The 144,179-nt window shown below is 36.4% G+C and overlaps 2 pseudogenes; both read left to right on the top strand.

Moving 5' to 3' along the window:
* Positions 1–28,140: 28,140 nt before the first annotated feature.
* Positions 28,141–121,800, top strand: LOC116914366 (annotated as a pseudogene).
* A 36-nt stretch (positions 121,801–121,836) lies between these two features.
* On the top strand, positions 121,837–122,773 carry LOC116914365 (annotated as a pseudogene).
* The last annotated feature ends 21,406 nt before the right edge of the window (positions 122,774–144,179 follow it).

The following is a 144,179-nucleotide window of genomic DNA, read 5'->3' as shown; positions in this document are numbered from 1 at the left end:
GTTCTCCAGTAAACAGACGGTTGAAAACTCAGTGTATCTATTTGTTTCCTACTCACCTAATGGCCTCTAAGAAATAAAAAGCAGCTTCATGCAGAGGCAGTCACCATCAGCTGTTTGGTTTGAAATACCACTGCTGTATAAACTTGTTTGGGGATTACCAGCAGGCATGATACTTGTAATATTCTAACTTGACAAGAGAACCAGTGTATGTAAAAAGAGGAACATAAGAACTAAATCGTACCATACCATAAAGAGCTATACATACCCAGACAGTTTTATTGACTAATTTTTTTTAATTTCCTAGAATAAAATTTACTATATTTTTTCTCCCCTACTTGCATATCCTATCACTGTCTACACATCCATGTACCTTTATTCTCTCTCTCTCTCTCTCTCTCTCTCTCTCTCTCTCTCTCTCTCTCTCTCTGTCTCTCTCTCTCTCTCTCTCTCTCTCTCTCTCTCTCAAAACAGATGAACAAGGGCTTGTTCACATAAAAAAAAATATGGAGCCTCTTTTCTGTTGTCCAACTATATCTGAGCATGAAGCCTGGCCTGGAGTCTGGTTGATATACCCTATGTCACTTTGTCAAAGAAAACTCTTTCTTACCCCCATATGTCTCAATTACAAAGTGGTTTTTGGTTAAGTGTGTGGTTTTGTATCCACCTCACTTTCTTTCTTTTTTTTTTTTAAATTGTGTGTGTGTGTGTGTGTGTGTGTGTGTGTGTGTGTGTTTCACCTAAGTGAGTTCAGTGCCTGAATGGGGCAGAAATAAGGTATCAGATTCCCTGGAGTTGAAATTATAGGTGGCTCTGAAGAGCCAACGTGGATGCTAGGAACCAAACTCCAGTCCTCTGGCAGAGCAGAGAATGTTCTTCTTCTTCTTTTTTTTTCTTTCTTTTTTTTAAAATTTTTTTATCTTTATTAACTTGAGTATTCCTTATTTACATTTCGATTGTTATTCCCCTTCCCCGTTTCTGGACCAACATCCCTCTAACCCCTCTGCCTCCCTTCTACATGTGTGTTCCCTCCCCCCTCCCCCCCATTACCGTCCTCCCCCCAACATCACATTCACTGAATAATCATGGCAGGAAAAAGGGCTTCCCCTTCGACTGTTGCTCTTATTAGGCTATTCATTGCTACCTGTGAGGTTGGAGCCCAGGGTCAGTCCATGTATAGTCTTTGGGTAGTGGCTTAGTCCCTGGAAGCTCTGGTTGGTTGGCATTGTTGTTCATATGGGGTCTTGAGCCCCTTCAAGCTCTTCCAGTTCTTTCTCTGATTCCTTAACGGGGTCCTGTTCAGTTCAGTGGTTTGCTGGCATTCTATGACATGTATTTGCTGTATTCTGGCTGTGTTCCTCAGGAGAGATCTACATCTGGTTCCTGTCAGCCTGCACTTCTTTGCTTCGTCTATCTTATCTAATTGGGTGGCTGTATATGTATGGGCCACATGTGGGGCAGGCTCTGAATGGGTGTTCCTTCTGCCTCTTTTCTAAACTTTGCCTTCCTATTTATTCCCTGCCAAGGGTATTCTTGTTCCCCTTTTAAAGAAGGAGTGAAGCATTCTCATTTTAGTCATCCTTCTTGAGTTTCATGTGTTCTGTGCATCTCAGGTAATTCAAGCATTTGGGCTAATAGCCCCTTATCAATGAGTGCATACCATGTGTGTTTTTCTGTGATTGGGTTAGCTCACTCAGGATGATATTTTCCACCTCACTTTCTCAGTGCTGGGACTTTGTCTGGCTTGCACTTATGCAGGTCATGTGAATGCTGTCACAACCTTGGTCAGTTCCTATGTGCACCAGAACCAATGTCTTTGGAAATTCTATTCTTTCGAGTTATCCATCACTGCTGCCTCTTATAGTATTTCTACCCCTTTCTTTCTACATCAATCCCTGAGCCTGGAGAAGAAGGTTGTGATAAAGACACCCCACTTCAGGCTCAATATTCCAAAGTCTCCTATTCTTATATAGTGTCCAGATGTGAGTTAATTAACAATTGCAGGAGGCTGAGCATTATGCTAATCTATAAATATAATAACAAAATGGAGTCAAAATTTAAATATGTTTGTTTAAACTTTTCTGTTCTTAATGCTCTGATAAAAACTTTAAGGAGAAATATAATAGCTGTTTCTCTCATTTGTTGGTCAAATTATTGATAGAATGTTGAATCAGAAGTTTCCATGAGATTTTGAAATTAGTTTGCCAGTTTGTCAATAATTATTTTCAAGTGGACTATGTCTATAAATGTTTCCATGATTAAATTATACATTCTTCTTATTTCCTCCTTTTTATTAAGAATTCCATCAAAAATTACTGGTGGTTTGATGAAGTCAAAGCAGTATTTGGAAATTAGTTCTTGTCTGTTTTTTCAAAGTACAGAAATTTTATTGTCTTGACGAGCCTATATGTTATAGTTTAATTTCTATTGATTTGAAAATAACCTGAACAAAGCAACTTTGGGTAACAAAAACTTTCATTTGGCTGAATTTTCCAGCTCACAGTCTCCCACTGAGGGATGTGAAGGTTAAGATTATAGAAACTGGAGGCATTATTCTGCCAAGGCAGGCATTCCTGCTACTCCTTTTACCAAAACATCAACTTCACAGCCAAATAATGTTGCCATGAACCACATATTATTCTGTTTACAGACAGGGCTAGTTTTCCTATGTAGTTCAGGATCCCATTTCTAAAAAAAAGAAAAAAAAAAGGAAAAAAAAAAAGATGCTTCCCACAGCAAGCTGGGCTCTCCTAAATCAATTGTCAATCAAGGGAATTTCCCACAGAGATGCCTGCAGGCCAAGGTAATCTAGATTATTTCTCATTTGAGAATTTCTGCTGGTGATTCTAGTCAAGTTGTCATTAAAACTCACCAGAACATAATCTAATATATTTTCTGCTGATCATTGTTGAACAGTCTTACTAAATGAACTTTCTTCAGAGATGGAAATTTCTATTTTCCCATCTTTCTAGTATGATAACAACTAGTAATATGTGCCTAGCATGAGATTAAATATGTCTAGGAATACCAAGTAATGACGTTTAGTCTAAAATCAGATACATTTAAATAATATATGCTTATAAGATAATTTTTAAAAGCTCATCCAATCGCTATGAATAGAATGCTCAAATTCCCATTTTATTTCTGTTTTTGTCTCTTCTTTTTAAACATACACATACATACATACATACATACACACACACACACACATATAGTGTTTTTAACATTAAACCAGGTTATTTTCTTTATGATCCTTTGTCTTTTTAATTTGTTTTATTTTTTACTTATTTACTTTACATCCCACTCACTGTCCCCTCCCAGTTACCCCCTCCCACAATCCATATCTCATCACTACTCCCTTCTCTTCTGAGTGGTTCCCTCTACCCCAGGTATCCTCCCACCTGGCACTTCACATCTCTCTAAGGTAGATGCTTCCTCTCCCACCAGGACCTGACAAGGCGGCCCAGATAGAAGAACATACCTTAAGGACAGGCAACATCTTTTGGGATAGCCCCACTCTAGTTGTTTGAGACCAGTGAAAAGACCAAGCTGCACATCTTCTACATAAGTGATTGGAGGCCTGGGTTCAACCTGTGCATGGGTTTTGTTGGTGGTTTGGACTCTGAGAGTCCCAAGGGTCCAGGTTACTTGTCTCTGTTGGTCTTGCCTTGGAGTTCCTATCAAATAGGGGACAGCAATCCCCGAGCTCCATTCATTGTTTGGCTGTAGGTGTCTGTATCTGTCTGACTCAGCTGATGGGTGGAGGCTCTCAGAGGACAAATGTTCCTGTCTGCAAGCTTAATAGAGTATCCTTAATAGTATAAGGGACTGGTGCTTGCCCATGGGACAGTTGTCAAGTTAGTTCAGTTATTGGTTGGCCATTCCCCATGCCTGTATTTCTTGTAGATAGGATAAATTCTAGATAGAAACTTTGTGGGGGGGTTGGTATTTCTATTGCTCCACTGGGGTTTCTACCTGACTACAGGAAGTAGAATCCTCAAGTTCCAGGAGAAATGGCCAAATGGCCATGGAAATGAATGGAAATCTGCAACTGGCAGGGGTGAGGAGGTGAGGAGCATTACTAGGACAAAAGGAGACCTGGGATAAGGGTGGCACCCAAAAAATAATCAGAATGACCTTAGCTGTGAATCACAACAGTGGGAACATAGATCATTTAACTATTTTTTATTGGATATTTTTATTTACATTTCAAATGTTATTCCCTTTCCCCATTTCCCATGTATAAACTCCCTATCCCATTCTCCATCCCCCTTCTTGTATGAGGGTTTTCCCCTACCCAACCACCCATACCTTCCTGCCTCCCTGCCCTGACATTCCCCTACACTGGAGGCTCCAGCCTTAACAAGACCAATGGCTGCTTCTCCCATTGGTGCCCAACAAGTCCATCCTCTTCTACATATATGTAGCTGGAGCCATGGGTCTGTCCATTTGTACTCTTTGGGTAGTGGTTTAGTTAATCTGGGAGCTCTGGTTGGTTGGTATTATTGTTCTTATGGGGTTGAAAGCCCCTTCAGCTCCTTCAATCCTTTCTCTAACTCCTCCAATGGAGAACCCATTCTCAGTTCAATGGTTGGCTGTGAGCATTCACCTCTGTGTTGGTCATGCTCTGGCAGAGCCTCTCAGGAGACAGCTATAGCTGGCTCCTGTCAACATGCACTTCTTGGCATCAGCAATATTGTCTGGGTTTGATGGCTGTATGTATATGGGCTGAATCTTCAGGTAGGGCAGGCTCTGAATGGTCATTCTTTCAGTCTCTGCTCCAAACTTTGTCTCCATAACTATTTTAAACAACATGATGCCTATAATTTTTACCTTCAGCAAGCACTTGAATATAATTTAAATTTAAAAATATATTTTTCTTACTATCTTGACATATTTTTCTAATATACCCACCATCAATAATCAGTATAATCCAAGTATTGTACAAGCATTTTATATTTCTGCAATATTACATAAGCCAAACCTCTTCCCACATTAATAAGTAAACAAGGACTTGTCTCACTGTTTAACTTTTCTCTTTTTTTTCTTACTTTTTTGTTATTTCTCCCCTGAATTTTGGTTACTTACCCTCAATGGTTAATAACAATTGGGCATACTACATTTTTTCAGCTGCTATACTCATTTTAATATTAAGAGATATTTATGAAATGATTATAAATATTGTGTGTACATGCTTCAAAGTATTGCCAATAGTTATACTTTATGACTATCAGAAAATCCATATAATGCAGTCAGTTTATTATCCCCTTCCTTGCAGTCTATGCCTTCTCTAGCTTATGCCAGCAGCATATATCCAACTACAGTTCACTTCAGAGATTCTTGGTTCCCACTTTTGACATCTGAATGTTTAATTCATCTGGATTTTATTAGTCTGCATGTTGTGAGGTATGGATTTAGTTTGTCTTCCTTTTCCACATGGATAGCCAATTGGCCCAGTTCTATATGTTCAATAATTCTTCCTTTTCCCCCTGATAAAAAAAATGTCATCTTTATCCAGATGACTTCAAACATATGTACAATATATATTTGGCCTGTCTGTGGACTTCCTTTCCTGTGCCATTTATTCTTCTGTGTCATCCTACAAACAAGTCTAACATCTTAACCACTGGATAACTTGAAGGATGGATGGAGTGGGGGAGTGGGCAAAGCAGCAGGCTGGATATTGATGACATGACAGGATTTAGCACAAAAGACAAAAATTCAAAATCTCCATACGTGAACCTGCAACAAAATTCCACAGGATATTATAATAAGAACAAGAGACAAAATTTTCTGTCTTTTACTTTTCCTTGTCCCCCACCTTCACTTAAGCTTAGGAAGGCATTCAATGGCTCTGGGTTTTCAGTGAGTGTCTTGACCAGCACACAATAGGAGGCATTCAAGATATTCAAGCTCTCTGGAGAAGCTGTTGAAAGCCTGATGCAGATTTGGAAAAGGGTGTTTGCCAGATTAAAGAGCAGTTGATTTTCCACAAGACAACTCTGTTTCTTCAGTTGCCTGTTCAAGGTCAAAGGCATTCTTAATTACACACTAAGCTTCAAAAATGTGCCACTACTTCTACATGGAAAGGTCACATAAGTAGGTACTCCTAAATTTATATATAATACAGATTTGTGCTAAGAATATTTAATGAAATACAAAATGTTGATGAGTTAAAGAATTATGAGAATACATTATTTCTGTGCAATAAATATTCTCATTTGAACCTTAAATTACTTTACAATGCCCATAAAAATGATTACCTGGGCCCTTTATGGCTATGCTAGCAAGCACAAATGTTTCATGTGGGCTTAAATATGACATGTCCCCAGGCAAACCATCTAGTCTATAAATCAAGAGACTAACATGATATGGTTACCCACAAAGTCAAAATCTGTGTAGCTCCTGATATGCATTCTTTAAATATTTTTTGATGAAAAATGTCTTCTTGCCTTATTTAGCTGGACAGGATGGAGCCACACAAGCCCAGAATTCCAGTGTAAGGGAAAATTAAAGAAACACAAGTGATATACATTTTTACAATGTTATAATGAGTACTGGTGTGTCTCAACACCATCTGTTTAGGTAATTAAGTACAAATATTGAAACACCAGAATACTTCTCAGCAAGAAACAAAGTCAAATCCGTAGAGGTTTCATAAAAATGTGTTGAGACCTCTTTAAACTCCCCAAAGTATATTCACAGGTAGAGAGTAATTGCTTCCTTTTTTTCTTTATCATGGGGATTGCAAAAGGAAACAAAACAAAACAAAAAATCAGCAACGACAACAAAAAACAACAAAAAACAAAAAACTAACAACAACAACAACAACAACAATAATAATAATAATAATAATAATAATAATAATAATAATAAAATAAAACAATGCCTAGCTTCTTGCCAAAATCTCTGTGAACTTACTCAGAGAGGAAGGCAAGACTAGGCAATAGAGAATAGGTGGTACTGCTTGCAAGGCAGGAAGCTCAACGCAGGTTTCTGCAGAAGAGACACAGAACAGATCAGGTCCAGGAAGTCCTTAAAAGACAGCCTGTGAGGATGAGCTCATTGCTCTGGGGTAACTTCCTTATGTGGATTTACAGCGCTCCCTCTGTTCTCCTAGTGTGGAATACAGTAGTTTGCAATCAAGAACTTAATGTCAGTTTACCCTCAGTTTATCACACCACTGTTCTTCCTTTCTTTGACCTTTAGATATGATCACTTTCTCCTTTAGAAACTTTTTCTTTGCTAAAAGTCATTTTGTTTTTGCTTTTTTTAATAGCCTTTACAAAAGAAGGCAACAGATTGCCTATTCTCATTTGAATTATTAAAAATAGTACCCTGCTTACATCATTACAACTCATTACTCAATACCTGCTCAACATTTCAGCATATTTGATCATACCCCACCACAGATTAAAGACTTCCCAAATCACAATGCTTAGGTATGTGAAAATGACTAACTCATCTCTCATCTTTCCAAATGTATGATTAATGTGTTTCTCAAATTTTACTGTACTCCACAGTGTGATTGGAACAAATCCATGGGAATAAATCTCTCCTCTTAAGATTTACTTCTTATGCCTCAAACACTATAGAATTACAGAGGTATATTGCTTGTCTGCCGTTTATATACCATGACTTCAAAAAGTTGTGCCATCATTCTATGGCAGTGAGCACACTAGCAAAGACATTTTACATCTCCTTAGTGACTGTCTGCTAGAATGGGAGATGCAGGTGTTCCCTTTTCTCACTGTTTCACATGTGAACAGGGAAGCATCCAGACCAGCACTAATAGAAAGTTCTCTAAGAGTAGTTGAAGAGCTATATACCCCGGAGCAACTAATTTCAAACACTTGTAAAATTCAAATAGAGACAAAGACTTCTGAGTCAACTTCTGAAAATGAGTGAAGAACAACTAGTGATGGGGAGAAGAATACAAGGGTACCTGGGGGAGGTGAGTTACGGGAAACAGTGAGACCCAACAGAAATATATTTGTGGTGTATCATAGCTTTTATTTAAAACCTCTTTGCTAGAGTGCTAAATATGAACCTTGCCCATGTTAAACCTATATTTCTTGGAAGAGATGTTTTTAAACCACCAACCAATGAGTACCCATGGAGAGACCCATGACTCCAGCAACATATGTAGCAGGTAAAATCCTGGATCCTGTGATGGCTTGTCTCCTCAATGTAGGGTAATGTCAGGGCCATTCTGGCCCAGTGGGTGGGCCGGAATGAGAGCATCCTCATAGAAGCAGGGGGAGGGAGGTATGGGAGAGGGTAGAAAAAGGATAACATTTGAAATATAAATGCATAAAATATCCATGAAAAATAAAATAATTATAGAAAAGGAATGTTTTACATCCATGTAAAATGGATGTTGCAATTTTTTTAGCAAAATGAGAGAGAGAGAGAAAGAGAGAGAGAGAGAGAGAGAGAGAGAGAGAGAGAGAGAGAGAGAGAGAGAGAGAGAGAGGATGTGGGGAGAGAATGCGAATATCAGGTATCATAGTTCCTACCAGGAAGAAGGTGAATCAGCATTTAAAAGATGGTAGGAATTACCATGGCAGTAGTGCCAGGATCACTGAGATAAGAGCATAATGGGGCGTAGGAAGTCTGTGGAGAGGAGCGTTTGCTCTAAATATTGGTTTCATCTTAGTGATTAGAAAATATGTCTAATACAGTTGTAATTGTTATGTGTGAGCTTGCTTTCAATTGCTAAATAATCTTTTTACATAAAATGTGTAGATTAAAAAGGTGCAACCAAACCAATTTCAGAACGTGTCCAGGATTTTAGGACTAGCTTTTAACATATTGTTCAATGAGAGGAAAATATTAACTGAAAAGATTCCTGTGCTTGGCCAAAATGCATCTTCTCACTCATAAATACACAGATAACAATATACACACAATATGCATCAATCCCTTATTATCCTTGTCTCAACTCACAAATCCAAAATCGTAAGAAAACAAAAACTTAATGTTATAAAAATAATATAAAAATCTGAAAGAAGATCATAGTCCATGGTACAAGAGAATAAAGACTTAAATCCTTAGTTGAGCACAACTTTCTTCCTAGACAGTTTCCAGGTAAAGCACATAAAGTGGCAGAGGATTTATACCCAGAGAATTAAATAAGCTACCATATTTGCACCCCATATGTATTACTGATTTATTCATGACAGCACTGAACTGGTTTTAAGCTGGTTGCCCATCAACATATAATGAAACGAGAAAACTTGAATGCTATTTAGATTAAGAGAAAGTGTGATCGCAAACTTTGAAAGAAAATGGATATGTTTAGAATGCATAATATTAACTGAGCTCCCACAATCTTAGAAGTATACTTCATGTTCTCATTTTTTATATATGCCAATATATATTTATATAGAAATGAATGTATGGGTTAATACTTTCAATCAAGAAGAATAGGCAATACATGTTAGGCAATGATCAGAATAAAACACACACACATTAATATGAAGTATAAAAATATTATATATCTATATATTATATAAAATACAACAATCTAGTAAATTTTTCATGGATTTTTTATTGGTATATAAGTACATAAAAATGTTCCATAGTGAAAGTGTACAGCCCAATGTAATGCTACACATCTTCCATTATGAATGGCTCTTTTAACTTTATAGAAGTCCATGAAAATGTATAGACTTTAGGTCTGATTAATTTTAGCATGTCATTTTTTTCAGAAAATAATAATTTTTATAATAGAAGCTTGTAAATTAGAAATAATTAGAAAACAGTTAAGTATAAAGAAAAGAAGAAAATTAGAGGGAAGATAGATGAATAGAGGTTGCTGATGATAGATTGTATATCCGTGGTAGCTGAGAGATTGGTAGATGGAAACTCTACAGATCCAGGCCCCTCATTAGACACCAAGGATGGACATTCATGTAAAGAGCACTGTAGATCAGCATATCTGATTACCTCAAGTCTTATGAAGGAGAAAATGTTAACAGCAGCCTGGTTGGCCTGGCAAAGGATAGGAAAGGGAGTATCTTAATTACTTGTATCATTGTTGCAGCAATGCACACAGCAAAAGCAGCATCAGGAAGGCATTATTTTACCTCACTACACCAGGGTGCTTTCCGTCATGACTGGAAGTGACAACTGTATAAACTTTAGGAGGCAGCTGGTCACATTGCATATGTAGCCATGATGCAAAGGGAGATGACCCTTGTGCTCAGCTCAATAGCCTAGAAAATGATGCTGATACCACATGCAAAGCAGGTCTTCACATTTAAACTAAACTACTCTAGATTATTCCTCACAAGCATGCCTGTAGGTGCACCACACCTTTTTCTAGTCTCAGCTTGGCTCTAAAATGTATCGTTTCATGACAGCAATGATTATGGTGGTTCTTCTGTAACATTGTGCTAGTAACCTGACAAAATGTACACCATCAGAATCGCTAACGCTTGCATTGTTAGAAGGAGTTTTTAAAATTTAATTATCATAGTCTTAATATTTTATAACATTATTATAAACAAATCCTTTACTTTAGATTACATTGATATCCTGCGTTACAGTTGAAAAAACTGTAAAGACTGATGATAATTAAATATGCTCTAGCAATCAGAATCAGGAAATAAGACCAGGATAACTCAGAATATGACATTATACTGTTAATCAGTTATTGGCCTTAAAACATGAACTAAACAAAATTATCAGAATAACAAATAATCATCTCATGCCTTTGATTCTGCCTATTGATACACATTTTAACCCATATTTTTATCTTCATTTTGCCCCCCTGCCTTCAGAGTCAAGCTTATCAGTTTGTTCAAGTTTAATATACCTTGATAACCTCATTTTCAAAGGCTTCAACAAAGTGAATTATTCTTAGCAAAGGTACATTTTCTGCTTCTAGCAAAGTTTGAGAGAAAGGAAAAGGAGATAAAAATATATGAATCAAATTGATATAGAAATCCAATGTATATCAAATAAAACTCCTGGCAAGTCTTTTATACAACCTTGTGAGCTCACTCTAAAATCTATAGAGGCACAAAGTAGAGTAGCTCAGATAACTGAATAAAAAATTGTATTTTGTGAAGAAAAGCAGCTAACTTGTTAGCCTGTTATGAAGTGATAGTGATCTAAACAGTGTAGCTATGGGATAATGACCTAATTATATATATCAATAAAAAGAAGTGGGACATTTAAATATACCTGAGCCGAGATTCAACAAAGATTTAAAGTGGGAAAATGGTGGGCTTAAAGTCAATAACTAATGCATTGACTGGGGCCATAGCTCGTAGGTAGAATATGTACATAGCATGTGTGAAGCCCGTGGTTCAGAACCAGACCACAGGAAGAAGGCATTAGCATGCATGCCTATAATCTCAGCAGGTGATCACAAGAAGATGAATAATTCAACCAATCTTTGTTTACATAGGAAATGGGAGGACAGCCTAGACTCCAGAGTCCAAAACTGGGCTCCAGATTCAAAAACGAATGAATGAATGAATGAATGAATGAATTGTGCTTGAATGAAGCACAATTGTGTGTATTGGTAACACAAAAATAAAACAAAACAACAAAAACGTCTTTTCATAACTCTATTGAACAATGGTCCCAGATATAACAAAAGATTAGGTAGAAAGAAAACATTTATGACCTTAATTATGCAAAAATTTAGGGTACAAAGCCTGGTATAGTGCACGATAATTTTTTTTTAAAAAAATAATGCATTTAAAGGCTTTGAAAATTAAAACTTTTAATTGCTACTCGCATCTAATGAATAAGCCAGAGACTCCGTTTTCAAAATGGCATAACTAATATCTAAATAGATGTCAATGTCTGTTGCTTGTATTCATATAATGCTGACTAATATCTGTGCATGCCATTTGTGCATGTCTCTGGAATATATAAATGTACTAAAGGAACATGGTAAATGAAAAGAAAAATGGGGGACTAACACATCTACCAAAATGGGTGGCTCTCAAAGTATTTTATCTTAGTGAAATACAAAGGGCTTTTCTTCTCTCTTCATAAAACCAGGCATGTTGCTTAATTTGACTATTGAAGTTTATAGAAGTTTCAAGGTCATCTCTAATGATTGATCAGACCAGAATTTAATGGGAAGAGTGGGGGCTGTCGCTGGGAAAAAAAAACAGAAATTTCATTTTTTTTTTAAATTTAATCTTACTTTTCACTTATCTGTTTCACATCCTGCTCACTGCCCCACTCCTGGTCGGCCCCTCCTACAATTCTTCTTCCCCTTTTCTTCTGACCAAGTTGGGGACCCCTAGACAGTCCTCCATTCTGGCACTTCAAGTCTCTGAGTCTAGGCACTTCTCCCAGTGAGACCAGACAATGCAGCCTAGCTAGAAGAATATATCCTCCAGACAGGAAACAGCTTTTGGGATAACCCTGTTCCAGTTGTTCAGGACCCACATGACCAAGCTGAACATCTGCTTCATATGTGTTGGGAGGTCTAGGTACATAATGTATGTAAATTTGGTTGTAATTTAAACTCTGAGATCCCCAAGGGTCCAGGTTAATTGATTCTGTTGGTCTTCCTGTGGAGTTCTTTTCGGGCCCACACTGAGGGTATCTATATCTGTTTGAGTCACCTGCTGGGTAGAGCCTATCAGAGGATGACATACTCCTGACTGCAAGCATAACAGAGTATCATTAATAGTGTCAGGGATTGGTGCTTGCCCATGGGAAGTGTCTCAAGTTGGCCTGTTTATTGGCTGGCCACTCCCTAAGTGTCTGTTCCATTTCCTGTTGCCTGCTTTTCTTGTAGACAGAACAAATTTAGGGTTGAACGTTTTGTGGGTGGGTTTGTGTCTCTATTGCTCTACTGTAATTACTGCAGAGGTCTCAAATGTAACTAACAACATAAAAAAGTCTCTTTGAGAATATGGACCAGAGTCTCACGTGGGCAATGGTTCCAATAATTAATATATATAATACATGTCACATTCTTCATTATCATATGCTCAGTTTACTGCTTGCTAAGTATGTCCCATTTTTCTAAACCAAAAAGAAAATTTAAAAATTTCGGAATTTTATCATCATCAGTGTATTTTTCTCCATTTTTTTTCATTTAGAGTATTCTCCTTAGTTCCAGGTCAGACTACTTCTGCATCACTGTTACTACTCACATGTTGTGGAACCACACAGCATGTGGAGTCGTCTGTGTTTACTGACATCTGCTTCTGAGCAGTTGAGTAAAACTCTCGAAATTCACAGAGGAAATATAGTACCTACTGTACATGAGTGCCTGCCAATGACTGATGACTGAGCCAATAAACAGTGATCCTTGCTGAAGTACAGACGTTGTGTGGAGACGATAACATTCTTTCCTTCTTGCTGGTGGGAGTTTGAAAATGGCCTATGTTTGTCTTTGCTCACGGAGGAGGAAAGAGCAGGGCAAGTACTCTCACAAATATTTAGATTGTGTGTGCAAATACCAAGGACCAGAAGAACTCTGTAGACCATCCAAGGGGAACTTCACTAAAACACCAGGAGGTGATTAGGAAGGTAAACACTTCAACAAAATGCAAAGAATTTTCCAGAAGGATGAGCTTCTAAGGTCAAGAGAAGAAAACATTAGTTTGTTTATTTTAGCTAAGATGGACACCGGTTTTCATACGTGCTATCCAAAGTGACAGTCCTTATTTCTAGCAACCAGTTTGAATCACCAACAAGCTCAATGTGAGGCTGGTTATTTTATTTGAAACACTATACTTTTCAATATCTATATAAATAAATTTGGATATGGGCTGAGCCTATATTAAAAAACACAATTTCAATCCATTAAGTTTCTCAACTAATAACTCAAAGTTTTGTAAATTCTTGATTATTAAATGCTTACTTTTAAATGCATTACAATATAGAATTAATATTCTATACTGATCCCACTTCAAAACAATGGCATGGTTATAGCATGTTCAAATAACTGAGGAAACTTATACATTGAGCTGTGTAAGTTAATACCTAAAATTGCTTATGTTCCTATTTTTAAACTATATATAATATCAATAAGGCTACAAAATGACATTAGGTTATGAAATGTGAATTGATATAGTATTTCCAGGATAATTTGTTAGTAGCATATAATAATATTGAGCTGTTGAACAAATGCCAATAAAAATATTTTCGTGGCTCTGATTTGAGTCTTTCTTGTACTAGATGTTACTAACACTCTCAATATGCTTGCCCTTTTATCACTTTATATTATGTATAATCTCACCTCAATTTCTGAGATGAAGGAACTTAATTGCATTATAGTGTAGGTCTCCTTGCCTAAAGAAAAAGTTGGTTTTTCATCTTAATACTCCTGAATCTAAACTTTACAGATGCATTCTTTTTAGATCCCTGGTGTCCCTTTCCCAGATCTCCTATGAACTTAGATAGCTGTCGGCATTATTAGCTCTGCATTAGTGGATTGGACTAGCATAATTGAGAACGTAACAGAAGTATGCTTCAACTACAGATGTTTATTATCTGGAAGATAAATCCTGTAGTCTGGATGCCTGAGCTGAAAAGTGTTGTGAAGTTGTCTGAGGAAGCTTATTCCTCTGACACAGTCTCTACACGGTGTATGTCTGTGTTTAAATTTACTCCTATGTAAAGTTTGCCTTAATTACCTCTTTAAATATCCTTTCTGCTAACAAAATATCATTCTTAGTTTCAATGTACTTGAGATTCATCATCAAAATATGGAGGTGTGCAGTTCAGTCCTAGTGTTCCTAAGGATTGACACTCAACTAACTTTATCAATTTGCCATCGTCTATTCTTTCCATCCTTCTGAACACGCATGAGAGCATCTGCTTTCCTTTACTACACTGAGGCTCTTACACAAAAGCTTTGACCTGTTATCTCTATAGTGAAGACCAGTCCTTTATTTCATTTGGAATCTGTAACTTCAAGACACAGAACTCACTGCAGATAGGTTATCAGGACAGAACATATTTAAAGATACTAAAAAACTCACAGAGCCTTTACAATTATTATTGAAACTCATAGATATGTACAGAAACCAGAATATCCACGTGTCATTACAGAGCACAACTACAGGAAAAGCAATGTAGCTAATCTTTACTACCTATTCCCATATGAATCCTGACCCACACTTTAAAGTTCTCTAGTGGATTATTTGAAAATTAATATCATGTATGCTTGCCTCGAAGTGTCCTCTAAGATATTATTAATAGGCATTTCTGAGTCTAGAACCATATCTAGGTGTTACAATTTATCAAATTTGTATGTGTATGTGCGTGTTCTAAAAACTGAGTCCATCTTTCTTCCTCATAGAGGTATTATATATACATTATAAAACCCACCCCTTTTGGTTTACACAATGAAAAGTCTAATATAGCTTTGACTGTGTCTACATAGCATTAATGTGGAGTAGAAAGAATTTATCTTCACCATGAATGCAAAGCAAAGGCTTTTCATGAGGATTGTTGAAATAAAGAAGAAAATAACCATTGACATTTTCTCTAGGGGTTTTAACCTAAGAGAATAAAAGAAAGGAGTTGTCATTTACTGAGATGAAAAAGATTGTAGGATAAACTGTTATGAGAGAAAAATACTGGAAAAATATCTCAAGCTTTACAACATCCTTACAAATCAGATAAAACTTCCTTCCTGTAGCAAATGAGTATACAGATCTCTTCAGGTACCCTCAACACTGACTTACCAGGGATGCTTTAAATGTCTTAGTGTTGCCATGGAAACAAACTGTTAGCTTGTAAAGAGCTGAAGTATAAAAGTAAAGCTAAAAGTTGCATGCATACCAGAGTGAGTGCTCAGTAAGTGTTATATGTAGAATGTGTGCAATATTTGCATATTAATATGCCCTTAAAATTAAACTTCCCTAGCAACTATATTGTTTAATATCAGTTAAGTTTTATGAAACAAAATAGCTTACAACAAAATTATCAAAATAACCATCTACCAAGAGAAGCTGTCCATAATTTATAATGACTGGGATCTTTGATGAAATGAAAACAGAATTTTAGATAAAAATGCACTTGTAATAAAATTAATTACATGAAAATCATTCAGGTAAAATATGAATTGATCACAATAAAATAAATAAGTCATAACCAAGGAACTTTTGGCCATCTTCCAGGAAAGTGGAATTACTGATCGTCATCATCAGAGGCTACAGTGTTTTAATAGTGCCAAACATATTTGCCTCTAAATTATTCAATGCTAGTCTAGCCAAAGTTCAGGGCACTCAGGGCCTCCATGCTCTTTCTATTCATATGTACTTTCAGCCCTGCCTCTCAGTTCAATAACTCATACCTTTCTTACCTAAGGGCATAAGAAAATTATCTCCAAGCATCAGACAAGTAACTGATGTGTCAATGTCTGGGAAGGGAAAAGCTTGGAAGCTATGAATACCATGGGTTTTAAGGACTCCTTTGTAAATTATAGATAATGACGCTAGTTATAGCTTAAAGTTATAATTTGAAATACTTAGGAACTGTCTCTTAAAGTCCAATATCTATGATGAAGTGTGAAAAGGGTGTTGTCCCTCACTACTTCATTTTAATAATTAGGTTGAATTTCTATTCCGGAAACTCTTAGGTTTCCATATCTTAAATGTCACCATTACTGGGTAGCTACTGTATTGCTCTGATAATAAGACATCTATTTGTTTTTTCTTGCATTTCCTGTAGTTTCTGCACATCTCAGCCAGCATTCATCTCTTTCATCATTTTTCAAGGGAAATAAATTAACAAGGCACTCCACGTGCCTATGGCTGCAAAGGGAAGTACTTTGATTTGGTAGCCTATTTCTGTTTTCCCAGACAACACAGTGATTTGGACTCAGTTAAGTTCGAAGAACTAATGGCAAGGTGGTTAGAATTGGTTGGTACTTGGGCTGTTGGGCTTATGAACTGTGAAAGAAGCTACATTCCTGTGGCCTGTTTTCAGTAAAGGAAGTTTTATGTGGGAAACGAATTGGGTACACTGACACATTAGATCCTTGGCCCACTGGACCTCAGAATCAGGAGAAATATGTTCACAGTTACATTAATGCCAGTAAACAATGATATAAAAGAAATGATAAAGAATACTCAGGCTGATAAACTTGAAGCAAATTTTCTCATTAAAGGGCTTGAGAACTGATTTCATGAATTAATCCTCATAGGTCACATAATAGCCAAGTGTGTAATCCCTGTACTCCCTGGACATGCCTGCAATCCCAATACTCTGACAAAAGAATGGGAGATGAAATTCCCAGAAATTTTTATGCAACTACTATGGCATGCATGGCAGTTAACAAAATAAAAAAGATCCTATATCCAAAGAGAGGAAAAGTGAGGACCAAGCTCCTTTATTGTCCTCTGACATTCATATGCATATGGTAAAACATGTATACCTGCACTAATACTCATGAACATAAATACAGATTCACATACTTTAAGCATACATAAATTCATAAAAAATACAACTTAATCTACATAAAGGGCATGCATTACAATCAGGTATAATTTTTCTCCATGCGGTACATGGTTATTTTAACAAGAAAGAAAGTACACCAGATTCATTTCATCAAAATTGAAAAACATGGTTATTATTTAAAATGATTTTCTTTATTTTATGGGTATTTGGGTCTATAAGTATGTATGCATATATGGGTGCCCACTGAGGCCAGAAGAAGCCACAAGAGCTTGTAAAACTAGAGTAATAGGCAGATGTGAGCTTCCTAACATGAATTCTAGAACAGAACTCCAGTCCTCTAGAAGAGCCAGAACAAATCTTAACTACAGAGCTATTATTACTTGAGCCTCTTATTTTGTTTCACATCCAGAAAAAAAAATAGGCAATTCGATATACTTTTATGATAAAAGCAACCAACCAACAAACTAGGCATATAAGGACTATACATCAACATAATGAAAGTTATGAATTACAAGTTACAACTAACATCATGCTTAGTTAAAAATGTTTAAAGCATTTTCTAGATCAGAAATAATGCAATGGTGCCCACTCTTTTGTATTTCATCACACTATGTTTATTCTGAATATAAGTGAGAGAATATGCCAAAGTACACATGTCAAACTGAGAAGGAAAATGCCAATGTACACATGTAAAAATCAAAGAAAATGTGTAAGAGAAATTTTTTTTGTTCATTTCATGGATCAAAGTCAGATCTTTGGGAATGGTAGAAGACTCCATTAACCACTGGGCCATCTTTTCAACCCATGGGACTTACTTTTCCCATTATTCTTTAATAAACCCAATAAACCCGTGGCCGGAAAAAAACGAGGAAAAAAGCAATACATGTAATTTGAAAGAGAAAGTGTAATTTGCCTCTGTTGGTAGATGACAGGAACACATGAACAAAAATTCCTTAAAAAAATGGAAATCTATGAAATGAATTTAGTAGAATAACAAAAGAGATAATAAAAGTAGAAACTTCTGTAGCTTTTTTTATACATGGGACATCTGAAAAAAAATAAGGAAATACATTTCATTTAAGATGACATGAGAACCATTCTGGAAATCAGTCTGGAGGTTCCTCAGAAAATTGGACATTGAACTGCCTGAGGATCCAGCTATACCTCTCCTGGGCATATACCCAAAAGATGCCCCAACATATAAAAAAGAGACGTGCTCCACTATGTTCATCGCAGCCTTATTTATAATAGCCAGAAGCTGGAAAGAACCCAGATGCCCTTCAACAGAGGAATGGATACAGAAAATGGGTACATCTACACAATGGAATATTACTCAGCTATCAAAAACAATGACTTTATGAAATTAGGCAAATGGTTGGAACTGGAAAATATCATCCTGAGTGAGCTAACCTAATCACAGAAAGACATACATGGTATGTACTCATTGATAAGTGGCTAGCCCAAAATGCTTGAGTTACCCTAGATGCCTAGAACAAATGAAACTCAAGACTGATGATCAAAATGTGAGTGCAGATCACTCATGAGAGACACAGCCAGAATACAGCAAATACAGAGGCGTATGCCAGCAGGAAACCACTGAACTGAGAACGGGACCCCTGTTGAAGGAATCAGAGAAAGAACTGGAAGAGCTTGAAGGAGCTCGAGACCCCATATGTACAGCAATGCCAACCAACCAGAGCTTCCAGGGACTAAGCCACTACCCAAAGACTATACATGGACTGACCCTGGACTCTGACCTCGAGGGTTGCAATGAATATCCTAGTAAGAGCACCAGTGGAAGGGGGAAGCCCTGGGTCCTGCTAAGACTGAACCCTAGTGAACTAGACTGTTGGGGAGAGGGCAGCAATGGGGGAGGGGGGTTGGGAGGAACACCCATAAGGAAGGGGAGGGGGAGGGGGATGTTTGCCCGAAAACCGGGAAAGGGAATAACAATCGAAATGTATATAAGAAATACTCAAGTTAATAATAATAAAAAAAAAAAAAAGATGACATGAGAAATAACTTAAATCAGTGAAAAGTTTTGTCAAAGAAAAAATAGATATACATAGACAAAGTATCAATATAGAGTATTGCTGTTATTTTCTATATAGTTCAGAGGGAATATTATGTATTCACAGAAAGGAAGGGTAACTATTCTTAAATACTCATTCATAAACACAGCAATGTAAAGGTTCAGTGTATCAAACTTCTAATGATAGTTTTCATAGAAATAGAAAACAGAAAATCTCCCCAAACAAAATAAACAGAAACAAATGTTGCTTTTACTCAAATGAATTGTGGAAAAGGTAACATAAAACCATACAAGTCAAAGTGCATTTAAAAAGCAACTATATAAATGAATGCAATAAAAGTTAGAAAACCAAATGCAAATGTTTGCTGTCTACAAGAAACTCAGGACAGTGGCAAAGGCACTCTGAGCTGGAAGCATAGCTCACTAAACAAAATGAAAAAAAAAAGTGTGATTGGTTAGCTACATATTTGACAAAATGAAAGCACTCCTAAGATATAAAACACTAGCACATACAACAAAGGGAATCAATTCAACAATATGTAAGTGTATATACAGTTAACACTGATGCATCCAGCCACTGAGTAAATAATACTGAAAATTATTAATAGGATATAGGTGTGTATAACCATAATTGGTGATTTCATCACCTCATTTTCACCAATAAATAGATCATAGAAGCCAAAACTAACAGCAACAAGAAATGCCATTTGACAAATGAAAGTCTATTTAACAAAGTATGCTAGCAAAATTGGAGAGCCTACGGTAGAAGAATAAAATCAGCTGTTACTTTCACTCTATGCAAAAAATATTCACACAAAAGTAGATCAAATTACTTAATTTAATACCTCAAATGCTGAAACTTCCTAAAGGAAAACAAAACAAAAAGAATTCTTCTAAGTATTGGCGTATGCAAGAACTTCCTGAACTCAAGAATTAGGAACAAGCCATAAGAATCAATAGATGGAATTACATGAAATTAATAAAGTTTCTTCAGAGCAACTGCCCCACCTGGGGATCCATCCCATTTAGTAACCAAACCCAGACACTATTGAAGATGCTAAGAAGTACATGCTAACAGGAGTCTGATATAGCAGTCTGGTCTCCTGAGAGGCTCTGACAGAGCCTGACAAATACAGAGAAGGGTGCTTGCAGCCAATCATTGGACTGAGAACTGGGTCCCCTTTGGAGGAGTTAGAGAAAGGACTGAAGGAGCTGAAGGGATTTATAACTCCATAGGAAGAACAACAATAACAACCAGCCCGACCCCCCAAAACGTCCAAGGGCTAAACTATCAACCAAAAAGTACACATTAAAGGACCCATGGCTCCAGCTGCATATGCAGCAGAAAATGGTTTTGTAGGGCATCAATGGAAGGAGAGACCCTTGGTCCTGTGGAGGCTCGATGCCCCAGTGTAAGAAAATGCCAGGGCAGGGAGGCAGGAGGAATGGGTGGGTGAGGGAGTACCCTCATAGAAGCAGGGAAAGGGGAATTGGATAGGGGATTTCCAGAGGGGGAACCAAGAAAGGGAATAACATTTGAAATGTAAATAAAATACCCAATAAAAGAAAAGAAAAAAATAAAAAGATCGACAAAAAATAAATTAAAAAAATAAAAGAAGTAAAACAAAACAAAGTAAATAACAATGCCAAAATAGCACCCCAAGAGAAAACAGCCCACGAGCAAAAACAAAAAACAAAAACAAAAAACAGAAACAAAACAAACAAACTTTATTAACTGTGATTCAGATCAGTGGATAATATACAAAAATGTGTTCGACATCCATAGTCATTGGAGAAAGTTCAGTTGAAGTTAATGTGAGGTACCAGCTCACTCCAGTAAGAATGGCTACCATTGGGGTTGGGGATTTAGCTCAGTGATAGAGCGCTTGCCTAGCAAGCGCAAGGCCCTGGGTTCGGTCCCCAGCTCCGAAAAAAAAAAAAAAGAATGGTTACCATTAAGCTATATGACAAGAGTTGATGGAAAGGAGGTGGAGAATGAGGACTCTTCATTTGTTTACTCCATGTACTGCCAGAGTCATTTGCAAATCCATGTTAGTGCTACTGAATTCCCAACAGTAAGGAAAGAGGACTAGCCCAGATGTTCATCAGCGGATTGGTGTATAATGAAAATGGCCTGTATTTATCATTTGGAATACTTATTTCTTTAGGAAAAAAAATTCAGGAAAACACATATATCTGGAAATTACAATATTAAGTGAGGTAACCCAACTCAGAAAGACAAAAATCTCATGTTCTCAAAGAGGTATTACTAGTCTAAATGTATGTTCGAGTATACGTAAATAAGAAAAGTCTGAAGCTCTAGTGAGGAGACCAAAGGAGGCTAATGTGAAGTGAGAAGGAAGCATCATGTGGGGGAAAGGGACACAGAGGGAGAGAAAGCAGAAAACAATCATTGGGGAAACTGCAAGGAGGAAATCGGGTAGGGAATAGGGTGCAGAAATTAGAAGTCACAGAATACACTTACTTCAAAAATTTCATAATGCTCTTAATGTTTTATATGATGATTCCATAAAATTAAAATCAGAAGAACAAAAGGGAAACAAAACCACAAGTGGTAATGCTTCACCATTGAAGAATTAGATGTAATAAATGAAAATGGATATGATAAACATCTACAGGAGAGTCCATCCAGGAAGAGAGTTGGAGGTGAAAACAAACAAACAAACAAACATGAAGTAGAAATTTCTGGATATGGCAGTTCATAAAGACTCATGTGCTTAAGTCTACCATGTGCTGTTTTGCTGAGGCAAGTTTCATGGGAGGACACATGATATTTGGAGAAAGTATAAATAGGACTCAACAGATAGTGACAGCATGATTGCATAGCTCGTTCTCTGTAATTCTGTTGGTCTCTTGTCTTCATTTTCTTTGATCTTTGCTTCCTTGACAGAGCCTCAGTAGAGAACTGACCCAGCTGATTCTGGTCATTTTGTTGACTAATGGTGGTTTGGCAGAGGCCTGGGTGGTTCTGCTATATCATGCCACCACTGCTGATTCCTTTTTGGTATCCTGACATCACTGAACTAGACTGCTGGTATCCTGACAACAGAGACTAAAATTTCCCCCAGAACAACTTCTAAACATATTCACATACCCTTGTCCTATTTACCAACCTTTCACCCCTACCTGTGCACTATGGACTAGAAGAGGGGTCAAACAACTTGAGATCCCTTATTAAAAGTAGGTTTCTTTCTTTTATATCTTGTATTTTGTTGGTGATACTTACATCTGTAATCCCTGATCTTTTTCCTAGATTTTCCATTTCCAGGTTTTCTTTCATTTGTGTTTTCTTTATTGTTTTTACTTCCACTTTTAGGTCTTGGACTGATTTATATAATTCTTTCACCTGTTTGATTGTATTTTCCTGTATTTCTTTAAAGAATTTATTTGTTTCCTCTTTAAGAAATGTTCTAATGAGGTTTCAATGGAGAAGAGGCTCTGATCCATTGGTGTTATATTGTAACAAACAATTTATCTGTGTTCCCACTGTGTCCTAAATTCTTAGTGATCCTGAATCAAAAGAAATGGTCAAATTTGTCATTGGTCTTAAGTTAAAAATGACATAATATTCAGACTGTTGCCAGACCATTCCTGGTTGCTACTCCTCAGGTAGATGGTAAGAATTCAAAGTAAAATGCACAGTAATATAGGAAAATGAACAGTGTAATAAAGAATCATGAAGAGATTTAAAGTAGAAGACAAAGCACGGGTTGAGAATATAACTGGGATTGTTAAAAAGGTTAGTGCCATTAAAAGGAAGCCATTGCCTTCCAGACAGGACTAGACCCACTGAAGGCTCCAGGGCGTGAAAATATGCTAATTATAAAACCTTTCCTTGAAGAAGTCTGAGAAGTCAGAAATTCAGAATTATTTGCTCAAACAAGAGCTAAAGGAGCATTCGCCTGGGTTGGAATTACATATTACAACATTGTTGAAGCTTCAAGGTGCAAGATACAGATGTTCATCAAGGTTTACAGTAAGGTTCTAGAGGAAAGGGGATCAGGTTAGGTAATGTATAGCAGGGCTATATATTCCCTTCACAGAATCCCATAAAAACCTCATGCATGGAACTGTGAAGATAATGGCTAACTCCCAGTGAGCAGCCCAGGATTTTGGATATACAAGAAAAGTGTGGTGTGTGCTGAGGAAACAGAAAATTGAGTGGGCTGCTACAAGAAATATGTCGGGTCTTCTGCAAGAGTCTGGGCTCTCTGGAATTGTTTGCCCAAACCTGTTAGAGTTCAGACAATGCCACAATAAGACTTAGTGTGGTGGTTTGAATATGTATGGTTTCCACAGGCTCATGTGTTTGAATTCTTGCTCTATAAGGAGTGGTGCTGTTAGGAGCTGTCCTTGTTGAAGTATGTATGGCCTTGCTGGAGAAAATTTGTTACTATGGGACAGGCATTGAGGTCTCCTATGACCGAGTTATGACCAGTACAGCCCAAGGTTGACTTTTGCTGCCTGCAGACCAAAATGCAGAATTCTGGGCTCCTCCAACATCATGTCTGCCTGCACAGTGCCATGCTTCACACCCTGATGATAATGGACTAAACCTCTGAAATTGTAAGCCAGCCTGAATGAAATGTTATCCTTTATAAGAGATGCTATAGTCATGTTGTCTCTTCACAGCAATAAAATCCTAAGACATCTAGATGTTGGACATGAACAGACAGAAGTTTGATGCTTGTCCTTTGGAGTTTCAGGCTTGATTTTCGGAGTTTTCTTTTCTTATTGTCTCTTCCTCATCTTTTCGTAGAAATATTTCATTCTGTACCTCTATGAAGTATAGGTTTATAACTTACTTTTAAAATTGAAGCAGTCTCATAATTAGTGTTTGCACTCAGGTTTTGACTAGTTTTTGAACAAGGTTCTGGCTCTGAAAGCACTAGAGACACGAAATAGAATCAGGTGGGTTTTGGATAATGAGACATTCTGAAATCTATGTGGGATAGAAGCATGATTTTATAGTTTGATTATAAAATTTCCTCCAAAGGTTCACGTTTCAACACTTGTTTCAGGGGTTGGAGCTACTGTTTTGTAAGGTTGTAGAACCTTTGGACATGAGGCCCACCTGACAGATGTAGACCATTAAAGATGCATCTTGCAGGTGCTGAGTTCCACCTTTCCTTCTTTCTGCTTCTTGTTTCTGATCCTTCTTGACTTGACAAGTGCCACACCATCATCTCCACCCTCCAAAGGGGCCCATCCGGTTTCTAAGTCTTTCCCCTTGGTGATCCACTGTGCACTCTAGAACTGTGAGTCCAAATATGCACCCTACTCTTTTTTTTTTTTTTGGTTCTTTTTTTCGGAGCTGGGGACCAAACCCAGGGCTTTGCGCTTCCTAGGCAAGCGCTCTACCACTGAGCTAAATCCCCAACCCCATATGCACCCTACTCTTAAGCAACTTGTGGCAGGTACATAGTGACAGCATGAGATATGGGTTGACTATAAAATACTCTGCATATTTTAAAGAATTAATACTGTAAAAATGCACTATCCACACCTCCATAGTGTTAGATTTCTTTAGAATTTAAAGGGAAAATTCCTAGAAGCAAGCCCTGGCACAGGTTGATTCTGTGAATCTGTTTCATTCTATTTTACCCAAATAAAATTAGTAGAAAATGTAGTTGTGTTTTTACTCATCAAAGGTAAAATCATAAAAATAAACATAAAGGGATTATACTGTTTGTGATTATATTCTTGATCATACTAGCTAAACTTCAACTGAATACTAATAAAATGCCATTTTATTTCTTCATCACAGGGTACTATGGTCTTCTGAAGGGTTGCAATCCATTCTGAATACTCCCACATATTTATGCTCAGTAGCCTCGGCTGGAAGGGGTTGTTCTTTTCCACTGTCAGTATAGCAGACATAGCAATAGATGCTGAAAAAAAAAGTGTCAGTGTCAGGGAGTGCATCTATGCGTGGAGGGACTGAAAAATGATGAGTGATACACAGCAAATTCAGTAAATAGGCTGTTTATTCTAAATACTCCACTTATTACCATAAAGTAAATTAAGCAATGTGGAAATAACCTAAGCTGTTCTAACACCCTGCTTATCTTAATGTATTGTCTCAATATCACTTTCAAATAAAGATGTTTGAAATAGTATCTGCAATCTACATTTTTGATCTGCCTAAATAGCTGCTGGCTTCAGCAGAACATTAATGCAAATCTAATGTACCTGCTGGTATGATTAGCTGAGTCAAATCATGGCATTTAAGTAACACCTAAATAATCTTAATTAGGATCTTCAACTCATCTTAGCACTTAGAACTCTACAGATGGATAGTCTTAATTATCAGCCTTTTGATTAGGATAACAGCTCTAATCAAGATGATGTGGGCTGATAGACAGTTTATCAGTAAATTAATGACTGCTGTTAAGGGGAACATGAGCGAAAAAATAGAATTTCTTTCCATGAGACATGAAGATGTGTGTGAAGGGGATTAGAGATGGAATAAAGTAGGAATAATGGATTGAGATTGGTGTCCTACTCACATACATTGGACCTCTCACTAACCACATTGTTCACATTCTATTTTTATATGTACTATATTCAAATCAAAATAATTGAATGTAAGTTATGTTACCAGTTTCCCTTAATTCCATATTAGCATCTTAGTAAAATTGACTAGATTCACTATATGCTAATCAAAAATATGGTGCTATATTGTTAAGGTAGCAAAGATCTGAAAACTGAAACCGTGAAAATTTTGTATACTTGGGTAAGTTGCTTCTGAGGAAATATAAATGTCTGATATTCAGCTTCCTACATAAGCAAAAGTGTGGCTAATTAGCCATAAATAGATATAAGAAAGTGTTTTCTTGAAGTTGGATGTGGATTCCTTGCCTCCAAAGCTCCCCTTGCATTAAATAAAGGAAAAACAAAGCAAGCATTGTATTGACATGCCTTTACCCAGGAGTGTGCACTGATGTAGAACTAATTGAAATGAGACACTACTAACCTTCATTTTGTGCTTGATCATCCCAAATCTCCAACATGAAGGATATTATATTATACTGTTGTAGTTTCTTCTCTCAAGGCTTCGTCACAGTGCTATTTTTCTACCTAGGTTTCTTTCAAGGAAGGGTCCTCAGGCCTACCCAAAGAAAGTTGGGAGGAGGAGGAAAGAGAAGGGGAGAGTCAGAGGAGGAAAAGTGAAGGAAGAAAAGAAGGAGAGAGACCTGCTTTGAAAACATTCCCTGAGATATTTTTCTCTTCTTGGTATTCTTTGTTCAAGCTCCTATGTGAGTCCTATGGAGACCAGACACTAAAGAACTTCCCCATACTCCCTCACTTTCCACTGGATGTAGATAATGTAAGGTTCACAATCACAAATTCCACACATGCATTGAACTTCTTGAAGTTGATACTAATGGAAGTTAGCTGTCTTATTCATGCCTCAAAGCCTAAGACAATGATTCGGGTCTCAATAACTGAGGAGAAAAGAGACTAGTCCCTGGCTGAGAAAAAAATGGGAAGATAAGTCTCAGTGCTTGTCTCATAGGTTGACAAGCACACACAGGAACACAAGGCATGCGCACGTGTGTGTGTGCGCATCCATGCACATACAGACACAGATATAGACACACACACACACACACACACACACACACACACACACACACACACACACACACACCCTATTATTAGGACCCTGTCAGTGACCTCAGAAGTTGGTGTTTGTGCTAGATGGCACCCTTTATTTTCCACCTGCAGTAGTTACTGTGGTATTGCCCTGCATTAAAAGCAATCTTAGACATGTTTTCTGAGTTATACCTATTACCCACTCTTCTTTCTCAGTCTTTCATTATCCCTGTTACCACACATTGTTGAACATCTATCAGCATGCAAATTCACTTGCTGGTCTCCTAAACCAATCACTCCTTAGACCTAAAGACTGGAGTGCTGGATATCTATAACCAACAAAGAAGTTGAAAACACTGATGGACTCAGCTCCTGCTGGATCTATGTGTCCAATTAAATACCTGGCTGGTAGGAAAGTTTCACTTCTGCCTTCCCGATTAAATGTCACCCATTTCCTTGCACACTTTTCTCCATCTGTTAAAATTCCTGAAAGTCACTGTCATACACAGCAATGACCTCTGTAACTTACTCTGCTTATTCCAAATTAATGTCTTCTTATTGGTCAGCTATGTTCATATATATTTGAGTTAGAAGGAGAGACACAGAAAATCTGTGTGCTAGGGAGGCTGCTAATTGACACCAGTATTTGAAGATGTCATAGAAAAGATACATCTCTTTATGATGTCCTGGGAGTCTATGCAGGCCTTGAAAATTACTACACAGTTGTAAGTGATCTTATTAATAATAATGATGATATCAACATTCTTGTCAATAGTGTTTCATAATTTCCCATTCCCTAATTAACAAAATTTGAACAAAATCTGGCAATTATCACAAGAATCAAGACCTAATCTGCAAAACTTTTCCAACCCACCACCCTTGTTGATCCCTCTGACAATACACTCAATACAGATTTCTGCTTTCCTGTTCGTGTTTGTTTTGTTTTGTTTTGTTTATGTAACATCCATCCACCTGCCACTTTTCTTCCCCTTGGCCTTTTACAACATGGACTTCATTTAGACTTTCATTTTAAAAATTGTTTCTTCAGGAAGGTTGAATATTGAGTGTCTTGGGAGGCCAGATTGCTGTCAGACATGGCTGCTGGACATGGTCACGAACACAGACAAAGTCATGTTAAAGTGGAACTTCCACATGACAGACAGTGGAAAATTGAAAGGACGCCATTAGAAAAGGTGCAGAAGGTTGCTGCACGGGGCTTGAGGGGTCCATGGGCTCACTATGAGGCTTGGAGATACATGGGCGGCTTTGCAACCAATGCCACCTTCACAAGCGTAATATTGAAAGGATTCAAATAGGTGTTTGCTGCATTTGAAGTAGCTTTAGGGGCTGATTATTTCCTAGCTTCCCAGAATGATGAGGATAAGAAGCATCACGGAAGAGAGCACCTTGTGACGTCTTTCAAGAAAATAAGATTCTCTCAGCGTAGCATCCGTGGCTGTATGTTTGTCCTTGAAAGACTATTAGTATGGTTTAATAAAGTAAGGAAAACTGAAAAAAAAAAAGAGAATTGTTTCTTTCTACCCAATTTCAGAATCTACATTAACTGTTTTTTACATGAATAATTTCCAGTATTATAAACATCTTTGATTCTGAATTCTGTATCATTCATTTGTTTATGATTCTGTGCCATGCAATTATCAAAAGAAAATTTGTGACAATAGGGATCAGATAATAGTTACATGTGTGTGTGTTTATACATGTATGCATATGTTTTGATATAACTCATTTATTAATTCTAATCGAGGTTTTGGATTATACTATCCACATTGAAAAACAACAATAGTTTTGGTGGTTTTGTGAAAAATACATTACAAATTTTTTAAAGAAAAGTTCTGAACTTTATATGGGATTTGTGGAAATATTTTTTCAATTAAGATTTCAACTTCCCAGATACCTGTAGGGTAAAATGCCAGTCAGCACAGGGGAACTGAAACAGTTTAACAAATTTCATGATTTTACTAATTTAAAATAAACATATAATATTTATCAAAAGAGTCTAATCTAATGGCAACATCAACAATGAAGTACTTGATACATGAAATGAGCATTTGCAATAAATGCCATAGTTTCTACACTCAAAGAAATTCTGAGAAAACACCTCAGGGAAAGCAAGAAAATGGTAAATGAACCTGCCGGGACAAATTTCCCCAAAGATAAATAAAATTAATATCCCATACACACACTGAAATCTACAAATGATAGTAAATATTTTAATAGGCCAAATATTGCCTACCATTTTAATCTTGATTTTATGCTCTTTCTGACAAATTAAATTTAAAGTACTCCAAAATCCTTCTATTTGAATATTTTAGCTATAACTGCGTCTCCATATTCTTCTGAAAACAGCTGTTTAAGACCTACTCTCACATTTACTATTAATTTTCATGCTTCTTTTCCTTTGAAAGATTTGATACATTGATAATATTCAGTGGCCTAGAGAAAGAAGGAAGGTTTAAGAATTAACAATACATCAAAGAACTAATTTTACTTGTAACCGGATCACTAGTGTTCGTGAATTCAAAGAATGCATACATTCATGCACACAGCAAACATTTGAATACCTCGCCTTTCAAATGAACACCTATATACATAATTATTTGGGGCTTCAGTAATATTGAAAATGTCATAGTGATTTTCATGTAAATCATTTCAAATCTGAAGTTCTGTTAACTTCACATCGGTAATAAAATTCTTGGCACAACCTCACATGCATGTGGCATCCTGTCCACTGATTATTGTTTTCATATTACTTTCTGGAAAATTTATTTAGGATCCTTTGTTCTCCGTGTGTCTAGTGATGCCTAAGAATAGTTGACAGCAAAAATAAAGCACTGGTCATGAACTTTGTAAAATAATGGGCCATTATCTCCGCAGCTAAAACAAGAAGGGGGAAGACCCATTGCCAACATCTAAAAATTTTCCACCACTGCACAACAAAAAGGGAGTAAGACCAGAGCATGGAAAAGTTAGAGTGCGCATGTACTCATCTGTTATCTGTTGTTGATGACTTACAGCAATTCAGAATCACTGCATTGCCCCCCCTTTTTTCCATTTATATTAAATTGGATATTTCTTATTTACATTTCAAATGCTATTCCCTTTCCAGGTTTCCTGTTCATCATCCCCCTAACCTCTCCCCGTCCCCTTCTATAAGGATATTCCCCTCCCCATCCACCCTCCATTACTGCCCCCTCCAACAATCCCTTACACTGGGGGTACAACCTTGGCAGGACCAAGGGCTTCCCCTTCCACTGGTCCCCCAACAAGGCTATTCACTGCTACAGATGCAGTTAGTCCATGCATAGTCCCATACATATACAGCCACCAAAACTAGATAAGATGGATGAAGCTAAGAAGTGCATGCTGACAGGAACCGAACTGCATACAGATCTCTCCTGATAAACACAGCCAAAATATGTCAAATACAGAGGCAAATGCTAGCAGGAAACCACTGAACTGAGAGTGGGACCTCTGTTGGAGGAATTAGAGAAAGGACTGAAAGAGGTAAAGGGACTTGCGACCCCATAAGAACAATACCAACCAACCAGAGCTCCCAGGGACTAAACCACTACCCAAAGACTATGCATTGGCCCCCTAAAGTGGAAGAAAATCAGTCCCAAATTTGCATGCACACATACCACAACATGTACAAAGGGGCAACGAGTCATGGGAATGAATATGATATCCAATTTAATCATGACAATCTTTTACAATTAACATAAAAAATACTATGGTCTATAACTTGAATATGTGTAACTTTAATTGCCAATTTTATATCTCCAAACTTGGCTGCTTGGAGCTATTTTTTTTTTTTATTAGCACTCACTACATCTCATTCTGGCTATGTGCAGATCAATGTGTTAAGTGGAGAAAAAGAAAACCTCAGAGAAGGAGAAAATGTCCTAGATGTCCCTCTATCATTGTTTCTGATCTATGGAACTACATTTAAAGATGTCAACACTTTTTATTTATTTTTTTTTGGCTAATATCCACTTATTAGTGAGAATATACTGAGCATGTCCTTTTGGGTCTGTTAACTCACTCAGGATGACATTTTCTAGTTCCATCCATCTGCCTGCAAAACTCAGGGTGCCCTCATTCTCAATACCCGAGTAGTATTCCATTGTGTAAATGAACCACATTTTCTGTATCCATTCTTCTGTGGTGGGACCTCCGGGCTATTTCCAGCTTCTGGCTATCACAAATAAGGGCACTATCAACATAGTGGAATGCGTGCCCCTGTGCCATGGTGGGCAAATTTTCAAGAGTGGTATTTCTGGGTCTTTAGGAAGATCTATTTCAATTTTCTGAGGAACCTCCAAATAAATTTCCAGAGTGGTTGTACGAGTTTGCAATCCCACCAGCAATGGAGGAGTGTTTTCTCTCTCTACATTCTCGCCAACATGTGCTTTCACCTGAGGTTTTGATCTTAGCCATTCTGATTGATGTAAGAAAATCAATGTAACTCTCAGGATCATTTTGATTTGCATTTGTCTGATCACTAAGGACTTTGAACATTTACTTAGGTGCTTCTCCGATATTCGAGATTCCTCTATTGTGAATTTTTGGTTTAGTTCAATACCCCATTTTTTGATTGGGTGGTTTGGATATTTGGTGTTTAGCTTCTTGCGTTCTTTATATATTTTGGATATTAGTCTTCTATCAGATGTGAGGTTAGTGAAGATCTTTTTACCAATATGCAGATTTGTCTTATTGACTATGACCTTTGCCTTACAGAAGCCTTCAAGGTTCATGAGGTCCCATTTATCAATTCCTGATCTTAGTGTGTGTACCATTGGAGTTTTGTTTAGGAAATTTCCCCTTGTGCCAATGAGTTCAAGGCGCTTTCCTACTTTCTCTTCTATTAGATTCTGTGTATCTGGCTTTATATTCAGGTACTTGATCACTTGTACTTGAGCTTTGTGCGTGGTGATAAATATGGGTCTATTTTCATTTTTCTACATACAGACAGCCAGTTAGAACAGCATTTTATTTTTTTGTTTTGTACTGGAGAGGTTGGTTTAATTTATGTATGGGTCCCAAATGTATATGTTGTGTTTGTAAGAGACACGGGCAAGAAAGCCCCAGAAGTAGACTTATGTTTGTGCACATGCATCTGAATATCCTGAACCAAAACCAGGTCCTCTGCAAAAGCAGAGTGTGTTCTTAACCACTGAGCCATCTTTCTAGTGGCAGAATGTCACAAATTCTTTGAAGTAGCTAATATAGCATTGTTACAAATATAGTCATTATATTTGTACTTTCAAACAATCTAATTTAATATATTATTGTATTTTGCCATTTTATCAATTTACTTTATAAAAACCTCTAGGTCAAAGCTGGCATAATGCCACTATTCTAGCACTGGTGATGCTTAGACAGGAGGATCATAAATTTGAAGTCCATTTGAACTACATAGTAAAACTGTTTCCCAAACCATAAAATTATTATAAATATGTAGATAAACAAGTAGATATGTAGATAAATAAAAGTAAACACATGCAGAAAGCACAGAAACACAAAATATCAGGCAGGCAAACAAACAAGGAAAATGTAAACGGAAAATACTGACTTACAGAGCTAGTTCCAAAGAAGAAAACAAGCTGTTCTTTTGACTATCAGTGTTGACCTCAGTAACAAAGCTAATATTTTTCTGTTTATTATAACAGATATACATAAAAATGAAAGCAGATATAATTATGGTGAAGATGAAACTGAAGGACTCACATACACACATTACAATTCTAGTCAATGTTCTACCTTCTTCCATCATTTGGAACTCTGGGGCAATTACTAAATAACTGTCAAGAACTTTAAAATAGAAAGAAACATCCATAGAAATAATTTCTCATCATTACCCTTTACCAATGTGTAGATATTTGCATATATCTATGAACCAGGATTCTAAGACATAAATCACACTGCTACCACATGTCAGGGCCAATTTACCCACCAGGGACAAACATAAGTACCATCTCTCATCACAATGAACTCACAAATCTCTCAAGTTTCTTGCCCTAAGTAATCTTGAGCTGAAGTATATGTCTCCTTATGGTACTTGTAGAAGTGTCTAATCCCAGTCAGCCATGAGCCCGAAAGTTACTATTTCTGGATGAAGTTCATATCCCTGAAGCTCTGAGTCATGTTAACCTCTCTTCATGGATCCTAACGGGATCTGGAAAGAACATGTGACAGAGATAATGCTAATCACAGTTGGGGATTATAGTGCAGTGCATTTTGTGTTGCTAGTAAAATAAATACTAATTTTAACGTTTGTCGTATTCCATTTCTATCAGTGTAAATGTTGTAGATATAATTTGTGATAGCAAAGCACTTTGAAGTCCTCGGACTTGCCTTAGAATATGACGACCTTGAAAACTAGCCTAGTAAGGCAAGAGATGATGTCTTTTTAAAAAGGCATTGGGGGGGATGAATAAAGAGAGGTTAAATTTACACCCTTCCTTTCATTGTAAGGTTAGCTTCCAGGAAATTTAAGAGAAGCCAGGCTTCCTCCAAGCACCCTAAGAATAAGGAAGAGGCAAGCCTCTGTGTCTCCTAAAATTTGTAACTGACTGCATGAATTTTCATGATTAGTTTTCTAAGTTCTCTCTGAAAATGTTAAAAACACTATTTTCTCCTTTTGTGAATTTTCTCTGCTTATTTTCTATGTGGCAGGTTACACTTAATTAAATGTGGATATCTATTGCTCACTATGGAACTTTAATTTCCCCTGTTTCTCAGTACTTCATGGTTCTTGTTTCCCAAGTTCTGTTATAATGAACTCAGTGGGAATGAATCGTGGTCTGATCTTCCTTTGAAGACACAATACCTTGAAAAGTATTTTATTTACACAATGTACTCAGACAACAGTTGATCTTTAATTGTAAACAGAAAGTACCAGCAGCTGAGACCGCCACAAATGTATAAGTAAATAATCTTTGGTATTTTAAACTGTTTGATATCAATACAAATATGCATGTTGCACTTGATGGTAATTCATATATTTGTAAACTGCATGCAAAAATTAAAATTAACTACTTTTGCATAGTAGCAGTCATAGTTCTGATAATATTACATATCTGCAGTGTTGTTGTTCATTTTATTGCAAAGCTTCACTATGTAGAGTTTGTGATATTCACATGCAGTAATCTGTGGTAGCCAGATTTTAGTGGGTATTTATTAATATCTGAAAAGTACTTATGGTACATACATAGTAAACTGCAACCTGGGTACTAAGATCTCAGAACTACTGTTGAAGGAGTCGTACCTATTTTTTTTTCTTGATAACTTTGAAATGGCTTGATATCAAGCTCCGTAGCAAAATCAGACTTGGAATTTAGTATCTATGCGTCGGTTAGAAATTGCATCTGGCCAAACAAAATATTTTATGTAGTGCACATACATTGTCAAAAGGCCAAAACCTTATACATTTTGGGATGAAAACATGCAGCAAACTGATGTGGAAAAATTCAAACCCTCAACCCTCAAAATGTGACTTTAGTCACGTTCTTTGGAAGTTAACTTTTCAAAGAAAGTGATGATGTCTATTGTTATGCTATCATGGCCACATATTTCCAGAGAAGTGTATCTTAACAACAACATTCCATAAGTAATTTAACCACATCTATTTATCAAAAAATATAATGAGACATCATTTCTATTTTAACCCACAATTTAAAAATATTTCTCATGGGCATATTGTTTCTCTGGATGCTAATATATTTATAACCATGTCGGTGAATATGCATTCTTACTCACCGTTATTCACATTATACTCTTCCCATGCCTTACTGATAAGATGACTTAAATCAGAAGTGACATAGATAGGCTAAGCCAGGTACAACTTTCTATGTGCTGCTGTATGATGACATCTAATTAACTTTACATTATACATTATACTTATCACACAAACAGATTAAAAAAAAGAAACTCCTTCCATAAAAAGGTAATGAATTGTTAGTTACGTAAACATACATTTACAGTCTATGAAATGAGTAATTAAATCGGAACTAAAATGTTCTTACATGTTTGCACACCATAAAATTGCAGTATTTTAGCACACAGTAATTAATTCATATTTAACATACACTCCTGTATGCTTGATTAAATGTCAATTAGGTGACTGTGTGTGAAAAATCAGCAATCACAAATTTGTGGAAATATTGAAATAAATCTAATAATTTGCTGTCTATTGAAACTTATATTGGTCCAAATTTCAACGCTAGTTTGCTTATTGTCATTTTTGACAGTGTTATAAATAAAATCTTAACCCTAACTCATGACAAAATCTAAGAAAAATGTTAACAATCAAATGATATAATAAAAGGAAAAACAAAAATTTTCTGTCTACTAGGACTAATTTTTGGACAATTTTACAGATTTTATTTGTTTGTTTTTTTCATATGTCTAATTATATTTTACTATATTTATTTTATCATTGTTCTTCCTTTAATGATCAGCAATTGTGGCTATGGAGCTATTTTTCTTAATTATATTTCACACATACTTCTTATCAAAGATGTTTAAGAAATATTCTATTTATTTTATACCTATTTTAAATTATATATACATATATATTCTAAAATTTTAATATTTCTTCCAGCTAATTAAATATAAATACACGTGGGCCAAATAATTTCTATGTATTATCTATAAGTATTTATATTGATATGCATGAGTGTGTGTGTGTGTGTGTGTGTGTGTGTGTGTGTGTGTGTGTGTGTTTATGATTTAGAGATGTAAAGAGAAGGCAGAGTGGGGAAGTTTCAGTTAGGTGTGTTTATTGCTCTTCTAAAGGACCCAGACTCAACTTAAAGAGGTCACATCCCTCCCAGTCAACTATAACTCTATTTTCAGGGCATCAAACAACTCCTTCTTCCCATCCCAGAATCCTGAATGCATGTGGGTGGTGCACACGCACTAAGCCAGGCTCACACACATACTCTTTACAATAATTAAATTATTTAATTCAATAATAAAAGTTACAAAAGTTGAAATGGACAGAAACACAAGGAAACGCTACTGGCATTTTGATTGCAAAACGTGTTTCTTAAGTGACTTATTATTAAATTGGTCTTTTTTTTTTTTTTTTTTTTTTTTTTTTTTTTTTATTAACTTGAATATTTTTATATACATTTCGAAAGTGTTATTCCCTTTCCGGTTTCGGGCAAACATCCCCTCCCCCTCCCCCTTCCTTATGGGTGTTCCTCCCGACCCTCCCCCATTGCCGCCCTCCCCCCAACAGTCTAGTTCACTGGGGTTCAGTATTAGCAGGACCCAGGGCTTCCTTCCACTGGTGCTCCTACTAGGATATTCATTGCTTAGTAAACAAAGATATATTAAAAATCATATGCTTATCCATGGCAGGAAATAGCTGTAAATAACCTAGGACAATGGCATTTTTATGACAAAAAAAAAAATAACCCAAAAAACAAGTTCAGACACTTAGAAAGATTATGCCTTTTAAATTCAAGACCAGAGTCCATCCTGAGAGTTGGACAAAATGAACACAGAAACAAATACACCCCTTTAGATCATTTTGCAGTCTTTAAATAGTATTATCATGTCTGTTAGTAATGCAGCAATACCCTTTAACCCTTTGAGCGCTGTATGAGCATCAACCATGTCATCTTACTATAATTTATATGTAAAATAACTGCTAATGGAGATGAGAAAATAACTGATTTTATATTATTTTCCTTAGAGGAAATCTGAGTTGAGAGTCTCAGAAATGTCCTCAAATGTTTTGTGATAAGTGGATATTTAATTGAAAGTCACTTGCATATTAAGAAGGTTGTGTTATAATATATTCTAATGTTTTACATATAACACATTCAAACCACATCAATAAACTACTAGTAGTTGCTAAATCACAAGCCGTGTTGAAATATCATTGACGCTCTTTCAGATTAATAGCCGTGAGCTCCTTTCAGCCTTATTTTCAACTGATTACGATATACTGTATAAATTACTGGACCCATTTGTGTCTTTTTGACCAGAAATCAGATATGAAAAGAATATATTTTTGATTCGATCTTTTTTAATACTTTGTGAGATTAAAATGTATTTACACAATATAGTGTACTTTCTTCTATCTAATTAAAGACATCCCTAACATTCTTCTTTTTTTAGTTGTTGCTCAAATGTCAAGACACACATAGTAAAGGGATCTAACTCTTGAAAAACTGTGCTATCTGAGTGACCAAAACAATAGTAACCAATCATTGACAGATGAGTATGGTTGACCTGAATGACACTAGGTAAAGAAACTGTGTCCAATCCATGTGATATCATTCCATAGAAGCACAATTAACTTACAAAGAGCCATTCATGTTTTCCATAATGTAATGCAAAATAGTCAGTTCTAGGGCAACAAGAGAAACAGGAATTTATCACTGTTCTCTACTCCATTCTCTGATCCCTTCTAGAACATCTCATGAGTGTAGAGGCTAATTAATCACTGTATATGAAATCATTTGGATAGTACAATGAGAAGCTGTGCAAAAAGCCAAACATTAAAGTAATTGTATTCTGTATTCAGAAACCATTTTCTAGAAAACGATAATAAATTATCAAAATTCAGCTCCTATTTTTGATTCATTCATCACGTTTGCCAAAAATTCCCCTTTTCAGTGTAAGCAAATGCATACTTTTGAAAGAAGTCATCTCAATATTCAGATCCACAGGGTTTTATGGAAACAAGTTGATTGCATTCCATTTTTAATGAAGACTTGTTATTAACACTTCAATGATGAAACATCTTAATCACAAAATAAAACAATGTATGCAACTGTCAGGAATTAAAACTCGCAGAATACAAAATATGCAGGATACGAATGCAGTGTCACACAACGGAAGGCATTTGTTTCCTACTACAAAGTAGCATGGTGTAAATTATGATACATTCATCTCAAGATCTAAGGGACAAAATAGAGGATAGAGATGGTGAAAGAGAACATGCTCTCTTATATATTGTAATTATTATATTATAATATGTAATAAATATATAATAAATGCATGTGCAAAAATTTAATAATAAATCTTCAATAATAAAAGTTTTATTGTGGTTGCTCAGGGAGTATGCTAGCATTGTTTATATAAACATTGTATATTTTAGAGGTATCAATACTTTGCATATATTAATATGAATGTATGATTATATATTTATACATTTTAGATACTATCCAAAAGTACACATATCTTGCTCAATCAAACTGATTTATCAGTTAACAACAAGGCTCTGGTAGAGCTGGAGATAACGTTTTAGAGGGTCAGAGTGATAGTGGCTCTGGCAGAAGACCTGAGTTAAATTGTCAGCAGTCATATTCAGCATCACACATCCACCTATCATTCCAGCTCCAAAGGAATCTGATGCCTCTGCACTCTGCAGACAATGTAGTCATATGCACATACCTTCCACTCACATATGCCCATATGTATAACAAAACACAAAATTATGTTTAAAAAAGAAGAAGAAACAAATGAGGACTAATGTAAGAAAGCATATGGAAGCGTGGTGATAGCATAACAAAGCCCAATATTTTTTAAGATAATATAGGTAATAGAAATTCAGGGCAATGAATTATTCACTTAAGAATCCATAGCTTTAAGTGTCCTGTTTTAAACCATGATGTCACTGACTTACGCATTTCTTACATATTATAAAGTTTTGAGGCTGTTTATTCATTTTTTTGTAGTAACAATATGAGTTTTATGTTTATATTACAACCTGCTCAGCTTCACTTCAAATTACTTCATTATAAAATCTCCTTGCCTTCAAATACACATATTTAAGATTATAATGCTAAAGAATATTAAATAATTTAATAATCATGAATAATAAAAGGAATCACCCTGTAGCAGAAATGTATTTATTGGAAAGTCAGGATCCACTGATTCAAATATATATATATATATTCAATATATATATATTGGTATATATATATATATATATATACCAAACTGAATAGAAGAGTAAAAGCAAAAGAAAAATGCTCTATTAGTCAGGGTTCTCTAGAGTCACAGAATTTATGGAATGTCTCTATATATTAAGAGAATTTATTGTAATGACTTACAATGTAGGGCTGGGGATTTAGCTCAGTGGTAGAGCGCTACCTAGGAAGCGCAAGGCCCTGTTCGGTCCCCAGCTCTGAAAAAAAAAAAAGAACCAAAAAAAAAAAAAAAACAATGTACAGTCCAACTAACCCAACAATGGGCTGCTGTGAAGGGGAAGTCCAAGAATCTAGAAATTTCTCACTGCCACATGGCTAGTTATTTCATCTGGTCTTCTATATATGCTGGAATCCTGAAGAAGAAGGTTCCAACAGATGTGCTGGCAAGTAAGTGCAAGCAAATGAAGAAGAGTGTGTCTTCCTTCCTCCAATGTCCTCATATAGGCCTCCAGCAGAAGGTATGGCCCAGATTAAAGGTGTATACTCCATGCCGGGATTTGGAAATTGCTCTACCCCAGGCTGGCCTTGAACTCAGGGATCTATTGTCTACAGACTTCTGGGACTAAAGGCATGCACTACCTGGCCTGGCCCTAAGATCTTCATGGCTACTAATCCTGAAGATTCCCATGTCAATATCTGGTTCAGAAGTCTGTGCCTTCTAGCCTCAAGATCTGGATCACTGGTGTGTCCTCCAATTTTGGATTGTAGTTCATTCCACATGTAGTAAAGTTGATAAACAGGAATAGCCACCAGAGATGGTTCCCTGGCCTCGATAGTAATAAAAAGTCTTGCCTTATTTTCTTTTATTTCAAACAGGTTTTCAGCATACGTCTAAGGGGGTCCTTGCCACTCACTATGCAGCTCATTCAGACATGCCTTGGAAGGGTGATACTCACACATTAACTTGCGCAGTGCTCAAATTAAGGTATTTACTACCAAGAGCAGCAGCAAAACCTTTCTTACATGTTTGACATTGTTATCATAATTAGGAATAACATGGAAGACACCTCAAAGGAAGATCATATCCCTTTTTACCTGCATTTAAAGCACAAAACTTTAACATAAACCATAAAAATAATAAAATCAAATATACTTTGAAAAAAATAACGTTGGAGGATTTTGCTAGGGAGGTAAAATAACATACTAAACAATTGTAAAGGATGGAGTTTGGATCCTCAGAATCAAATGTAAGTACCTGGTTCACCAGGCTGCCCACCTATAACTCCAGTATGCCTGAGGCAGAGACAGACAGCCCCTCCCAGAATAATATGGCCTGAAAAAGTAACCAATTAAGAGGACTCTGGGATTGAGCATGGCTGCCATAATACATGGCGTAGAGGTTATCAAGGAAGACGGACGCATAGTATCCTGCCAATGTATACACAAACAAGCACATACATGTGCTCTCTCTCTCTCTCTCTCTCTCTCTCTCTCTCTCTCTCTCTCTCTCTCTCTCTCTCCCTCTCTCTCTCTCTCTCACAAACACACACACACACACACACACACACACACACACACACACACACACTCACACCCCTACACTGAAACACAAGCAAGCACATTGAACATAGATACACATAACAAAACAGATAGGATACTAGAGTGCAAGTAAAGACAAAGATCCAAAAAAGATATATTAGTGTCTGTGGCATTTTATCAGAATGGAATCTCTTCAGTACATGTGCTCTGAAAACTGGCTATCAGCCTATGGCCATGTACTGGATGCTCTTTCTGCATGAAACATTTGTCAGTCCTTAGAGAACCAGGTCAGGAGACTCCATGTACTCTATAGTTATCAGAATGAGACACAAATTATATACATGGCTAAAGTTACTGTTTTATCACTAACCATAAAACTCTCTCTTTTTCTTCTAGGTAGACTATTCAGTATAAAACCCAACAGGGCAGTGTGAAACGGCCAAAGACATAGGAGAGATAAAAACTAAACTGACGTCTTAAAGTAAGCTTATATATTTTCAGTGATTAGATGTTGTACTGAAAAGGACTAATGAATGTGTTTCAATGTTTCCATATGTAAATGTAACTTGTCAAAATGTCTACATATCAAAAAGGCATATAATAGATATATAATAATTAAATTAAATAGTTTCCCAGGGGAAATATTTTAGTTTTATTTTTTTGGAAAATACATCAGGAACTATTCAAGTTAAAAAAAATAAGCCAATGTGAATTTACATTGGAATAAAATGTAAATTACCTCATGATTTTATACACGCTTGACAGTTATACCAGGCAAAGTAATAATATGGTTCTTTTAAAAGTCAGAACTCTGTCAAAATCTGTTTCTAGAGGAAAATATATGATTTAATACGTAAGTCATCTGCCCTATTCCACTTTGTCTAGTAATTTCTACGGTATGGTATCTGAGGCTTCCTTAATATTTTAATAGCTACAAATTATCGTATTGAATTTCAGTAATTGCCTCAATCAGAATCATGTTTTCTTTGATGTGTAGATAGAAATATTGGGGAATCTCATGTATTTCTTGAATAATTTTTCTAAAAAGTGGATTTCTTAGAAATCAGTTTGTTATTGTGTTTAGCTCAGTCAAAAATGCAAACAGGTGAAGCAGATTTTTGAACCATGAAAAAAAAACACCTATTTTTATCTCCTCATTTGACTTTCTATAAGGGGAAAAGGAACAGGCCTGAATGCGATTCATCAGAGAATTTTGAATTAGCTACATCAGTCCAGAACATTGATGTCTTGATATTCAGCTATGGACATTATTGAGTCAAAGGCTCTTACTATCACCTCCTCCCATCTTTAGAAACTACATCACCATATTTAATTAATTAATTACTAATTAATTAAATCTCGAAGCTTCACATATTTATAACAATTATCCTTTTTTTTCAGAATTTGCAGCAGACTTACTTATAGTTTTATTGTACATGAAAAATAGCCAAATAAGTATTCAAAGTCATTTTCAACTTGACGTCTAATAAAAATATATGCACCACTTAACTGAGATCATATTAATATGAATAAGGCAACATCGTTTCCTTATGTGTGAGTCCAGCAATTTAAGTGACACTGGGGTTAAATTTTAGACCTAAGTGGGGGGAATCAGTGAATACCTAGTTCCTTTGCTAATTTTACTAATTGAGAATATGACATGCTCCATCTAATTCTCTTTTGATGACGACACAACTTGAATTCATTTCTTTCAAATTTGTCAGTGTAATTTCTTTTATTTTTTCCAGTTTTACAAGTATTTATTTTAAGGAAAGATTTGCTAACATTAGATACCATAAAGAACATTTATACATATCAAACAACTATTCTCTTCTGTGTTGTACCAGTTGATGTCTACATTTCATATATAAATAAGAGAGCCATATAAAATGCATAAAAATACAGCACATCCACTATGTTCATCGTAGCCTTATTTATAATAGCCAGAAGCTGGAAAGAACCCAGATGCCCTTCAACAGAGGAATGGATACAGAAAATGTGGTACATCTACACAATGGAATATTACTCAGCTATCAAAAAACAACGACTTTTATGAAATTAAGAGGGCAAATGGTTGGAACTGGAAAATATCATCCTGAGTGAGCTAACCAATCACAGAAAGACATACATGGTATGCACTCATTGATAAGTGGCTATTAGCCCAAATGCTTGAATTACCCTAGATGCCTAGAACAAATGAAACTCAAGACAGATGATCAAAATGTGAATGCTTCACTCCTTCTTTAAAAGGGGAACAAGAATACCCTTGGCAGGGAAGAGAGAGGCAAAGATTAAAACAGAGACTGAAGGGACACCCATTCAGAGGCTGCCCCACATGTGGCCCATATATATACAGCCACCCAATTAGACAAGATGGATGAAGCAAAGAAGTGCAGAAGTGTAGATCGCTCCTGAGAGACACAACCAGAATACAGCAAATACAGACGCGAATGCCAGCAGCAAACCACTGAACTGAGAATAGGAACCCCGTTGAAGGAATCAGAGAAAGAACTGGAAGAGATTGAAGGGCCTCGAGACCCCATATGTACAACAATGCCAAGCAACCAGAGCTTCCAGGGACTAAGCCACTACCTAAAGACTATACATGAACTGACCCTGGACTCTGACCTCATAGGTAGGAATGAATATCCTAGTAAGAGCACCAGTGGAAGGGGAAGCCCTGGGTCCTGCTAAGACTGAACCCCCAGTGAATAGACTGTTGGGGGAGGGCGGCAATGGGGGAGGGTGGGAGGGGAACACCATAAGGAAGGGAAGGGGGAAGGATGTTTGTTTGAACGGGAAAGGAATAACACCTAAAAATGTATATAAAAATATTCAAGTTAATAAAAAAAAAATACAGCACAAGTTAGCATGGTAAAAACATGACTATAACATTTTTTACTTCCGGCTGTAGCTAACAGAAATTTTTGACAAACAGAATTTATACTATATAGCTTCCAAAAACTTTCTGCTTTTTCTTTCTTTTTGGATATTTTTTATTTACATTTCAAATATTATCCCCTTTCCCAGTTTCCCATCCATAAACCCCCTATCCCATTCCCATCACCCTTCTTGTACAGGGATGTTCTACCATCCAACTATCCACACCTTCCCGCCTCCCAACCCTAACATTCCCCTACACTGGGGGGGTCGAGCCTTCGCAGGACCAAGGATTATTCCTCTCGCTGGTGTCCAACAAGGCTATCCTCTGCTACATATGCAAATGGAGCCATGAGTCTGTCCATGTCTACTTTTTGTATAGTGGTTTCGTCCCTGGGAGCTCTGATTGGTTGGTATTGTACTTAGCAGGTTTCAAGCCCCTTCGGTTCCTTTAATCCATTCTCTAACTCCTCCACTGGGGACCCCGTTCTCAGTTCAAAGTTTGGCTTTGAGCATCCACCTCTCTATTTGTCATTTTTTAGCAGAGTCCCTCAGGAGACAGCTATATCAGGCTCCTGTCAGCATGCACTTCTTGGCATCAGCAATATTATCTGGATTTGTTGGCTGTATCTGGGCTAGATCCCCAAGTGTGGCAGCCTTTGGAAGACCTTTTCTTCAGTCTCTGCTTCAAAATTTGTCTCCCTATTTCTTCCTTTGAAAATTTTTGTTCCCCCTTATAAAAAGGACTGAAGCATCTGCACTTTGGTCATCCTTCTTCTTGAACTTCATGTGGCCTGTGGATTGTATCTTGGGTTGTCTGAGCCTTTGGACTAATATCCACTTATCAGTAAGTACATACCATGTGTCTTCTTTTGTGATTGGGTTACCTCACTCAGGATGATAGTTCCTAGTTCCATCCATTTTCCTATGAATTTTGTGAAGTCATTGTTTTTAATAGCTAAGTAGTACTCTGTTATGTAAGTGTACCACTTTTTCTGTATCCATTCCTCTGGTGAGGGACATCTGGGTTCTTTCCAGCTTCTGACTATTTTGGATAAGGCTGTTATGAACATAGTGGAGGACGTGTCCTTGCTTTATGTTGGAGCACATTTTTGATATATGCCCAGGAGAGATATAGCTGGGAGTACTATGTCCAATTTCTGAGGAACCTTCAGACTGATTTCCAGAGTGGTTGTACAAGCTTGCAATCCCACCAACAATGGAGGAGTATTCCTTTTCCTCCACATCCTCGCCAGCATCTATTGTAACCTGAGTTTTTGATCTTAGCCATTCTGACTGGTGTGGGGTGGAATCACAGGGTTGTTTTGATTCGCATTTCCCTGATGACTAAGGATGTTGAACATTTCTTTAGGTGTTTCATGGCCATTCAATTTTCCTCAGGTGAGAATTCTCTGTCCCACATTCAGCTATATCTTCCCTGTACCTCAAAGACACAACACTTCCCAGATCTGCTTGACCCACTGGATTTTAATAGTGTCCATCTGAATTAAGAAGAGTCCATGTAGTTTTCCATCGTAACCTTGCACTAAGGGGGAAATGAGTGTAGAGCATTGCCCTGAGATTATTTAGAAATCATCATGAAATGCTACCCTTCACCAAATCTCGCCATATCCACCCACTTCTCTACACACAAAACTTTGTACCCAACCTTTATAAAGAACAGTCCTCTAAGTTCAGTTCCTACTGATCATGTACGCTTGTACATTACTATCCAGTGCAGCATTACTGGCCTACAGGGGGTCATAACCTTCAAGGAAATTGGCTCTTCCTCTCCTAGCCATTATAAATTTCCAAGAGCACCTTAGTTTATAGTGGTACTTCTGGTTCAACTTCACTTTCTACGCTGTGATTTTTTTTTTCTTGCTTTAACTCATGCAGATTTTGTATATGCTGTCATGACTGCTGTGATTTAATATATGAAACTACCTTTTTGTGTGTGGAAAACCATGTTTCCTTGTAGTCATGCCCTACTGGCACTCACAATCCTCCTGCTCAATATCTTTTCCTTTTTTATTTATTTATTTTTTTTTATTAACTTAAGTATTTCTTATTTACATTTCGAATGTTATTCCCTTTCCCGGTTTCCGGGCAAACATCCCCCTAATCCCTCCCCCTCCCCTTCTTTATGGGTGTTCCCCTCCCCACCCTCCCCCCATTGCTGCCCTCCCCCCAACAATCACATTCACTGGGGGTTCAGTCTTAGCAAGACCCTTCCACTGGTGATCCAAGATGGGTGCATCCAATCTGAATACTTGACCTTTGAAGGAATGACACTGCCCTAATGGATGCTTAACCTGGTTGTAACTGCTGTTATCAAATGGGTGACCTATCAATTTATTGAAAGGCAAATTTGCTACACATAGTTTATATTATTTATGCAATAGATTATTTATTGGTTAGGATTAATTGTTAATTCAACAAAATCCAGAGTTGCCTGGGATATGAGTTGCTGGGCATATGATTGAAAAACAGCTTTGATGATGTCTGTTGGTATTGAAAGACTCATCTTAACTGTAGAAAGGCTATCCCCTAGGCAGAGGACCCTGCATTGTATATAAAGTATAAATAAGAATCTGAAAGTTAATATTCATTCTTTCCTTGATGTCTCTGATTATACTCGTAATGCTCCTGCATACTTGACTTCTCTGGTATGAAACTAGAATTTGTCTGACATACAAAACTATGATCCAAAATAGACCCCTTTCCCTTAAGTTACTTCAATGAGAATATTCACCTTACCAACTAGAGAGGAAGCTAAGAAGGTAAAATGTGCCTTTTCCTAAGGGTACACAAACTTCTGGAGTGAATCTTTATATAATAATTCAATGAAAGCATATTTATTTTAGAGAAACATTTTTATTTTGTGAAATTAATATGTTTTATAATTAGATTAAAATATGACTAGCATATTTCTATGTGCTTACTAAAATATACTTTCTACCAGTACATTTAAAAATGGAGACTGCTGTGTTCTGTATAACACAAGTTCCAGTAATTTATAAAAGATGTTGTTTTATCTTTTATGTGCTGTAAGGAATTGGACCAAAAATCTGCATGAACTTTGCATTCTCCCCACACTAATTTTAAGCTAATATTGCAGAACTAATGACAGGCTTGAGCAGTCCTATTATCAATTCCAGCTGTCTCCTGCCTCAAGATCGCCTGAATTATGGCAACATTTTAAGAAACGAAGCTCTGAATAAAATCCATTACAGATGAATTCTTGTTTTAATATTTTTGCCAACTGCTTCATAATCGTGATTATCTTCTTTCTTCACAGGAAAAAGTTTAGGACAACTTGAGTTATTTTACTTCATTTCTTAAAAATTTTATAACCTAGACTCATTTAAAGCCAATCATTGGCCTTGTTGAACAGTTTATCCTCAGTCTCATGATTTGAACACTTTCCTAATTGATATATATGTATTTGTTAATATCCCTGAATCAACCATTTCAGTGAAGCCTGTCAAAGGTATTTCTTATACCTTCCTGGATTCTACTTTCCTCACTGTGAAATTACATGTTGTTCATATTTGTCTTAATCTATTTAGAATTATGATAAAATTCTTACTTCCCCAAATTACCACTTCTCAATAGATTCCTCATTGGAAAATACAAAGCTATAATCAAACATGTAAGGTATTACTGACTCCCTAGTAATTTGCCTACACTCTAAAAACATATAAGAGATTATTAAATTCATGAAGGCCCACAGTCTCCTTTAAGTAGACTTCAAGCATGTCTTTGTACATTTGTTTACCAGACTAACTCAGTATTTTCACAATCGTAAGATATGGTGTTACAAAGTCTTGCTGGTATTCACCATGTTCATACAACATCCATGGATTTCTGACACCCACAGTGTCAAGAAGATCACAGGCAATGAACTAATGAAAAAAAAAGGAGAGGCAAATATGTCCTGGTTTGTATCTATCTGAAAGACGGAGTTACTATGTGGATATACAGATGAATATGTTTAACTATAACAGTTAGAGAAGCTGTGCTAAGGAATTGAGAATTCTAAATTGGATTTGACATACTAATTAGTGAAGAATAGGGGCAATACATATGCTGGGAATGGAGCGTAAAAATAACCAATGTGGCCTGAAAATACAAACGTAATTTCCGAAACTGATAGTGTGAAATGAAACAGCAACAAATAATATGTGATAAAAACAGGGCTAAAAAGGGATGGGCATCTGGGGCAGCATGCAATGAAGGCTGAATTCCACTGAAGAAGTGTTGGTAAGGAACTGGCAGAAAACTGAGTCTAATTTTAGATGGTCATTCAATATGCCATGTTTGGTATTAGTTAGGTGTGAGTGGGAATGAAGCTAGAAAACTCCAAACAGAAATTCAGAAAAAAGTAAATAGTAATAACAATCATTGAATTGCACAGTTATACTACAAGAAAAATTAGTCCAAAGCCTGGGGTGATGGGTCAGTGGTTGAAGCATTAGGTATGCGAACATCAGTATTGTTTCCAATGCAAATATCATGATGCTGTGGGAGCTCCTGACATGTCAGAATTGAGGATCCTGAGAAATGATATTCCAGAATAAGCTGGCTAGATAGACTAATAGAATCAGGTGCGCTCTATTGTCAAACAATGGCCCTTACCTCAAAATATAACATGAAGAGCAACCAAAGAGTACATTTGATAACAAATTCTTGTCCTCAAACTTCATGTGCACAGACATGTATGACAACTACTCACACTTAGAAACACACACATGCACACATGATTCAATACATGCGCAAATCACTAATGAAGATCATACAAGCAAACAAATAAAAATACTCTAATCCCTTAAAAATTTCGACCAGTTAGATGACGGTATTTGCTGTGAAATACGAGAACTTGATTTTGACAGAAAGAGAGAACTGATTCCTTCCAGTTGTCCTCTGCTCTTTATGATCTCTCAGCAGCATGTGTGTCTCTCCTAAGAATTCTCCCCAAAATGCACATATTCAATAAATATAATAAAAATGTAGCATTATTAGCCAGGTTAATAATTCATGAGTCAATCATTCAGAAACAGATTTTTCTCATATATGAAGTACAGATAGATTCAATGGTATGCTTGTGGCTACATACCTCTTGTTAGATATTGTGAGATCAGAGCCCACTCTCTCTATGATGATTTACTCAGATACACATCTAACTCCTTCCTCACGATCCCTCCTTGATTAGGTAAAACATCATTTCCATCATATGTTTTAATCTAACATCAAAACATCATACGTGCCTGTGCCTGATCTATTTCTCTTTCTGTGGCTTTGTAAGAATAATGAACACTAGACAGAACCCAGCTCAAATCCTCACTTAAATTTCTACCCACCCATTTCCACTCGAACAGATACACTACTTTCATCTAATTGAGTTTTTTCTACTTAGCAGACTTTAATTGAATCTCTCTTAATCCCCCTTTAGATTTCAGTTCTGCATGTACCCCTAGCCCACACGTCTGCATGGCATTGAATGCAGCTGTGTTTAATAAATTTTGTTTACTGACCTATTAGCAGCTCATGATTCAAAAAATATTCCTTAGGTGGTTCTTTTCCAGGGACATCCACATTTGCTTGGAGCAGTGAGAATGGTCCAGAAACGCTCTAAGAGCCCCCCCCCCGCATTTGTACCTCTTCTTCACAGAGCACGCTGAAGAAACTAGGAACCCTAGGGAGTCTGAGGTTTTGGTGAGGTGGTGAAATGGATGACAGGAAGGAGACCCCTCAAGTGGCTTCCCGAGACATCAGCCATTGTCTCTATTGAGTAACAGCAGGAGAAAGAAATTGTAACTGGACAGAATGAGTGAGCAGTAACTCAGTAGATGAATTATTATGTATGCTTCACGTGCCAAGAATACTGAGAAGGAAGCAGATGTTCTCCATTCTCCAAGACAATGTCAATGCTTCATCTGCTTTTCCTCTCCTGCTTTCAGCAGCACACCATCCTCCACATTCCTCCTGGAAGCCAGTCGGAGGTCTGTTTTTCACTATTTGTTAACAACTAACCTCTCTTAATGAATAAATGTGAAACGAAAGGGGAGAGAGAGGAAGAGGAGGGCTAGTAAAGAGGGAAAAGAGAAGGAGGAAGAAAAGGAGGGAAGACAAAGAGTGAAATTAAAGAAAATAAACGATAGGGGCTTATTCATTCTTAATGCTATCTTCAATGGTACCACAAAACATTCACCTTCCTAGTTCTAAGCTTCAGAACATTGACTTTTTAAGAACTTTACATTTCAATTATTTCCAAAACTTCCAAGTTTTGAGATCAGTTTCCATCACTAATTATGACAGATTTTTTTTCTCTTTTCTCCTCTCAACTTACAAGAGCTACTTTAGTGACCTTAAATAGTATTCCTCAAAACTAGATAGAAGCAGAATTGCATGCAGAACAATGTTGTAGTTCTGACAGTTTCTAATGTGGCAGTTTCCTTTAAAAGTATGGTGCTATTGAGAGAATACACAAATCAATACAGTGGAGGCGACAGCCTGGAAATAGACATAGAACATAGCTGAAGAAGGAACAAAGGACGGGAGAGAAGGTGAATTTCAACAAATGCTACTGGAATAATCAGATACTCAAAAGCCAATACACACACATGTAAACATATTCATATACATGAATGTTTCTTCCTTCATCACAAAAATTTAGCCTACCAAATGAGGAATGCAAAGCTATAATTTCCACGATGACATCAGATATATTTCTATCATTACACTTAGGGATTTTCTGTTAAACATCTAATTTCAGAAAAAATAATTAATAAGCAAGGCTTTATTAAAATACAACTTTTATTCTATGAAAGACAACGTCAAAGGACAACATAGAAAAAATCACTTCCAGAATACCTTCTACTATAAATGTATTGGTCAAGATATACAAACTTGATAAAGACAACAAGAAAATAACTAACATGACTATCTCATACCAATAGAGATATATACTGGGGGCACTATGTCATGTATCCTGAAGAATATGAATTAAAGTAATTAAATTAATAATTTAATTAATGAAATAAATAAAATAATTAATCAAAGCTATTAGGTAATACACTCATCAAAATGGTACATATCTACAGGCTAAAATGTTCAATTACTGGTAAGGATATAAAGTGACATTAGCTCTAGATTATTTGTTGTGGGAATGAAGAATAGAATGGCCACTCTAGGAAAGAGTTTACCAGATTGTTCCAAAATTGAAAAGCTCTTACTATTGCTCAGTCACTGAACCTCAGGGCATCTGAGGATTTATGGTCACACAGAAACCTGAATATAGATATTATTGTTGTCAAAACCTTGAAACAACTGTGCTGTTTATGGTCATTGATCTTCATTGTTGACTTGATTGGATTTAAAATCAATGAGGAGACTGAGTCACTTATCAGAGTACTTTCTATAAAGATGTCCCCAGAGAGGAATATGGGAGGAATACACACCCTGAACATGAGTGGTAGGTTGCCAAGAGATGGGAAGGAAATAACAACAAGGTTTCCTTTTCTTCTTCACTGATACTGAGATTGGTTTTTATGCCTTTCTCACCAAGAAAGACAGAATATTTTGATACCATGAGCCAAAGTAATTATTTCTTCCATAAGACCTCTATGTCAGGTAATTTAACCATAGCAATGAAAACGTAACTCATATAATGCCCTTCAATATATTAAAACTGACAAACTCATAAATGCTGATACGAAATATGAAATTCTAAGTAAATTAAATTATTAAACAACTCAAGATACCGAGGATTCTTTAACTCTATTTTACCAATAAAATTTGACAATTTGGAAGGATTATACCCTGTATGATGTGAAGGGCATGACATATATAAAAAGTGAAACAAGAAAACAGAAAAGTATTCAGAAGTGAAAGGAAGAACAGATGAGCCACTGGAGAAAAGAGGATTCAGGGCAGCAAAGGCAGGTTGGTGCTAACATGATGGACAAGTCATGGTGCTTCTTGTGAACATAAAATGGGGAATGAGCCTCCATGTATACTGTGAACTTATGCAATGGTTGTGTCGGTACATGGTTAAATCTTCACTATGATGTGTGGTAATGAAAACAGAGGGTGTTTGCCTGTGTTAGGAAGGCTGTAAAAGTGAAGGGTTTAACTGCTTCTGCTTAGACTTACTGTGCCCATGACATTAGTTTTTTTAAGTCAGATTTAAAAAAAAACCACAAATACACATAACATAAAACACTTAATAAATCAGGTCCTGTCTCCTCAGAGCCTTTGTCTCTCTAGATCTTCTCTCTCTCTCTCTCTCTCTCTCTCTCTCTCTCTCTCTCTCTCTCTCTGTCTTTCTCTCTGTCTCACTCTCTCTCTGTCTCTGTATCTCTGTCTGTCTCTGTCTCTCTGTCTCTGTCTCTGTCTCTCTGTGTCTCCTGTGTCTCTGTCTCTCTCTGTATCTCTCTGTGTGTCTCTCTCTCCTCTCTCTCTCTCCCTCTCTCTCTCTCTCTCTCTCTCTCTCTGTGTGTGTTTTATGTCCCATATGCATATATTATCATGTATATGAACGATTCATATTAAAATCAATGTGTCAGGGTAAGCTATTTCAGTAATATAGATGTTTGCATTTTTTTTAAATGTGAAAACTTATTAGATAGCAATGAATTCACATGAGGTGCCAATTTTACCCACCTTAAATCATGGACCTTTATGGTTTCTTTTGGTATTTATGACCAGTGTCAGGCAAGGGCTCTTTTTTTATATAATCATTACAACCATGTTAATTTATTTTTGCATGAGGATGATTTGTCTGCACATATGTTTGTATACCACATTAATATCTGGTGCCCACAGAGGCCAAAATAGAATGTCAGACCTCCTGTTACTGCAGTGAGAGTAATAGTAATAGTAATAGATAGTTTATAGGTTATCATTTGGGTGCTAAGAATCTCACCTAAGTCCTCTGGAAGACTTTGTCACTGCTCTTAATGAATAAACCATCACGGTAGTCTCCATCCCATACAATCTTTATGACTAATACTTATAATCCTCACACAGTCCAGTTTACATAGTAAGTGCAGACCAGATCATCTAGGAAAGGTTTAAAGATACAAGTAAGTACATGTACGAAATGTGGTTTGAAGACCCATCAGTCCATGCTACTGGATGCAATGTCTGGAACCTGTGTGTTCTTATCACCCAGATTAGGGATTACATTATTTTTCAGTAGGGTGCTTGTTGATATCTTATGTGGTTTTTTTTTCTGACATTGTTTCTTAGTCCATGCATCAGCATTTAGTTCATGATCTAATTTGGTAACTGTCTAGGCGGTGAGCTTCTTCTGCATTGATACCTTATTTGTCAGCTTAAGTCTTATGGTTTGCACTGGACAGAGGGTGGCTGGTGACTTGTACAAACTTACACACTCATGTGCCTTAGAACTTGAACTCAAAAAGGAACATGGCTGTGTTTGAAAAACTGGAGTCATATGACAAGGCATTTGAACATTGCAGTACCATGAAGCAATCTGAACACAGAAATGACTGAATTTCACAGTGTGCCTTTAAACTTACCTATTTATGTAACTAACATGTGATTCATGATATTTTTGCATACACGTACTCAGCCTTTTTACATTTTTTAAGGTAGATGGCATTAACAATGGTAATGTTAACTTCTTCACACTAGTGTAAGAGCACGCTAGCACACAACAGCACCACAGGCTGTGAGTCATGCGCTCAAGCCCCTGTCCTGAACCTTAGGCCTCAGTTAAACCACTCATGCAAAGGTAGCACAAAACCCTGTTTATTATGCTGCGGTTTTCTTTAATTGTGTGCTGACTCAAATAGTAATGTGGACTTGGAGCCCATGGTAATATTTCTTTTTCTAGGCTATAGGCTCCCAGAGGGTAAGGGCAGTCTTACCTTAGTTTGCACTGCATCCTTCCCCTATCCCATGACTTAAATTTGTACCAGAGACAATGCAGAGACAGAGAGAACACCCAGTATAGATAACTTGGAGGCACAGTGGCTTTAAAAGCCTTACAACAAGAACACTAGCTTCTCCAGATATCTACTGATGATCTTTGATTTTCTATCTAACTAAATATAAAGTGGCATTATCTCATAATTAGCTCTTGGAATGAAAGTCACCTTGTGTTTAACATCTCACAAAGTACATTTTATTTTAGGGCATTTTTATGTTTTGACTTTGAACCACTAAGTGCTATTGGAGAAAATGTATGGTCTGGACCAACCTCAATCAATTCAGGCTCAAAAAGTTTCTAAGAGCTCCCTCACCTCAACCAAAGCTAGTGAAAGAGAAATGAAGAAAATAACTGTAGGAGTATGATCCTGTTCTTACATCCCCTGGAAGTGACCTCATAGGTGCCAATATTATATATCAGGAAAAAATATATGCTACTCTAATGTCTGATAAAACACAATGGTAAATATTTTACCTATAGTATGGGTCAGATGGATATATATTTATAGGGCAAATGAAGATGACAATTATCTTCTTGTAAATCATATATATTTGTGGCCAAAGATTTAATTTTTAATAATAATTTAGTCTATGGGTTACTACATGGATAGTTTTGAACACATGGAATAAAAGTCACAGTGAGTAGGAGTACAGACTGATTTCCAGGGTTCAAGTACAGTAAATGAATTGAAATTCTGATGTCATGACAATACACTAGTTCTGAATTCAGGCTTCTTTACTAGGTGAAACTTGATTTTGGACAAATACATGATAATTGATATGTTATCTATTATATAAATAAATATAAATTATATATTCATATATAAGTAATAAATTCTATAAATATGTAATCAATTATATAAACATAAGTTGCATTTTATACATTATACACACATTTTATTTATAGTATTGTGTGTAAGATATATACATATATACATATATATTTTCTCTATATTTAATAATGACTGTATACATTGCATATGTATATGGAATGAGAAGGATCACAGCTATGTATTTGTTGGTGTAAAATTAAGTATATAGAATGTCGACTTATAAATCCTACCTTAATATTCTATTATTTATTTAGTGGGGAGATTATAATTTTATAATTTTATATAATGATAAGGATATAGTCGTAAAATAAATTTAAGTATGATGTCAACAACAGACAAAGCCTATGCAAGATTTATTGCAGGTTAATGGTACATGTTCTACCTCTAATTGGCACAAATTATAATATGTAAAATTCTGGTAAGAGTATTTTATATAGAGCACATTTGTGTTTAGTTTTGAACAATAAAAAGATGTTTTGAAAGATTTGTTATGTATACCCATACATTGTTATTTATAAAATAAACAAATATTAAGTGTGATTTTTATCCATGAGTTTAAGAATGTACTTAGTACAACACTAGCAGAGATCAAAACCCAAGGACAATAAACCTAGAACTAAGAAGGTGAGACACGTGCACTGCTCATTTCTTTCTAGAGGGGTATCATGCAAGATTAATCCCTAGAAATCAATTCATACCTTTGAAGTGTTTTAAATACGTCTTTATTGGAGTCTATATGAAGCTAACATGTACTATGTGATTGTATATAGTCTATTTTATGAACTAACTCAGTCTGTCTCATTGGAAATAGTGAGTATCAAAGATAAATAACATGTTACAACTTTGAAAACTTTAACTCTTGATGGTGTTGACGCTTCTTGCTCGCTGTAAAGGTAGGGAGATAGAAACCCACACTCTTTATATAGCTGCCCAATATTTCCTGGGATATTTTATGTCATATTCTGTTTAGTTTTCTGTTAAGCTAATTTCTGGGAAAATAAGTCTTCTTCTTCTTCTTCTTCTTCTTCTTCTTCTTCTTCTTCTTCTTCTTCTTCTTCTTCTTCTTCTTCTTCTTCTTCCTCCTTCTCTCCTCCTCCTCCTCCTCCTCCTCCTCCTCCTCCTCCTCCTCCTCCTCCTCCTCCTCCTCCTCCTCCTCTTCTTCTTGTAATTATGGGAGACTTCATTATCTAAAGAAGTGTCTCAGACCCTCTTCTCCCACTTGGAATCATGGTGAGTTTTCTGGCTTTATCTCTCATCTTTCTCAGTTGTTAGCTATGTAACTGGATACATGTGTAATGTTCCATCTCAGATTCTGCAGATGTACAATGGTTGTTCTATCACTTCCTATTTTAGAGAGTTACATAGAAATATGGGTGTGTTAATGTAATGTTAAATATCAATGGATGACTCACAAGAAGTGTTATATGGATTTGTATGAATGTTTTTAAGCTATTTAAATCAAAGCATATGTTTACTCCCATTCCAGGGATGTTAGTGAGCATAGGACATTTGCTTTAGGTCTTAATAGAACGTGTGCTACACAGTCACATTTAGCTTTGTACATTATCCAATATTCCCTAAGTACACCGAACTGAGTCCAGGCTAATGTTACGTCAAATTGAATAACTAAGGACTCCTAATTGCTCATGCCCTAGAGTGCTGAATTCACACACAAAGATGAAAGCTGTTTAGCATAAGAGAAACACCTTGAACAATGAGAGGAAGTGAAAAATCTAAAATTTAAGTCCAAATATGCACGGTTCATGTTAAAAGTCAGCATACATCATTGTTACTGCTACAACTGCTAATTATCATAATCATGAAACTCATGAACACAGATAAATGATCTTACCATTAAGGGTCCATTTCCCTTCTGCAAAATGTGAACATATAATATTGACTCGACAATCTGGTTGAAAATAATGCTTCATGTTAGTAGCAAGTGTTAGTAGGATATTCTGATTCAGGAATCCTGCTCATTTCATCCTGAAAATTATACATAAATTGCTTAGGATGATGCCTGGATGAATACATATACACATACATACATACAAACAGACAGCATGTATATGAACAACTTACCTCAACGAATTAGGAAATGGTATTCTCTCAATTTTTTGTTATTTTATCTAATATTTTTGTCACTTTATTTTAAAATTTTATTACTTTGTGTGAACATATGTGTGTGTGTGTTTGTAGTTTGTATGTGTAAGAGAGAGGTACAGAGACAGACAGAAAGAGAACATGTTTCTATGCCAGAGTACATATATAGAGGTAAGAAGATACCCTGAATGAGTAGGCTTTCTCTTTCCATATGTGGGGTTTAGGGATATAACCTCAGGGTGGTCCTCAGGCTTGTTGAAAAAGACTTTATCTGCTGAGTATTTTCACTGCTCCTGCTTCATTTAATTTTTCATTATGCTCATTTATTTATGTAATGAAACAATCTATTCTGAAACAAATATGGATGACCCAGCTGAAGGTCATGGATTCAGGCTCTCTGGAATAAAATGCTTCACACTGGAAGTCTAATGTGAGTCTTTATTAGTCACCAAAAGGTTTGGAGTTAGTGTCATGTTGTATTATTATAATTTCCAAAGTCCATCTGCCTGCCAGAATCAGAGCACAAAAGTGGTCAGTTCTATAGTAGAAATTTTGATATGAGAGTCATTAAATGAACCAGACAAATATGAATGTGGTCTTGCACACTGATATTCCTGACTCAGGAAAAGAGACTGATAGTCCTTGGTAAGGCTGGGTTGGAAAGGCGGTTACAATAAAACAGGATAATTTAGCAAAACTGTGCCCTGTAACAACAGAGTAACTAAACCAAATATCACACAATAAAGCATCCAAGCAAGTTAGGGAAGAGCCCTAGATGAGGTAGTCATTTAAGATATTGGAGTGATGTCAGTGGGATATGTTTTAAAAGGACAGCTAATAAGTATGTTTCCTTTCATCTGAGTACTCCTTCCTTGGGGATGGTACAGTCAGAGAACAAGCAGAAGAACAAACAGTGAAAAGGTGTACTCTGAATGCTGCTCCTATGGACAAAATAGAAATTACAGAAGAGATCAATTTTGTAAGTATGATGGTTGCAGTTAAAAGACCATTGGGGGAAAAGCTGATATCCGACGAATGTGGATGCCTTTAGAAAAGCTGATGAAATTATGTTTTTGGAAGAGCTGTAGCCAAGGTATGTGTAGCAGAGTAACCAGTGACACAGTAATAGACAACAATATCCCAGTGCTGTGGTCTATGTAGTAAGGCATACAGATTATATGGAGACTAAAGGGATATTTCACATTAAAATGTTAACAATACTGGGGTATTTGTTTGAATTGACCATGGCATTCTGATAGACGGGAATAAATGGGTTTTCCAAAGAGAAATTGCACAACTTAAAAATAAAACCCCATGAGAATCTAGCGATCTGGAATGAGCTCCATTGAAGCAGATGAAAAATCTAGAGAAATAAAACAGGAAGCCAATGAAGGGGAAATGGGACCACTTCTTGGAGTGATAGGTGCATGAGTGATTTTTTTTAATAAATAAATTAATAGGAAGTTTTGGTGGCAGTATGATACATACATTTTATCATATACGTTACCTTTTAAATATCTTTTGTTTTTTTCTTTCAAGATAGGTAGGTACTCTTTGTAAAATTCTCTGTCCTGGAACGAGTTCTACAGACCAAGCTGGCCCCAAACTCATAGACATCTACCCGCCTCTGCCTTCTAAGTGCTGGGATAAAAGGTGTGAGCCACTACCATCATGTATCATGATATAGAGAAAAGTAAGTTCTCATGTGCATAGCTTGAGAAGCATCTCTAGATTGCTTCTCAGATAGAGTTAAGGGCTCTTTAGCAAGCAGAGTGTGTTCTTTCCAAACTCAATTCTCCAACAACTAGAAAGCAGAGAATCTCTTTGCTGGAGCTACCCTAAACAAAAGCCTTTAAGTCATGCATTCATTCCTAGCTGAAACTATGAGTTCATCTTAATCTTATAGAGATGGAGAATAGGATTCCCTCGTAGGGAAACCGCAGAGACCTCATGAAACCCATTATGACTAGATTTCAAAGCTTCTTGGGAACTGTGCAGCTACTCTCTTCGGCCATGTGATAATGTGCTGGAGATTTACGAATGCAAAATAAAATGGATAGTGTAATTATGATATAATACAGAGAAATATCATAGAGCATTGACCATAGAGTTGTAACCATAACCTAAGGGCAAGGGAGAGTTATAAGATTGGGTCATAATTAAGCAGCCATGTTGCCTACTGGGAGGCCATTGTTGTTCTTGACTTTTGACTCTGTGTGTGTTTGTGTGTGTGTGTGTGTGTGTGTGTGTGTGTGTGTGTGTGTATGTATGTATGTACTATCAATCACTTAATTAGTAAAAAATGCCACAATCAAACAAATTGTAAACTTAAAGAAAAAGTTGGCTCCATTAGAAATAATAATTAGTCACATGAATAAATTTTCTGGGGTTATCTATAGCTCATTTTCCCCCTCAGAACTAAGTTCTATTCTGCCTTCATGAAATAATGAAATTTTTATTTTTACTCTTTTTCTCCTATATAGTACATTTTAATTATCGATACAAGGCCGCTGGCTTCTCTTTCTCTCCAAACATATTCAGTCCTCTATGTACTTACAATCATGCTCATACAGATGATAACTATTTAAATACCAGCATCCATAGTGCGCATGTATGCAATTGTAAAAGAACAACTTTAGATCAAAATTAAAAAGATACATTTTAAATTTTACTATGGATTAAATGACAAAGCTATATATCAATAGGTTTTTTTGGGGGGGCAGGGAGTGTTGTTCTTCTCTGTTTGGTTTGATTTGGATTAAAGCAGTTTTTAAGGAGTCTTATTGTGTGTTTCCCCGGCTGTGCTGAAAAGGAGGATCTTAAGTGATCATTAGAGGCAGAGGGTTGGTTCAAAAATAAAAGCAGTTGCATATCTGATATTGATCTTCAGCACCCTTGTGATGGCTCAAAAGTATCTACAAAATCAGTTCCAGCAAATATGATGCTCACTTCTTGTCTCCATGGACATTGAACATATGAGGCACACTTGCATGCAAGTAGGCAAAAAATCATAAATATTAAATCAAATAAAATTCTAAATAATCTTGCTTAGACTACAAAGTTTCTGTGCCTCGATGCATTCACCCCTATACAGGTTCCTAGAAATAGCTCACTTAAATTAGTGGAGAAATATTGCATAAATAGACATCTATTACACTCCTATAAAGAAGGTAAATTATTCTTTACACAAAGGATTCTCAAATAAAACCAATCTACATGCCACATGCTAAAGGTTCAGCCTCAAAGCTGGAAGATACCAAGTGAAGACATGGAACATCACTTGCTTAAAGAAATGCCTAATGATTTATAGTTTAAAAATATTACACAATATGAGTAATTGATTGATATTCATGTGTTTGCTATATTTGTAATAGCTGTCATGTGCATATATATTTTATGCACAAACAAAAGTTAAAATATTTTTTTCTTCAGAGGATAATTATTTATATATCATTCAACCAAACATAAAATAACATTGATAAATTATATGTATTCATCTTTTCAAGTTTTACAAATGAGATTTTGTGATAAAAACAGCTTTAAATCTTTCTCTTACCATGAACATTAAATTATGTATGTCCACTAACATAGCGCATACATTAACATTGAGCATCAGTGCATGATTTCTCTAATGTGTGTTACAGTTTTACACTAACTCATTGGATGTACACTGGAACCAGGAGCTAGAAGTTTGATATGTATATATAGATATTCTGTAACTCAGGATCATGCCATTCCTAATTAATAGATGAACCAGAAAATATTTTCTTATGAGTGCCATGTGCTGAGTATATTGAACAACAGAAAAAAAACAAATTTATTCATGATCCTCTGCATTTGTTGGACATTGAAAAAGTGTAAAGACTGAACAAGATTCCCAGGAAAGTTATTTACTTTTTCATATATATATATATATATATATATATATATATATATATACATACATACATATATGAAAATATATATGAAATATATATTATGAATATATATTATATATTATAAATATATATATTATGAATATATATTATATTCTGATATGTATATATACCAGAATAAAATAAAATATATATTACACATAAGGTTATTCATAAGTGTATTCAAAATATTTTCTAGAAAGTTTGAAGTTCCAAAATTTAAGATAAGAAAATTATTTCCATGAAAAGGAAAATTCATTCATGGATATTTTTGAGGAATTGAATATTAAATACTTAAAATTATGATGCAAAACAAGTTTTAAATGTTTGGAAGTAAAAATAAAAATCTTCCTTCACTGATTTATACCATTTTCAAGGCTATGGGTATATACATGAATCTGTATATAGCAATTTTGAATTTATAAGTAAATATCACTCAGATTCCTAGTTAAAATCACTTTATACCTTGTAAATATAATTATTTTCATAAGACACAGGTATTATTTTCTTTTGTGGTTATATTACTGATAAAATAGAATTATAATATCTTAATAGTTAAAATATGCATCCAGTAGCTATTTTAGGAGGTAGATTCTGAACTTAAATTCTTGAGTATCATTATTAATATTCTCCCAATCCTTTGATTTCACTGAATAATAAAGACAGTGACTCCTCATGTCCTTGTAATAATTTCAGTCTGTTTCTTAAAGTTTAAACATGAAAACTTTAGTCAATATCAAACTTTCATGACTCAATATTCTTAGAGAAAATATTTAAACATATTGAAGCATTAATTTTGCAACAGAATGGAGAACTTCTGGCTAATGTATTTTCAATGTGGTATATTTTTTATTCAGTGCTGTTCCATATGAAAAAGAAATACTTAAAACAAAAAAGCTCATGCTAAGGAAGCATCTGAGTTTGGAGAAATTGGCGAGTAGATTCCAAGAGTGTCAGTTAAGAGTATTCATTTGATTCATGTTGTATATAATTTCATGGCTATATATATTTATGAATAGTCAGACATGTAATGGACATCCATCTATCTTGTGTTTGATTGTGGATTGGAATGAATCATATTTTAAACACAGAAGGGCTTCCGGGAATTGGGCTTCAAGCTGCTTAAAGCTCCAAAGGTAGATGTTATCAAAAGTATTATCCTAAGAAATATAAGGGAAATTTAAATAAAACTCTGATGATGAATTGAGCTGGAATCCTTAGTAATGGACGGATATACCAAGCAAGCTGCTGAGGAGAAAAGTCTCCAACAGTCTTATCTAGCTATGAGTCCTTCAAGTTGCAATACTGATCATTCTGGCAGGATATGTTCACTAGAGCAATAATGACACAAGTGATATAAGGATAATCGATTGTTTTATTTTCTCTTTTGCTTACTTTTTTTTTATTTTTTGAGGGAGTTTGATGAAACTTCTTTTTTTTAATTTTATTTAATCTCAATCTCTCCTCCTCGTCGTCCTCCTCCTCCTCCTCCTTCTCCTCCTCCTCTTTCTTCTTCCTCTCTGTCTCTTTGTCTCTGTCTCTCTGTCTCTCTCTCTCTCTGTCTCTCTGTCTCTCTGTCTCTCTGTCTCTCTGTCTCTCTGTCTCTCTCTCTCTCTCTCTCTCTCTCTCTCACACACACACACACACACACACATTACAGATTTTTATCCCCTTCCCCGTTCACCCTCTGACTATTCCACATCCTATACCACCTTCCCCCAACCCCATCTCCACGAGGATGCCCCTACCCATCCACCCACCACCCACCCCACCAGAACTCCCATGGCCTGGGGCTTCCAGGGTCTTGAGGGTTAGGTGCATCTTCTCTGACTTAATCGAGACTTGGTAGTACTCTGCTGCATGTGTGTTAGTGCCTCATATCAGCTGGTGTATGCTGCCTGGTTAGTAGTCCAGTGTCTGAGAGATCTCGGGGGTCCAGGTTAAATTGAGAAGGCTGGTCTTCTTACAGGATTGTCCTGCTCCTCAGCTTCTTCCAGCTTTTCCCTAACTCAACCACAGGAGTCAGCAGCGTCTATCCATTGGTTGGGTGTAAATATCTGCATTTGACCCTTTCAGTTGCTTGTTGGGTCTTTTAGACAGCAGTCATGATTGGTCCCTTATTGTGAGCATGCCATAGCTTTAGCAATAGCGTCAGGCCTTGGGGCCTCCCCTTGAGCTGGATCCCACTTTGGGCCTGGTATTGGATCTCCTTTTCCTCAGGCATTTCTCCTTTTTTGTCCCTGCAGCTCTTTCAGTCAGGAACTTATGGGTCAGAGTTTTTGACTGTGGGATGGCAAACTTGATGCCCTGTCTTTCTTTTGGATGTGGGCTCTACGAGTTCCCTCTATCCACTGTAGGGCATTTCATCTACGGTCCCTCCCTTTGAGTTATGAGAACCTCTTACCTCCCTGTTCTCTAGTACATTCTAGAATGTCCCCCCACCTCCTACCTCCTGAGTTTGCATGTTCCCATTCTTTTTTCTGGGCCTCATGGTTTCAGTCTTTTACCCCACCAATATCTGCTCATGTTCCCCTCTTGCACTCCCTGTCCCCTCTCCCCTCCAGGCCTCCCCTCTGTGATTGCTTTCTTCTCCCTCGCAAGTGAGATTAAGGTATCCTCACTTGGGCCCTTCAGCTTATGAACTTTTTTGATGTCTATGGACTTTATCTTATGTATTCTGTACTTTTTGGCTAATATCCACTTATTGGTGAGCACATGATTGGCTTTAAGACATACTTTACAGGATCAGGAGCCCACAAGCCCTGGATAAGTAAGATGCTATTACTACTTCAATGAGTGAGTACTGTGTTAAACTGACTTATGAATACTTATTGTTTTTGCCTATAGATTAGTGTATCTCTCAAGTCTTCTAAGTAAAGCAACTATTTTCAATAGATGGTAATAGAAATAGATATTCCTAATTGATCAAAGTGTAATCAATATGTAATTTGATGAATTTTCAGCTCTAGTTGAGACATCTATATCAAAACCCACCAGGACCCTGGTATCATCACAGAGAAGATGGAGAAAGATTTTAAGAACCAGACACTGGGAATGATTGCTGTTGCACTGTAACCCTTGGACACGACAGGAACCATTGCACTCATGAACTCATAGCATGATTTCTCCAAGACTGACTCAAAATCAATCCAGTCAAAGTTCCAGTTTGGATGTAGGGGGCATTGAAAAGCCCTACCATAGCAGTGATCTTATTGGAAATTGGTGGCTGATATAGAAAGGTACATTAATTTTTTTTCAAAGATGCAGTTTCTGGTAGATTGTTCATGTACCATGGATGATGCTTCCATATACTGATAGCACTAATTAGGCACAGTAAGCTACAAAAACAGATCTCTACCAAATGTTGGAGAAGAGACATGGTAAGGGACCTAGGGGGAGCTAGAGTTGGTGAGACTGGGATAGCTATGACCAAAATATACATTTATGAAATTCTCAAGGAATATATGTATATAAGTAAATATATGTATCTGCATATATATGAGAATATGCAAATATATCCTTAAACGTAACCTATTTAGTCTGTATGACGTTACTTTTATATAGGTTTGCATGGCTGACTGTTTGGCACTAGACGAACTGATATGTTCTTCCCTGGAAAAGACAAGTTCCCTTGTTCCCAGCTTTCTTCACTGGCCTATAGTTCTCTGGGTAGGGTGGCTGTCACTTGAACTTTTTCTATCCTATTTGGAATGTTTATTGGTGTATCCTTGGTATGCTCACATTCCAACAGACTTTTAAGGGTTTACATGTGTAATTTCTGATACTACCAGGACACATTCTCCCTGCAGACTCCCTGATTTTCCAGCTTTTACAGTCTTTCTGACTCCTCTACTACAATGTCCCCAGAGCCTTAGGAGCAGGAGTATTTTGCAGATCTAACAACAATTGGAACTGATCTCTTCTACTATGCATTTTGATCAGCTTTGGGTTTCTTGAATGTTGTCCATCTGTTGCAAAGAGAATAAATGCAGTTTTAATATGAGAGGACATTTTGAGCATTTGAAGCGAAACAGTTGGATGAAGCTAAAGGTGGAAAAGAATCTCAAGAGAGGTTACGAACAAAGACTGGGAGATGACCGGGCATCTTCTCTGGAAAAGCTGAGATACTTCAATGGCTTCCCATGAAAACTCAGGACTTTAAGAATCAACAGCAAATTTATTACATGTACAGATGTTCAGTCAGCAATTCCTACATCTGGAAGCTCTTGACACATAGAATTAGCCACTGTTTCAAGGATAGACAATAACTTGTTTTAGTATGTTTGGGGAATACCCAAATAAATAAAGCAAAATCAATCCTTTGGTGTCTCTGAAGGACACCTTTTCTAGTTCCTGAAAATTTCAAATATCATTGTCTTTAACCATTCCTGAAATTAAAGTCACTTGGCCAGCTCTTCCTTCTTTTTTGCCAATCCATTTCTGAGTTGTCTTTAACATGAATTAGTCCATTATCCCTTAAAGAATAACCCTAAATGTGGCATTGTCTAAAACAATTTTTTAATTAAAAGTTTTCTCTTCAAGTAAATAAGTCGATATGGTAATGAGATCCCCCAGCAAACAAAATATAATATAATAATGTTTGTCATCAGGGGTAATTCAAGTAAAGCTGACCTACTCCTGTGATTAAAATAGGTAGAAATGTTTCAATAAAAGGAAGAAGGATTGAAATGCTAATTGATGATCTTTCTTCATAAATAAAAAATAAGATTTTACTTAATATTGTGAGTGACATTTATAAACATACCTGCTGAGAATTGTATACTATGAAACAATAAAGTGGTTATTTTGTATTTCAGTGATCTCTGACAATAGTTAAATGAAGGAATTATCGTATCTACCCATTTAAACAAACAAGAAAAGTAGGATGTGACCATCTGTGTTTCACGCAAGAATGACTAGCCAGCAAATTCAGATCAGAACTATGTAGACAGACATCTGACCCTACCCTCCACATCTATTTGTCCAGGCATGATCAAGCCTTTTTTCTCAGTTCATCCTCCTTTCACAATTTTCTTCCATCCTCAAACACATAGTCATTTCTTAACTGCCTCCAAATGGTTTTCTAAGTGTAGGACAGCGATTGTATTGGCACACTATCAATGATTAGATCTAGTACACAGTGTATTGAGCTGGGCTCAATGCAAAATCCTTGTCTCAGAATGTTCTAGATATAAAAGGAAGAATTTTTAATCCCTTTAACACCCAGTTTTACCAACAACATTTTTTGAAAATGATGCCTTTTCTTCAGTTTACGTTTATTGTTTCTTTGTCAAATACCGTATGATTTTTGTCATGATGACAGATACTTGCAACTTCTGTTTTGTTACATTGGTCTACATACTTGTTTTTGTGATGACACCACACTGTTTTTATTACTATGTTTCTATAATATATCTTAATGCCTACAATAGCAATCCATCCATTAACTGGGGCCATCACTGTTTCCACATATTTCAGAATAACGTTTCTATTTCTGTGAAGAATATTTTCTGTATTTTGACTGAAGTTGCACTGACTCTGTAATTACTTTTGCTAAAGTAAACATTTCCACAATATAGGTATTACAAATATATAAACACAGAATCCCCTGGCATTTTCTAATGTCTTTTTCTGTCTCTTCATATAGTTGAAGTTTTCATTTTAGAGGTCTTTTATATCCTTGGTTAGGTTTAATCCAGATAATTTATTGCTGTTAATGCTACCATAAATGAAAAACGTGTCCATGATCTCTCTGAGTTTGACTTGGTTACATAAAGGCTATTAATTTTTCTAGGTTATTTTTAACCTGATGATGTTTCCTGGGGGAGTTTTTGGAATATCTCCTGTGTAAAACATTAGAATATCTCCTGTATAAAACATCATTTACAAATAAAGGTATGTTGACTTCTTTTCTTATTTATATAACTTCAATTTCATTCCTATTGTCTTATTGCTCCAGCTAGGGCTTCTGTAACTTTATAGAATAGGAGTTGAAATAGTGGGCTGCCATGTCTTATTTCTAAAATCAGTGGGATTGGTACAACTTCTTTGTTTATGGAAAAGTTGGATATGAATTTGTTATATTTTATTATGTTGAGGTATGTTCTCTCCATACCAAAGTAATCCAAAGATAAAAGTCTCCCTAAAGGTTTTTTTTTTTAATATGTAAACATGTGGAAGTTTGTCAAGGGCTTTTTCTACCATTATTGACCTTGTGTTTTTTCTTTAAGTATCATCCTATGAAATAGTATATTTATTTACTTGCATATAAGACAAACCTACATTTTTCAGGATAAAGCTAGCTTAATTGTACTACAATTGTAATCTTCTTGTATTTGGTTTGCTAGTATTTTATTGAGGGCTTTTGCATCTTTTTTTTTCATTTCCTTAGTAGGGAAGCGTGTGTGTGTGTGTGTGTGTGTGTGTGTGTGTGTGTGTGTGTGTGTGGTAGTGTGTGTGTGTTTTCATGGTTTAAATATTAGATTAATCCTGGCTTCATAGACTGTTTCTGTCTATGGTATTTTCTGTTTCCTTTCTTTTGAAGAAATTACAGACATGTGTTCACCATCCTTTGATGTTATTTGTTGTCATCCTACGTTGTACCTCTGTCTAGGTTGTTAGTCTCTTATTGATTAAACCTAGTAATTTGGATAAATAAAGAAATTTACACTTTTTAACTATATTATTCTTTGCTATTTATTCTATATTACTTTGTTACCTATTAATGTTTCCTTATTCATTTCAACTCTGTTAATTTAAATCATTTTTTCTTTTTTTAGTTTGTTTTGTACAAAATATTTATATTTTATAGTATAATTATTGCACCATTCCCCTTCAATTTCTTCTCTCCAACCTATCCTGTAACGCCTTCCTCTAACCATCTCTTACTACTTTTTGATTAATATTGACACACAAATATATAAATACAACCCACTAAGTTTTTTCCTGTTTGCATGTATATGACTTCAGGAATGACTACTTTGTATTGAACAACAAATCCATGGAAGTACCTCCAGTTAGAGCTAATGTTGATTTGGTAAATAGGTAGGCAGGATTTTTGAGACACAGAGATAGTATGGTAAGATTCTTTGGTAGTTATTATTGAACAGAACGTTAGCAAATAGAAAACCAGAGTTTGAAAGGCTGGTGAAGGGGACATAGGCCACACAGAGAAGAAGCTCTGGAGTGTCCAAACCCAAAAGGGTGGATCAAAAACTAACAATTTATAGACTATCTCAGACAGCCGAAGGAGAGGAATTTGTCTCAGTAAATGGTATAAGTAAGTGAAGCATATTCAAGGAAATAGAATTGGTTATTCTATTTTAAATACTACCAAACGCCCATGGAGAACATCATACAGTCCTACTAATATTCGAAACAATGCTTGTCTAAAGTGAAAATAATTTAACTCAAATTTTAAGAAGGATGTAGAAGAGTCAGAGGGTGGATTTGGAGGGGGATAAAATCTGGACTGTAAAAAAAACGATTAAATAATAATTTAAAAAAGGAAATCAAAAATGTTTTTAAAAAGAACAGTTTAGCAAATAAATACGGTTCATCTGATCACCTTCACATTCAATTATTTTCTGGTTTTGACTTTAGATATTTTTCCATTTATTGTTCCGTTCACAATTATACCTTTATTCTCTTCATGACAGCAGCCCAGTTATCTATCCAGCCTTAGGCTGACCAGCACTTTCATTAGCTGTCACTGACAGTAAATATATGTGGTGTATGGAGAAGACTAGTTCAGTTCCTTATTTAACATGCACTTTCTCATAAGATCTTAAGATGGGATTATTTAATAAAATCAAGTGATTCCAAATTATCTCTTAGCCTTTGAAGAAGTTAATTAATCTTGTTTCTTTTTAAAAATTGTGTTTGTTTTGATATTGTCATTGTTAGAATGAAAATGTCCCCCCATAGACTCAAAAGGAATGACACTATATAAGAGGTGTGGTTTTGCTGGAGGAAGTGGGTCACTGGGACGGGGGCAGGCTTTGAGGTTTCAAATGCTCAAACCAGGCCCAGTATCACTCACTTCCTGCTGCCTGCACATCCATATCTAGACCTCTCAGTTTGTACTGCAAGATCATGTCTCGGGGCCTGCTCTAATGGTTCCCACCATTGAAATACTTAACTATACCTCTGAAACAGTAAGCTAGACCAAATTCAAAGTTTTCTTTTATAAGAATTACTGGGATCATAATGTCTATTCACAGAAATCGATACCCTAAGACAGGAATAATGAATATATAATACAGTTTAGTAAATTAAAATTATAGTTTTATGAAACGCCAAAAAACAAAAAAATCCTTTTTAACTGTAAGAGTTGAGCACCTCCAGTCTTTTTAGAGGAGAATATTCAGCCAAGATGAACTCTATATGGACACGTCAACTTTCCTACCTAAACTCTGTCACTGCAATAGACAATGCCCAGTTTCTTCAATAAGAAAATTATGTAATTCATTTTACAGTTGCAAATATGGTAAGGTTTCCTTAGCTGTGTGACTCACCTATGCAAATGTGTTGACATTAGGTTCTAAACATGGAATCCCAGAACTAAGAAAGGTCAAGGAGTACATTCTTTTTGGAGGACCTGGGCCACATAACTACTTCATGTCTATTCTAGGGTTGATAGGCAGGCCTTACTTTATGTTTTATAAGATACTGTCTTGCAGTGTTTCATGCTGGAAGTCTGAGGCAAAAAAAAAAAAAAAAACCTGACATATGTTTCTTTGTAAGAGCTGTAACAGAGAATGAACATGTCCAGTACTTGCCTCTCTGATGCATCTCATGAGACTTCTTCGTCATTTGCAATCTGATGGGAAATAGTTGCATATCCTGTCTTTGCCTTTACCTCCCTGCCTGTATCTATGCTTAGTATTCTCCTCTCTGTAAGGACAACAGTAACATACAATTAAGGCTCTACTCTAGTGCAGTATCACCTCATTAACTAATTACATCTGCAATTAACCTATTTCCAAATTTGACCGCATTCTTTCAGAAACTGCTGGTTAGGACTACAATATATGTACTGTGAGAGAGGGCATGGCTTAATATTCAACAGTATTATTGAAAATAATCATTCAAAATGTTAAGGATAAATGTGTTAAATTACACAATGTGCTGACACAACCTCTGAAGCATTGTCAAGGTCACTGTACAAGGCTACACTGATATCCCTTATGTGCCAAATGAAGCCAAAAACACAGACTATTATGTTTTTTCATTAAGATAAATGTACCAATATATGATAAAACACTAGTGTCTGCTTTGTATTAATTTCCTAGCATTATTGTTGCCTGATGAAAAGCCCAAAGTAAAGTGTCCTTTCCTCGGTTTCAGTACATGGGCTTGGTGTGTAAGCTAGAGCAATAGATTTCTTTTTAAGTAAGAAAGGTTTAACGGGGGAAGAAAACCATCCCCTGCTGTAGCCTTGTTGGATCATAGCTAAGAGAAACACCATGGGAGTAATGAAGAATCCGTGGCATTCTGCCCTAAATAAAAATCTCAGAAGAAAGCATCTCTCAAAGTACTAAGTGAGGTGAGTAAATCATTATAGAGATTGGTTCACATTAGACATCTGCATATTTAGTCAATGGTCAGCTAATCCATCAGCTTCATCAATAGGACACTAGGTTTTATAAAAATAGCAGGAGTTATAAAAAGTATTCCCCATTTTCTTTGCGGTATTGCATGTATGTTTCTCATTAATGAGCAAAAGACTAGAACACCTAAGTCAATTATGTTCTAAGTCAAGGCCTTCTTACTTCTAAGTATGTTACGGCATAGAGACTGGCTTTGGGAGGCATATTTAATTAAAAATATCAATTTATATTTTAGATGGATGGACTGAAAGTAGCATGTGGCTCAAAGAGGCTGTCCAGTTTTATCATAATTCCTCACACTGACTGCTCTCTGTTCCTTTAATCCTTTCCCTCATGTACAAACATCTGTTTCTTAAGCTCATTTATTTATTTTCTTTGATGGTCATTTTGCTCAATGCATTCCATATGCTTAGTGCCCCATGTCTGAAAATGTTGTGTCCAAATTCTTTACATACCTTGAATCATTAATGTTTTTAACCATGGATTATCAGCTTAGTACTCCTCTGAAGAGAGATCAAATCGTTTTCTCTTTGAAATTCTTTTTTTCTTAGTACAATCTGATATTCCCCAATGAAATTTAAAAGGAGGAAGCTCTTTTTCCCCTTGTAAAATCTTCCACTGTTTTTGTTGTTGATATTCCTGAGGGATATTGGGGATCATCTGAATGAACTGATGAAGAGATCCAAAATGATTTGTAAGACCAAGGAAGAACAAAACTTGCTAAGTTAAATTTATTCTTTTGGGCGGGGGAAGGCAAAGGTGAGTGAGATCTCAATGTACTGTTACTTATATAAAAGTACATCCAACTCCATTCTGAGTCTCATTCCTTGCCCTATGATCTTAATATCAAAAATGAGTGAACCTTAGCCACTATCTTCCAGTGAAAATTGAAAGGATACTTACATGAATAATTTTTCTCTTTACAGTAAATCTGTAGGGACACTTAAAGTTTATCGCATAGAGGCAAAACAATTTTGATTTGGGGCATTTTTGACTCTCTTTACTTTAAAAATTCTCATGTGAAAGTTACTATGATTGATTTATTTTTTAAAGGTGAGTTCTTACCTGTGGATATTTATGTAAGACCTACACATCATAGAGCCTCCAAAAGTCACACAGGGATGAAATAAAAATAAACGAGGTCCCAAGCCTAACTAAGTAGCTATTGGTAGAGATTACTGGAAGAGGGAATCACATTTTCTCCAAGAATATATTTCTTAGCAAGCTGCTCATGATTGAGTAAACACTCTCATATCCATGTGTATATGAAGGAGTCCCTAACTAAACTCAGTGAGTTATTAAAAACAAACAAACAATGACATGAATATAGGGAAAGGAACTACAGGGAAGAGGGGTTTGGGAAATAGTGAGAGGCAGATAAATTTGTAGTGGTTACTGTGATAAAAATCCATTATGTACATATATGAAATTATCAATCAATCAATAAAATATATTAAAATAACAGAAGCTACTAAGCACTTGTTAATATTTCTATACAATCATTCTGCATTTCTAAAATATTTTGTGAAAGTCATATTTAACATAAATAAACTTTAACAAGTTACACATTTTCAGCTTTAAAATTAGCTGAAATTATTGATAAAACTCTGGGTAAATTATTTCAATCTCTTAAAGACTCCAGGTGTTTCATTAAGGTTAGTCTTTGGAGATAATTAATGTTTGGTTAATTGAGGAAAGTTATGATATCCCGTTTAGTATATCTCATCTTTTAAAAATTATTCCAAATATGGTTGCATACTTAGTCAAAGTTACTACATGCTAATTTCACTTCATATCCATAACCCAAAAAATTTAAACAGATGTTGGAATAAACAATGATTACAAATATTAATTGTTCTTGTTACAAAATTACATAAGTATTAATGCATCTTTTAAATAGTCACTATTTTATTTCATCAATATATCTTTCTGTATCCTTTTGTTTCATTGCCTGCAAATTGCCACAGAGCCCTCGAAATCATTAAATTTTATTTGTCTCTAGTGTTGTTTAGACATAAAACCTACCAAATTTGAATATTCTGTCAGAGATACTTTCTTCTCTAAGTTTCATGGGAGCATTAGTCTTTTCTTCTGCATTCACAACCAAGAATACCAACACTAGGGCAGCAAACTACACATAGTTCTGCTGAAACTGAAATGAAATGAAAACTGAGAATCTTTACCTTTAAATGATTTAGTTTTTCTTTCCTTGCCCCCAAATTTGCTACTCATGATGCTACTCATAATGTTTTTAATACAGATTATGATTTTGATTATGTGTTTGTTATGGGTTGGTCTGAAAACTAAAGTGCAGATGCTCATGGAGTTTGGGGGGCGGGGGGAACATTGAATCCCTTAGAGTTGCAGTCACAGATGACTTGGACCCACGCTGTATGCTTGCTGATAACTTGATTTGTGTAGGAAGAGAAGTAAATTTCTAAACTCCTGATCTACCTTTCTAGCCCCTACATTGAGATGTTTAAAAACTCACAAAGAAGGACAAGAAAAAGAAAGAGGAATAACAAGAGGTGTGACAAGAACATGAGAAAAGAATGTAGGAAAATAACTGGAGAAAAGGAAGCCTTACCACTGAAGAGATAAGAGAGAGTGATATAGGATGTATATGATCACAACACCTTGTATGTGTGACATTATCAAAAGTGATGTCAAACTCAAAATAGACTAAGCAAGGATACAATCATGTTCTATAAGAGTGTGAACATACTAATATTACAAATTAATAAGACTTTACATTAACAGAAAATTTAATTCTAATTTCATGTTGATCCTATATATTTTCTTGATATTTAATCTCATATTTTTTTGTTTTTGATGTTATTAACAGTTTATTTTAAATCATAAAACAAAATAACATGGTAAACTATTTTACTCATGTCTAGGTTGTTTCGAACATTAGGCTTTATTCCAATATACAAGAATGCTCAAATATACCTATTGAATCTAAAAGGAAGACATAGGAAGTAGAATGCAGTACTAATAGTTACAATAATATGGACAACAAAATTTGCATTTCACATTGTGTCATTAATGATATTGATTATGTCAGATATAACAGCAAAAGTTTAATAATATTTATAATGAGTTCAAGTCTCAAGAAGCTGAAGAATGTCAAAGTAATTCTCTATATAGAGTTCATTGAAGTCTTTTCTGTCTTAGTCCATTAATTGGGAGACTGTGAGAGAATATATAGCCAAACAATACAAGGATTAATGTTGGATGAATGGCCAAGGCTGGTACTATTGCCCGTCATGCTTTCCTACAGAAGGTGGAAGTGGGAATATTGCCATAATTTTGGCCTAAACATTCTGCTGTGAGTCCCAGGCCACCTTTGCATTCAGAGTGAGACTATTTCAAAACAAACAAATAAAAATACATGGTGAATTTAGCATCATTTGAGATCTTTAGATTAGACAAACTTTCTTGTATGTTCGAGGCTACTCCCAGGGTGAGATGTAGAAGCTAGATGATTATTCACAATTTACTGTCTTCACAGTACCTGAAAATGTCAGTCTCATTAAAAACACTCCTATACGTATATGAAAATGAATATTTAAACAAATGTTTCATATGTATAATATCTTAACAGGAAAAAATGTACATAAGGACAAATTTAAACAATAGAATACTATACTTAATTTTGTTGAAGACGGAATTACATAGTTAATGGAAAAGGATATCTGTCATCCATAAAAAGCCTCACTACAATCCTGGCTTCCTTCTTTTAGACATTTTAATATAATATCTACCCACCCATCTTTCCACTTATCTATCTGACTAACTTCGCTACCTGCACTGATAGAATAAAGACTGGGAGTTGCTTCATTCCTATTCAGTAGCTTTTATTATCTTTTTTCAGATATCCTACTCTGATAAAGTAGAGGAGCCATCCAATTTAAAAGACACTAGGTATTACCATTTATAAAGATGAGAGTCCAATGTCATTTCTCTTGGCTTGTTAGAGGAACCGATTCCTATCAGCAATTTCCTATTATCGCCCACCATCTGTGGGATGGCTTCACATAATTGCTTCCACACCCGGTCTCCGGTAGGCCTTATTTTTGATAAACATAAAATAAAATTAAGCTATCATATGAGACCTATTATAGAGGAGACTTGGAATAAATACAGTAGATTTAATTTTTTCCTTTCATGAACCTGACAAGGCATCTGCTGGGGAGCTTTGCTGTGGATCTTTGTTTAGAATGAAATTCCAATGAGGAGGCTTCAGCTTTCATTGACAAGACATGCAATATGGTCAATGGGAGCGGACGTGTTTCCCAGGCTTCTGTCTTAGATACGTCAAGGACTGAAAGAATAGAAGATCATTTAGAATGATAATCATTGATGTCACTGAATTTTAAATCAACACCTGGGTTATGTGTGGGGAGGAGAATATGAAGCTAAATGCATCTAAGAAGGCAGGGACATTCACTTTAATATTCATAAGGTTTTGAAAAGGGATCTGTGCAGTATGTTGCAAGCAGGTGGTGCTTTAGGAAATTATGTCATAGATTGACAAATCAGCAAGTGAATTGCTCAAGCCTACCAATAAGGTTGGACAGAGGTGTGATAGTTAATAAACTAATTCTAAAAGAAAAAAAAATCAATTGACAAATTAGCAAGTGAATTGCTTTAAGCCTACCAATAAAGTTAGGCAGCGGTGTGATAGTTAATAAACTAGTTCTAAAAGAAAAAAAATTAAAAATGTTCATACTATAGTATAAAAACCTTTTACAGAATAAGAAACACATAAACATGATATAAGTCAGAACAAACATGTTGTATATGGCGTAGATCACACTAACAAAATGGGAAGTTCTAGTGTTTATTAATACTAAGAGAAAGGGAGGTTCTGTTGTTCAGGTTACTATTTATCTATTTGTTATTTTACTTTTAGTTATTAATTTATTTTAATTCTCAGTAGGTTTTTATATAACCATTTTGTGAAATAAGTTACAAATGTACTTTATAGTCTGTGATTTAGTTTTCTGCCTTCCATAAACATCTATTTTGCACTTGAAAAATAGTTTAATTTGGTTTTTGTTTGTTTGGCGGAGCTATAGAGATATTTCCATAAATAAAAGTACTTGTACAAAATTTGAGACCTGAGTAAAATTATCAGAAACTACAGGAAAAGCTTATCAGAGCTACATAAATTTCTATGTAACCCCAAGGCTTCAATGAGTAGAGAGAGAAGAATCTCTGGGGATTATGGGCTGCAAATATTTATCAAAGAATGAGAGATGAGGAAACTCTACCTCCTTTCCTGTACTCTATGTCTATAAATGGGCAAACATATTTGAATATACCTCTCCCACACACATAAAAAAATACACACTAGAAAAAAGTATTTTCTTCAAACAATGATGCTAGTCAAAATGGATGTCTGCATGTAAATAAAAGCAAATACATCCAGACTTTTAACCTTGCAAGAAACTCAAGTTAAATGGATCAAAGACATCATCATAAAACAGGATACACTGTACCAGAAAGAAGTTGAAAGTAGCCATTGAGCACATTGGCAGTAACAATGTCCTAAACAGAACACCAATAGTATAGGCACTAAGGTCAATAGTTAATAAATGTGATTTCATCAGATGGGAAAACTTCTATAAGGCAAAGTATTATCCTCCAGAATGGTAAAAGATTTTTTTACTACTTGCATATCTGATAGAGGGCTAATATCCAAATATATAAGGAAGTCAAGAAAGTGAATTTCAAAAATAATTATCCAATTCAATATGAGTACAAGTCTAAACAGAGAATTATCAATAGAGTAATGTCAAATGGCTAAAAAGCAATTAAAAAATGTTCAGCATCCTTAGCCATCAGGGATATGCAGACCAAAACTACTTTGAGTTCTACCTGTCAGAATGGTGAAGAGCAATCATATAAGTGACAGCTCATGGTGGCAAGGACGTGGAGCAAGGTGACCCCCTCCTCCATTGCTTTGGGAATGCACACTTGTATAACCACTATAGAAATTTATATGGCAGTTCATCAGAAAATTAGGAATCTGTCTACTTCAAGGCACAGTTATACCTGTATTGCAAATACTCCCAAACACTGCTCCATCCTACATCAAGGACACTTGCTCAATCATGTTCATAGCAGCTTTATTCATGATATCCAGAAACTGGAAACAGTCTGGATTTCTTCAACCAAATACTGCATAAATAAATGTGTTACATTTACACAATGGAACATTGCTTAGCTGTTAAAAATGACATCATAAAATTTACAGGCAGATGGCTAGAAATAGAAAAAATTATTCTTGTTGAGGTAACCCATAACCATAAATTATTTATGTATTCACTTGTAAGTGGATATTAGCCATTAAGTAAATGATAACCATACTACATACAGTCAGTAGACCCAGAACGTTATGTAAAGAAGAGGGAATCTAAGGGGCACATGTGAATTTCCCTTGGAGGAGAGTTTAGAATCGATTTTAAGGGCAGACTAGGGGCTGGTAAGGAGAGAAGAGGATATTAGGTGTGGAGGACAGGTGGGGAGGAGATGTGGTAGAGAGACAGAATTCAGGGAGAGACAACTGGGCAATTTGAAGGGGCAATTTTTTCAATGGTGTGGAAATTTAATGCAATGGAGGCTTCCTCAAATCTATGAAGATGATCTTAATGATGATTCCTAGGAATGGTAATACAGAATTTCAATGGGCCCCCTCTTGTAACTAGTCAAGTCTTCCATTGATGGGGCTGTGCTGTGTTTAATTGAGTTGTTGGCCGGATGGTTTCCATGGAAACCTCCAAACAATTCAGGCTGTTGCTAAGACAAAGAATTGTTCTCTGCATACTGACAGCTGGGTCTCCATTGCCAAGAACAACATCCACAACACTCATTGTACATGGAGAAGTAAAGCTGGTACCTACTCAGAGCCTTCCCCTCTGCATTCTAGAGTCTTCGGTGTGGGAAGGTACTCTGCAGGCTACAAAAGGAGAAATGTGGACACAAACCTAGCCATAAAACTTTTGGCCTGCAATTCTTACTGCCTGAAAAACATGATAAGGAAATGGTGGCATAGAACATGTGGGACTTGCCAACCGATGTCCAATTTGACTTAATGCCCACTCCAAGGGAAATCACTCATATACACCACTGCTTGGGTAATTAAAAACCAGAGACTAGATAGCCCAGTGACCTAGGGTACAAACAAACACAAAAGAAATCATTAAAATGAATTCTTATGATATTCTTGTATTCTTGTAGATCATTGTCTTCTCCAGTCATCAGACAGATTCCCCAGCAGCAGAGTTCTAGACCTAGACATTGTGAGGAAAAATAATTATACATTGGAATGCTCCATAAAATTCCTTGGCTTAGAGCTCAGGGAACATACATTAAAGAATGGAAATACTCTAAGAATCAGAGGACTTAAAGAGCACCAGGATCCCTCTGAGTCAACTAAACATGGCACATATGAGCTCACAGAGACTAAAACAGGAATCTCAGGTCCTACATGGGTTTACCCCACATTCTCTGCATATATATTATAGCTATTAATTGATTGGGTCGTGGTCATGACAACAAGAAGGAGCGGTTCTCTGATACTTTTGCCTACTCTTGGCAATCTTCCTCCTGTTGGCTTGTCTTCTCCAGCTTCAGCATGAAAGTTTGATTTATCTTCTATCTTATTGTTTGTTTGGTTGTTTTCTGCTAGAAGCCTTTTTTTCCCAATGAGATGCAGAAAGGGAATGGATCTGGAGGGAAGAAAAGGTGGAGAGGAACTGAGAACTTAAAAGGAAGGGAAAACTCTAATCAGGATATACTGTACAAGAAAAAAAAACTGCTTTAAGTTAAAAACGAAGAATGAATGCAGAAGAAACATGGCTTTCGTTTTGCTTTTCCACTTACTAATGTTGTCTTCTCAAAGCAGTTTCTGAACTGTGTTTTGGGGTGATTTTATTATAAGGCCTGCTGTAGGCATTGTTCTTCAATAAGCTCTTCTCAGTTCTGTGATCTCTGCAATAAAATAAACTCCATCTTTTATACACCATGGATCACCCAGTTCTTTTCCTAGAGATCATTGAGTAATCTACTGCCTACACAATTTATAATTTATTTTTAATGGCCAATTTCACAGGTAAAATCTTTTATCTCTAGTTTGATTAAAATCTGCTAGTTGATTATTATAACAGCTTATCTTTTATACACTCCGGGTCTATTTTAATATATCCTGAGAATTATATTGCTCTTTCACATTTAAATATGCATAATCATTTTCAAAAAGGGATTTATAGTTCTATTATGGATTTCTTCCTATTGTTTACTCCTATGAACTTACCTTGTTCACTCCTAGAACCTACCTTGATTTATGAGCAAACATGGAGAGATCATAACTATTTCTGGAAGAGCCCATTCCAGAGTTGTTGGTCCCTCTAACTTCACGACTCAGGGTAAACATGATAGCCCCAACTTCTCAGAGCTGAGCTTCCACATTGCTGTATCCAAATGAGGAATTCCAGGCTTATAGTCAGTTTAGCATTTAAAGCTCGTGGGTGCAAATGAAACATGATAGAAAATACTTACTGGGAAATCGTTCAGAAATATGGTAAAAAAAAAAAATCATCACAGAAGCCAGCGTAACTGTTCCAGCCATAGAATGGATTTGTCTTTCCCTAGGAATTATGAGATATGTACTTAATGTGGTCATTACAAGCACTGTGTGATTTTATGTGCAGCACTTGTTTGTTTTTTAGAAGTCTCCAAACTTCATGAAGTTAATAAGCATGGTCTCCAATCTACAGTTACTGTGTATGTAACACAGGGCACAAAATTGTCATTGGAAAATTAATGATACAATAAGTAAGATACTGGACACTGCTATAATTGTTCTAATATTTTATTTGTAAATGAATGCACAGGGAAAAAATGAAAGTCTACATTGCTAGGAGGAGAATTTACCAAAATACTATTGACAGTTAATGAGAGGTACCTCTGCTGTCATAGATGGATCATGAAAAAATCTAAGGAAAATCTGTTGAGGAAGATGTCCTTTATCTCCCTTGTACCTCATCATTTAGATAGCTGAACTAGATATCTTTGTTATATGCCACCAATGGGGCAGCAAAGGAGTTGGCGAATGTCTCCTATAGTTTGAACTGAGTTGGCCTTAGAATCAGGAACTTCTACAGTTCCCCAACAAATTCTTACAAATAATGTGCAGTTGTATACAGTGCCATTACTACAGGTAACATTTTATCACCTTTTTTTTTAGTATTCCATGTTGTTGTAGCTAAATACCTGGCAAACAATTAAGGAAGAGGGTGGTATGTCAATTAATACTCTCAGATATATCAAGCTGTGATTGGTTAGCCCAATTTTCTAGGGCTGAACATTATATTAATGGAAATATGTGACCATAGGACCCTATAAGAATAGGCAGGAAACAGAGAGAAGGACAAACAGGAAGAAGGTGAGTAAGGTATGGCTTTCTTTCTCCTATTAGGTCTCACTCTTTCTCCTTCATCATCTTCAAATAGTCCCATCTTGCTGCACATCCATCAAGCTATTAACGAATTCTTATGTCACTGATCTTGTTGTCTAATCTATGCTATTGTAGAGGAGGTGTGGTTGTCATACTGTATAATGTCTTTTGTACTCCAATCAACTTAATAATATGTCAGAGTAACCATCATAGGAAATATAGACACTAAAATGTGTTTTAATTACTTTAACTTAAAGACTTAAAGTAAAAATATTAACATTCACTTTAAATCTTCTCATTGTTTTCCTGGAGATAATACCAAACAATATTTACTCCGAATAACAAATCCTCGTATCATTTGTTCTGGATTGCAAAGTTTCTATTCACTGAAGATGCAATGTGGTTATTCTAACGCTTTCTGATATATCCCTGCCTTATCTCATATAACGCAATTATAAAAAATATTATTTGTATTTATTTTATTAAATCTTTCTATGTACCAAAGGGAGGAGAAGCCCTTGGCCCTGCCAAGGCTGGACCCCCTCCCCCAGTGTAGGGGTATGTCAGGGCAGGGAGCCTGGAAGGAATGTGTGGTTGGGTGGGGGGAAGGGGATAACATTTGAAATGTAAATAAAAATATCCAATAAAAATTCATTAAAGAATCGTATTATGTAAGTCTACACATTTTCTATAAAAACTTCTCTAAGGCTTTAACACTATTTTTCCTCGGCCTTAGCACATATGGACTCATTGCTGACATATAAGTGTACACATATCAAGTTCTTTCTCTTTTAGAACTTCCCAAACTTTCTTATTCCAAAAACAGGATACTTAAAGAAAGATAGAGTCTCAGTCATTGAAAGACAAACACATTTTTAAAACAAGAGCAAGTATGAGAAACTCAGAGCACATATATCCAATCTTTTTCATCACAAACACCTTCTGTCTTGTTCTATTTGGTGGTGGGTGGTGGGGGGCTGTTGGTGGCTATGGTATGGCCCTAAATAGTTTTTGAGCTCATGATCCAGTTTAAGGGTAAGAGATAAAAGAGTTGTTAAAATATTGTAATGTAAAACTTGGTTCTTTGGGCCCTGGAATCTGCAGAATGGGAGGAACTCGGTGTTCTAATCAGGCATGAGCTTCCCTTGTTGCTGCTTCTGCAAAGCCAAGAGGAGAGAGAAGCTGGAGACCTGTATATGGCCAGGTGGGAGGCAATGGAGATGAGGGTAGGAGGTGAGGAGACAGTCTTTCATCAGTTTCCCTGAACTGAGGTAATCTGCAAGCTTACAAGGGGGGTTGAGAAGGGAGAAGAAAGGGGAGAAAAAGAGAATGAAAATAAAAACTAAACTAAAAAAAACTATTAAAAACACAGATGAAAGGAAAGAAGGGAGGGAGAGGGTAAGTGTAAGAGAAGGATTTTGAAAATTTGTTAAAATATTTTATTGAATATTTTATAATAATGTACATAACATAATTTATCAAGTCCATCCACCAACTTCCTATTCCGCCATATTTCCCCGTAACATTTTCTTCTTAACTTCAAATGTTTTGTTTTTTCTTTTGTTTTGTTTCACACTGAGTCCACTTTTTGGTACAGTATATGGATAGACTTGTGACCATTCACTGGAACATGAGCAGCCTATCAGAGGACACATCCTTAAAACAAAACAGAAAATCTGAGTCTCCGTTTCTCAGCAGGGATCAATTGCCAGTAGCTCCTTAGCCTGCACTGGGACTTTGTGGGACCTTTAGTGAATCTATTTACGTTTTTAGCATCCTCCAAGCCATTGGAATACCTAAGAAAATAACCATTGTGTTGTTGAGGAATTAGCTTCACCTACTTGGAAAAAAAACAGGCAAGACTTCCTTCCTAATGTAAATTAACGTTATATTAGTTTTTATACATTGCATCACATGGTGGCTGTTTGCCCTAAAAAATACACAGATGCTAGCATAAAATCTCAAGTCTGGGTTTAACTGGATAGACACCATGTGCTCACTTTCCTTGTGTGCCAATCTTACTGATCTTGCATGCAAAGACAAGGATGTGAAGGGAGTGCTGCAAGGAAAAAGAATATTGTGCAGTTTCTTCTGAGGAACAGGTTCATAAACAGTCCAAACTCAGAAATTTCTTTTTATCTCCAAAGTGAGGTTGAGTTAGTCCAATGTAGGCAGGTGAGGGAGTTCAATTTCAGGGCTGTTCCTTTTCAGGCCATGAGAAGTCAGAGAAAACCAGTGCATCTTTCCCCTCTTTGCTAATTAAAGTGAAAGAAAACGCTTCCTTTCTCCATTTCAAATGACATGATCTTGAGTGGCTGAATAAACCTTTTATTGTCTATCCTCAATGGAAAAGGAATTCAATTCCTATGGAGAGGGAGTCAAGGGCAGGCAACTGATACTCAGAATACAGGTAACCTATTTTCACAAGAAAGATCATTGGGAAGAAAAAGGGCCTTGGCAACCAGCCTCAGATGCCACACAATTCATGACATCATGGTTGGTGCTCTGCTATCTCATTTTTCCAGAGAAAGGGGGATTGCAATTTAAATGCTAAGGAATAAATGACTGTACCTTAGGTTAAGGAATACATTACATTTTTTTCTGAGAAATAAATATGATCATTTGTAATACTTTAACTATGTTAAGAAATGTGTTATATAAAACAAATGAGAGGGTGGAGAGATAACTCAGTGGTTAAGAGGACTTACTACTTATCCGGAGGAAATGTGTTTGGTTCTTAGCACAATGCCCAGAACTGCCTGTAACTCCAGCTTCAGGGAACCTCATGACCTCTGGCCTCGGCAGCATATACAAGCATGTAGGCCTACTCAACACAGACATACATGCATACACGTAAATAAAAATAAAATAAAATAATTTTAAAAGAATCAATATTTATAAGCATATATATGCATGTATATGCTCCTGGAGTCACTGTGTTAAAATGTATCAAATGTGATTGAACCAAATCTGAAACCAGTTGCATAGACAAAACATAGTGCATCTGAACTGCAGCTGGAAATTACATTCAAGAAAATCATTTCTCTGATTTAATTCCCACCTTTGTGTATATAGAGATACAATGGTAGAATATACATCAAGAGTAAAATAAAAGTAATTCGAAGTAAGTCTGTTTCAAACAGGTATGTTTGCGTAAACTAGGATTTGGAAGAACACAAGGTTTTAGTCTATTCTATTTGGTTTGGATCAAAATGCTTCAATAGTGAAGACCCCTAGGGTTCTCTGAACAAAAAAAGCAGCCTGCAACCTCAACCTTCCCATTCCCTTCTTCCCAGGAAGCTTGTCTTCCTGATTAAATTGTAGTACAGTCACTCAAATGCTTTACATATTAAGATCTTGTCAAACCTCTATTGAAGACCTGTTTTATTAAATTACACACTTACTTCAGAATTTTGCATAAATTATAACCGTTTTTATTCGAGAGCAGATAACTGATCAATGTGTAGTATTTGTAAAAGTAGTTCTATGTATCAATATTTAGTATGGATAAAATATTTAAAATAAAAATGTCTGATAATTAATGAGAATCCTTTGAGTGTCTATTAAAGCCGAAAGACTTAAAAAAGAAACAACTTTGGATATTTTACAATAGAAAATATTATCTATATAATGAAAGAGACATTGCTACATTATAATCTGTGACCCCAATGCCTCATGAACCTTCCCTTTACAGCCATGATTTATTAATGACGTTCTTTGAGCTGAAATTAAATTCTTGATTTTAACAACTGAAGGGAGTAAGAATTTACATTGTTTATAATTTACAGATGTAAAGTCACATGGTTGTCTCCCCATCCATGAGGGCAAAGCCTTGCAAAGTAGCTAGTCACATCTCAGGTCCAGCTGGAAGCAAACTGAACTAACTATAAGCTTCAAACCTATCCACCCTATCCATTCAGGACAATGTCTACCACAAAGCCCTGTGTTGAGGTAATTATTTAAAAATGGCATCTTTTATCCTGGACTAGTGCAGGCACTGTAAGGTCACATGCCATCTTCAGGGTATTTTCATCACAGTTGCGGCCGGTTCTAATGTAACACCACAATGCCATGTTACCTCTAGCTATCCTCTAGCCTGGGCAGTCTCTAGGCCCACATAGCTAGCTGTCTCTCTGACAGTGGGAACTCTCTGGTCCCTGTTACCTGGTAAAATCAGGACACTAGAGTTCCAACAGCAGCTGACCTATCGGTGGCTTCCTAGGGCAGACTCTGCCCACACTCCCAGCAACCGCCCCCTGGTAATTATAATATGAACTCCCAACAACCGATTAAAATCAAGACTCAATAAGTTGTAATTTAGCATTCAGATTCATATGTTAAATTACCAATCCACATTATGTCTACACAATAGACATAGAATTATGTCACAACCAATTGATAAAGATATAATCCGCCCACCTAGATAAGATAAATTGACCTATAGAAATCCATCCCTTAAGCAATATTCATAACTACCTATGGCCATTTAAGGCTACATGGATCTGGGTCGTCCTTCTCTGCCTCTATCTTGGTTCTCCTCCTCTCTCTTTTCTCTCTCTTCCCTTACCAAAACTTTGTGCCTGCCCCTACTTTCTCACTATCCAATTACAGGCCTTGGTTTAACTTGTGCCAGCCCTCACCTGCATATAGACATCAACCTACAGCCCTGTGATTAGAGGATTTAACAGCTTGTAGGACAATATCCTCAGGGATGGGTTATTTCTGTTAACTTTCTGCCTCTAAGCTCTCCCTTCAGTTTCTTCTGAAACCCCAAGACTTCTTGCCAATCTCATAGCATCAGACCACAATTCTCTTCAAATAATGCACAGGTTTTTAAGTCTAGCATTGACCATATTCTAAGCCCTGGCAGCCTGCTACACATACCTTAAGAAACCCTTGTCTCTTCAGTCCTTGTAGATTCTTCATTGATCTTGCTGTCTGTTTCTTCTTTCCACCCATAGTAATTGCATCAGTTTCTATGTCATCCATGATTGAGTAGTCAGTATTAGCTTTTATTCTGTTGTCTTTTTCATCTCATATGCACTTATTAGAAAAAAAAATCAATGTAACTCCATAATTTCTTTAACATGTCCATGTTTTCAGGCTCAACTTGTCAGGTTACACATTAGCCTTTCAAAAACTTCCTCAGCATCTCCTCCTTCAAGGTAGTACTATAACATTTCAGTAATTTTCTAAAACTAATGCATTTAAGAGATATACTATTTTTGTACTCAACCCAAGATTAGTTGAGCTGTGAAGCTATTTCCTCCAGAATTTAAAATTTCTTCATGGAGAAGGGAGATCCTGAAAACCCACAAGAAAGTTATGAGAACAGACAAGGAAGATTGAAAATTATCACAACCAACCTCCCCACCACCACCCTGAGGAGGTATGGACATTTGATAGCTTCTGAGAGAGTCATTCTTCTTTCTCAGCACCAAGCAAAGGGCTGTAGCTTAACAAATCAAAGAATATCAATTAAAATAATTTAATTATCTGAATATTTTTTTCTATAGAAGATACGTTAAGTGCAGGAGACGTGGCTGAGATGGAAAATTGTTTACTTCACAATGATCAGGGTCTGAGTTCAATTGATTACAACCTACCTGCCTTAGATACTTTTCTATTGGTGTGATAAGATACCACAACCAAGACAACATATAATAGAAAACAATAATTTGGAGCCTAAAATTAGTTAGCATCTGTGACCATCATTACAGGGAGCACAGTAGCAGGCATGCAGGCTTTCCACAGGAACAGCAGCTGGAAGCTCACATCTATCCACAAACACAAGACAGACAAAGAGAGAGCACACTGGGAATATGGTGGGCTCCAAGCCCAACTCCAATAACATTCCTACTGTAGTGAAGACACACTTCCTAACCTTTTCCGAGCAATTTGACTAATTGTGGACCCAGCATTCAAATACAGGAGTGTATGCTAGGGCCATTGTCATTCAAACCACTGCAACATCACCATATAAAAAATCCAGGTGAAATAAAGTGAATTTGTAATCCCAGCACTGCAGAGGTAGACACAGATTACTAAAACTCACCAGCTAGCTAGTCTAACTTATTGGTTAGCTCCAGATTCAGTGAGAGATACTACCTGAAATGAAAAACAAGGCAAAAGAAATAATAAACAAAAACAAAACAAAACAAAAGCCAAACAAATAATTGAAAAGGTGAAGAACAACTGAGGAAGACACTATTAACTTTTGACCTACATACTCACATGTGTGCACATACAAGTTCATCCACATTCATATGTGTACTTCCTCATAAACAAACACACACAGAGAGGTCACTTTAAAATATAAGCTTATTCAGTTTAAATTTAGTCATCCACTCATTTCTTGATGTTGCCTTTGAAAACAAGGCCTCCAATATAGAGCCTGCCCTACGTGAAATTTCACTGTGAATTGTCTTGAAGAATGTGGTACCCATGCTTTTACTTTCTTTACTATTTTAGTTAAAATTAGATATTCTTTTGGGCAATTTTATTGCTTGAAAACTCTAGAAAAACAAAGTATAAATGTACCAGCTGAGTTATATGCACTTGCCTCTCCTTTGAGCCCTAGGCTCCCAAAGAAATTCCCGAGAGACAATTGCATAGCCATTGCTTTTATTGCAGTCATAAACCTACACATGAACCAGTGCGTTATGGGTGCATCCAACAAATAAGTGCACTTACACAGCCCTTGGAAGCAACGCAAAAAGGAGCAGCTAGTTGGAGAGTTGAATACCAACTGGTTTTCAGTTGCTGGTCAACTCAAGCAGGCGTTTCCTCGTAGTCAGTCACTGTTGCTCATCCAGTTGTGATTGAAAATGTGAGTGGCACTTCTGCCTTAAGGGCTCACACTGCCTTCGAAATCTGATTACAATTCGCGCCAAGACTTCAAACATCCTACAATATAGAAAGGGTACCATGTTTCCCAAATGAACAAAGAATGTCAGTACAAGACATGGGCTCCAGGTCGCGTTGTTATACTAGCAACCAAAAGACTAAAAAGCCTGGGTGTTATTGTATGGATTGTTAGATTACTTAAATTTTCATTTATTTTTTGTCGTGCTCTAAATTTAATCAAAGCCTTGTTTATGATAGGAAAAGGCCTTGCCATCCAATGCCATGTTTTGAAATCTGAAACCAGAACTGGTTTTTGTTCGCTTGCTTTGTTTTGTTTTTCTGAAATGTGTAGAAATCAAAGTTCTTAAAAGTATTGACATACTTGTGGTTATGTTTTCTTCTATCTAGAACATAGACATAGTATTCAGAATCTCTTCAAATGCCAATTATTAAATTATTTGAAGGGATATGTAGCTCCAAAATTCATGTCACTGCTTTGGAAATGTTCAAACACATGTTTGACACATTTGTTTTCCTTGAATATAGAGAAGAACCAGAATGACTGTAAAAACACAAGTGGTAGATGACTTCAAGTAAATGATGCTTTCTGGAGATGGCCACACAATTGCACATATTAACTTACTTGTGACAGCAGGTATGCACAAGACCCATCTAAGTTTAAGCCAGACAAAACCCCAGGTTGAAGAAAGGGAGGAGTATTCCTCCTTCAACTAAGGAGCTATCTATATTTGATAGCTTCTGAGAGTCATCCTTCTGCAAAGTCTGGTAGATTAACCATACTTCAAGGTAGAACTACCACCAAAAAATAGTTGAGCAAGAAAAGATTTAGAAGGTGAATAGGGAGAGCACGAAATGGAGGAGGAAGAGAAGGAGGGTAGAGGTGAGAGAGAATGAGTGAGTGTACACGTTGTATGGAATATACAAATTTTATTCTCAAACATTATTTTTATTTTTTTTAATTGAACAAAACTTTACAGGATGTTGAATCAAAGCTATGAAATCCATTTTGTATTTTCTTTAGGTCAGCATTTTAAGTGATTGCCAGCTGAACGGAAGTGAAATAGATTACTAAGCATCTTATATGTGACAAATACAGAGCCTCATAGTTTTTCAACCTACAGAGTAACTGAAAACTCAAATGTTTGAATAATACAATCCTCATCAATTGACTTACAAGCAAAGCATGGTCATGGCAGAGAGTAGTAGTGTAACTCACTTCCTACTGTGACCGATCGGCAAAGTCTAGAAGCTAAAGTGAAGAAAGAATATAGATAGAATACAAAGAAAGAATACAAAGGCATTTAAAGATGTATTTTCAAGGTTCTCTGAGTAGCTATTTCTTTGGGGAGCCATAACAGTATTATGCAATCAACTGCATGGTTTAAAGCCATAGAAGCCAGTGGCCTCATGTTTTAGAGATGAGAAAACCAAACTGAAGGTGCTAGAGACTCGATTATCCTCAACAGCAGCAAGACATGTGGCTTTTTAGTAAGAAACCCCTGAACTAAGTTACCTGTAATTTGGTCTGTCTCAGTTGAGAATAATTGATGTTTCTTGTACTCTGAATTAGCAAATAGATTGACGTCTAATCCAGACGTGTTTGTAACTAGTATTGAACTTTTTTCTCGTTACTCACATATACCAAATGGTTCCAAAACTCATCTCTATAATCATCATCCAAACATGTTTTAAAAATACAAAGCCCTGAGCAACCAAATTTGGAAAAATAAAACTTCACTACTCTGTCCAAGGACTTGAGTAAAACAGGGGATACCCAAGGCTCTTATATTAGTTAATTAACAATCAGCCCACTCAGTCATAAATTATTTACTGAGTATAAACTTTGAATCAATTGCTGCAAGGATGCTACAAAAAATTAATAGATCAAAATATTTTCAGTGTGCCCGCAAGCAATAGTAACCAACAAATGTAAAGCGTGTGGTGAGAATTCAGGAATTTTGGTTTCTTTAAAAAAGCACAGAAATATTATTATTATGTTTTCATTTTAATCCCAGGTGGTAGGATATTGCTCTGCTTCCACTATCCACAGCAGCTGACTGTGATTCGCCTCATGCTCTAGCAGAAGTGTAGTTTTGCCAGCTCCAGATAGTTTCTGCAATTGTGACTTTTGAAGTTCTAGGAACTTTTTGAAGGATTTATAAATGTGAGGGCCCCAAGAGGCGGGATTCGTGGTTGTTGGTTGTTCAAGATGTTGTTTGTGGTTTGTTAGTACTTGTGCTTAAAGAAGAAACACAAAGAAATTAGACTCACAGATCTCTTTATCCCTTTTATCCCTCTTTCTCCCATATCTAGTGACAGGAGGTGAAGCTGGGCATCAGGACATGGATAAAGGTTAGGAAATCAAACAATCTACAAACTATCAAAGATTGTCTACAAAAGGGGGTGGAATAAATAGATCACAAAAAATATGGAATGTTTGAGACAGAGTGTCGTCAGTGGAAGTTTAGTTTTGAAATGTTTATTTATTTTATATAATGTCTAATTAGTGGTAGATTACGTTATAATCTTATCTGGAATTAGGCTGGCATATATAGAGAGGTAAAGTAAGAATATGTTGCAATAGGAAGGGAGGGCCATCAATGTGTTGCACTGGTTTTATCTAGAGGATAAAAGAAAGACACAGAGAATACCAAGTGAGGAAAAGTTTAAGAGTGTAAGGATTATAGAAAGAGCATTGAAGTAATCATAAAAGGAAAAGTGGTGCAAGCTACAGCAGAGTCTGAAAGAAACACATGGGAGACATTCCCCTATGCAGACTTCAGAGAGACCAGGGCATCTAACACTGTGATTTTGATTTTCTGTTCTAAACAACAGGACAGGACAGGACAAGCTTTCAGCCACACAATTCATCCTATGATTTTGTTATATATGACTTTGTTACGGTTGTCCAAGAAAATCAATGGCCAGAGAGCCTTGAAATTGTACATTAGAACCCCTTTATATTCTTAAATATTATTGAAGTTCCATAGAGGGTGTTTCTTTTCATAGACTAGATTTACCAATGTATATTATTTCATGGACTAAACCTGATAAGATTTTTTAAATAGTAATTCCTTTAAAGGTAGTCTATACAGTGCATGTTAATACAAATGACATTTTAACACAAGTATATTTTTAAAGACAAGAATTCGGTTAGGAGAATGGCATTGTATTTTTTCCCCTTTCTTTCTTCCTTCCTTCCTTCTTTTCTTTCTTTCTCTCTTTCTTCCTTTCTTTCTTTCTTTCTTTTTTAATCTCCTTAATGTCCGCTTTAATAGATGCCAGCTGGGGTCTACTATAGACTTCTGTTTTCAATCTGCTTCAATATGTTGTTCTGGGTGAAGTATATTAAGGAAATATGGCCTCACACAGATACAAAGTGGTAAGAGAGAAATATTTATTTAATAGCCATTTCAGATAATTGTGAACATTCTTCTTTGATGCTATACCCAAGCTCATTAAGTGAGACTGTCTTAAGGTTAATTGCAATGTAAAATCTGAACCTTTACAGTAAACTTCTTTCTGCTTTATTAAACAATTGTTCTGTGTAATCCATTGGCCTATTAAGCTCAGTTTGCATTTCAGACGGATTCTTTACAAAACATCATGCATTAATTGTTTAAAAAACAATGCTTTGCTTAGCTGTGGTAACATTCCAAATATTGACACATTTCTATAGAAAATGTTTTTTTTAATGTTATATAATAATGTTGATAATCTCAGGAAGAAATTCTGTACTGTATGGAAAGTGTTAGGTCCTTGAATCTGATCTCATATTTTGCACGCTTTAAATATTTAAATTTTACATTTCAGTTTTATTTACTTTTCAGTTTTATAACTGATAGTTACTATGTTCAGTGGAAATGTTACGAACAGGAGTTTAACCTCATTTAACTTGAAATTTTCTGATACATACTGTAGGCGAATGACGAGTCTTTGTGCTAGATACTTTGTCCACCAAACCAAAGAACTCTAAGATGAAAGCTATGTGCTATGCAGCAGCTCAAGTTCGTGATAATCGTTCAAGATAACCACTGTAACTTGGGATGGAGCACAAGGACTTTCAGTGTGTTCTCCAGTCTGTTGCAGAGAATAATTTTTGGACATGCGTTCAAGTGTCATGTGTTAATGCTTTTATTGCTTCTGAGATGTCAGCAGAAAATAACAACAGAGAACAAAAAGTATGAAGAAGCAACTATGGCATATAAACTGTTTTTTTACTTGAAAGATACTCAACCCCTTTCCAAGATACTGGATTTTTGCGTGCCCTTTGATATTTCGCAAAGCATCTGTTTTGTACAATCACTGGAAGGAAAATAGTTTACATTGCTTAACTCCTCGGATATGTTTACTCCAGACCTAAAGGGTATTGATTTCATGAGAGCTCTTGACCAATAGTTAGAGAAAGTTGACTTTTACCTTCACCTGAGAAGTGTGTAACTTGCTGCTGGCTTAGTCTTTGGTCTGCCAGTGGTGTGCTACTGTAGACATGGAGGCTATTGGGGTATATCTAGTAATTAAGGCTTTTTAAATGATTGGAAGATAGAGGGGAGGGTCATTAATGTTCAAGTGTGAAAGAAGTTTGGGGCAAAATGACATAGTTCTTTAGGAAGTACCTCACAAAAGTCACAGATGGAAAAAGGAGGGTGTATATAACCAACAGCTGCTTTCAAACAAGCAGAAGTCAGCACAGAGGTAAGTATTTCCAGGTAAGTATTTATGGACATGGAATGAGACATAAATGTTTACAGTGTCTCTTTCCATCCAGGCCAGGATTGAGGCCTCTGAGCTTCCTGAACACTAATATTACTCAAATGAAGCAAAACATCTTAAGGCCAACTTTCAACCCATGAAATATGTTTGCTTAAAAAGCAAGAGAATACAAAGCATAGTGTGTTCTCTAGCGTGTTGTGAGTAAGCAGCTGATGTGGAGGGATCATCTCATTGTAGGAGACACTGACACTCAGAGTCATGACTATGTTGCCTTGTGAGATGTACTGAAGTTAAATAAACATCATTGCCATGCCATCAACCGAACCAGTCCAGTACAATTTCTGCCCCTGGGGAAAATATCTGAGGGAATATTACTAGTATAGTTTTGATTCATTGTTTTGCCATGATAACATATTTGGATATCCTTTCAGTGATTTCATGAAGAGAATAAGATGGTTACCGGACTGCATTTCACTGAGGGATTGTATGTGTGTGATGTCACATTCAGAATCTGGGACTTTGAGCTCTACAAAACTAAGTAACTCTCTGTACAAAGTGACAATAACATCTGCCTTCCTAGTAGGATCTGATACAGTGGCTATTGTTATCAATGTTGTCAAAGCATTCCCTTCTCTTAGTGACAAGAAAGAAGCTATGACTGTAAGCAGCTTTTATCTGTGAGCATAAAGATAAATGTTTAAAATGTAACTGGGAATGTACTGGTTGTGGATTCTCTAAGATCTCTCTGGCTTTACTATCCCTGGGCACTTTGCTAGAAAGTTGAAAGAGGCAATGGGTATAGAAAAGGGTTTAAAGGGAGAAAGGAGAGGAGGGAAATGATGCAATTATATTGTAATTTCAAAAATCAAAGAAATAATAAAACCCAATGCATTACATAAAACCAGCAAAGGTATGGTGATAGAGTTGTTGAGCCTTGATTTTATCTGTTGAATAAACGACCTTACTTTATTTACTGTATTATATTATATGTTTACTTACTTTAAAAAATATTGCTTTTTAATGATAGTAATCTGCTGGGTCCAAAATTGTCTTGGTAGGGACAGAATGACATGGTTCTTGCCCCTGGGAGAGGGCCAGCAGGTGTGGGCCTCCATGAGTGCTGATGGCTGCTGTGAGCAGAAGGCTTGTTTGTATAATAATGTACATATTTTATGTTACCCCTTCAAAGAACATCATATGTGTTAACGTTAATGACTCCATGATAATCAGAGAAAGTCCAGGAGGCTAAGGTATGGCTAGTGTCTCCAAAAAGGTGGTAAATCCTTGGACCTTCAGAATAGCCTTTAAGGATGTGGAAAAATATGGGTTTAAAAATATATAATTTCTTAAAATATAAGAATACAATATGAATTATATAAGGGGTTTCACAAAGCTAAAGAAAGAAAAGGAGCTGTGCTGTGAGCCAACTTGTCAGAAAGATACTAAGGGAGAAGATAAAGAGATGTAGAGAGTGGTGATGGCAGGAGGTCCAACCCAACTAAGATTTTTGTTTATGCTTACAAAGGCAGAAAAAGTCCTGAATTCAGATTAGGCCTGGGACAGAGCAAGGTTAGGCCCAGGTGTGGTAGACATGGTAATTTCAGGATGTCCCACCCACCTAGCTTATTGTTTATGCTTAACAGAGGTAGGCAGATCTATGAATTCTTTTGCCACGTTAAAAGAAAATGTGTGCTTGCTGTCTCTTAAGAATTAAAGGGCTGGGTCCCTGGATGCTGGTAAACAGGATAATCAAACGTAAATCTGGAGTAAATAACAGGACTCTTGTATGAAATAAAAGACTGGGCTTATGTTCTCCAAGATATGAACTATCCAGGGAATATTTTAGAATAGCAAGAGAGAATTATTTGGAGAACTGTCTCTAGCAGAATATATCTATATCCATATCTATATCTATATCTATATCTATATCTATATCTATATCTATATCTACATCTCTATATCTATATCTATATCTATATCTTTATCTATATCTATATCTATCTATATATAGAGACAGACAGAGACAGAGACAGAGACAGAGACAGAGAGAGCTGTCTGAAGATTTTCATAGAAAGTAGAACAGAGAAAAAGCAATCTGGAGAGCTGTGTCAAGCAGAACACAGGCTGCCAGCTTGGTCCCACAACTTGACTTTGTTTTGCTGCTCCCAAATCTTCTTCCTCAGAGCTTGTCTCCAAGCTGAGGCTGGCCCTTGACAGTAATCTTTGAGTAATGGGTCTTAAAAGATAACTATAACTTTATTACAGTTTTATTACTTAGTTACTTACATTTAAATATATTTGTCTTTTTCCTTCTGAGTTTATTTAATATGTTGCTGAATGATAGTAATAGTATCAGGATCAAAGGCACAAATATTTGTGTGTTCTTTATCTTCCTCCTCTTTTTCTCTTTCCATTTACCTTCCATTAATCTGTTTTTTTTTTTCACTTTTATATAAATCTACCAGGAAACCACTATAGACCACAGGTCCTACCATGTGAGGAAAGAGTAAGTTATGTTTTGGCCTCCTAATTGCCTCAGAGATTAAGATAACTTCGATCAATAATGTGTCCATTCATGTTTACCTCTTTATTGCAGAACATGCTTAGAAAACAAAAATTTGAGCATGGGTCCCAACAAAAACAGAACTTACTGATTTCATATCTCCACAACAATTTCCCTATGAGACTTTTGGAAAAAATCATCCTTTTTCTCCTCTCCTACAGTCTGTGATCCTGATCATTCTTCCAGGAACTTCAGAATTCTTCGTTTGTTTCATCACTGCACTGAAATGTTTTCCAAGGTTTATAGGGGGCTCAAAAATGGAGACTACATATACTTTTAAAGTATTGTCGAAAACTGAAATTAATTGAGGAGACATTTGAGATTTTTGTAAATATCTAATAGCTAAAGTAATTGATCTGGTGCTATTGTATTCATTTTTCAGCTTATGATAATGACTGAAAGGAAAACTATTTCGTCTCAGTGCTCCATATTGCTTACACTGGGGTATCTAAGAAGTCAGTGCAGACACAAAACCTTGAGCCTGCGGTTCCTAGAACCTTCAAAAACTGTCCTGTTATCTCGAAAGCTTCTCTTAAGTGGGCTCAGTTCAAAGAAGACACTGGATGTGTTTGCTTCTGAAACAAAGTGCTCTTAGAGAGACTTTGGAAACCAAAAATATCTGCTTGGGTCGATCTAAAGGAAAGTGGCTACTGGAGAAGAACTCAGTGAGCCAAGCTGCCCTACTTCTCCTGAGACTATTGTGTATTTGAGCCCATAGAGACCAAGTGACAGACAATTCCAGCTTTATAAAATCAAAATAAGTAGGTCTCATTCTTCACCATGAAGGTGGTAATATAAAGTGCACAGTAACAATTTTCAAAGAAAAGAGAGAAACAAGTTACTCTACCAATATATACATTTCTCAAATTAAGAATAAGAACAGAAAATGTGTTTGGAATATCACAGGATTATTCAAAGCTGTTGTTTCCACTTCAGGTTAACATTGCTTTATTGCCTGTATTTGCAAGCAATATGTAACTGCTTTACCCTCAGTTCTACCTGCCAGAACTTGAATATGTCCCCCAACCACAAGGGTTTCTCTAGCCACTTCTACAACGCAAGAAAGAACTTCAAACCAATCTTTTTCATGACTACCATTTACTGACATTCACTACAAGATATTAGACACAATTTACTAAGTACAAAGATGATTATTTAAGTTAAACAATAGCTTTTTGTATTGTTTTTTTAATCTTGCAGTATTATTCCTGTGATTGATGCCACAAAAAAAAATACATATGAGACTAATAAATGCATCTCTCCAGATTAAATAAGACTGCAATTGAATGTTTAATTAAAAACAAAGTGGTAATAAGGACATATTTCCAGAGATTCAATCAAACTGTAATATACACACAATCTAGTAAATAAGCCATCATACAATAATTAAAATTTCTAAATAATTAGCTATTGTAATAAGTGCATAGTTAAGCTGATTTAATATTACTGGGTTCCTGGGCCATGTATTTCCATAAAATATTGGTTGCAATACACTTCGCATTGTTGATGGCATCTATTCCTTCATTTCCACATATTGAGGGCAAGAAGGTACAGTCTTTGTGTATCTAAAGATAAAAATACCTATTTTTTTTAATCTTCACTAGAACGGCATTGCAGAATTTGACATGGCACTAAGTTTTGTGTTTAGGGGTAACGAGCTTAAAAAACATCTGGAGATGCTGAAATAACCTGCATCCATTTATGTCATTTAGGCTGTAAAATCATATTCAATCTTGACCCACTCAGGAAACGTAACATAAACGTCCTGCTGATTTTGACAGTCATACAGCAAAAACACCCTCTAATGAGCATTTAATAGTCACCAAAAGTTTTGCATTAAGTACAAAGCCCTTTTGATTACTTATCCCACTAATTTAAAGTAAATGCTTTTACAGATGGCATCTGTTAGGCCGCAGAACGTGCGCCGCATTCATATGTCGTCATTGAAAATAGATTCCAGCTTTTCTGAGGAGATTGTAGTGAAAAGATCAAACATGAAACGGAGTAAACACTTGCCAGGGATGTCTTTTCTTTAAGTCTTTTCGTAAATACTTATCCAATAAGAGAGAACAATGCTTAGGCTCTGAGAAGCAATTGAGAAATACCTTGACAAATTAACACCTACGACCGAGTGACCTAGACAAGAGACAGCTCTGAATCCCACCTCTCATTTTCCTGAGTGTAGAAGCATATAATATTTCAGTCTCCTTCAAACTGTATTATGTTACACACATGAAAAATGTCATGAAATGCTTTCAGATGGTCATGCAGATCAGGAAAATAACAATGACACATTACAAAGACAAACAAGAGAAGGCTAATGGAGCTAACTGGAAGGAATGAACTTCCCTGGTATTTCTTTTAATTAAGAGTTTCAGTGAGTTCCTTTAAATGTTAAAATACATTATAACAAAGGACTAATATCAATTTTATTATGGTGTTCTATAACCAGATTTTATTTATATGTAAGAAATACTATACCCAATGAGAAAAAATTGTCCAATTATTTGAGTTCCTCAGTGACTGCTCAGTGAAGCCATGTGGTAAGAGTCCCTTGAACTTTCTATCTCCTCATGATCATGATGGAATAGAGTAAAACTCTAAGTAGCTTCCCTATATGATAGTTTCTGCTTGGGCAAAAACAAAACAAAACTAGCTATTTGCATATGTAAGAGATTGAGTTATTTTTAATTTAGAAGTAAGCAATACAACTGCCAAGCCTGACATGACTGTATTAGATATATTATATAAACCTCTGCATATGATTTTATGTTTAGCAAGACACTGAGGATTAAATGTAAAATAACTTTATTTGAAAACATTTTCATTGTTTTATTAAAATAAAAATTAAAAGTTAAAACCGAAAGTTATCGACTGATTTGCTGCAATGTAAATGGAGCGAGTGTTGTCAAACTCCCTAGCATAGCATTTTAGTGGGGCTCTGTCTTCACAGATTTTAGAATATGTAGCATCATTGTGACTTTTGATCTCTTAATGACAGTGCACTGTCCAACGGCATTTGGGACAGGAAAGAAATGACTGTCTCCAAATATGCCCAATTTTACCTTGGAAAAAAAAAGAAGCTCTTGGTTTTCAAGCAATGATGCAAACAAATCTGATTGTAATATTAGAATATTATATTAACAAGTTGTGATATGTTTAAGAATTTGAAAGAAGTCAGAAATTGATATGAGCACATTCTGTACTTAAACAAATGAGCGGTTCCTCACTAAGAAAAAAGGAAATATTCATGATCTTCGTTTAGTTTTGTGTATTGTCAATATACAGCTAAGTGCGTACTTTCATATGCATTTAAGTACATGAACACTGAAGTAAGGTGCACATGTAAAGACATGTACATGGAGGAATGTATTGTGCAATGAAATAATTCTCTTTAAATGTAATCTATACCTTTAATGATACATGGATCAATTAATTTAAATTTAGATACCTTGTACTAATAACTTAAATGTCTCCAAGTTCTTACTCTGTGGGTTAAATTCTAGCTGCCAAAATGTATATCTGGGAGAGTGGAGAGACACTTTTGTGGTTAAGTGCTTGAAAGGGACCATGAATCAGTTTCCAGAACCAACCATGGTGACTCAAAACTGTAGGTGATACCAATTCCTGGGAATCAAGTGCATTTCATGACTGCCATGAATACTGCATGCACAAGGTACACACACACACACACACACACACACACACACACACACACACACACACAACCACCACCACCACCATCATGACCAACGCAGAGGCAAACACCCTACTAAAATAAAAAGCTTTATGAAAAAAGAAAGAAGGTGAGATCAGTAGCAGTCAAGTCTAGATGATAATAGATAGGAGAACAACTTTTCTTTTAGCGTCATGCTTTTAAAAACAAAACACATGGCCATGTAGTGCCTTGGAAGGTTGAATGTAGTCATATGACTTTCTTGTGTATACTTGATTTTTAATGAATAAGGAATTGTGGGTAGAGAAAAGAGCCAAAGAAAATAGCAAGTAAAACTCATTCCTTACTAAGACTGGCATGCTTTTATTTTCTTATAGTTCATTTCCATGAAATATTTGTATCTTCCTAATTGGACCTTATCCATTGATGTTACCAATATAAATTATCTGAATCCTGTGTTCTGGTCTCTATAATGCTTCAAGTAAGGCATATTAAAATAAGAAAAAATAAAGAATAAAAGAGTGAAGTAATAAAGACTTTCTAATTCTAGCTTCCTCTGGTTTTACTTATAGAAAGGGTCAATATGTTAAATTAGGGGTCAGGAAGGATGACTGCAGCCATAGCTGCTGGTTAAATTAATCAGACACAGTTTATTATTTTACCTCTAGGGTTTAATTAGAGCTGTAGTGAGGGCACAAAGAACACATAAATAAGTTTTACTGAACAAATTCTCTGAATCTATATATGGAATATTGTGGGTAATATTAGAAGCTTTTAAATTCTAGATTTTGTAAATATATAGAAATTTTGCTTAAGTTACTTAGAATTATTTTTATTTATTTAATAAATATGAAAAACAGTACATGAAAATATGACTGTGATGTGCGACATAACATTAATTTTGAATATAATTAATAGCTAAAATAATTTCAATGTATTGTTACTTTTGCATGTATATGTGTGTGTGGTTGTGGAATCATGTGTTTCCCATGGTGCACATGTAGATGTGATAGGAGTATATTCTTTCCCTAAACTGTAACATCTATTATGTATTCAGAACTTAGGATGTACTAAACATAGCAAATACTTTATATATCTTTGTCTCTGCAACTATTTCCAATTCTAAATGAGTTTATTAAATAAGACTGGTGTTTCTGATTCTTATCATGTAGAAGCAATCTATCTATAGTCAACTAGGTTACTACTACACTTCATTTTTCTTCTCTTTCAACCTTATAAATAGATTAAGCATATTTTCAGTGATAGTTAAATCATAGTACACATGACTCAGAATAAAATACTAAACTTTCATATAAACATTCGTAATAATTAATCAGTATTATGGTATATCATTACAGCCATTCATAAAACTGCTATTTTCTTGCATGAGATAAGTGCATCATATATATATAAAGTCAAAGTTCTTCATATATTTATGCTAATATATAAGCATATATTGACATACATATAGAAAAATTCAGTAATGCTCATTAGTAATTCAGGTTGTTTTCACAAATATTGTTTTTGTTCCATATTGATGGTATAAAAAATCATCAAAACTTCTGATATTCAATCGACAAGAATATATTATCATATAATTCATGACTTCTGATATATCCAATGTTTCCACTGGGCTTGACTGAAGGTGTCAGCAGATTTTATTCCTTGCTACATGCTCTGTAGAAAATTATATTTGCTATCCTTATACTTTATCAGATTCAAGAACATTCTCTGTGCCACACCTTTCCTCTGCCAAGTTGTCACCATTATTAGGAATTCGTTTTTATTTGAAATCACTGAGAAGACTCTCTCCCATTTTAATCTCTTGAAAAGACTGGTGTTACTATAATGAGCACACTCCAATCTCTACAATAATGTCCGTGGCTCACCAACATTTGAATGAATCCTTAACTCTATATTCAATAACAGTACTTTCTGCCATATAAATCAATTTATCCACAGATTCTCATGATAATCATGAATAATTTTGAAGTTGCATGGTCAACCTTCTATAAGTAAAGGCCTACGAAATTTCTTGGGGTGGGTACTTTTAGAGCCTTGTAACTCTACAAACCTATGATACCACGTTTCTCATAATTAAACAGTCAAGTGGGTAAACCTGTTATGGAAGTTCCAAAACCATGGATGAACATAAACCCACATATACTGAAGCATAGCCTCAAACTCCAAAGTCACGTCTGAGATTTTTCCAAATTAATGCACGGTATGTCTCTTCCTGAATTAGCTCTACTGTAATTAAAGAGTAGGGTCAGACAGTGAGCTCTAGATCTGTCTCTTCTTTTTCACGTTAATCTGTATTCCAGGCATTTTCCATCTATTGCAGTGGTCACCCAACATCTAACCATTTTCCCATGCTAATCCCTACACTCAGTGTTTCAGATAAGCCTTGCAAAGACTGGCATCACTGATTGCTTTCCATTTACTAGGAGATCAAGTTTGTTATCCTTATGTTGGCATTCAAAACCCCACACTGTCTGCCCTAACACTCTTAAAATCATAGATATAGATTTTCAGACTTAAAGATATTCGGACTAAACCTTTCATTTCACAGAAAAAGAAAACAGAGCTCGGAAGTATTAACAGATTGACCTAAGTGATTCTACTAGTGAGATTTAAGACAAGAATGGAAGTTTCCTGACCCTTGTTAAGCTCTCCTTAAATTCAGTGCTACTCTATGCCCTCCACAGTATTGTTTTAGGCTTGTTTCACACATGTCAAGATGCTGAACTAACAGAAAACTGGAACCTAACTAGTGCTAAAAAAATTATAAAGGCAATATTTACTCTGTAACTTACTTTACCAATAAAAGTGCTCATACCTTTCTATCTTACTTTAATTCTGTGCTTTCAAATATACTTTTAAAAATTTGCTAAATGGTATCCATTTATTTTGATTTTTTTTTCAAAATACAAATAATCCAGACTTATCCTAAGCGAACATTTTCAGCAGGTTTGTTCTGAGGACTTATATGGTGGGATGTAAACTCAGACTTATTGTTGAAGTCATGATTAGCTGAAAGTACCCACAACAAAATACGTTGTATCTAATGGGAATGAAAACCACCTTAGAACATGTGAAATCAAATCAGGTCTTTTCTTTACTCATTATCCGGGTGACCCTTGTGATTGTACAATCCTTCTAAACATTAATTTTGGGGAATAAATAATAACTGAGTCCTAATGGAAAATTCTGAGCATGCCATCTTTGTGGCATGACCTTACATGTATTAACATACTTTATGGTAAAAGAAGTTGACTGTTACTCTACATGCCTATCGATAAAGGAGATGAGATGATATTTGGCAGCAGCTTCATTAGTAGAGGTCTTGGCTTACAGGCAGGAGTTGGACAACTTCTCCAGTATCACATAAACCAAGTGTAGTTGGGGGCACCTATAATCCCAAAGCTTGTATATGAAGATAGGAAGCTACTAGAAGTGTGAGGTAATCCTTAGATAAAGAATTCAAGCCCATGCTGTAACATAAGAATAACCCTTCTCAATAATTATATATATGCATGCATAAAGTGTAAACAACTGAGTTAACCTAAAGGAGAAATAGTCCTGCAGAAAGAAAAAAATTGTAGGAAAATTCATGTTAAAATTAGTTTTTATTAAATGGCAAGCAACATTTTCAGAAAAAAAATGCTTTTTCTTTATTCATTTCTGTGTTAAAAATAAACCAATTAAAATAACTATGAGGAGTACATACTTTTACACTTTTGAGATAGATCATGGTGAGCAATGCATCATAAAGAATATAACATTAAAAATAAGGAAAAAGAGAAATAAACTCATGCACACAAACACCAACAATAGTGCTAATAATGGAAACTGGAAGTTACATAGAAACAAGAAATGGGACAGATTATGATTCAGTTATATAACAAATGGCATGAAGAGATATGACATGTCACTCAATTATGGTCTCATGGTAAAACTTCCTGTTTGTTCTGGGAAAGTAAAAAATATTCTGACAATAAAATGAAAATCACATTATAATGAATAGAAAATTATAATAAATAAATATATGTATATATTATATCATGTGTATTGTATATGTATGTTGTAAAGATAAATGATAAATATTCCTATTCATCAAATATTGATCATGAATTTTCCATGTATATATACATATATGTATAAATTCTTATCTTATACATTACATCCAACCACAGTGTCCTCCCTCTTCTTCCAGTGTCCTTTGATATGCCCTCTCTGCCAGATCAATTGCTCCTCCATTCCCTGTCAGAAAAGAAATGGCTTCACAGGGATACCAACTGAACATAGCATAATATGTGGCAAGCAAACTTTGGCACAAATCCTCATATCAAGATGGATGAGGCAATGAATTAGGAGGAAAAGGGTCTCATCAGGAGAATGAGTCAGAGTCACCCCTCATTCCACAATTAGGATTCCCACAGAAGCTGTACCCAAGCTATACAACCATAATATATATTCAGATGACCAAGCTGAGGCCCATGCAGACTCTGGGGTTGCTGCTTTGGTGTCTGTGAGCCTATACTTACACAGCTTAATTGATTCTGTGGAGCATGTTCTCATAGTGTACTGGACCCCCTACTTCTACATTACTTATTCCCCCTCTATCAAGGGATTCTTTGACTCTGCCTAATGTTTTGCAGTGGGTGTCTGTATTTTCTCCCATCAGTTGCTGGTAAATCCTCTCAAATGATGGTTGGCTGTCTATGTAACTATCTTAGATTGATAGGTAAATAAATGATAATGCATGATACATAAGTAAATAGATTGATACAAGTTGTCTGATGAAAGATAATAGATTTATGATTCATATTAAACAAATGTGCAGATCTATCTATAATCTACCTATTTTGATTGGTGGACTTAAAGATAAAAGAGAGAGAAAAAGAGAAATTATGAATAAGAATAACAAGATTTCAGGAATTTTTAGTTTATTTCCTGGACTTAAAGTGTAAGAATCAGCTTTCCCTAATCTTTGGGTTACATATCTAGTGTGGTGACCTATTATATTATATTAGCAAGTTTACTTAGGTAAGAAGCTCCACGGATTCATTCCTCTAGTGTTTGCCTCAAACTGAAGCTTCTTGGAGCCTCAAACAACTGTCATCCCTCACCCTCCACCACTACAATGAGAAGTTCTGAAGAAAGTAACATGGGGGTACAGCAAAAAGCTACAACAACTAACGCCAGAAGCAAAGCAAAGGCAGATCTAGTGAAAGCAAAGGTAGTTTCACCAAATGGTCTATCTGCTCAGGGCTTTGTCCCTGAGAAGTCACGATTGAGAAGTACTGGAACTTTTAAAGGTGGGGCTGAATGAGAAGTCTTAAGTCACAGAGACATTGTCTTTAGAAAGGATAATAGTATTTTTTATTATTTGTGACAATTAAGAAGGGTGTCATTTCCCTAATTTATTTCTCAGCCTGTTTATCCTTTGAGTAGAGGAAGGCTACTGATTTATTTGAGTTAGTTTTATATGCAGCCATTTTGCTGAAGTTGTTTATCAGGCCTAGTAGTTCTAATGGAGGAAATTTTGGTGTCACTTAAAGTATACTATCATATCATCTGCAAATAGTAATATTTTGATTTCATCCTTTCCAATTTGTATCCCTTTGACCTCCTTTTGTTGTCTGGTTGCTCTAGCTAGGACTTCGAGTACTATATTGAATAGATGTGGAGAAATTGAGCTTGTCTACTGCTGATTTTACTGGACTTACTTCAAATTTCTCTCCATTTAGTTTGATGTTGTCAACTCATTTGCTGTATATTGCTTTTACTATGTTTAATTATGGACCTTGAATTACTGATCTTTCCAAGACTTTTATCATGAAGGGGAATTGAATTTTGTCAAATGCTTTCTCAGTACTAATGAAATGACCATGTGTTCATTTTCCCCTTGAGTTTGTTTATATACTGGATTATGGTGATGGATTTACATATATTGAACTTCATCCCTGAGATGAAGCCTACTTGATCATGATGGATGATCATTTTAGTGTGTTCTTGGAATCAGTTTGTGAGAATTTTATTGAGTATTTTTGCATCAATTTTCATAAGGGAAATTGGTCTGAAGTTCTCTTTCTTTGTTGGGTCTTTGTGTGATTTAGATATAAGTAAAATTGTGGCTTCATAGAAAGAATTGGGTAGTGTTGTCTCTGTTCTATTTTGTGATACAGTTTGAATAGTATTGGTATTAGGTCATCTCTAAAGGTTTGATAGAATTCAACACTTAACCTTTCTGGTCTTGTGACTCTAACTAAGCAAGTGAAAGATCTGTATGACAAGAAATTCAAGTCTCTGTAGAAAAAATTGAAGAAGATCTCAGAAGATGGAAATATCTGCCATACTAATGGATTGGACGAATTAATATAGTAAAAATGGCCATCTTGCAGAAAGCAATGTACAGATTCAATGCAACCCCCATCGAATTTCTAACTTAATTCTTCATAGAGTTAGAAATAGCAATGTGCAAATTCATTTGGGACAACAAAAAATCCAGGATTGTGAAAAGTATTCTCAAAAATAGAAGAATATCTGTGGGAATCACTATCCCTAACCGCAAACTGTATTACAGAGTAATAGTGATAAACACTGTAAGGTATTGGTAAAGAGACAGGCAAGTAGATCAGGAGAAAAAAATTGAAGACCAAAAAATAAACCCACACAACTATGGTCACTTGATATTTGAGACAGGACCTAAAACCATCCAGTGGAAAAAAGACCACATTTTCAACAAAAGGTGCTGGTTGAACTAGAGGTCAGCATGTAGAAGAATGCAAATTGAACCATTCTTATCACCTTGTACAAAGAGCAAGTACAAGTGGATCAAGGGCCTCAACATAAAACCAGATACACTCAAACTAATAGAAGAGGAAGTGGGGAACATCCTCAAACACATGGGCACTGCTCAAATTTCCCTGAACATAATACCAATGGCTTATGCTCTATGATCAAGAATTGACAAGTGGAACCTCAGAAATTTACAAAGCATCTGTAAGATGAAGGACAATGTCAGTAGGATAAAATGACACCCAATAGATTGGGAAACGATCTTTACCAATACTACATTGGATAGAGGGCTAATATCCAATATATACAAAGAAGTCAAGAAGTTAGAGTCCAGAGAATCAAATAACCCTATTATAAAATAGGATACAGAGCTAAACAAAGAATTCTCAACTGAGGAAACTTGAGTGGCTGGGAAGTACCTAAAGAAATATTCAATATCTTTAGACATCAGGGAAACGCAAATCAAAACAACCCTGAGATTCCACATCGCAACGGTCAGAATGGCTAATATCAAAAACTCAGATGACAGCAGATGCTGTTGAGGATGTGGAGAAAGAGGACTATTTCTCCATTGTTGATGGGATTGCAAGCTTGTACAGCCACTCTGGAAATCAGTCTGGTGATTTCTCAGAAAATTGGACATAGTACTAACTGAGGACCCAGCTATACCACTCCTGGGTATTTACCCAAAAGATGCTCCAACCTATAACCAGGACATATACTCCACTATGTTCAGGCCTAACTTATTTATAATGGCCAGAAGCTGGAAAAAACCCAGATGTCCCTCAACAAAAGAATGGATACAGAAAATGTGGTACATTTACACAGTGGAATACTACTCTGCTATTAAAAACCACGACTTTATGAAATTCTTAGGCAAATGGATAGAACTAGAAAATATCCTGAGCGAGGTAACCCAATCCCAAAAAAAATATAACAAAATTAAAAAAAAATACATTGATAAGTGGATATTAGCACAAAAGTTCAGAATACCCAAGATACAATTCACAGACCACATGAAGCTCAAGAAAAAAGACCAAAGTGTGGATGCCTCAGTACTTCTTAGAAGGGGGAACAAAATACTCACAGGAGGAAATATGGAGACAAAGTGTGGACCAGAAACTGAAAGGAAGGCCATTGAGAGATTGCCACACAAGGGTACCCATCCCACATGCAGTCAACAAACCCATTCACTATTGGGGATTCCAAAGGTGCATGCTGACAGGAGCCTTATATAGTTGTCTCCTGAGAGGCCTTGCCAGAACCTAATAAATACAGTTGCTCACAGCCAACTATTAGACTGAGAACAGGGTCCCCATTGGAGGAGTTAGAGTAAGGACTGAAGGAGATGAAGAGGTTTGCAACCCCATAGGAAGAACAACAATACCCACTCAGGAATTAAACCACCAACCAATGAGTACACATGGAGGGACCCATGGCTCCAGCTGCATATGTAGCAGAGGATGGCCTTAACTGGCAGTAAAGGGAGTGGGGGCCCTTGGTTTTGTAAAGGCTTGATGTGCTAGCATAAGGGAATGCTTGGGCAGTGAGGTAGGAGTGAGTGGGTAGTTGAGAGAGCACCCTCATAGAAGCAGTGTAGATGGGGGATAGGATAGGGGGTTTTAGGAGGTAAAACCGGGAAGAGGGGTAACATTTGAAAGGTAAATAAATAAAATAACCAATAAAACTATTAAAAATTCTTTTTGAAAAATTACAAAGAAAGAAAGAAGGAAGGGAGAAAGAAAGAAACAAACAAAGAAGGAAAGAAAGAAACAAAGAAGAGAAGTGCTGCCACATTTCTGACTGTGGTGGTGGAAACTGAAGTCAGAGCTTAAAATGAAAAACAAACAAAATCTGTGATGGCAAAGGTTTTCATCAAGCACCAACCACCATTATACCAGAAACCCAGGAGTGACAGAGAAACCCTACTAAGTAATTGCCACAAAAAGAAAAATGAGACAGATATTTTACGCAAATCACAACAATTTAGAAATGTATGAAAGTAGACAAATTTTTTTAAGAAAGACGGAAAGGTACATTATCTTGAAGGACTCAGGACAAGAGCAGATTTTTTTCAGCAGCATGCAAATGAAGAACTCAAAGGAATAAAAATATAATAAAGAGATCAAATCACTGTTAATGATAAAGTGGGAAAAGTCAATGCCTTGAGATCTCATAGAATTCTCCAAGTAGCTGACACAAAGAAATCAAGTCAAGGCAGGTTTTTCTTATTTTATTCTATTTTTAAAAGTACCTGTTCCTTAAAACAAATTTTTACTGATAGTATTTTTGTTTTTATAGGGTAGGTACAATGGCAGGGTTGCAGAACGGGTGTGGGAAGGGATGTTATGCACAGCTGATCCTGCGTGACAGGCTCGGTGACATGGTTTTAACAAAGAACATTTAAAAGTGGAAACTGTAACTTTAAGGCAACCAAATCAATTTTGTAAAGGAAATGTAAAAATAAGCTACTAGAAAGGATGGGTATGGATTTTTTTTCGAATTCTCTTGTTTAAAACCCTGAATGTCAGCATAAAGGGTGTCGGATAAGGAACAAATATAAAGAAGCTACCAAGAAAAGGCAGTGTAGGCGTGAATTCTATGATATTAATAATCATATTAAATATAAATGGTTCAATCACAGCAGCTGCTACATGGGGATATGACAGGTAAAGTCAGATTCAGATGAATTTAATAGTATTTGGCACAATTTTCCGTACACATTTTCAGCTTCTCACTGTTTAATGGCTGCCTATGATTTCCTTTTTATATTTTGACGGTTACACTTTGTGCATCTATTCCTTGTAGAGCACAACATTGTACATTTGGTCACTGACAAGTTTTGCAAACTCAAAAGAAGTAAAAATATTAGTCACTGTTTTCTGTTTTTAATGTTGATTTCTTTGTACTTAGTATCAGAAAGAAAATAAGTCTGAAATACGTTTAGTGTCATCCAACAAACTGATCATAGGGACTATTCCCTTGAATCATGGGAAAATACGACTATAACTATAAGTGCAATATCCACCTTATAGTAGATGACCAGGACTAACCATTTTATCCAAAATTAATATCTAATGTTGTTAAAGAGTATCTTTATATTTAGAATTGTAATAAAATTGAGACAAAGTTCACATGCTATATTATATCAATACCAATTTTTTTTATTAACTTGAGTATTTCTTATTTACATTTCGAATGTTATTCCCTTTCCCAGTTTCCGGGCCAAGATCCCCTATCCTTCCCCTCCCCATCCTCCCCCCATTACTGCCCTCCCCCCAACAATCACGTTCACTGGGGGGTCAGTCTTAGCAGGACCAAGGGCTTCCCCTTCCACTGGTGCTCTTACTAGGCTATTCATTGCTGTTAAACCTATGAGGTTGGAGCCCAGGGTCAGTCCATTTGTAGTCTTTGAGTAGCGGCTTAGTCCCTGGAAGTTCTGGTTGCTTGGCATTGTTGTACATATGGGGTCTCGAGCCCCTTCAAGCTCTTCCAGTCCTTTCTCTGATTCCTTCAACGGGGGTCCTGTTCTCAGTTCAGGGGTTTGCTGCTGGCATTCGCCTATGTATTTGCTGTATTCTGGCTGTGTCTCTCAGGAGAGATCTACATCCGGTTCCTGTCAGCCTGTACTCCTTTGCTTCATCCATCTTGTCTAATTTGGTGGCTGTATATGATCAATACCAATTTTAAATACAATGTTTAGTTGTACTAGCTGTGTTCTAGACAATTAACATTCATTGTGCTTCATTTTTCACAAAAGAAACTATTTTGATAAACTTTGTTTTTAATAGTTTGTTCTGAATTTCCTTCTTGATAAATTTTTCCTTCTTGGTAAATTGGGTAGGTTTATCATGACACATTGTTGAAATAATCAGGCAGTGCTGAAAATAAGTCTAACATAGTAGTTGGTTTGCCTAGCAAGTGTGGGGCCTTACAGGCCTTAGCACTGAAAAATAAGATAAAAAATTGGGCTATTTTGCACAGTGAAAAAACCCTCTTCACCTGAACTTGACATGAGAAGCAGCAGCACAATTGTTGTTTCTGTAATCCTGAATGAAGCTATTGCAAACACAAGAAAATTCACAAAGACCTAAAGTCGAGGTTAAGTTTATTCAGTACTGAATAGCCATTACAATTGTTTAAGTCATGTTTATGGATTAGGAAAAAAACATTTTGAAGCATTGGTCTTATTTTATTTTCACAGGTAATACAAAACAGGTAAGACTGGGGGCATGGATGCTTACTTTTATACTGATTAAATTTCCTTAAGAAGCAAACATACTACTACATGCAAATGGTAAGTGAAAATGGAACACATTCTAGCATGAATAAATTAGGATTAGGAAACAGCTAACAAGAATTGCATACTACATGCCTAAAGTGCATTAATGAGCAAATGAAGAAAATATTATATTTGTCTAAGATAATTTTACTCTTGAGGGTTTTTATTCTCTATACTTCGTGTAGATATCATGGAAAAAAATCATATCTTAGAGCAAGCTATTAAGTGCCATTGTCATGACATACTTCTCTGGGTCCTATAATTACCTTTCTCTCTCTATCCTGGGCAATCAAGTCAAATCAGAATTGAAAGGCCCAATTCAATTCTGTCATTGCTCTCCATTGTCAGGGGCAGCTCCTATTATGAATCAGTAGTCTGAGCAGCCTGTAAATGACTGAAACTCAAATTATTACAGTTACTGAAAGTCCCAATTACCACAGAAATAACACTATACAGATCAGCACACTGAAGTAGGGTGAGTAGAAAAAATTTAAATATGCCCCTCCAAAGCAGCATAGAACTAAATATAGGTCACTCTACAGAATATAAAATAGATCAAACCTAATACCAGATATATTCCTACACAGTTGTATCGCTGTTGTTTTGTTCACTTTCTTTTTAATTATAAGATGGAAACATTCCAATTTTATGATCAGCTATGGATTTTTTTATTAAGTCAACTAAATGATGACTTGCTGAGCTACTCCAAAATGAGTCGGTAGTCTCTGCTGAGAATATGAAAATTGACAAAATGATTCTCTTATTCCTAGAAATTTAGACAGTAAAAATAACTGCAGAAGAATGTGGATAGTTGCTAGTAAAAAAAAAAAGGAATGGATGCGCAGATCTATTTGGGCAAAAAGAAGGCAAGGAAGGCATCTGAGACAGTGTTGTATTTGATAAATAGGATATGTTTTGGATATTCATTCCAGGAAGGTTTCGGCAGAGGCACTCTCAAAAGGTCCCAATAGAACAAAAGATGATACCGCAAACAGTCCGGTAGGAATTCAAGTATTCTGATATGGGAATGCAGATTAAAGGGAGACAATGCATAATGAACATGCATTGATGACATGAAAGAGTCTACTTTGGATTTCTGAGAAACTACATGTGCAGAGGTGGTCTATAGCACTATCAGCATCTACGTAATGCTGATTGTATGTGCTAAGGTGTGGGACTATGTAAGGGAACATGAGGAGCTTCCCAGAGGTAACATTCCTGAGGAGAACTGGCTGTCCCTCCGCATAAGCCATCAATTGGCAATAGGGCCTCAGATGAACAGGGCGGGACTTAGTGAGCCCTACCTCTACTCCCTACTAGAATCCATTTCTCTGATGGCTGATTTTGCTTAGCAAACTTTAAGCTCTACTGGGCCACCATCCAAAATGGGGAAGTAACACATACTTTATAACCTGTATAAGAATTATGCATTCTAAAATAAATTGTTTTATTTTACCAGCTCTGTGAGTCATTTCTTCTATTGAAAAATCCATACGACTGAGGATCAGATGGTCTTGTAAGACTTACTTGTGATTCAGTAGGTATATGACCACAGTTCTGACCTTTTAATTTCTTTCCTAAAATATTTTAAGAACGTAGCATGTTAATGAATAGAGCAGTATCTCAAATAATCTTAAATTATCTGAGTGAAGGACAGCCATCTGTCATCATAACTACCTGTTACTTGAGATAAATGGCATCAGATTTGCACCGGATGAATTTCTTTGGTGTAATATTTAGGTTTGCAGTCATGACAAATGCAATGTGAGCTATTAATGCAACTCTATAGAATTTCTCTCAAGTTACCAATCAGGATTAATCTTAACAAGTGCCAAAGGCATCGCAACCTTCCATGAAAAGACTGCTTATGTGTTATGTATATATATAAAGGTATCTTTAAAATGTCCTAGATAGAACCTGGGATGACAGAACTTAACACCTAGAATAATGTGATAGAATAATATTGCTGGGCGATCATTTTGATCAATATTAAGGATCAGTCATATAATTATGTGAAATTATGTATGGTGTATATTAATTTATATTTCCCGAATGATCAGATTGCCTAATCACAGTTTAAACAGATTACATTTGATACTGTAAGGCAATCCCCTTTTCACTCCATATACAGAGTCCCAGAAAATGAACTCCAGAGCATTTGCAAAAGGAAATGCTAGAAATATTACACACAAGGGAATGAGTAAAGTGCTACGTGGGATGTGGATGCTGTAAGCATCATAGGTCATGAAATAAGAACCATATGATGAGCCAAATTCTTAGATCTGAAACGCTAGGGAGAGAGAATCGCAGAAAAATTTGGATTCCCAGCGCTTCAGGCAGACGTCAACCTACTTACTTAAAGAGATCCTTCTGAAGTATAAATAGCTTTCGATTCTATATTTTAGTGAGTTTTAAATAATATGCCAGAGGCTGCACACATAAGTGCTTGGAATCTATTTAATCCTCATAGTCGTGTGAAGCTGGTTCGTAAGAGGAGGAGGACACCACCAAGCACACGACAAACATTTGGAGCGTTCAGAATCAGGTCTCGACTCTCCGCAGTGTCCCTCACTCTGCTCATTATACAGCATGTAAAAATGTCTTCATTACTTCTTACACTGAGATCAGACTCCAAAGTCAGGTGTTAAAATAAAAGTTGATGGGATTGAAATCACCAAGGAAAAATTTCTTGAACCCTTCAAGTGTTTAAGAATCAAAAGCTTGCGTCCATCTTCGCAAAAACGATGTTTCCAAATCAAACATTTTTCCTTTAGCACAGAATCCAAAGATACAAAACTACGAATTGGGAAAAATGAAATAACAACTGAAGTATGACCTCCTTTGTCTCCCAATCTTCGTCCTACACTTCTAATGTTATGATTACTTTTTCTGTAACTTATTGTGATAAATGTCTATGCTTTCCGATGCCCGGGTCACTGACTACTGACTACTCCGGACTAAGAGATAAAGAGAAAAAAAAAAAACCTGCTACATTTTTCTCATTTGGATTATCATATGGAGAGACAGTACAAGTCAAGGGTATGAAAGTTATTTTAGACTCTAAGTTTTAAAATTTTTGTTGATGTATAATGGATTTTCAGCATTATCAATGACAATGTAAGGATGCCTTTTATAAGGACCATCTATTCTAAAAATTTTTACTTAAATACAAGAAAAAATATAAACTAAGAATTACATCATTGTTTTCCTGGCTTGCTTTCAAATTAAATTAGACAGAAAAGAGTTTTAAAACTAAAATTCTTTATTAATTTCCATGTTTTTACACTTAGTAAATCAGTTTTGGAAACAGTAAACTATAATTTTTAGTATCAGCTGCTTATAACATCCCTTCCTACACCCGTTCTGCAGCCCTGCCATTTTACCTATTCTATAAAAACAAAATACTCTCAATAAAAAATTGTTTTAAAGAACAGGTACTTTTAAAGTAGAATAAAATAAGAAAAACTGTACCTTGACTTAATTTTTGTGTCAGCTATTTGAAGAGTTCTGTGAGATCTCAGGGCATTGAATTCTCCCAGTTCATTATTAACTGTGGAAATGTTTTGTTTTTTTTTTCTTTTTTTTTTTATAAACATTGAAGCTTCATATCATTTTACTTTCTATGAAGATTTTTGGTGGTATTTTGTCTTAATTTTATCTCTTTATTATGTTTTTTTACTTCTTTGACTTCTTTATTTGCACGCTGCTGAAAAATCTGGTCTCTTCTTGTCCTGAGTCCTTCAAGATGATATATCTTTCTGTCTTTTATTTTTTTAAAATTTGGTTACTTTCATACATTTCTAAATTGCAGTTTGCTTAAAATGTCTCTCTGATATCTCTTTGTCGTGTTAGTTACTTAGTAGGGTAGTCTCTGTCACTCCTTGGTTTCTGGTATAATGTTGGTTGGTGCTTAGTGAAAACCTTAGCAGTCTTGTCTTAGTTTTTGTTTCCTTTGTGATACTATGCTCACGGTTTTTCATTTTAAGCCCTGGTTTCAGTTTTAGTCACCACAGTCAGAAATGTGTCAGCATTTCTCTCCTTCCTTCCTTCCTTCCTTCCTTCCTTCCTTCCTTCCTTCCTTCCTTCTTTCCTTCCTTCTCCTTCCTTCCTTCCTTCCTTCCTTCCTTCCTTCCTTCTTTCTTTGTCATTTATAAAGGTTTAGTTTTATTTTTTAATAGTTTTACCTTTCAGATGTTATCACCTTTCCCAGTTTCACCTCTGAAAATCCCTATTTCCCTCCCCACTCCTTTATGAGGGTGCTCTCCCAACTCTCTACCCACTCCCTCCTCACCGCCATAGCATTCCCTTATGCTGGGGCACAAAGCCTTCACAGTACCAAGGGCCTCTACTCCCTTTGCTGCCAGATAAGGCCATCCTCTGCTACACATGTGTCTGGAGCCATGGGTCCCTCCATGTGTTCTGTTTGGTTCGTGGTTTAGTCTCTGGGAGCTCTGAAGGTTCTGGTTGGTTGACCTTGTTGTTTTTCCTATGGGTTTGCAAACCCCTTCACATCCTTTAGTCCTTTCTCTAACTCCTTCATTGGGGTCCTGTGCTCAGTCATGGTTGGCTGCAAGCATCTGCATCTGTATTGGTCAGATGCAGACGCTGGTAGAAACTCTCTGGAGACACCCATATCTGGCTTCTGTAAGCAAGTGCTTCTTGGCATCAGCAATATTGTTGGGGTTTGGTGTCTGGGGATGTGATGGATCCCTAGGTAGGTCTCTGGGTGGCCTTTCCTTAAGTCTCTACTCCCTTTTTTATCCCTGTCCTTTCTTTTGGACAGGAACATATCTGGGTTAAAAATTTTAACCCCATCTGGGAGCCATGTCTATCAACTGGAGATGCTCTCTGCAGGTTCTTTCTCCCATTTGTGTATTTCTGCCAGAGTCATCCCTTTTGGGTCCTGGGAGCCTCTTGCTTCCCTGGAATCTGGGTCTTTTTAGTGGCTAGCCCCAGTTCCCGACTCCCAATTTTTATTTCCATTCTTTCTTCTCTAATTTTATTGATTTTGATCTTCTTCCTTGTCCCTTTAGTTAATTTGGCTAAGGTATTGTCGATTTTACTCATTTTTTCAAAGAACCAACTTTTTATTTCTATTTTATTATTATTTTTTTTAGTCCTGGGATAGCAGGCGTCACCACACCTCACCACACAGAGTTTAGACATTGCCTATTTTCACCCACTTTTCCACTTATCACAAGTCTTTCAGCTGTCAAGCCCAGTTTTAAACAATGTCCTCTACCCATGAAAATGTTTTAACATAAAATTATTAGGGGGCTAGACGGATGACTCAGCTGTTAATAGTACATTCTCAATAACCGCAAGCTCCTGTGACTCCAAATCCAAGTGTATCCCACTCCTATAGCCTTATTAGGTACCCTCCTACAAATGCACAGGATTAAAAACAGATATGAATAATTAAAAACAAAATAAACTGTGAAAAGTTCTTTTAGGAAAAAAAACAACTGTCTTATAATTCTAGAAAACATAATTTCTACCGAGTATTCTAAGGCCATACTGATGTATATAGGCAAGCATATCTGTTATTTGTATTTTAGTTAGATAAAATTATCATGCGATCCAAGGACTTCACCAAAAAGGAAAATAGCCAATACCATAGAGTATACTTGATATTTTTGTTTCCTTTTCAAAGACAACTTATTGATACTAGTATTATCATGTGATATCATATATTTCATACATTATTATTAGTAACTACATTTGACATAAGCGTCTGTCTTCACGCACATAGGCTCACTGCTTTTGCTATGATAGTGGATCAACAAAGTTATGTCATTACCAGTCTATGATTTATGAAGAATTACTCACGGAAACTGCTTCAGCTACCTGGTATTTAGGGTTTATACTGTTAATTAAAGCCATATGCTATTTTGCTGTGCTGAGCAGGGAATGCCTGGTACTAGAGCGGCTGTAGCTGACTTAGCTGAATAGCATTCCATGCATGAGTAGAATAGACCTCATTTGGTTTGCATCCAAGAAGTGATGTTCTTCATGTGTAGATAAAGTCACTGAGCCTTGTCAGAGAAACGTATGCTGAGTTCTTTCTTCCAGGAGAGGGCAAGGAGTTTCTCTCCTCAACCCACACTCTCTCATTCTGGCATCCATATGCTTAATGGCATTTGGCACTGTAGCTAGTTGGGGTTAGGGAGCAGTTGAAATTCATCAAGCAGCATAAAACTAAGGAGTCCTTGCAGTAGTTGAATCTATGAACCAGGCCTTGTCAGCACCATGGCCTAAGGGTGTTCTGCCCACAGGTCACTGCCATTTGCTCACCTAGCAGCAGGAGTGCTGGTAAAGGGGAAGGCAAAGATCTTGAGGATGTAATTGTGGCTTTTATTTCAAATACTTCATTCTAAGATTTTAGCACAAAGAACAAGTTGTGTGACCTATCAGGTTAAACCATCAGGGTGATGAGTAAAATGTTCTGCCTTGTGAATTTTGTCATAGTATAGGTTAGTTCTGTCAGCACATAGGCAGACTACAGAATCTCTCTTATCTGTAATGTATGTATTATATTCTGTAGATATAGTAGATAATAGATATTCATTATGTCTTGTGATATGTCCTTTACTGTATCAGAAGCACTTTAACAAAGTAATACTGATAAAAATTTCAAAATCTATTTAATTATAGATTTCGAATCTTGAAATTAAAACAACTACCCCCTATAATTTTAAAGGAAACATAGCTAAGAAATAAAGGTCTCCCGTTAATGTTAAGCACCATTGCCATGGAGAAATCAAGTTTTATGTGATCTGGGATAATGTAGTTTCTGCCAAATTTTGGACAATTTTACAAATGTAGGTATGTGAAACTGAACGTTTGGCAATTGATTTTCAAGTGTAAGACAGAACAATGTGGAAGCTATTAGCTTGGATTCCTCAAAGGCAACCTTTGGAATATAATTTAATTAAGAAGCCTACAAGTCAGTAAGGAATAAAGAGCCATTTAATACACTTGCTAGTGTGATAATTTGACCACTTTTTACTAAGTGTAATTATTATTATTCCATGGACCAGATATAATTTAGAATTTAAAAATCTGAAGCTAGGAAATTACTTCCCTGAACATCAAAACTATTTATTCTTCATGAACATTGTGGTTCTTTATCTTACATGTACCAGAAATTTTAAAATCAAATCTTTATTTACTAATATAAGGCTACTCATATGCTTGTGGTATGCACTAGGTAAATAAATAAAATTCACCTGTTCAATGGGAAAACATGACAGTGGAAGGGAGGCATGGAAAAACATGACAGCTTTCTGAGAAGTGGTTGAGTCTGCTTGAGGTAACACTGAACAGGAAATCAAATTAAAGGCAAACTTGTTAGCAGTGAGGAAAAAGAATAAGAAGACATTTTTGTGTAATCCCAAGAAATGAAGGAAGGATTGATATGAAATCACCGTTGGCTCTAACTTTTTAAGCATGGCATTCAAATAAGCATCTAATGAAGTGTTTTCACTTAAAATTACACTTTCAGGAAATTTCTTTAACATTCTAATTAATGCATCAAAATTGTCACGTGTTATGATGGTATGTTGACAAAGAACATTTCTGTAGAATATTATCTGGTTTTCTGTTGACAGAAATGGTAGTTGGTGAAATATAGAAACCACACATTGAAATGTAATGATCAGTAACATTGAACTAGCCACAACTCTTCTACAAAGAAGCTTCTCACATTCTTTTTTTATTCTATTTTTCTTGGATATTTTATGTATTTACATTTCAAATGTTATCCCCTTCCCCCCTCTCATAACCCTCCCCTTCCCCTGCTTCTATGAGGGTGCTCCTACTCCTACCCACCCACCCTTGTCTCAACACCCTGGCATCTCCTACATTAGGAAAATGAGTCTTTACAGGATCAAGGACTTTTCTTCTCTCAGTACCAAAATCCCAAGGACCATAAAGATACACTAGATAGGAGCTGTATTCTAATGTATGCCTACAGCTTATGGATGGCTGTCTACACAGGATATGGCAGTGGATCTACCCTGGTGAAAAACTGCCACTTGAGAACACTGCATGAGGGATAAAGACTAACAGATATATTTCATGCAAGAAAGAAAAATTACTTCCAGTAAGCCTGTTAGCAGAGATAAACATCTGAGATATATACATCTTGTGACTGGAACATCATTTATTTCAAAAATGAGTGAGCGTAGAATGTAAGATGCTTCATCTCAAGTCTACAAAGGAAGTGATGGCCAGACAAACTTCCTGACTGAGTTGATGAGTCAGCTGTCCTGTATCGTGCTTAGGAAAACCAAAAGGATTAAGTGCACCAAGATTGCCTAATGCTAAATCTATTTATGGTATTGTTGAGCACAGGATCCACATTGAAGAGCCTTTTACCTTTCATCAGAATGACAATGACAAAAAAAACAAAGAAAAAATAAACAAAAACTCTATATTTAAGCTAAGCAAGTAATCTGGGAAGGACAGACATCAGCAGGAACATTGAATAAGAAAGTGGTATCAATAAGCATACATTGTAATATATGCAACATTATAATAATATGCATTCTAATATGCAACAGTATTGGAAGGGTTACTAAAAGAAGTCATATATATGAGTGATTGAGAAGTGAGCATAAGAAAAATCTCAAAATAAACACCAAAGTAGAATCAGGAAACCCCAGATATGACAGAGTGTATGCACTCTTCCAGAAAATAAACTGTTAGTAGCTCAGGGTGTGTCTCAGTGTTAGCACTTGCTAGACAGTTATATCTACTTCCAAATTAGTAATTCTCATGACAGGTGTGTCCTTACAATAAAACCCAGTGTGATGACAATATACACAGTGCTTCTGAGACACAGAACAAGCACAATGTATGAAGAATCCACTCAGAATTCTACCTGAGTTGATATGAAGAAGGCATTGAATGCAAGGAAACATAAACACAGTATAACCCCAGTTCCTCTTTGTTCGGGAGACAGAGAGTAGTCACAGAGGCCAAACAGATAGATTATGAAGACAGTGAACCAAAAAGAAAGAGTTCACAAAAGAAAAATCTCTACTGATATATATAGTGTTACGTAGGTTAATTATATGTTTACAAAATTAAACAAAAGAATTGTTTAGAGCAACACATTAACTGTAGACAGTTCCATCTAATTTCTAATTACTCTTAGAAAGACACACAATAGTATGATATTTAGATCATTTTCATTACTTCCTAACCCATGACATTTCCTTTAAAATTATAGGGAGGGGGTGTTTTAATTTCAAGATTTGAAATCTATAATTAAATAGATTTTGAAAATTTTAACAGTATTACTTTGCTAAACTGCTTCTGATACCATAAAGGACTATATCACAGGATATAATGAATATCTATTATCTACCATATCTACAGAATATAATAAATACATTGCAGGTAAGAGAGAGTCTGCAGTCTGCCTATATACTGGCAGAACTAACCTATACTATGAAAAAATTCACAAGGCAGAACATTTACTCATCAAGTACACACACACACACACACACACACACACACACAAAACACACACACACTTCCATTCAAATTCACTCTTCTTTATTATCATCATATACACATTTTTTCACATTTTCAATGTTTCATCTGCCATACTAGAAATATAATTATGTAATTGAACAAAAGACCATGTACTGTGAAAATTATCATCTTCCCTAATATTTGCCTACTGTTCAGGGTTCTAGGTATGAGCAAGAATAAATAAGTTATGGCTTCTAAACTCAACTTCTATAGAATATTCTCTTGCCACAACACGATTTTCTGTTGTCCTGAGAATCATGAAATTACTCAATTAACTCAAAGAAATCAGTAGCCTTCCTCTACTTAAAGGATATACAGGCTGAGAAAGAAATTAAGGAAACAACACCCTTCACTATACTCACAAATAATAAAAATTATCTAACCAAACAAGTGAGAGATCTGTACAACAATTTCTTCAAGTCTCTGAAGAAATTAAAGAAGACCTCAGAAGATGGAAGGATCTCCCACGGACATGGATTGGCAGTATTAATATAGTAAAAATGGCCATCTTTCTGAAAGAAAGCTACAGATTCAATGAAATACCCATCAAAATTTCGACTCAATACTTCATAGAGTAATAAAGAGCAATTCTCTTGTTTGAAATCCTATTTTATTAGATTGTGGAATGGCTAATCCAGCTTGTTTCTTGGGTCTGTTACCTTAGAAAATATTTTTCCAGCCCTTTACTCAGAGGTAATATCTGCCTTTTCTGCTCAGTTATGTTTCTTTTCTGCAGCAGAATAAAGATTCCTGTTTTCACTTAAAAAAAAAAAGGAAAAAAAGAAATAGCAATTTTCAACTTCATTTGGAATAACAAAACGTCTAGGATAGCAAAAACTGTTCTCAAGTATAAAAGAACATGTGGACATATCACCATCCCTGACCTCAAGCTGTACTACAGATCAGCCTTGATTAAAAAAAACTGCATGGTATTGGTACAAAGATAGACAGGTAGATCAATGGAATAGAACTGAAGACACAGAAATGAATCCATATACCTATGGTCACTTGGTCTTTGACAAAGGACTTAAAATCATCCAGTGGGAAAAAAAAACATTTTCAAACAATGGTTTTGGTTCAACTGGAGGTCAGTATGTAGAAAAATGCAAATTGATCCATTCTAATCTCCCTGTACAAAGATCAAGTCCAAGTTGGTCAAGGACCTCCTTGTAAAAGGACCAGATACACTAAATCTAATAAACACGAAAGTGGGGAAGAACATCAAACACATAGACACAGGGGAAAATTTCCTGAACAGAACACTAATGTATTATGCTCTAAGATCAAGAATCAACAAATGGGACCTCATAAAATTGAAAAGTTTCTGTAAGGCAAAGGACATTATCAATCGGACAAAACAGCAAGCAACAGATTGGGAGAAGATCTTTACCAATTTTACATCCCATAGAAGGCTAATATCCAATATATAGAAAGGACTCAAGAGCTTGTACTCCAGATAACCAAATGATTCTATTAAAAATGGGCTACAGAATTAAATAAAGAATTCTCAACTGAACAATAATATGGAATGGCCAAGAAACACCTAAAGAAATGTTCCACATCCTTAATTATCAGGAAAATCCAAGTCAAAACCACCCTGAGATTCCACCTCACACCAATCATAATTGCTAAGATCAAAATCTCAGGTGATAGCAGATGCTGTTAAGGATGTGGAGAAAAAGGAACACTCCTCCTCTCTTGTTGGTGGGATTGCAAGTTGCTAAAACCACTCTGGAAATTAGTCTGGCATTTCTTCAGAAAATTAGACATAGTACTACCTCAGGACCCAGCTATACCACTCCTGGTCATATACCCAAAAGATGCTCCAACATATAACAAGGACACATGTTCCACTATGTTCATAGCAGCTATATTTATAATAACCAGAAACTGGAAACAACATGTTCCACAACAGAGAAATGGATTCAGTAAATGTGGTACATTTACACAATACCATACTACTATTCAGTTATTAATAAACAATGGCCTCATGAAATTCTTAGGCAAATGGTTGGATCTAGAAAATATCGTCCTGTGTGAGGTAATTCAGTCACAAAAGAACACACGTGGGATGTACTCACTAATAAGTGGCTATTAGTCAAAGAGTTTGTAATACCCACAATTCAACTCATGGACCACATGAAGATCAATAGGAAACAAGACCAAAGATTAGATACTTCAGTCCTACTTAGAAGGGGGAACAAAATAATCAGGGGAAGTAGAGAGTAGCAGGAACTTGGGAGGAATAGAGGAGGGGAAGTGGGAAAAAGAGAGGAAGAATCAGGTATGGGAGGAAATGAATGAGAAAGACAGAAGGTAATTGAACAGAGGTGTGTAGCAATGGGGGATGGGGAACTGGGTGTAGCAACCAGAAAGCCCCAGATGCCTGGAAAACAAGAGGCTCCTAGGACCCCATATGGATGACATTAGCTGAAATACCTTGCAAAGGGAAGGAAGAACCTGTCCAGACCATATCTAGAGGGTAGGCATGGCCACCTTATTGAGGAAAGGGGCCACCCATAAATCTCCAAAATTTTAACCCAGAATTGCTTCTGCTTAGAGGAAATACAGGGATAGAGTGAAGTAGAAACTGAAGGAAAGGCCATGCAGGGACTGCCCCACCTGGGAATCCATCCCACATGCAGACACCAAACTCAGATACTATTGCTGCTGCCAAGAAGTACTTGTCTGGGCTGGAGAGATGACTTAGTGGTTAAGAGCACTTACTGCTCTTCCAGAGGTCCTGAGTTCAAATCCTAGCAACCACATGGTGGCTCACAACCATCTGGAATGAGATCTGATGCCCTATAATAAATGAAGAAGAAGAAGACGAAGGAGGAGGAGGAGGAGGAGGAGGAGGAGGAGGAGGAGGAGGAGGAGGAAGAGATTGCTGACAGTAACCTGATACAGCTGTCTCCTGAGAGGCTCTGCTGGATCCTGACAATGCAGATGCTCAAACCAACCATCAAACTGATTACAGGAACCCCAGAGAATTTAATGGAAGGACTGAAGGAGCTGAAGGGACCTTATCTGGCATCAGTGGGAGGAGAGGTCCTTGGTCCTGTGAAGGCTTGATGCCCCAGTGTAGAGGAATGCTAGGGCGGTGAGGTTGGAGTGGCTGGGTGGGGGGAAAGCACCCTCAAAAGAAGTAGGGGAAGAGGAGATGGGATATGGGGTTTGAACTGGAGAAACTGGGAAAGGGGATAACATTTGAAATGTAAATAAATAAAAGAAAAGAAAAGTAGAAAAAGGGGATTTGAATTTGGGATACAAACAGAAACAATTACATGTATGTACCAAGAAATGACACTAAGCCATTTGAATAAATGCTATCAAAGTCATATGTTTATATGTAATATTATATATATAATTTTATTAATTTCTTTTTATATTTTTCTAAATTTTAATGTTAGTTGTGAATATCATTATATATTTTTAAATATTAAGGTTTTAATATATTGCTGTAGACATGTTTTTACATTAACATAATACAATTTAATTAGTGTTATGTATGTGTACATCAGTAACTCTGCCCATGTTTTATGAGTAAATAATATATCATAATCATATACAAATATATTGAATTATGTATAAAGATGTATATTCGTGTTTCTACAAAGATAGATGACTCAAATGCATATGTGTACACTCATTGCGAGCCAAGACCTTACTTCAGATATATGTCAGATTCTCAAATTTTCCAAGCCAAGCTGCAACCACTACATAGACACATGTGTTTATACACAGTAATCACACAAGGCTAGAGTTAAGAGTATTAATCATGTAGTAGCGTTACCAAGGTAGAAACCTGACTGAATATTACAGTTCCCTGACTGAAAGCTTGGCTTATAATTTCATGTATTAAGTGCCCGTTTTACTCATTAAACGAAAGGGATCACTTGTGGTCCTACACAAAGTAAGGATTATAAAGTTTGTTGTCATTATCTTAAAAATTAGCCAAGCAGTCGTATAGCCTTCATGGAGGCAGTAGGGACCTGGGCTCTGCGCTGCAGTGGTTGAGCTGTGAGCCTGGCAGGCATGTGCCTTGCCACGGTCCCCCAACCCCACCCCCGGGCTCTTCACCCTGATGCTGCACGAGTGCTGAGCCCGCCTGGGTCTGGACAATGGTGAGGTATTTCCTGGGCCAGAGCGTGCTCTGAAGTTCCTGGGACCAAGCGTTCGCTGCCTTCTGGTAACGGTACTCAAATCCCTATAGCAAACACGTCTTAATCGAAGACATAGTGCACTGGAAGGTGACCCCTGACCAGAAGCTTCTGTCCCGGAGACTCCTTACCAAGACCAACAGGATGCCACGTTGGGCAGAGTGACTGTTTCCCGCCAACGTTGCTCACTCGGTGTACACCCTGGAGGACTCGACTGTGGACCCACAGAATCAGACCATGACCACCTTCACCTGGAACATCAACCACGCCCGGCTGATGGTGGAGGAGGAATGATGTGTTTACTGTGTGAACTCTGACAATAGCGACTGGACTAAAATCTGTCGGGAGGCCTGGGTCTCCTCTAGCTTATTTGGCATCTCCAGAGCTGTCCAGGAATTTGGTCTTGCCCGGTTCAAAAGCAATGTGACCAAGACAATGAAGGGCTTTGAATACATCCTGGCCAAGCTACAAGGTGAGGCCCCTTCAAAAACACTTGTTGAGACAGCCGAAGAGGCCAAAGAGAAAGCAAAGAGACCACACTGGCAGTTACAGAGAAGGCCAAGAACCTGGCCAACAAGGCCGCCACCAAGCAGCAGCAGCAGCAGCAGCAGCAGCAGCTCATATAACTCACTTCCTCTCCCTCCTTCCCAGTGTACTTGATTATTAAAGATGAACCTGCAGCCCTCTCTGCTGTCTGGGGTGGTGGATCAGGGCGCTGTCCTGGTCAGCATCTGCACCACGCCCAGCTCTGTCTGCTGGGCGGATCAAGGGTTGCAGTGACTTGTTCAAGGTCACAGCAGTGCAAAGATTGTATGCTCCACAAGGGCAGGGCTCCCCGTGTCCTCTGCTGGGTCCCACGCCCCTGAACAATATTCAGCACATAACAGACACTCAGTGAACACATGATTTGGCTGCTCCCCCCAAACTAAGCCAAAATACCACACCACGTATTTTGATCAGAAATTAACTTTGTTTTAATTAGAATATAAAAATAAAACAAGGGGTTGGGGATTTAGCTCAGTGGTAGAGCGCTTGCCTAGGAAGCGCAAGGCCCTGGGTTCGGTCCCCAGCTCCGAAAAAAAGAACAAAAAAATAAAATAAAATAAAATAAAACACAATATTTCACATTTGTCCCATAATTAAATTTTTTTAATATGATACACAATTTTACATATAACATTTTATATAGAACCATTATTAATTATGTAAGACCTTGTTCTAACTTTATAATACTGTAAATGATTCCTTTGAGCCAATAATCAAAAACAGATAACTGTCACATATTCTATTAGAATATACAATATTGTTCATATGTCAGTATTATTCAGAGAAGTCTTAATATTTATCTTACACCAGTCAAAAGTCACAAAGTTGTAGCTTTTAGAAACTAAAGAATCCTTTTTTTCATATTTTTTATTGGTGGTTTTATTTATTTATATTTCAAATGCTATTCCCTTCTCAGTTTCCCCTCCACAAGTCCTCTATTCCATCCTCCCTCTCCCCTGCCTCTGTGAGGCACTCCTGCACGTACCCTCTCACCCACTCCTGCCTCAGCGACTTAGTCTTCTGCTGTTCTGGGTCATCAAACCTCCACAGGACCAAGGGGATCCCCTCCCAGTGAGGCCAGATAAGGCAATCCTTTGTTACATACCAGCCAGAGGCATGGGTACTCCCTGTGTACTCCTTGGTTGGTGGTTTAGCCCCTGGGAGTTTTGGGGGGTCTGGTTGGTTTATATTATTGTTCTTCCTATGACGTTGCAAACCCCTTCAGCTCCTACAATCCTTGCCCTAACTTCCACATTGAGGTCCCTGTGCTCAGTACGATCTTTGGCTGTGTACATTCGCCACTTTATTGGTCAGGCTCTGGCAGAGCCTCTTATGGGACAGCTATACTAGGCTCCTGTCAGTAAGCACTTCTTGGCATCAGCAACAGTGTCTGGGTTTGGTATCCGCAGATGGAATGGATCCCTAGGTAGGGCAGTCTCTGAATGGTCGTTGCTTCAGTTTCTGCTCCACTTTTTTGTCCCTGCATTTCCTTTAGACAGGAGGAATTGGAGGTGTTTAAGTGACCACATCCCTCAATTCAGTGCCATGTCTATCCACTAGATATGGTCTCTAGGTTCTCTCTCCCCTTTCAGGGGTATTTCGTCTAAAGTCCTCCCTGTTGAGTCCTGGGAAACTCTTGGGTCCCTGGCATCTAGGACTTTCCAGTGGCTACCCTCAGTTCCCCTTCCCCCACTGCTGCACACCTACAAATCATATGAAACTCAAGAAGAAAGTAGATATCACCAAAGTGTGGATGCTACAGTACTACTGAGTATGGGGAAGAGAATAATCTCCGGGAAGTAGAGGGAGAGAGGGATCTGGCAGGGAGAGAGGAAGGGGAGAGGAAAAAGAGGGGCTAGTTCAGATAATGGAAGAGATGTGGGAGAAGTACAGATGATCAGGAGATTTAAAGTAGGTGTAAAGCGTCTTGTTATAAGATAAATATGGAATTTTGTGAAAATTCCAAGGGCTAAACCAACCTTAAAGACCAGTAAGAACTGTCATACTCATTCTGGAATATTCACAGCTGAGCAGTGTGATATTTGCACAAAGACATGTAGAGCCCAGTTAAATGAAGTAGTGTGTCCTCATATACTTGATAAAATCTACAAAAGCATAAGCATCTACATCTGAGTCACAAAATGACAGAAAATAATATAACCAAGGCTGCAAAAATTGCCTATTCATGTCCAAAAGAATAAACTTGAACTTTAATTTAACACCACATATAACTATTAAATAAATTGAGCTTACTATTTAAATGTAACACTGAGCTGATACATACTTGAATAACATATAAAGTAAAGGCTCTGTGATATTACAATGATTACTTGACTTAGGACACCAGGAAGACATATAGTAATAATAAAATTGATAAAGGACTTTGCATAAAAACTGCAAAAACAAAAGTATGTTATTAAGGTGGACCAGAAATGTTGATCAGTTTTAAAATGTCCTTGCACCAAGCCTGGTGACCTGAGTCTGATACCCGTGTTACAAGGAAAGAGCTGACTCCTGAAAGCTGCCCTCTGTCTTTCATGTATCTACTATGGCATTTACATAACTATACACAATGTTACTCAGTTCTTGGAAAAATGCTTCTAAGAAAATAAAATTTGTAATGACACATAGAGAACCACTTCAGGTCATATATGTCTATCTAGCAATTCTGAACTGAAAATATTACCACAAATTTAGGAAGCAAAGAAATGCAAATTGATCATTTACCCATGTCTGTAGGGAGAAAAATGTTGGGTTAATGTAGTTAATCCTTCAGTCAAAAGCAGACTTTTTACCTGTCTGTTGTTTGATGAGAGAAGAATGGTCTTATCAACCCTCTGAAATGGCAGATAGATCCTTAGTACTGCCTCTCTAAGCCTGCAGCATTTTCTTGATGGTTTTTGACTGGAGTACTCCTGCAACTCCTAGCATACCACTACAGAAATGTACCAAATTTGGTCTAGAATATGTCTACTTGTTTTCTCGAACAAGCAAATAAGAGAGATTTAAGAAACACCAACTTCAAAATGATGATCACTGTAATCAAGTCACTACACAAGTGTCAACCTTTCTACCCTCTGGTATTTTCTGTATTGTTGCTCACAGAAAAATCAACTCAAGGGATTTGACCCCAGCAGATGTACAAGTGAGGAAGAGTCTGAGACTCTGTTGACCACAGATGGCACTTATGAGGTTCTAATTGGATGTGTTAATCTAATGAAAAACCCATTTCAGTGGAGCATTGATTTGTGTGTCTAAAGAAAAGGAAACAATTATCTATTTCTGAGCCAACTAAACATAAAAGACACATTTGCCAGCATTATTAGTCACTTTCAAAGAAGCATAAACTTTCTTGTCTTAATTGTCTGATTTATAATTTATGTCTATATATTTATTGTCTGTCACTTACCAAGCACTATGTTTCCTTTCACGTTCATGTTTATCTACCATGAAATTTTGATTCTGTATTTGAATTTCCAAAGACATTTAAAATGATGAAACGAGAACATGTGTGTATTTACCCCTAGAAGTTTAGCATTTCTGTGACATTTCAGCCCGATTCATAGGCAAAATTGGTCATCCTGCTGATTTTAAGTACATTTAACTGATGATAACATTGACTCCTTTTAAGAGGCAAATACTTTATCAAACAATGTATATAATGTTGCATCTTTCCTATTTGTCAGGCATCTTTGCATACACAATGCTAAAAATAAATGTGGACCACTTTAAGTACAAAAGGAGCACAGTGTATAGCATATGTTCTTTGTAAAACACCCCAGCTTTCATTATTTTGTCATGAACTCCGTTAAGAACCACTTACCCAAGTCAAGGCCTTAGATTCCTCCCGATTTTGGCAGCAAGTCCAATTTATGGTGTAACTTGAAGGGCTCTTCCAATGCTCCCTTTCTTTGTTCAGAATTCTAAAAGGAGTTGAACTCTAGCACAGAAACCTCATTACATCCACTGTAAACAAGCAGCCTTGTTCTGAGATCTCCATGCTGGGTAATCATCATTGTGAACACATGTACATCTAAGCCCTTGGTAAGCTCTTTTTTCTCCCTCAAGGGATGCCATTTGGTTTATATTAAGATTCTGTCTTCTTGGATATTATTGGCATTCATTTGTAATGATTTCACCAGAGGTGATACATGCCTTATTCGAAAATGGAAATCTTAAATTCCAGCGAACTCAGTGAACTTTGGGTTGTCAGACATTCTCGAGGAATTAAAAACTGTGGGAATATGAATTGGGTAGTGGAGACTCAGACTTACAAAAATAGGATGAAAACCACAGCAAACGATTAGGCATTATGGCAAAGATGTTAGTTCCTACTTACTGACACACTAAGGATGACTGAAAAAAAACTGTGTTTCTGTATAGACCTATATGAACTTGCAATGTAGCACATAAATAGAAACACATTGCACTATATACGTGTCTAGAAACAATATAACCATCAAACTGAAACATCAAAATGAAGCATTCATTTTCATAGAGTTAGCATTTGGTCATCTATTAGAATCAGAGTGCAGAGAAAGATTTGAACAAATACATCAGCTCTGGAAAACTACCTGCCTGCCTAGGGTGATTGGCAAGGCCTGTGTGTAGTGAATTTAGTGGTGAACCTTTCAGCCATAGTAAATACCTTTTCACAGATGCTCCTGATTTTGAGCTTACAAGCCAGATCTTCTGATATATGTTATATCTTGTTTAGTTTCGAGTTTTCTGCTGTGAGAATCTAAGGGTTTTCTTTTGATTGCTGACAAAAAAAAATCCCAGTTTATGCTGGATTAAATCCTTACCATACAAGACTTAATCTGTTTATCATGGTCAAGTTCTACGTTACACATTGTATTATGTATGTACCTTCCTAATGGTTTATCTACTAAGAAATAAATATAAAGTACCAATAGTCAAATATTATTGTCTGCTTTTCAAACACCTCCTTTCTCACTTGTTTGTAAACAAAGCAGGGATAGCAGGACAAAACATATATTCAAAATATATTTATTGCATTAGAATTTTAAATTTTGTAAAGGATTCCGAAATATAAAACATAAAAATATAAATATTTAGAACAAACAAATTACAAATACTCTTAATAAAATGTGCCTTGACTTCTGCCTAGGCAATTATTTTTTGATTAGTACAGGCCTAATTTTACATAGTTTAATTTTCTAAACTTGTTGAAATTTATTCTCTATACTAAGCAAATTAATTTAACATAATATATGTAGCTAATGAAAATAATTAACTTTGGAAGTTTATGCAACATGCTCAAATAGCAAACTTTTATGATTTACTGAGATACCAAATTAACCTTTGTTTTTTCTCCAGGTAAAATGGACAAACAAACATCATTTATGGGTATAAATTTGAGACAAATTGTCACACCCAGTTTGTGTTATTGACACTCAGTTTTGCTAACTTCTCAAAGTACAAATGAAGGTTTGAGTCTAGATTGTTAGCAAGAATCTTTATTAATATTGTTAGCCAGTATTAGCAGAGAAAAGAGGAAGCAGAGAAATCTTTCCTTTCCTTTTCTTTTCTTTCCTTTCTTTTTCTTTTCTCCATGTTTGTACTGATGTGATGATGTGTGCCCTATGTGAATACACATCATCACATTAGCACAGAGGAATTCAGAATAAAAGATTCAATTGAGCTGTCTAAGGCTGCCTCCCCAAAGGCATTCTATCCAGAATTCATTGTTGCCTAGACACTGCCTGTTACTGTTTATGAATGAAATGTCCCCTACTTAGCCCTAGCTTTCGGTGCTTGGAAGGTTATATTTAGAAAATGAGGCATAGCTGGAGGAAAAGAGTCTCTGAAGTAGGTATTGAGAATCATGTTTTGATCAGGTTTACACCGGATATGCCAGATAGGTTTGTGTCAACTTTACATAAACTAGACTCATTTGAGAGGAGAACTAAATGAAGAAAATTCCCCTATCAGATTGGTGTGTGGGTAACCCTGTGGGGCATTTTCCTTCATTAGCAGTTAATGTGAGAGAATCTAGTCCTTTGGGAATGGTGCCACCCATGGACAGGTAGTCCTGGATTACATAAGAAAGCAGAATGAAGGTGTTTTACTGATTAGCCTAGCAATATCATTCCTCCATGGCCTCTGTTTCAGTTTCACTTCCAAATTCCTACTACCTTGATATCCTGCTGATTCCATTCCTGATTATCAGGCAACATAACCCTTTCATCCACAAGTTGGGTTTGGTCATTGTATTTTACTACAGCAATAAGAACTCCAATTAAGCCACCTTATCTTGCTGCTTCCTGACCTTTGATAAGAGGAGATCCCACCTCAAGCATCATCTTCCCTAAAACTTTGCCAAGTGTTTTCTGATCTGAGGGACTGTAGTTTCTAAAAGTGTAAGCAGAAACAAATCTCCCTGGCTTTATCATCTTGTGACAATGACAATAAAAGGAAGTAGCGCTGATCCAGTGCTAGTGACAATCCTCATTCAGCCTCGATGAACTCAGATCTCAAATTGTCATCTCCCTTCTGTCCAGTGCTCTGTGGAACAGGCTATCAGATATGATCTCAGAGGAAACCTATCAATGATGGCACATATGGCTCTCAGTTGCAAGTCTCGACCTGAGTTTTCCTTGTTGCTGAGGAAGGCAGTTTGTACCCTGTGAAACTAGAGGTAAAAATATGCAGTTTGAAACACAGTTCTGCTTTCCCGTCTGCCATAACACAACTTCCCTTGTTCACACCAGGACCTGGCATCTCCCATGTATGTATGACTCTTTAAGACCAGTGTCATTCAGTGCCTAGGTCTGTATTTTTAACGTTAACTCAACAATTAGAAGACCAGCACTACATGCAATAATGTCTCCACCTGAGGTTTAAGTGCTTTCTTGAGAAAAGATTTTACTTAATGACATATAATGAAAAGAAAAACTAACATGAGGCCAGAGGGTGTGTGTGGGGTTGGGATTGGGGTTGTGGGGAGAAAGCTCAGTGTCCAGTAAGTACTATTACTTGAACATTTCTTATTTACATAACATTTCATGCAAGTTTTGTTAAATATTCTTATAAATAAGAACATTACTTCTAAAACCACAGCATTGTATACATCCCATTCAAGTTACTTGTTGCTTTTCTGTTTTATTTCCCCTGAATTAAAAAGAAAGAAAGAAAGAAAGAAAGAAAGAAAGAAAGAAAGAAAGAAAGAAAGAAACCTAGAAGCAAGGACATAGCACTTAACAACACAATTTAAAAAATGGAGTAGAACTAAAACAAGAATTTACAATGAAGGAATCTCAAATGGCTGAAAAGCACCTAAAGAAATGTTTAAAGTCCTTAATGAACTAAGACTGCAAATCAAATGCAGATCAAAATGACTCTGAGACTCCACCTTACATCAATCAGGATGGCTAAAATCAAAACCTCAGGTGACAACACATGTTGGTGAGAATGTGGAGAAAGAGGAACACTCCTCCATTGCTGGTAGGAATGCAAACTGGTAAAACCACTCTGGAAATCAATTTGGAGGTTCCTCAGGAAATTGCAAATAGACCTACCTAAAGACCCAGAAATATCACTCTTGGGAATAAACTCAAAAGATGTTCCACTATGCCACAGGGGCACATGTTCCACTATGTTCATAATGACCTTATTTGTGATAGCCAGAAGTTGGAAACAACCCAGATGTCCCACGACAAAAGAATGGATAGAGAAAATGTGGTTCATTTACACAGTGGAATACTACTCAGCTATTAAAAATGAGGACATCCTAAGATTTGCAGGCAAATGGATGGAACTAGAAAATATCCTGAGTGGAGTAACTCAGACCCAAAAGGACAGCATGGTATGTACTCACTAATAAGTGAATATTAACCACAAAAATGTACAGAATACCCAAGGTACAGTCCATAGAACTCAAAAAGGTCAACAAGCTGAAGGGCCCAAGTGAGGACACCTTAGTTCCACTTGGGAGGAAGAAGAAAACAACCACAAGGGTGGAAAGAAGGAGGGATCCTGGAGGGAAAAAGGATGGGGATGGGAGTGAGAGGTGAACATGATCTAGTATTAGGTGGGGAAAAGGGACTGAAGCCCTGAGTGCCAGTAAAAAGAATAGAAGCAGGCAACCACAGGAAGTGGGAGGTTGGAGGATCCTACAGAATGTACCAGAAACCTGGGAGGTGAGAGACTCTCAGGACTCAAAAAGAGGGACAATAGATGAAATGCCCTACAGTGGGAAGAGGAAACATATAAAACCCATCTCCAGCAGAAAGACAGTGCATCAAGTGAGGGATAGGGTTGCTATCGCACAGTCAAAACTCTAATCCATAGTTGTTCCTTTCTGAAAGAACTGCAGGGATGGAAATGAAGAAGAGCATGAGGAAAAGAAGGTCTAGCGACAGGCCCAAAGTGAGATCCAGCTCAAGGGGAGGCCCCAAGGCCTGACACTATTACTGAGGCTATGGCGTGCTCACAAAAAGAGACCTATTGTGACTGCCCTCAGAAAGACCCAACAAGCAGCTGAAAGAGTCAGATGCAGATATTTGCATCCAACTCATGAACAGAAGCTGCTGACTCCTGTGGTTGAATTAGGGAAAGCTGGAAGAAGCTGAGAGGGAGGGCAATCCTGTAGAAGGACCAGCAATTTCAAATTTACCTGGACCCCTGCGATCTCTCAGACACTGTATCACCAACCAGACAGCATACACCAACTGATAAGAGGCCCCCAACAACATATACAGCAGAGGACTGCTGGGTCTGGGTTCAGTCAGAGAAGATCCACCTAATCCTCAAGAGACCGGAGGCCCAGGTGAGTTTAAAGGTTGAGTGGGGAGGGGTGCAAAGGGGTGGGGACATCCACTTGGAGCCAGGGGGAGGGGCAGGGAGGAGGTATGGGATATGGAACAACGAAGGGTGGACCAGGAGGGGAATTAAATCTGGAATGTATAAATAAATAAATAAAGTATCTAAAGTATATTTTTAAACACAGTTACTAACAAAGTGCCATTATACAGTGGATGATTGGAAATCATTTGAGTAATGCATAAATTATTGAACAGCTCATTTAGTCAAATCATAATGTGACTTGTGTCTTCACACTCTTATTGACATTAATCACCTTTTTAAACAATAAACCAAAATCAAACACTTTATAAGAACTTCTGTGTAGTGTGCTTTCTTGTTAGATGTTCATTGTGCAGTAGGGATGACGCAGGCTCACAGACTTATCTAGTTTATGTAGGGGTGACCCACTGGTCTTTGAGATCCATGTAAAGTAGATCTGGTCTTATTTTATTCCTTTAGTTCCTATATACTCACTGGCCACAGTCTGTGGCCAATAAACATTCTCTTTTTTATGGTTGGTTTAAAAATATACCATAACCCAAAACTATAATTTCTGAGTTCTTTAATGTAAATATCCATGACAACAAGAAAGAAATAGAAAAGACAAAAGAGAATGAAGCTGTCAAGATCATATTTGAAGTGTGATTCAGTCAACATGCTCTAAACAGATTAGAAGTGCATCTTTATGGTGAAACCATTGGATTATACCCAGGGCTGATCACTCAGTAATTAGTCCATCAGTCCAGACAATCTTTGAAATATTTAGTAATATTTGAGACATTAAATTATAAATTGTTTTGAGAAAAATTTTATCACTCATTTATGTCTATATACATTACATTTCCATTTCATTGTTGGCTTACTGTATCTTAATTGGAAAGAAAGTTAGGAAATGAAAAACATTCTCGAATTTTCCACGATCTCATGAATTCTCAAATTTTCCAATTCTGATTCATGTGGAATTAGTAGAACATATGGTTTTAAATCACCAGGTTCATCCTAACTATGAAAAATTAATACTCCAACCTAAATAATTTGTTCTCTAGGGAGATATAAATAAAAATAGATGCAAATAATTGCTGGAAGTATAAGTAAAAATATGCATAAATCTGTACACAAAATCATATATATGCATAGGTATGTTTATATTTGTGTCTAAATGTGTGCATGCACATGTATAAGAAAGAGGGAGAAAGGACACAGATAAGAGAAACACTCCCAGCAACATTCAATGTCATCCTGTCTTGTTACTCATGTGTTTCTACATCATTAACTCAGCATACCATTATATACTATTAATGTAGTAGTCATGTTCTTTTATTTTGGCTACTATCCCAGATGGATCATCCAAGGTGTATCCAAGTCCTGAATTTCACCCCTCAATTTTCTTGCACACAATCCCATATAGTCCTTCTGTGCCCTAAAAAGCCAGGGAAATGAAGAATTTCTTATCTCCATGTTTTACAACACTCCCAGCTCCCAGATTGAACTGATGAACAATTCAAGTGACTTTTTCTGGTATAAAAGTACTTAAAAGTATATTCAGAGAATTAGTAGCAAAACATAGTAGGCTTAGATTTAAGTTTGAAGAATCAGTCAGTCTACTCCAAACAATGCTGTCAAATTCCCTTTCAGTTTTGTCTCCTCCTGGCATATGTGAGTTACTCTTTCCTTTGAACCTACTGCTGACATTAAGGTATATTCTATCTTGGTAGTCTTGGCAGATTATTCTTTCAATTTTAAGTGGTTGTTATACTTTTCCCCCTTGGCATGATATCTTACCATGCCCACTGCAGGAGTCTTGCAGAATGCAATCCTGCAATACTGGTCTTTAAGGTCTTAGGGCAAAGTGGCGGTTAGTCATTTAACTAGAGACAAAAATGACATGGTTATATTATGCCTGTTAAATGTGCCTGCTATCCATGGATAATAATTTTAAATAAGCAGCACTGTACTTGATATAAATGATAGATGCATTTGTATAGCCTACATTGATCCGAGACCATCTGAGCTACAATGGAATTTTCTATGTCTAGGCAGCATTAGAGTTTCATCATAATATGTGATAGAGATTTTGTATCCTCACCTGCTTGCTACAATCCTCCCTTCTTCCCAGCACAGAACCCCCCTTAACCACTCAGTGACTCTTATACTCCTCCGAGAAAGAAATCCCCCTGTAAAACCATGACAAATTTCTCTGGGAGGCCTAATTAAACAGTGGCAGAACACTCTTATATTGTAAGACTGTTTAAAGACTTCAGAGAAGAAACTGGATCCAGAAGAGAGTGGGCTATTACGGCAAAGTTTTGAATTTTAAGCTATCCTCTCATGTCTTAATCTGCAAACACCAAGTTCACTGTTGAGGCTAAGAAGTACTGGGCTGTGTACATTTGTTTTGTGGGGTGAGGCACCTCTTTACTCTCACACAAGGACATATGCAAAATATTCAATATATACAAATGTCCCCCCGCCTGGAAAAATCGTGACTTTTTTGTGTCATGCCAACCTACTTATTTTTCTTTAATGATTTGAGGCTAACTAAACACAGAGGAACAATGTTCACTAGAAATAGATTAACTTGGCCTTTCAGTTCATGGGAGCTGGCTTCGAATGTTGGTTGAGAAGACAAAGGCCTGTTGGACAAAAGCTTGTCTCCCCTCTTTTTAAGCCTTTGAAGCTGCCTTTTAGTGGCTCTCTGCAGTGACAACCTCCTCACTTGTGATTGATCTGAGAACCTGTGCGCTTGGATTCCGTGAAACTTTTTGTCTAGGTTTCCCTGGCAGCTATTTTGCATTCAGGGCTGCTATCAGTGACTTCATCATATCCGTGTCCTGCCACTAGATACAGAAGCGCTTTGTTTGGCCTCTCTTCAGGCTGGAGGGGTTTTTCCTAGGGGTTCCTTCTTGTTCTCAAACATGAAAATGTGCGAAGCATAAAACTCCAGCTGTGAATACTTACCTCCCTGCAGTGGTAAAAAGTTCAATATACAAAACACCTGGTTTCAAGTAAAACGTACATCAAGATATACGGCAAAGAGACAGATTTAATATACCCCATAGGGCCCTTAGGTGGTTTTTAAATTAAAGACACAATGCATTTTTTTTAAGCTGAAGTTTTACTATTTTACAAATAATGAACCAATAAACATCATGCAGTTGAAGGGAAAGTTGTAAGAAAGAGTGGAAGGGGTCACTAGCATGCAAATGAAAATTGGCCTCAGACATTATTTAGACACATTGTAAATGTGTTTATTCCTCTTCAGTAAAATTCTTGTTCCTAGTGATAAATGTTGCCCCAGACTCCAGTGGTTTAAATCCTGTGGGAAATGGTAACTCTTAGCTTTAGTAACCTTCATAATGCTTGTGCTGAACATAATTTATTTACTCAAAGATAAAAGTATGAAATGTCGATTTAATGTCTCTCTTTCCTTATATAAGCCTTAAAAACGAAGAGTTATTTTTTTTAAAGTTAGCAAATGAGAGACTTTATAAAGCTCCATTGATTCCTACAGACATCCAACTTTTCAGATTTTAGGTTTAAAAAGCACATGGGATAATATTGGCAGAAGCAGAATGAGAAAGATTTTTATATGGCACTCTCTAGTTAATAGCAGAAAGAGGTGCCTTCCATATTTTCTTCTTTTTGTTTTTTATTTTTACATTGCAAGAAATACAAAATAAGCATCCAAACCTAGTAGTAACCATGGTTATGTGGGTGTGCATTATTGGAGAAGCTCAGAAAATGTCAACTCAAAGATGTGAACAGTCTCATTCTAAGGATATACCAGAAGTCCCGTACCCCTTCCACTTCTCATAAACTGACCTCCTGGCATATCTCTTCTTTAGAGAATTTGCAAACACACCAAGGCAGTTGAAATCATCCCCATGGTCATATTTTGAGTCTTGTGTTGAAACACCTGTGATGATCCAGGCCACGAATACTGAATTCTCAAGTCCCCCTCAGAACTTACTAAATTCCAGACTGAAACCCAACAGGGGCAGTCTAGGGCCTTCATTATTGGAGCCCTGAGAAAAGACTAGACCTGTACATTCTTGGACCCTCCCAGACTTAGTGTTAGAATATTAGGATCTCTAGCAAACATTAAGCAAGGTCCTGCCTGATGTCAATGTCCTTCTCTTTATGTCTCCTGATCTAAGTTATGATGTCTGCCTTATTTTTCATTCTCCTATGTCAGGATGCTGTTTCTTCTGAGTTGAACCATTCCTTCACAGAAAACCGAGTCTTCAATTCTTCTTTGGTAACAATATTTCATCAATGTCCATCAAAGGCTTTCTCAAGAATGTTATTTTAAATTTCTTCCTCAGACTTTACTTCTGTTCTACCTCACATCAAGTTTGCAGTTAGCCTTATTTTTTTTTTCTTTAAGAATTACAGAGTATTTTCTTTTTCTGGATTCTTTGTATGAGAAAGTAGACTGGTCTGTAGATGCTGCTATGGTCAAGCTGATTCTGACTTCCTACCCAAGTCTCAGAAACACCTGTAGAATGGACTTTACACCTGTTTTATGTGACTCTATGCATATTTTTTACTGTAGCAACAAATACCACTCAAATATGAAGGCTTTGTGTTCATGTTCAAGGTCACATAAAGTCATATGGGTGGTGACTTCATGACCAAACTTACAATCTCAGACTACTCCACAGTGTAGAGAAGCAAGGCAGAAGTCACTAGAGTAAGCAATATATTCTACCATAACAGTTATTCATCCTCGGCAGAGGGGAGAAGTACAGTTGACTGCACTGGGTAGGCACATACCTGGAGGAAAGTGTTGTCATGTGTTGGCAGAACAGTTTCAGGGCACAGGAACGGTATGTGCAGTATTTTGAACACAAGATCCTGAAGAGAGATGATGTTCTCAACTTCACATGTGATATGTAAGAACTATCTGAACTTTTCAGAGAAATATATATTCATTTTCAATTCATTTTTATGATAAAGTAGAAAAGACACTGTTTTACTATTTTAGCAATTTTACACTGTACAATTAACTTGGTGGTAATAACTGCTTATGAAATGCAGTTAATTCATGTGTCCTTCAGTTAAGAATTTTCTTTATTCCAAGTGGAAACTTCATACCTTTTAAGATCCAATTCTTTGTCCCTATACCTTCCCTCTCCTGGCAACTGTACAATTCAGTTATTTCTTCTGGATGTTTCTGTGCATGAATTCATTTAACATGTCACCCTAATCCTTAGCATTTTCACTTAAAATGAAGATTCATCCAAAATGTAGCATATGTCAAGGGCCCACGTGAGGATGCCTCAATCTCACTTAGGAAAAAGAAGAAAGCGATCACAGGAGTGGGGAGGAAGGAAGGGACCAGGTTGGGAAAGGGGACAAGGAGGGGACAAGGAGGAGATGATCAGATATTGTGTGGGGGCAATAGGATTGAAGCTCTGAGGGCCAGCAGAAAAATGAGAACAGGACCTTCTCCTATGTACCAGAGACTTTCAGGACTCAAAGGGAGGGACCCTAGATAAAATAAATGCCCTACAGTGGGGAGAGGGAACTTGTAGAGCTCACCTCTAGTACAAAGACAAGGCATCAAGAGAAGAAATGGGGTTGCCATCCCACAGTCAAAAACTCTGACCCAAAGTTGTTCTTGTCTGAAAGAACTACAGGGACAAAAATGGAGAAGAATCTGAGGAAAAGGAGGTTCAGCAACAGAGCTAATTGGGATCCAGGTAAAGGGGAGGCCCCAAGGCCTGACACTATTACTGATGCTATGGTGTGCTCACAAAAAGAGGCCTATCATGACTGTCTTCCAAAAGACCCAACAAGCATCTGAAAGAGTCAGATGCAGATATTTACACCCAACCAATGGACAGAAGCTGCTGAACCCTGTGGTTGAGTTAGGGAAAACCTGGAAGAAGATGAGGAGAAGGACAACTCCACAGAAAGACCAGCAAGCTCAATAAACTTGGACCTCAGAGATCTCTCAGACACTAAACCACCATCCAGGCAGCATACACCAGCTGATATGAGACCCCAACACACATACAGCAGAGGATTGCTGGGCTGGGTCTGGATTTAGTCAGAGAAGATGCACCTAACCCTCAAGAGACTGGAGGTCCGAGAAAGTGGAGAGGTCTGGTGGGTTGGGAAGTTGGGGAATGGTGACAGCCTTGTGGAGATGGGGGTAGAGGAGAAGGTATGGGATGGGGAACAGTTAGAGGGTAGACAGAGAGGGGGATAAAGTCTGGACTGTAAAATAAGATTAAATTAAAAATGTTAGAATAAAAATTTAGTTTTAGAGCTGAAAATAATTACTTACATATGTGTCTTCACACACACAGACACACACACACACACACACACACACACACGCACACACCTTTACTAATTAATCTGATAAAGCATGTGAGTAGTTTCAGTGAGTTCATAAATGTGAACAATGCATCTTTGAATATCCTTATAGAATATTTGGCTGCATGCCTCTTTTCACATCCATTATATGTGGTCATAGAGTTGTGTCCAATTATTTTAACAGGGAATGAGCAAAACCAAATAGATGCCATGGACTTTTATTTGAGTAAGAAGGCAATATTTGATTCACCATTTTTGTTTGTTGGTTAGTTTCTAAACCTTTTCACTTGTTAGAGTTTCTTATCTGCTGTTTGCTGCAGGGTAAATATATAAACTAGAATGAAAGAAAAAACTGAATGACTGGAATTTTTTATAGTTTAAGCCACATTTTTAACTGCTGTTGATAATGAGTGGGTGAAGATACTTGACATTTAAAACATATATGTTGCTAAGTTCAGTAAGAATTTCAGGATATGGCAGAATACACAGCAGGGCTACAAACCAGATTTGAGAAGAACAGACATGAGAAGCCATTCTGCCCTTCCCACAACTCTATACCCTCCTCTAATCATCAGAATCTCTTTAGTAGCAGGATCAGTGAGGAAAGAAGCCAGAAATACTGTCAAGCAGTAAGTAATATGGCCCGTGGTCAATGCCAATCAAAGCAAAGAGGGGTAGTGCCTTTCCTTCTGGAAGTTTTAAAAACTTGATGGAAGACGTAATACAAAGATGTAACCTTTAGGTACACTTTTAGCTAACTCTCCAAAGACAAATAACTTCTTTCTAAATTTTCTACCTTCTGCAGTGAAGGTGTCAATATCAGTGAGAAAGAAATGATCGCATAGAGAAGGCCCCAGACGTTATTTAAGTTGTAAGCGCAGGGATCACAAACTTAAGAGACATACTAGTACACAAAGAGAATGACATTGCAGTTTCTATCTCCGTACACTGCGTGACTGGTGACTGCAGACATCTAGGACATCATATAACCAATCAAAAAGTATGCTGGCAAGTATATTGGGGCAATTATATTGCATAGGAAGCTGGTGGAAATTTGCAAAGGTCCTGGCATCACTTACCACATGCTAATACGTTTTAGGTATGTAAATTAATTAAATAATTGAACTGAATTGTCAATGCTGGGAAACAGATATGTTCTTTATCTTTTGACTGATACAGAAATTAAGCCTTAATTAGCATACCAACCTGTCAACAGTGACTTAAATATGAGCAGACACTATCTCCAGCTTCTACCCCTGAATTCAGAAATGGAAAATGGGGAATCAAATGTCACAGATCATCTAAGTCTGGATTTAACCTAGCATTAAATGATTTTTTTCTTGCTATTAATAGATTCAAGAACAACTTTAAGTGCAGGAAAAGAAAGGTAAATAGTACTTTTTATATATTTTAGTTACACAGTGTGGATTTTCTTACCATCTATCATTTATATATCTACCTACAATTTATCTTCTATTTTACCTTTTATAGGAGTTAATCTCTGCACTGCTTTTCCTACATCACAGCTGGTCTCAGATTTTAAAAATAATTTATTTTTATTTCATGTGAATTGATATTTTTCCTGCATGTGTTGGATCTCCTGAAGCTGGAGTTACAGACACCTGTGAGCTGGCCATGTGGGTGCTGGGAATTTAACCCAGGTGCTCTAATGGCCAGTGCTCTTAAACACTAAGCAATATTTTCACCTCCCCCAGACTTGGCATTTTTAATATATGGTTACAAGAGGATGTTCCAATGCTTATGCAAAGACTAACTGAACTTCAAAAGGAGCAGACCTTAAGTTGGGAGGGAGATGTGCTTGTAATACTAGCGGAATTGAAGGGAAGCACTTATAGACGAGCATGAAATCATTTTACAAATATCTGAAAATATCCGTAAATAAGTAAAGCTATTTCTAAATTGTCAGAAAAATAAAATGTAACAAGAATTTCCCATTTAGTGTTATAATCAAGGAGACTGCATCAGCAACATTGAATGATTATCAATATATTCTGAAGTCTAAGCTGTCTGTGAAATTCATGTTGACTCAAAGCTAGGTACTTTAGTTAAGCAATAGGAAGTCTGAGGGACTCTGAGATTTATTAGTTTCAGAATTTGAGTATGGACAGAAACATTACCATGGACTATGACACCTAGCTTCTGGGATGACAGTCTTTTACCTATGTAAGGAATTTGAATTGTAAATTTAATAAAAACCTGTTAATAAAGTATAAAGGCAGTTTAGAACAGCATGCTCCCACTAAAATTCTAAGCCCCCTCTTCTACTTTTGGAGGACTTGTTTGCACTTACATTTAGCCTATATTCTTGCTTTTAAATTTTTCTTTAATCTTCCTGAGATATGTTGAATTAGTAAAGAAAAAAAGTACAGAATTTTTAACTCTAAAATGACATTATTTTAGTTCAATAATTATATCCCTTTCCTCTTCTGGAAAGTAAATACACTAATCTTAATATACCAAATGATGATATTTATTTATGCTATATTCATAATATAAAACTATCATGCTGTTTAACCAATAACTAGTTTCTTTGAGAAAGCATCTTCAACAAATCGTGCTGGTCTCACTGGATGTCTTTATATGTAGAGGACATGCAAATTCATAATTTTCCCACTAAACATATACCCCTTCCTGATAAGAATACTAAAGGGATTAGGGATTAAAGGGATAAAATAAAAGTGATAAAGGACGTATACAAGAAGCTTATAGCAATATAAAATTGAATGAAGAGATATTCAAAACAATTCCATGAAAATCAGAAAAAAGAGAAGGTTGTCCACTCTCTCCATATCTAATATTTGTACATATCCTATATTTGAAGTTTTAGCTAGACCAGTGAAACAACTGAAGAAGATAAAAAAGATATGAATTGGAAAGAACTCAAAGTATAATTTGCAGATGACATGATTGTGTACATACGTGATCTTAAAAATCCTACCAGGGAATTCCCATAGCTGATAAACACTTTCTGCAAAGTGGCTGAATACAAGATTAACAACAATAACAACAACAACAAAAATCCATAGATCTTCTATATAAAAATAACAAATGTCAGAGAAAAAACACCTTTCACAAAAGCCTCAAATAATATAAAATATTTTAATGTGTTTGGTATTTTATATTATTTTTACTCTAACCAAGCACATGATGTGAAAGACCAGTATAATAAAACTTGATGTAAAAAATATCTTCCATGCTCTTGGATCTGTAGAAATTACATAGTAAAAATGACCATCCTGCCAAAAGCAATCCACTGTTTCAATTTAATCCCCATCAAAATCCCAACAGAATTGTTTATAGACTATAAAAGGAAATTCTAAACTTCTAATGGACAAAAGAAACAAAACAATCAAATGAACAGGACAGCTAAAACAAGTCTGAACAAGATTAGAACAGCAGAAAATATCTCAATCCCTGATTCCAAGTAATATTACACAGCTATAGTAATAATAATAATTGTTTAAAAATAAACATATCATTGGCTTAAAACCCATTACATTGATCAACAGAATCTGAAGTTGAAGATCTAGACAGGAATCTGAGTATACACGAACACCTGATTTTTTATAAAGAAGCCAGAAATACATACTGGAAACAGGAAAATGTCTTCAAGAAAGGGTGCTGGTCACTCTGATGTCTGCATGTAGAAGAGTACATATAAATCCATACTTATTCCACTACACAAAATTCAAGTCCAAGTGCATCAAAGACATCAATATAAAACCTGATACACTGAACGTGATGGATAGAGAAAGTGGGCAATAGCCTTGATCGAACTGGAAAAGGAAATGACCTTCTTAACATAACGTCACTAATGCAGGCACAAAGATCAACAATTAATAAATGGAACTTCATGAAACTCAGTCGATTGATCAAAACAGCATTCTACAGTGTGGGAAAAGATTTTTGTTAACTCCACATCCTGGAAAGAATCTAGATATAAAAAACCAAAATCTCTAATTTAAAAATGTTTGCAAATCCATTCTCTCTTTCAGCCCTCTCCTTCTCCCCTCCCAATACTTGATCACTATCCCTGTTCCCTTTCTCACCTCTGTCCTAGCCAATTGCCTCTCTCCATTCACCTCTGATGACTATTTAGTTTTCCCTTCTGAGTGAGATTCATGCATCCTCCCTTGAGACCTCTTATTACTCAGTTTCTTTGAATCTGTGAACTTAGCAAGGTTATCCTACATTTTATGTCACTTATAAGTGAGTACACACCATACATGTCCTTCTGACTCTGGGTTATTTCACTTGGGACATTTTTAAATTCCATCTATTTGCCTACAAAATTTATAGTGTCTTTGTTTTTAATAACCGAATAGGATTCCACTCTGCAAATGGAATTTTACCACATTTTCTTTAAGCCATTCTTCACTTGAGGGATAGTTAGTTTGTTTCCAGTTCCTGGCTATTATAAATAAAGCTGCTAGGAGATTGAAGTGACCACCTCCTGTAACCAGGCAGGATTTCCAGAGATAGGAGGAGGATATCAATGCACCCACAAAACATCCAACACAAAATGTCTTGCCTACAAGATATGCAGGGATAAAGATAAAGCAGAGAGAGAAGGAATGGCCAACCAATGACTGTCCTAACTTGAGGCCCATCCCAAGTGAGAGAGCCAACCCCTGACACTATTAATGATATACTTCTATGCCTGCAGACAGAAATCTAGTATAATTGTCTCTTGAGAGTCTACATCCAGCAACAGATGGAGAGAGATGTAGAGACCCACAGACAAACATCAAACAGAATTCTGGGAGTCTTAGGGAAAACTAGTGGATAAAAGTGAGTGAGCTGGAGGGGTCAAGGATAGCACAAGACCTCTAGAATCAATTAACCTGAGACCATGGGCTCTCAAAGAACCTGGGCCACCAACCAAGGAGCATGTAGGATCTGGAGCTAGACACATGACACACCTGGAGTAAATGTGCAACTTGGTCTTCATGTGTGTCCATAACCACTGATGTGGGAGCTGCCTCAGTCTCTGCTCTGTCATTGTCTGATTCCACCTATCTGGATTTGCCTGGTTGGGCTTCAGTGGAAGAGGATGTGCCTAGTCCTGCTGGGACTAGATATCTTAGGGTGGGGTGTTACCCAAGAGAGCTCTCTTTTTCTGAAAAGAAGGGGAGGGAAGCAAATGGGAGGAATTGGTAAGATTTCTCAATAGAGAAATCTCCAATGACCAAGAAACACACAAAGAAATGTTCAAAATTGTTAGCTATCTATGAAATGCAAAGCAAAACTATTTTGATATTCCACCTTAAACATTCAGAAAGGCTAAGATCATTCACTCTGGATCCTCTCCACATATATTATAGCTATTAGCTCCATAATGTTATGGGACTCCTGACTGTAAAAATGAGTAGGTCTCTAAGTTTATTGCCGGTTCTTGGTACTCTTTTCCTCCTGTTGGGTTGCTATGCCCAACTTTAATGTGAAAGTTCATCTTATATTTTATTTTGTCATGTTTTGTTATCTCTTCGAATCTTGTTCTTTTCTAATAAGGCAGAACAAGAGTGGATCCAGAGAATAAGGGTGATGGGGAAGAACTGAGAGGAGTGGGGTGTGCGGAGCATAATCAAGATATCTTTGTGAGAAAATAAACCATTTCAATAAATAACTAACTAAAATGAAAACACAATGATATGGAATTGCAGACACATGGGATCAAGTAGGGAAATCTGTAGTGGAATTGGTTGTTTTCTTTGATTTCACTTCTATCTCCTCAGCACCCTGTTCTTACATTAGGATGCTTTGATGAGATTTATACAATACTATGGGGGTACTTTCTCTAGTTGAGCAAGATGCTTTTAAACAATGTTCTCCTGGTCATTTTTCTCTACAAGGGGTATGGAAACTGTGCTTTGCTTAATGCTTCTTGCAGCTAATTCTAGAGAAGCTGCGTTCCTTAATAGCTTGATTTGATCTGGGAAAGTGTACAAAATTGATATCTGAGCAGAATGCCTTTTAGAATCAGTGCCTCACACTGGCAGCTCATTCACAAGCACGGCAGGCACCTTGATGCTTCCACAAGCTGCTGGAAACACAAATTGGATTACTCCACAGTTGTCATTTAAACTCACAGCGAAAATAGTGTGATAAATGTCACTCTGCTATTGGCTGCTTAATTGTTCTATTTTTCTATGAACTAACACATAATGTACAATTTATTCAACATAATATTAAGGACAAACAAATATTTTACAAGTCCTGATTAAAATACATTGTCAAACAGCAATAGTATTTCAACACCAGTGACAGTACGCACTGTCATGTAAATCGAGCATAGAAAACCCAATTCAATGAAGAAAAAAAAACAATGGTTTAACTTTGGGCATTGCAATGATTTAAAAAATATATTTTAATGACATTAAAATTATTATTTAGGGCATTCTGTTATAAAACATAAAATCTATAGAGAAATAACTTGGTACAGTAGTTGCAAGATGAGGAATCCTTGTATTTTACTAATGATCTTTGTAAACACTCAGTGAGAGGCACCTTTAGGAAACCTCCTTAGCTACAGGTAACAGAGGATTCAACTTCAGAACAGCAATGCGGTCAAAGATAATCAATGA

The sequence above is a fragment of the Rattus rattus genome, chromosome 13 (genome assembly GCF_011064425.1).
Source record: "Rattus rattus isolate New Zealand chromosome 13, Rrattus_CSIRO_v1, whole genome shotgun sequence".
Taxonomy (NCBI): domain Eukaryota; kingdom Metazoa; phylum Chordata; class Mammalia; order Rodentia; family Muridae; genus Rattus; species Rattus rattus.
The sequence above is the reverse complement of the archived record's forward strand: the minus strand, read 5'-3'. Positions and strand labels throughout refer to the sequence as shown.